Genomic DNA, 144,179 nt, shown 5'->3' with positions numbered 1-144,179 from the left:
ACGGGAGGGGAGGGAGGGGGAGGAGGGGGGAGAGGTGACCACAGATGACTTTTTTTTTTTTTCTCTCTATTTGTAATAGGGATAAATTTAAATTCCAATTGGAATACTAAAGTGTTAAATTGAGTCACCTCCTAAGAAATAGAGAACTGACTTGTTTCTCATTGTAAATACTAAAAATGTTGGAAAAATTCTCATTCTTGAAACTAGTAACTAGTCCAGTGCTTTCACTGATACAGTTTTACATGATCTTGGGATTTCAGAGGGTGCTTGCTCTGATTTTGTTGCTTTGACAGCCGATGGAAGGAACATTTGAAGGAACCTGTCAGTTTGAGCCTCACAAGGCTGAATCAGAAGTTGTCTCCATATTTTGAATGAAGCTTTGAAGAAGGTAAAAGAGTTCATTCCTGCCTGCAATTATACTGCTGATAAGATGTTAATGAAGAGAAGCAGTGAATAGAGTCTGCAAAGTCGTTATAATCAGGTCTTGTTGTAATTAAAATTGTCAACAAATTGACAAAGATTCCTAGTGACTTGTACTCAGACTGCTAGGTAACTGGAGCAAGGAGCATCTGCACACACATGAAGGCCACTAGCTGAAGCATTGCTTCCTTTCAGGAAGTCTTTTTCCTTAGGAAATTTCCTGCATACAGGGTCAAGCTAAAGGTCCTGCTAGCCTAAAGCATTGGGCTTAGGCTACCTTAGGCCAATTGCATCTGTTTTGAGAAAGTGTATGTGACGCAATTACAGAATCACAGTATCACAGAATTTCTAGGTTAAAAGAGATCTCAAGATCATCAAGTCCAACCTCTGACCTAACACTAACAGTCCTCCACTAAACCATATCACTAAGCTCTACATCTAAACATCTTTTAAAGACCTCCAGGGATGGTGACTCAACCACTTCCCTGGGCAGCCCGTTCCAATGCCTAACAACCCTTTCGGTAAAGAAGTTCTTCCTAACGTCCTACCTAAAACACCCTTGGTGCAACTTTAGCCCATTCCCCCTCGTCCTGTCACCAGGCACGTGGGAGAACAGACCAACCCCCACCTTGCTACAGCCTCCTTTAAGGTACCTGTAGAGAGCAATAAGGTCGCCCCTGAGCCTCCTTTTCTCCAGGCTGAACAAGCCCAGCTCCCTCAGCCACTCCTCGTAGGAGTTGTTCTCCAGACCCCTCACCAGCTTCATCACCCTTCTCTGGACTCACTCAATTACCTTGATGTCCTTCTTGTAGCGAGGGGCCCAAAACTGAACACAGTACTCGAGGTGTGGCCTCACCAGAGCCGAGTACAGGGGGACAATCACTTCCCTAGCCCTGCTGGCCACACTGCTTCTTATACAAGCCAGGATGCCATTGGCCTTCTTGGCCACCTGAGCACACTGCTAGCTCATATTCAGCTGACTATCAACCAATACTCCCAGGTCCTTCTCCGCCAGGCAGCTTTCCAACCACTCATCTCCCAGCCTGTAGTTCTTCTTGGGGTTATTGCACCCCAGGTGAAGGACCTGGCACTTGGCCTTGTTGAACTTCATGCAGTTGACCTCAGCCCATCAGTCCAGCCTATCCAGATCCTCCTGCAGAGACTTCCTACCCTCTAGCAGATTGACACATGCACCTAACTTGGTTTCATCTGCGAACTTACTGAGGGTGCACTCATTGACCTCATCCAGATCATCGATGAAGATATTAAAGAGGACTGGCCCCAGTACTGAGCCCTGGGGGACGCCACTAGTGACTGGCCTCCAACTGGACTTGGCTCCATTCACCACAACTCTTTGGGCCCGGCTATCCAGCCAGTTTTTAACCCAATGAAGCATATGCCAGTCCAAGCCAAGAGCAGCCAGTTTCTTGAGGAGAATGCTGTGGGAAATGGTGTCAAAAGCCTTGCTGAAGTCAAGGCAGACCACATCCACAGCCTTTCCCTCATCCACCAACTGCGTCACTTTGTCATAGAAGGAGATCAGGTTCGTCAAGCAGTGCCTTCCTTTCATAAACCCATGCTGACCGGGCCTGATCGCCTGGTTGCCCTGCAAGTGCCGTGTGATGACTCTGAAGATAATCTGCTCCATGAGCTTCCCTGGCACTGAGGTCAAACTGACAGGCCTATAGTACCCGGGTCTGCCCTCCGGCCCTTCTTGTAGATGGGCGTCACGTTGCTAGCCACCAGTCAGCTGGGGCCTCCCCCAATAGCCAGGACTGCTGATAAATGATGGAAAGCAGCTTGGCCATCTCCTCCGCCAGTTCTCTCAGTACCCTCGATTACAGTGATGTAATCTCTGTACCTCAATAATCTCTCAGTACCCCGAACATTACAGTGATGTTTTGCCTGTATGCTTCCCCTGGCAGTTTTGGAACTTGCTGAGCAAGACCTTTTTCAGGTTTCTAAGCTTCTAAAATCTTCTGGATACTTTTAGACCTACAAAGAACCTTAACCTTCTCTGGACTGAAATACATATGTGTATGTTCATACATCTGACTAGGAACCTCGGTATCGCTGTCTATACAAATCCTTATGCACATCTGTGTAACAAACACGAGACCTAACATGTAACATCAGTGTTCTGTATGCATAATAAAAAAAGGTATTTTGCGTTAGGGTTCAGTCCTTTGGGAACTATGGAATTTCACAAGGAATTGGATTGGGTTTGGTTAGCCAAGTTAGGAACGTCTGTGGAGGGGATTTGGTTGCCTGACCAGTTTTTCTGAACAATGTCATTTTTTCCTTCTCTTGTTACATCAAAAGTTCATGGAAAATCATTAGCAGCAGTTTCACAACCTTCAAATGATATCACCCCTTTTATTCCACTGTAGAGAAAAACATACTGTGTAACTCAGCCTTTCATCCCCAAGTATTTGCCACTTAAAAATAAGTTTGAAAGCAACTTAAATGCACAACACATCATATATTTATAAACTGGGAGAAGATATCAAACAACCTAGGCTTAAGAGAGGGCTGGAAATAGCCCGCATCAATTTCAATAGATAGACCCCTTTGCATATGGCATACATGTACATGTATAACCTCCATGTCAAGGCAGACTCTAGCACAAAGTATGAAATAGCTCCTTGCTTTTGAATAGAACAAATGCAACATGATATGATTAAAAGGATGATTGTAATATTGTATGTCCTGGAACATTAATAAGCTGGTATTACAAATGCTCCCTGGTAACTGGTTTTGACATCAGCATTATTAAATGTTAATCAAGGAAGAGGAATCACTAAATAAACATTAAGCAATAGTGATCATGGAGTGTTAGTAAACAAGGAAAGGAACAATGCATTCTCACACGTGACTAGAGCTGGAATCTGCATCATATTTCTTTCTTATTCTTACTACATCTCTGATCCTCCAACTTGCTTGCATCATGGGACATTCTGGGAGACTTTTCTTCTAATTTTGGATGGGCAAATAGGAAGAGAGAATTTGCTTTCCTGCTTCAGTTCTCTTTCATTGTAGAGCAACAACCCCTCACATTACTAGCAACATTTGTGAGGCCTGAAAGTTAGTAATTACCTGGAAAATGTTTAAGACCTTCTATAAAGGCATCAATCATTAGTCCTGTTAGAAATAAAGAAGCACAGATGATAGAGGAATGTTCTGAATAGGAATGTTTTCCTGTATTTTTTTCACGTTAACATTTATCAAACTCGAGCTGTGCTAGAAATATGTGTTAAAAGTCTGAGTTCAGCAAACTCTGTGTGTTATTAAGAAAAAAAAAAAAAAAAGAAAGAAAAAAAAAAGTTTCTATGCATCCAGTGAAAATGTATCAGGTTTCTTCAGGATTTTAAGTAAAAAAGTATGATGGTTGCTCCTGAAAATAAACTAAGGGTGACTTCTTTATGGCAGTATTCTTTCTCCAGCACTGCTGGTTGCTTATCCAGGATTAAACATTTTGCAGCCTGTGAGAGAACAGTGGCACAGTTCTTCTAACATACACTGATTGAACATTTCTGTCAGCCCTGATTCACTTGAGAGGCATCACAGTCCTGCTCTACTTCTTCCCCTTTCTACACCACTAACATCCCCAAGCCTGGGGGGCTTTATGGTGTTTGGGGATACTTCCCTGATGGGGAAATCCTTGGTGGCCAATTTACAGCAGCTGTAGATATCCTTTAAAGCACTATAGCAGTTGGAAAGAAGGGTTAGTCAAGACTATCCTAATTTTGTTTACGAAAACTTAACTTATTTGCTTGGACTTCAGGAACAGTGCAAATGGTACAAGGAACAGACTTTCTTCAAGTGAAGTGTATGTGGGTTTTATGTTGTTTCTTTTTTAGATTATTTTTTACAACAAAATTAGAACCCCTCTTTTATCAGTTATTGATTATATATGCATATTTTTCAAAGCCTGTCAGCAGTTTTCAAGACCCATAGGACAAGTGAATTTTAATGACACCCCACCAGACATACTGACATACTGATAAAGGTAGATATTTTTCAATACCACTTTCCTTTATGCTCTGAGCTGCAAACATTACAGTGTCACAGTAACAAGAGTGTTGAGCTGTCACCCTGTTCTCTCAGGCAAAAGCTTGATAAAATACAGTCAACAAAACCAAAAATTACTTTGTATTTCAGAAAACAAAACTGCATAATGTAAGCCCATTCATTTTAGGATATGCCACCTGAACTTGGGACACCAAAGGAGAATCCAAGGCCTCCATGTCCTGTTCCCATTTAGATTTTCAGTGCTGTCTTTTCCTTAAAGCCAGACATTTGGAGTTTGTGTCTGTCTCTTATTTAAAACAACTGACTCAGGTTCCATACCTGAGTCCTCTGAGGCTACACTCCAGGCAAGGACCATACCCATGCTTAAGCACGAGGGAAAAGTTATCTTGATGCAGTCAATGCCATGAACACAGGGAATTGATGACTTGGCATTCAAGTGCCGAGTCATCAATCATAAAGAATCAATCTTCACTCCCTGAGGAGCTGGCCCCAGGCAAACATAATTCTCTCTCACTGCCACAAACCTGATAGCTCTTGTCCCATTTGTGGAGAGTGTATTTGTTCTTATTTCAACATTGATTCACTTGGCATTCAGGAGTATTTTCCAGATTCCCAGAAAATGTCACCTAATTCATCCTCCCCAAAGGGGGGTGGGATGGAGGTGGGGGGGTGATGCTTGCATATTAGAGTATCCTAATACTTGTTTTCCCAGTAGTATTTTACACTCCAAGAGCTGAACAGAAAATGATGTTCTTTTGGTTTCTCTACTGCCTTTTCTGCATGTGATTTGAAAAAGGGGAATGGTTGGCACACAAGGTGGGCTGTTAAAAGCATTTGAGTGCTTTTAACTCAGCCAGACTTTTTGTGTCTGTCAGCGGGTTGATTAACCAGTAAGATTATTATTTGTATTCCAACAGTACCTCAACAGCATCATCCTGGAGTACAACACCATTAGAGCCATGACCTGTGCTAAGCACGGAATGAAGGCTGGGTCCTATCCTCTTAAAACTTACACTTTAGCTTTTAGACTTAACAATGTTTTTTGCTTATTTTCTGGGACAAAGCATTCTGAAAAAATATTAAGATAATATTTATTAAATTTATTTCCACTGAGCTCCAGGAATTTGGAGCAGGACTGACTCTGGAGCATTGTTGTTGCCCTTGTCAGACAAGGGGGAAAAAAAAAAAAGTAAAAAAAAAGTCTTTTTTTGTTTGTTTGTTTGTTTGTTTGTTTTGTTTTGTTTTATTTTGTTTTTGGTTTGTTTTTGGTTGATTGGTTGGTTGGCTTTTAGTCCTTAAATTATTCTTAGTCCTAGACAAGAAGTCAGAGTAGCCAGATCCTGAGCACCAGAATATGTAACTAGCTAATTATTTGTGAAAGAAAGAAGTGCATTTACAATGCTCTCTTCTTCATAGGTTCTTATCACAATTTGGGACCTTTTCAAAGCTGGCATTTGTATCTCAGAAATGCTTATAATTAGGCATCTGTAACACTTTTTTATCTTCAGAAGCAGTGCTAGTATTCATAACTTTCTAGAGAGAGCACTTGTCTGGAAAACGGAGGAACTTTTCCAATGTTTCTGCCATCCAGCAGGGAGTAGGCACTCACATTTCCTCCACCAAAAAAAACTGTTTCAATTCCCAGTACAGGCAGTGCCTCAGGAGGTTGCATACCTCTCATCAAATGTGGTTTTCCACTTGGTCTGAACTGATCTAACATTATGCTACAGGCTAAAAGGGTTATCTCAACCATCCCTTGCTCCTGACTGTGATCTCCTGCTGCTACTTTACGAGTTCCAGAAATCATGCACCTGTGGAGAGAGATGATGCACTTCACTGCTCCAGATGAAAATGAATTCAGAAAAAAAAATATATAAATAATAATAATAATAATAATAATAATTCCCTAAATAGTTGGTTTTCAGTCAGAGAAACAAACTGATGAGACTCACCTTGTATTCACTAACCTGCTAAATCTGACATGAGGTCAGGAATATGGATAGAAGGAATGGATGGATGACCTCTTTTGGACACAGCCTGATTCAAATCAAGCAAAGTCAGTGCTCACATGTGAGTTACCATGTGACCAAGACTCTCAAATTCATGTGTTTGCAAGTAGGTTTAGTAAGATGGTGTTGGAGGGATGTGAGATCTTGACAACTTCAAAAACTTGTCCAAACTGTTTTTCCCTTTACTTTACTGGATTGTTAGCCAAAAGTCTCAGCATGGTCCTTATTTTTCACATTTATCTCTCTCTTCTTAATGTTTAAATGGATGATGGGGAATAAATCTAATTAATACTAATCAAATTGATTATTTAAACACTGGAGAGAACCCAGATACTTTTGCTGTCATTTCTTAGGGAACAGATACTGAAATGGAGCTAGAATCTCTCCTATTTTATAGGGGGAAGGCTGGGGGATTAAAGATATCATATTCACACTAGAGGAAGTTCATCTAGGGAATGTAATGGCATCAACATAGCCTTCAAAATTTAGCTTAAGTGGGACTTTCATACTATGGGGAAATTGTGTAGGCTGTTCATATAGGCCTGAAATTCCCCTCTCAGATATAAACTGGGGTAATGATGATGAATTTGCACCTTGTCACTCTTGCACTAAATTCCTGGTCCATGGGGAATTTGATAATCATATTTCACTTGCCTAGAAGAATTTTTGTTCCAACTGCTTTGCTGATCTGGAATAAATAATTAGTAGTACTAGAATTTAATGAAAAGTTCTGGTTTATCTTTACTGGCACAAGAGTTTCAAAATACATTTATATAAATTTGGAGTAAGTACATTTATATAAAGTTGGAGTAAGTGTCTAAACCAAACCTCTGGACCATCCACGTTTTGTTCATTCCAAGCTTTAATGCTTGGGAAAGTGACCAATGAGGCATAAAGCAAATCTCATTGCTTCATCAGATGGTGAGTGCAATTTATGATCTACTGACAAACCCAGCAGAGAATGCTGAAATATTGTGGTCACGCCTAATAAAGTAATAGGTACACTCTGCAGATAGGAGTAAAGACTAATCTTAGTTTCATGCACTAATCTTTGCTGAAGCCAACAAGAGTATTCTTGGCCTCAATTCAACAAAACATTTAAGCTCATGCTTAAGTCTAAATCTGTGTGAGAGTGACTGCAAGTTAGAAATGAAAGAAACTAGGTGCAAAATGTCAGTGAAACTGGATGGTGTGTTTCATTTGACTCCTTTTGCCAGGCCCCATAGTACTCCTTAAGACCCCTTGTTAAGAAAGTTCCTAAGTACTTTTTCTTTTCTGGTTCGAAATGTTCTTAAGTATATGTTTTAAATTAATGTTTTCAGTTTAGCTGAGATTTTGAGAAAAAAATGTGCCCTATGGAACTGAGGTGGTGGTAATAGGCAAGTGATCAGGCAGTTTTACTGGCCCAAGAAATATACTTTAGGCCTGTAAAAGGTGGTTTAATTAGCCAGCAAGTTGCCAGGAAACCCAGGCAGACATTCCTAGTCCTTGCAATAACAGAGATGCAGAGTCTTGCTGAGACAATGAGGGACCTTCTTGCATGATGAATCCATGATTATCTTTCTCTCTGCACATTTCTGCTTGTCCTTCTCACCTAGCTTGGGAGAGCTCTTTTCAGAGAGAATTTCAAGGGCTGCTTTATTTGTTAGGAGACAAGGAGGCACTAATAAATTCCTCTGTGTGAGGTATTTAATTACATAATAATGTGTACACTAATCAAGGTAAATGTGTTTGTGAAAACACCTTGATATGGGAACAGTTAATCACCCAAGGCATTGCTTCTTAACACACCTTGGAAGTTAACTTAATTAAATTAATTAGAACAATGAAAAAAAATGAACTGTTTATTGGTCTACAATGGCCTGAAGCGAGAGTTTTTGCACCAACACTAGGAATTCTCCCAGATTACAAGCTTTTTTTTTTTTTTTTTTTTTTTTTTTTTTTTTTTTTTTTTTCCCCAAGCCTCCAGTTCTTGCATTTATGGCAGCTTGTGAGAGCCTGAAACTGATGACCTTTTCCTCTACAGCCATAGTATCTGAACTCTTTGTCTATAGGAGCCAGGTGATTCATACCCAGAAGTACTGTACCTGCTGCTGAGACCCAGAAAATGAACTGATCTGTGAGCTGATCTGTACAGATACATGTTAGTTACAAAAGAACAGGTAATACTCAGGGGATATGCTTGTTCACAGTCAAAAGCCAACAGAGACGTGCGGAAAGACACCTTATTATCTCTAGTAAGATTCTCATTGGATCTCATTACTCATTATCGCTTTCTACTTCCAAATATTGCATCCAGTACAACTATTTGCTCTTTTTTTTTTTTTTTTTTCTGGTGAATTTAGTTGACAAATGCAATTATGTTTTCCCCTGTGGCTTCAGCAAATTCCTGTTGATCACAGCTTTGCCAGATATACACCTGGTTTATAAAAACATGGTTGTGTGTTTGGTCACACATGAAGCTGCTGTGAGCTGTCTCTGGACACCAACATTGATTTGTGCTATAGAATAATGTATAATTTGAGATGTTGTCAGGCCAATGTTAACGTTGAAAGAACAGACTCCCCTTGTAAGTCTTTTTTTCCTGCTAATTTGCTTTCCCCTCTTTATGTCTGGAGAAAACATTCTTACAGATAAGTGGAAAAATTGATCGGATAAGTAAAACATATGCATTTTGCTCACTTATCTTGAACCAAAAAAAAGCTCTTTGACTTGATTCGCAGCATGCCCATGAATCTGTGCTCCCCTGCCCTGCCCAAAATAAATAAATAAATAAATAAGATTCAGCACAGGACATGAGGCTGTAGGCCATGGAAGGAGGGGCTGCATGAGCCTGTGATGTCTTTGTGAAAGCAGTAGCTTATGCTGACTTAAATCATGCATGAAATTAATGCTGTGGCAAGTCACCCTGTCTGAGTGATGTAAGAAAAAGGTCTGGAAGTTCAGCAGATAGCAGATGAACGGTTGTTCATAACTTTTGCTATGCATTGACCTTTTTGAGATTACCTAGATCACTCTTCCTTGGCTGCAGGGCAGGACCTGACAGAAAGGGCCTGGCCTACCACCCCAGTCCCTGAGCAGGGCAGGCAGGGGCAGCAATGGCAGCCAAAACCCAGAGCATTGAGCACCTCCTTGGTGACAGGCCAAGGCCAGGCCAGGCCGTGGTCCTGTGCGTTGGGCTTAGCTGACAGTTGGGCTGTGGTAGAGCAGAAAACACACAGAAAATCCCGTGGCATCACTGGGGCTGGGACTGACACCCTGCTCACATGGGGACCTGGTTTTGTGGACACAGTGAGGGGATCTCTAGACTGGGCAGCGTCAGGAAGACACTACTTTTTTCTACTCTCAGATGTAACAGGGGAGAAAGGACTGAGACAGGAATTAGTCTTTCAAGCAAGAGAGCACAGTTGTTTTTTTTTCATCTTGCTCTTCTGTTTGTGCTTATAAAAAGGAAGATGCAGTTTCTGAGTGTACCACTTTTTAATGAGATATATCTAAGTTATCACTGATAGTTAAGGAATAATACTCACAGGCCATGATCCCCTTCTCCTAGGCGTTTTATGAACATTGAACAAAAACAATGATCTCTTCCCCAAACTGATTTTCTAGGGTCAGCTAAGATGTTTCATAAACATCGACCTGGCTCCCATGTTTGATACTCTGAAGAGCAGAATGGGACTGTTCTTTCACAAGGTCCAGCCTGGTGACCTTTCAAATCTGATTTTACTTCTTGAGAGGACACGAATGACATCTTCCACACCTCCATAAAAGTTATGCATTTTGTAGTTCCCAAAGGTTTGACAGTGGGGGCAATTCTTTATTCAGACAAAAACTGCATTCTCGCCACAACTAAGTTCTTCACATTGTGCATCACATTGCATCACCATCCATATATCCCACTGATCAGCTTTACAGTTTGAATGAAACGTGTTCACATAGCCAGAACTGTCTCAGCTGTAGAGCTGATGCGGTCAACAACAGCCTAAGGCTCTCTGCATCAAGCCCCATTGACAAATGCTGATGAGCCCTGAGATATAGAGGGCTTGAGTTATTGGCCTGGAGTTGATGCCTGGTCAAACATGAAAACAAAGAAACCAAGAGCAAACAAACACACAAAAAATCCTCACAAAAATGGTTCTATTTTCAATAGCAATTAATGATTATGATAGACAGTTTCTTCCTGGATGGCAGTTATTTCTGCCAACAATTGTTTGGTTATCAGGACCTTTGAAGGCCTCTCTAATGAGTTTAAGAAATAACAACTGTGAAGAAATGAACTGCAGGTCTTCTTCTGGCTTTCATTTATTACCTGTGTAAATTAATCTGTCATTGTGTGATGATTTAGCCTGGTATTGAGTTAATTTTCTTTGTAGAGCCTCATATAATGCCATGTTTTGGATTTTTTCATGAAAATGAGGATGATAACACACCAATGTTTTAGTTGTTACAGAGCAGTGCTTACACAGAGACAAGGATGTTTCAGCTTTTCAAGCTGCCCTGCCAACAAGAGGGCTGGAGGGTCCACCGGGAGCTGGGAGGGGACAAAACCAGGACAGCTGACCCAAACTGACCAAAAGCATATTCCATACCATGTGGTGTCATGCTGAGCAATACAAGTTGGGGTAAGAAGAAGGAAGAGAGGGACATTCACAATGATAGCATTTGTCCTCTCAAGAAACGGTTATGCATGGTGAACCCTGCTTTCCTGGAATTGGCTGAACATCTGCCTGCCAATGTGAAATAGTGAGTGAATTCCTTGCTTTGCTTTGGTTGCATGCACAGCTTTTGCTTTACCTAGTAAACTGTCTCAGGCAATGAGTTCTTATACTTTTACCTTCCTGATTCTCTCCCCCATCCCAACAGGGGAGAGGGAGTGAGCAGCTTTGTGGTGCTCAGCTGTCTGCTAGCATTAAATCACAACACAGTGCAGTAACTCTCCTACTCCTGTTCCAGCTCACCACCATCATCCAGTGTGTCTCACTGTAATAACTGAAACACAGCGTATAAAAAGAAGGAAAAAGAGGGCAATTTTTCAACATGTGACATCGGTGTTTGATGCTTGAATTTCCAAATCATGCTTTTTCCCAAATCTATTTTTTTTTTCTGCTTCCAGATTTCCTTATACGCGCTGCTTTTCTACACAGGTGTCAGTTGTTCTCACACTGCTTTCTTGTTCTCCCCTTCACTCTCCCTTATGTATGTTTTGTTATCTTAGAATATTTTTGTTAGTTTTTGTGCATGTGCAAACGTGTTTACAATTTTCTTGGGACTCTTCATCAGAATGCATTATCTCAAACCTATATTGTTGCTATGTAACAAAGCTGTGCTTCTGTTTCATTTTTTATTTTTTTTTCTTTTCTTTATCACTGCTTCTTTCAATTCTTAATTTTCTCTCTCTATTTACCTCAAACCTTTGTCTCTTCCTTTCTCTCCTGTGGAGGAGTCCAAATGGCATACACCACATACACGCATGCATCCATGCACACATGTACACACAAACAAAAAGAAACACTGGGAGCAAAATACCTTTTATTTTCTCCCATACTGTTTGTTGACTTGTTTATATATCTTGATAGTCTCTCTTGGAACTGAGAAATAAGACACAACAAGGCGTGTGTTATGCTGAGATAACACATACCTTGGGGGAAGTGTGAAACACAAGGCAAAGAGGAGTGCCTTCAAGTGACCCAAGATGAGAGTTATCTGGTGGTAACACACACCTAGATGTGTCCCATTATGGCTGTGAAGGATGGGGGTGGAGGGAGAGGAAATAAAAGGAATCCTAGAACTTAGATTCCTTTTATTTTTATTTTTTTATTATTTATTTATTTGTTTTAAGTTACTCTGCAGCGTGTCCTTCTATCATTAAAAGAAGAGTAGGATTCCAGCCAATAATTCAGTGGGAAGTCCATTGTACTCTGAAGTAATACATGCAGAGGTGATAAAGCCAGAAGGGACACTCACTTCTACTCTTACTCTAGGTAGTTCCATATCACAATTTATTAAATGTCACTGAGTTACTCAGCAATGGATTCAATGTATTTGATTACGAACCTTCCTAAAAGGCACCCACACCACCTTTGAAGACATCACTTTAGGAATTAAGGAATCCATTACTTACTTGGATAATTTTTTGTTTTTCCAATGGTTTATGACCCTAACTATTAAAAAAGCTGCACCTTCATCTGAATTTGAATGTCTGACAGTCTGAATGCATCCAATCATTTGGGATAGTTCTGTTATATTGTATTAGGATAAACTAGGTATCCTACCCTGTCCTATCTATGTTGTAATCAAGTCACCTACTGGCTTTCATTTCAGAAAATTAAGTGAACTGAATTCTTTCAATCCTTCATTAAAGGCACTTTTGAATCCTTATGATCATTTCTGAGGCTGTTTTATCTACTGCTTCAAGTCAGCACCTTCGTTTCTCAGAACTGTCATGACTCTAATCTCAGCAGTACTGTATACAAAAAGAATCATAATTTACTTATCCCTACTTCTCATTCCAGTGTTTAGACACTGGAGTAAAGTTCATGTAGGCATATTACATGTATATTAAAATGAATAAACAAACAAACAAATAACAACAATACAGGAATTCATGCTGGACTTCTGTTTTTCCAAAGTGTTCAGAGTTTTCTTTATAAGGAATGCAAAGAGCTTTTGGACCTTCATTTTACAGGTATGACCTTGGTATTTGTTGTAATAAAACTTATTTTTCATACAGCCAACATTTACTGATACAGGCAGATGATTTCCCTGCCCTCATCATTACCTACCAGTCTGTCAATCTCCATGCCATCTGCAGATTTTAGGAGTAGATTTTACTTCCAGATCATTGATTAAAATATTGAATAATGCCGCATCAATAACCAACCCACATTTGAAACAGTTCTCTCCTAAATTCCATGGTTATACAACATTAAGTACTACATTTCGAGATCTGACAGCCAGTTCTTAATCCATTTAGCATATGTTTTATTGATATTGTAGGGTGATAATTATTAAATTAGACTGTTTTTCAGTTCCAAGATACATCCAAACGTATTCCAGAAAGCATGGGATTAAAGGAGTCTTAGGTTTTATTGGTCCTTTCAACCCTACTGAAAAACAAACAAACAAACAAACAAACAAACAAAAAAAACAACAACAACGTAAGAGACTCTATCTATATTTATTTGCTTTAACAAATAAGTCTTTTTTCTAAAACTTCAAGCATTTGAAGTCACTGGAACAAGTCTGGAACAGTCCAGAGACTCAGGAAAGCAGGCTGATCCAAGCATAATTTAGGAGATAGTTCATCTGATCCTTTGAAAAGTATGTTAATGTATCAAGTGTGGAATTATAAATGTGATGTAATAAACAACTGTTTTTCTGCTTGACCAAGGTGAATCAAATTCAATATTTGTTGTAGCAACTTGTGCTCAATGCCCAGTAGAAAAAAAATCCTTAGATTAATAGATTTTAAGGCCAGAAGGGAACATTATGATTATATGTTCTGACCTCTTGCGTAGCACTGGTCATGGAATTTTAGCCAGTAATTCTAGCCTCAAGCTCAATATCTTGTGATGTATAACAGCCTGTTACTACAGCAAATGTTGGACTTCTTTGGTGCTGCCTACATGAGACTCAGGTGTTTTCAGTGTCAGTTTGAGTGTAACTTGGGGGTGGTGCTGGAAATGGCTGCATAATTACATCATTTTCTCTTTTTAAGGGAAGGAAATTTCACATTCTTTTACATATTTCTCTCTCTATATATGTATATATGCATTTTTATGTCTTACATTTCTATTTATTTATTTATTTATTTATTTATTCACTTGTCTTGTCTCCTGCATTACACTTTATATATTCTGGAGAAATGACATGCTTCATGCTGTAGCTGACTGAAAAGCTTGTGGACTTGAGGATTTGGTATGGTTAGGGTATGTCTACCTTGACGATTCAGTTTGGATCAGGACTGCACTTCTTAAGTGACCTTCTGGGTCTTACTCAATTTTTGCACTATAGTTTGTAACACAGATTGATTTTGGAGTGTCTGAACAGGAATCTTTTTGGACAAAATTGGACACAGTGATGAAGTTTAATGGTAAGAGTTGAGCCCCTGTAGCTAGTATTCATGGACCAACCTACTCTGAATTAAAGCCAAACCAAACAACAACAATAACCAACCACACAAAACCCCTAAAAGGTGTATAGTGTGGATACCGCTTCCTCAGCAGCAGTTGATTCTGCATAGCCACTCAAATTGTATCACCCTGCATGCTAATATAAATAAGTCCTTAAATATCTCTGTATCACCCCACCCCACTTAGGCATTGAGGCTAAGTACACTGCTTTCCAAACAGTAAGAGTCAGCTCCTGTCCACAGGTAAGAGATCCTTTAGATTTATCTCTAATCCAATAGTCCCTGTTGGTCTCGACCTGAACTTGTAGGAATCTGCTTTAAAGTCAGCCACAGGGCATGGCTTATCTACAAGCTGAATAATTATTTCATCAACAAACAAAAGATGATTTATTTTTTTTTGTTGTTCTGGTCCCTTTCTATCCTCATGTGACGTATATAGTTCCAAATGACAGCTCTTTAATCTCAATACCTTTGCTATGCTACAGACAGGAAGCAAGGTACTTCCATTTATCTCATACATAAATACATACATCCAGACAGCGTGAAGTTGTTCTTCCAGATTAAAAACTGGTGGCACTGATTAGCAGTATCCTGGGGTACTCAACAAGTTGTTTCTAATACTTGCTTTTTACATAAAAAAAAAAAAAAGGAAAAAAAAAAAAAAAAAAAAAAAAAGGAAAGGAAAGGAAAGGAAAGGAAAGGAAAGGAAAGGAAAGGAAAGGAAAGGAAAGGAAAGGAAAGGAAAGGAAAGGAAAGGAAAGGAAAGGAAAGGAAAGGAAAGGAAAGGAAAGGAAAGGAAAGGAAAGGAAAGGAAAGGAAAGGAAAGGAAAGGAAAGGAAAGGAAAGGAAAGGAAAGGAAAGTTAGGGGTCTCAGAATTCCAGAAAAGAATAAAATTTAAAACTCATATAATCTTAAATCAATGATTTCAGTGATCAGTGAGTGGTCCTTACGGAGTGTGTGCCTGGACTCTCTATTTCTTAGAACTGTTGGGGTGTGCATCCCAGCGGATATTCTGGTTGGTTGTCTCACCAGTTCATATCATCTGGGCATGTATATTGAAAAAAATACATAGACAAGAGGCTAAGATTTTGTGAGGAATGTGCTTTATGAGCCAGCCAAAGCTTTGAGCATTCAGTAGGACTGATGTACCTTGAGTAACATACAGAATACTGCTACCAGTTTTTCCAAGTGCCCTTTCCACAAGGATGATGATCTAGTTATTCCTTTAGTGAGAGAAGAAAAAAAAAAATTAGGTCTCATATACACCTTTTTCCTTCTTTACTTGATTCTTCATGGGCTGGTCATGATGGCAGCCTTTCCACATATGAATAATAGAAAAATTCAGTAAAGATATAATGAAGTGAATTCTTCAGCATGTAACAATAACAGATTTTTATACCGGTCCTGACAAGCACTCTCACTACGAATGATGTGCACAACATTAACTCATATTCCCAGAAACTTCAATTGTTTTGAACACACTTCTGGAAACAGGATATGGTAAAGGGTTGTTGTTCTACTCACTAATAATGCCATATCCATTATTATCTTCAAATGCCCCTTTTAGAACTTTGCCAATCCTGTTGAATATTCTGAGTAGCTGAGTTTTCAAAACATATGCATTCCCAGTAGAGCTCTATGCTCTGTTGATTGGCTGCCTCCTTTCCTGATCATGCTGTGAACTTTAGTGGATGAAATTTTATACATAATCATGCTGCATTCTTTGCTGATTGAGCCGCCTATTATCACTGTTTATATAGCTATTACATTCTGCATTTGCCAGTCCAGTTTCAAGCTTGTTTTTCCTCCAATATATTATGCAAAATAAACTGAACAGGAATTACAGTATTTCCAACCTGCTGTGTCTTCAGAATCTAAGATAGCAAAATGCTTAGGTTTTCTTTCAAATAGTGGGATAAATGCTTCTCCAAAGATTGAAGCTGATGGTTATGGAAAGCTTGTGCCACTTACTATATGCAAAATAGGGAGATTTACAAAGAAACTGATTGCATCTTTATTTGCTTTATCAAAGAATCTAAAACCAGAGCTGAAACTATAGCAAATGTACTTTAGTGGTCTTAAAACAAGTGATATCCCCAACAGATTTGTCGACAGCTTAGCACGTAAGCCCAGGCTGCTGAAGCAAAAAGCATCTGGAATTTCTCCTGCTGAAATATGCACCTTAATAAGGAAAAGATTCAAAAGTTCAATGCCTGAATTGTACAGCTTGGTCAGCGGAGTTTTGCAGCTGAACAAGTGTTGTCTGTGCAGCTGGCTTTGCCAAAAATAAATAAAGAAGGGGAATGAATAAACTGGAACTGAAAAATATGAATCTTCCCTAATAATAAAATATGCAAAAATGATAGTAAACTCTCTCCATTTATTAAATTAAATTATGCATCTCAATCAGTAAAGTGTGCAACAACTGCACTCAAGAAGGGCATCACTAAATCAGGGGAAGATCCAGCCCAATCAGGGAAATTTAACAACTTGATCATTAAATTAGGCAACACCACCAGAACCAAGGTAAATAAAAAGGAGATAAAGTGTATGTTCTGATCTTTGCAGGCTAAAGCAGAGAGAGGGAGGCTGAAAGACACTATTGGATAGTAAATAGGTCAGGCTCCTGGGGGACTAGACCTTTAGGTGATGTAAATGATTATTGCTTTAATGAAGTCACTGGATCTGTATCTGCTCTTCTAAAGCAAATACCTGGTACAAAGATTGTGTTGTGACTCTTTTTTTAATAGAACATGTACACAGATTATCGTTGCTACTTACCCCGCTCAGGAGCCTACTGTGACAGGCACTATAAAAATAATTAAAAAATTGAAATTGAGTTCTTACTTGTGTAAAAATGCTCTTTTGTGTCATTTTTCCAAATTATCTTCTGTTAATATTATTTAAAAAAAAAAAAAAAAAAAAGTAAAAATTTTCTACCAGTGCTATGCGAAAGATCAGCCTTCATGCTCAAATGGTTTACATCAGCCTTGAAAGAGAAGAGTCTGCGAGGCAGTATGTTACTACAAATGGCTAAAAATGGCTAAGAGGCATAAGGAGAAAGACTCGAAAACAAAGGGAAGGCAGGTTATGCTGATATTTTTTAGCTTCTCTAGTAAGACAAACTGTTGTAGGATAGTTCATCTTGGATGATGATTCTGGTCCTCACGTATTGTAATGAAGGGAAAATCATAAAAATAGGTGATACCAGGCTTGATAGAGCAGATAAAGCTTACAGGTAACATTGACAATAATTATTCCAGCCCATGCCACTAGTTTCTAAGATAGGTCTGACCTGTTAAAGATGGCTGCAAAGTGCACTTGCTTCTGTAACACAACAGATTTCTGCTGTCCTGGAGAGTTTGCAGGATACCAGGCAAATCAAATGAAAGCAAATGAAAAGATGAAAAGATATAGAGGGATTACATGACCAAGCTAAGGAACTGGAAGTCAGTGTCAAAGCCCTTTTATCACACTGTCATTACCTGATCATTAACTTTCATATATTTATCGTAGGAGTCAGTAGATCACCTTTCACTAATCTGTGTCAACTGTTAACTGTTAGTTGTGACTGATCTGCACCATGTTCTTTTGTAAGCATTGGCGGCCTGAATATTTACCCAAGATCTTTGGTGGGTGCATATGAGTTTTTGCAGCCTGTGTCACCATGTCATTGCTATTATACCTGCAGTAAGTAGGCTATAGGCAATCTGTTCAGAAATCATGTCTCCATTTTGCTGGGTAGACATATGCTTAGTCAAATCCTTAAGGGAAACTGCCACTAATACAATGTATGGAGTAGCTGAAGTTACTGAGCATTACAGGTGTTTATTTAACCTTGGCATTCATGGGAAAACTATAATGATCTTTTTTGTACCTGAAGCCCCAGAGAGGATTATGCTGCCCATCTACTGTCTGTATGTGAGGTGTTTGAGTCAGGCAACATAAAAGCCACAGCCAATTTCTGGGCTTCATCAGGATCAAACATTTCTGTTAAAATACTAAGTTTAAAACATTAACATTAGCCTGAAATAATTATAAAATAATGCTCCCCGCAGCCATTACGTCCTTAAGTGAGATGAGGTAATTTCTGCCATTAGTGTTCTCAGCACTATTTTGCCAGCTTTCTTAAAAAAACAAAAACAAAAACAAACAAACAAACAAAAACACTTCAGCGCTCTTGAAGATCAGATATTAATAAAAACAACCCAAGAAGGCAGGTGCTACAGAACACTAGAACACAGACACACATAAAAATGTGTACATACACATACGCTAACATGCAAACATACAAAATAAATGTCTGTACGAGCAGTACGAGCATACATAAGCTCTCCCATGGCTTTGTATTCCTGATGGTTTAATTGCATGTCATATTCTAAAGCACAGTATAAATTCTGTTGCTACGACTTGACAGATGTCTCAAGAAACCATAGTTTCAGGAGCTGATAGGGATACAACTTACAGGAGTTTAAAAAGGCTTGGGGAAGTACAGTATACTTTCAGCTTCTGCATGTTTCCCATGGTACATTACCATTCTACAACTAGGCAGTGTTGGAAATGGCATTCTCTAACCACCGCCTTTCGCCTGCATGTCATATCTGGTTCATTGTTGGGTGTCTGTTTCCTTTTCAGAATGAGCATGCAGTCAGGAGACATTGCTGCAAAGATAAATGAGATCCCAGAGACAGATTGGACAGCAACAGCATACCTATCTCATGTTTACTGGAAGCAGTGGACATAGGGAAGCATAAATCAATATTTTCATGCTATATGTTCACCAAAATACATGTATGCATCTGAGCATGAACACTTACCCTTGACATGTGCTGTTCTAGAAAGGTTGGACCCTTGAGCAAGGCAGACACAAAATGAAGCACCAATGGAACTGCTAACTCTCACTAAAGGAAGTGAAATAACCAACACATTTGGGGCAGGGCTGATCTTGAAGCACAGGAAACATTGATTCACCAAACATAGAGGCATGTGCTTTAGAGCCACTGACTTCAGTAAGAACTGTCCACTTGCACTCAGTCCTTATTGGAGCCAATGGCTCTGAAGCACATGTCTGCATGCTCTGTGGGAATAAAACCTGAGGAGCTCTCTTGTTCCTACGTTGGTTCAGGTACAAGCACAAAGACCCCATAAACTGACTTAAAAATCCCAGAAAAGATAGACACACACATTTCATCATTTTGCCATACCTTGAAAATCAAGGCATCAGGAAACAAAACAGCTTCTTTCTAACCCTGGATAATGAATGAAAAGGTAAAGCATAGATGATACAACATGGTTTTACCTAAAATAATTCCTTAAGGAGTATTTGGCCATTGTTTAATAATGCAACCACTTGTTATAATAAGATTCAGAAGTTTGTTTATTAATTGATTTCGTTATTGGAGATTATAGTTATTTAATTTCCTAAGTGCCACACATGGAATATGTACATTTCGAGAGGAATACTTCAAAAGTTTGAAATGTTTCATTAAAAAGAAATTTACCCCGGTTGTTCATTTCATTTTTATACATGAAGGAAAGAAAGATGCTACTGAAAGCTGTTCAAGGCAACAGGTGTCTTACTGGGGTTTAGTTGCAAATGGAAGTTCATACATGTCTATGTGTTGGGCAGAATTTGTAAGTCGTTCTCAGGTGTGCTGTTGGGACTGGAAGCATCCGTAGATTTTTATAACTCCCAGCTAACTGCAGTGACCAAGTATTTGCCCTAATTAAGGAATGAAATAGTCACATCTCAGTATTATTAATGGCTGTAAAGAGGGTGTAATTTGTTTAACAAAATGTAGATGCTTAAATATGAGGTGGTCAGGATTTCCTCAGAGTCAGCAGTTAGAAACAATCACATTAAGATCATGTAGGTATTTAAAATCCTTTAGGATAATTGTGCTCTTTAAAAAAATTGCTTTCTTTAAACCAGCTTGGGGAGGGGGAGAAGGGTGGGAAGTGGGGGAAGACTTCAACCTTGAATGGAAAGGGTCAGAGTTAATTTTTTTCAATAAAAACTCTTTGGGAGGAGTACAAATCAATTATGTATCTCTTAAGCCCCCTCTCCCTCCCACTCCTCCCCTATAGGCAAGCCTCCCCTAAAGGAAAGATTTGGGGTTTGGTATTTTCCCAAATATTAGTTTCTGTCTCTTAGGCATGTAAAACTATTGATAGAGTTTGTAAAAAATAATTATATCAGACCAGATAATTAAATATCAGCTCTCTGAGTCCTCACAATGGGGCTGAGTCCTGGTTCTTTCAGCACTTTTTGGAGTGCTGAAAGTACTCCAAAGTACTTTCAAAAGTACTAACTTTTGAGTATTTAATCTGCAACTTAGTAATATTCCTTTAGCGTATGCAATTTTTATAATGTCCTCAGCATTTATGTACTGTACATTTAGAAGGCCTTTAAAAAAAAAAAAAAAAGACACTGCTCTGAACTGTAATTTATTATTACAGTACCTCAGAAGTTGTTTCTCAGAAATACAGAGCGATTTTAAAAAGCAATAATTTTTGATATTAATTCTTGTTTGACCATGTCCCTTCCAGTATGAAAAAGTGTAATTATTTTATTTTTTCATGTGACCTAGCCTCAAACTGTCTTTAGAAAATATTACTTTTACAAAGTATGTATGCAATTTTTAAAAAATATATTGTTAAGATGTTTCTTTAATGAGAAAATGTGTACAGAATTTATACTGTATGTTACTATCATTATATATCTAATTGGACAAGTGCACAGAAATGGAAAATGGAATTTTTCTGTAAGCTGACAAAAAGTGTGCATGTTTCCAGGTATAAAGTATTTAACTGTATTAATCTGGAGCTGTATAATTGTATTGCCAAGCTTAACAGGCAGTCTTACAGTCATTGATAATTAATCTTGCAATTTAATTCCAAATCTCTGTATTTACTATTCTATTTTCTCTATTATTGAATGTTATATTTCCTTCTTAGAACAGTCGCTATGTAAGTAATATTTTTCATATAAATGCTATACGCTGGAATATAAGGAATAGCATGCAGTAGAATCTTAAGATGCTAAGGACAGGATTTATCCCACCTTCCTTTAGTTGACCAAAAAGTTGATATTTGGTACAAGCTAGATAGCTAGACTCTCTTTATATTCAGAAGAGAGAAATGGGCACCCTCAGAGACTGATTTGTCCTGCTTGTGTCAGACATCTGGCTTAAGTTGGGACAAATCACTATTTGGAGTTGTCTGTTTTTCTCTGCTGACTGCAGAGAGACCCTAGGTGATTATTTTAGGCCATTCACCTTTCAGACAGTGAAGGTTAGTTGAGATGAATCCTATCTGTAATTGTGGAAACCCAGATGGCAGGGAAAAAAAAAAAAAAAAAAAAAAAAAAAAGATGAAACAAGAAACAGAACAACAACAGCTAAAATAAATGTTCCATGTTTCTTGCATTTATTCAGAAATGAGAAGGCAGACGCTGTATTTAAAACCAGTGCATAATGTTCTGTGCTAATCATGTAAAAGCCACAGCAAAGAAAACAGCATTCTCCATGTGTGTGGATGTGTGTTGAGGGACTAAGCAGTTTAACACATGCTTATGCTTCCAAAATATATTTTGGATTGGACCCAAATTAAATTTAGTCAGTCCCAAGCACCTGTTTAAGGCTGTGATGACACTGCCATATGGTGGGTCTGTTGCTGCACGCATGCAGACATGATCAGGCTTATTTGGTCAGCTCAAGCAATAATAATACAGACACCTATCCAGGACATAAAGCATGTTTTTGGTGCATAACATCCATAGGTTAGGTTTACCCAAGATAGCTACCCTACAGCTATCTTGTGCTACCTGCCCACGATATGGCTAGGTCTTGAACTGTGGCAATACTGGAGGGTACCTCATACTGCCACAAATCTCAGAAATATGGGGTGCAAAAAACATACCTTCCACCCCTCCATCCTCACCTCTACCTCTCTCCACTCTACCAATGTTTGTAATGTGGTACTCAGTGTAATCTCATTTGTTCAAAAAAGCTTAAATAGAAGAAAAAGTACATCAGGATTTATAGGCTTTGGGTTTCCTTTGTACTATTTTGGGTCTTTTAACAAGCACAAAGGAACCACAGTGTGATGTCACACTCCCACAGTGGATGGCTATGTCAGGCACTGTAGCATAATATGAAAAAAAGATCAAAGCACTTGGCCTTTACAGTAAAAGCCAAGGTTCAACAGTAATTTAAGAAGAACAAGATCATCAACAAAACTTGTTCTTCTTGGACCATAATTAAATGCAAGCACAATTATAAAACTACTTAAAAATAGGGAAAATTATTTTAAACCAGCTAATTCAGGACTTGGAAGTCATTTCACAAACAAACAAACAAACAAACAAAAAAAAACAAACAAACAAAAAACCAAAGACAACCCTAATCTGGTGGATATTTTTATTGATATTTTTATTAAGATCTAAAAAAGAGAAATTCAAAGAGAAATTAAGCTGTAGGAAAGTACATTTGCCATAGCATAAATTAATTTTTTCTTGAAAATATAGATATTAAAATAATCAAAAACATGATATCAGCAACAGGTTTTTTTTTTTGTTTTGTTTTGTTCTTTCTTGCATGAAGAAAACCATTTAAAACTAGAGTTTTGAAATAGGAATTCAAACTGTAAAATGCCTAGTTATTTCTATTCTGATGGATCCAAATGCCTGTGTATAATACTTGATAACCTGTTGCTCCAGATTCATCTGAATTTGTGTTGGCTGCTGTGTTTGACTATGTGTGAGTAGGGGTTATTTTCATGGAAGCTGTGTGCAGTTACCTGAAGTCAAGAAGACATAATTTACAGATATAATTTAACAATTTAAGGGCCATAACCTTAATGGTGAAATGTTTTCTTATTCATTTCTTTGTCCATAGTAGAAAGTGCATTTATGTAATCTGGATTGTTTGTCCCTTGAAGTTATGTTATTTCATTGTCAGGAAACAAATCATTTTTCTTAAGAAATCTAATTACATGTTTGAGTTATTGACCTTTTCTTTTTCTTCCCTTTTTTTTTTTTGAGCTTTTTTTTTTTTTTTTTTTTTTTTTATAGAAGATGCTCATTAAGATCTTTTGTCTACAAAACAAGTATGTTTTCCTATGCCATAGAGTAACCAAATTCTAATTGCTGGCTTCATTATACAGAAAAGTAGAAGTGTAACAATCAAGAGCCTTATTACACATACATAATTGAGTTTCATTGCAACTTATGAAAACATAAACCGTCTTAAACACACTTGCAGAAAATGTCGCATCATCAAATCAACACTTTTATTATGCAAAAGTAATTGTGTTTAAAGACACCAAACATATGTTACACATACAAGGAAAAAAAAAAAAAAAAAACAAAAAAAACCCTCTAATAAGGTTCAGATGTCCCAGCAGCTTTTGGAACTTCAATAGCTGTTTTTCTTGTTTACTTATATATTTATTTATTATTCTTTATTTACTTTTTAAATTATTATTTTAAATTAATATAATCTAGAACTAAGGCCAGTGGAAGTAACAGCAATTAAACATACTTCAGTTGTTTGTGGACAAAGCCATTTGAACAAGGTCTCATTTGGTACAGAAGATAGGATTAATACAGAATTCTATAGGGTAGACATCTGCAGCTGGATTGTTTTTAGTGCCATCAGCTTGATGTTTGATTTTTGACACATTTGGGGTTTTCCTTGCAGAATTCCTGAGAGAAACAAGTAAGAAGTACTTTGCAAGACTGTTTGTCTTCTTAGAATGTTTCTTCACTACAACAAAGTGATTTACATGAGAATGAGTCTTAGGTATGCAATAGCTCCAGCTGATGATAAAGGGAACAGCAAAACACCGTGATTTCTTATGAGTAGAATAAAAGGAATAATTTATCTTATTTTACTAAAACAGAAAAGTCTCAGATTGGTAGTCTTTCTTGTACACATGATGTGTGGCTTGGGTATATTTTTCTACCTGGGGATCACTGCAATTCTCAAGTGAAAATAAAATATTGTCTTTATAGAAACACATCATTATCTATGATATGATATGATATGAAATGATATGATATGATATGATATGATATGATGTGATGTGATGTGATGTGATGAGATATAACAGTACAGTGATATGATATAACAGATACATAACAGTATAGTGACCCCTGCGATACATAACAGTATAAATATATACTGACTCCTGCGATTTCCCCAAACGTGGGAAACTCAGATGCATAATTTGTGGTCTATTTGTGGGCAGGGCGAACAGGAAGGGCAGAGTGTTCCCCCCGCCCACACGAACACCTCTTCTGTCGGCGGTCTACTGCTAGCTCAGCTGCAATGGTCTCCACCAGGCACAGCGTGCTCTCCAGGAAGTTTGTACACACCCAGACCAACGGGTCGCTCAGAACTGTGGCAGTTCACGTCTCCGGGTGCAGAAAGTGCCTGAGCCTGTTGCTACCACCTGCGGGGGGGGGGCAGAGAGACTGTCTGCGTGAGGTGCGAGCAGGTGGATGACCTGGTCTGCCTTGTGGCAGAATGCAAGGGGAAGGTCGAGAGGCTGAGGGCTATCAGGGAGCGTGAGTGGGAGATAGACTTGTGGAGCAACTCCCTGCACGGCCTGAAGGACAGGCACCGGGGTGAGACACCCCAAATGGGGGTGGACCCCCTGCCCTGTTGCTGTCGGGCAGAGGCAGGGGACCTAGGAGTTGAGGAGGAATGGTGACAGGTCCCTCCTTGACGTCGCAGGCAATGCCCTCCCCCACCGACCCTACCTTCCAAGGTCTATTTCCCCTTACACAACAGGTTTGAGGCCGTGGAGCTTGAGAGATCGGTAGCTGAGGAAGAGGTAGAAAGTCTACCCAGGAGGATGCCTAGGGCAAGGAAGTTGACTCCACGCCTCAGGACTGTCTCCACCAGGACAGAAAGAAGGGTGATTGTTGTGGGTGACTCCCTTCTCAGGGGAACAGAGGGCCCTATTTGTCAGCCTGACCGTACCCGTAGGGAAATCTGCTGCCTCCCTGGGGCCAGGGTCAGGGACATTGCCAGAAGGCTTCCCAACCTGGTTTGCCCCTCTGATTGTTGTTCTCTTTTGATAGTCCTGGCTGGCAGTGATGACATTGAAGAGAGAAGCCTGAAGACCATCAAATAGGACTTTAGGGGACTGGGATGGTTAGTGGATAGAGCGGGAGTACTGTTGTAGTGGGAGTAGTGTTGGCTGGTGCCAACACAGAAGTTTTGGGTGTTTTGACCATGGGGTTCTTTACTCGGCAGCTGGCCTGATGGCCGCAGACAGGTCCCTATCTCTAAGAGGAAAACAAATCCTGGGTCAGGAGCTGGTGGGGCTCATTGAGAGGGCTTTAAACTAGGTGAGAAGGGGGGCGGGGCTGAAACAAGGCTTGTTAGAGCTGTGCCAGGCAATGGCCCAACTGAAGTGCATCTACACTAATGCACGCAGCATGGGTAACAAACAGGAGGAGCTGGAAGCCATCGTGCAGCAGGCAGGCTATGACTTGGTTGCCATCACGGAAACATGGTGGGACCACTCTCATGAGTGGAGTGCTGCAATGTCTGGCTATAGGCTCTTCAGAAGGGACAGGCAGCATGGCAGGGGTGGTAGTGTGGCTCTCTAAGTCAGAGAGAGTTTTGATGTCATGGAACTTGAAGCTGGGATTGACAAGGTTGAGTCCCTATGGGTCAGAATAAGCGGGAAGGCCAACAAGGCAAGCATCCTGGTGGGGGTCTGTTATAGACCGCCGAACCAGGATGAGGAGACTGAGGAGGAGTCCTACAGGCAGCTGACAAAAGTTGCAAAATTGTCAGCGCTTGATCTCGTGGGGGACTTCAACTTCCCACATATATCCTGGAAGCACAACACAGCCCAGAGAAAGCAGTCTAGGAGGTTTCTGGAGAGCGTAGAAGATAGCTTCCTGACGCAGCTGGTTAGTGAGCCTACCAGGGGAGGTGCCCCGCTAGACCTTCTCTTCACAAACAGAGAAGGATTGGTGGGAGATGTGGTGGCTGGAAACTGTCTGGGGCAGAGTGACCATGAAATGGTAGAGTTCTCCATTCTTGGAGAAGCCTGGAAGGGGACCAGTAAAACCGCTGTTTTGGACTTCCTGAAGGCTGACTTTGAACTGTTCAGGACACTGGTTGGTAGAGTCCCTTGGGAGGCATTTCTGAAGGGCAGAGGAGTCCAAGAAGGCTGGGCGCTCTTCAAGAAGGAAATCTTAATGGCGCAGGAGCAGTCTGTCATCACATGCACAAAGACAAGCCAGCAGGGAAGAAGACCAGCCTGGCTGAACAGAGAATTGTGGCTTGAGCATAGCAGGAAAAAGAGGGTTTACAGTGTTTGGAAAAGAGGGCGGGCCACTCCGGAGGACTATAAGGATGTTGCAAGGCAGTGCAGGGACAAAATTAGAAAGGCCAAAGCTCATCTGGAGCTCAGTCTGGCTACTGTTGTCAAAGACAACAAAAAATGTTTTTACAAGCATATCAATGCTAAACGGAGGACTAAGGAGAATCTCCAGCCTTTACTGGATGCGGGGGGAAACTTAGAAGAGATGAGGAAAAGGCGGAGGTGCTTAATGCCTTCTTTGCCTCAGTCTTTAGCGGCACAACCAATTGCTTCCTGGATACCCACTACCCTGAACTGGTAGAAGGGGATGGGGAGCAGGATGTGGCCCTCACTATCCACGAGGAAATGGTTGGCGACCTGCTACGGCACTTGGATGTACGCAAGTCGATGGGGCCAGATGGGATCCACCCGAGGATACTGAGAGAACTGGCAGAGGAGCTGGCCTGGCCGCTTTCCATCATGTATAAACAGTCCTGGCTATCGGGGGAGGTCCCAGTCGACAGGCAGCTAGCAAACGTGACGCCCATCTACAAGAGGGGCCGGAGGGCAGACCCGGGGAACTATAGGCCTGTCAGTTTGACCTCAGTGACAGGGAAACTCATAGAGCAGATTATCTTGAGTGTCATCACACAGCACTTACAGGGCAACCAGGTTCTGCTTGACGAACCTGATCTCCTTCTATGACAAAGTGATGTGGTTGGTGGATGAGGGAAAGGCTGTGGATGTGATCTACCTTGACTTCAGTAAGGGTTTTGACACCTTTTCCCAGAACATTCTCGTCAAGAAACTGGCAGCTCATGGCTTGGAATGGTGTACACTTTGTTGTGTTAAAAACTGGCTGGATAGCCGGGTACAAACAGTCATGGTGAATGGAGTCAAATCCAGCTGGAGGCTGATCACTAGTGATGTTCCCCAGGGCTCGATACTGGGGCAAATCCTCTTTAATATCTTTATCGATGATCTGGATGAGGGGATCAAGTGCAGCCTCAGTAAGTTTGCAGACGACACCTAGTTAGGTGTGTGTGTCGATCTGCTCGAGGGTAGGAAGGCTCTGCAGGAGGATCTGGATAGGCTGGACCAATGGGCTGAGGTCAACTGCATGAAGTTCAACAAGGCCAAGTGCTGGGTCCTGCAGCTGGGGCACAATAACCCTAAGCAGCGCTACAGGCTGGGAGATGAGTGGTTGGAAAGCTGCCTGGCGGAGAAGGACCTGGGAGTATTGGTGGATAGTCGGCTGAATATCAGCAGTGTGCTCAGGTGGCCAAGAAGGCCAACGGCATCCTGGCTTGCATAAGAAGCAGTGTGGCCAGCAGGGCTAGGGAAGTGATTGTCCCCCTGTACTCGGCTCTGGTGAGGCTGCACCTCAAGTACTGTGTTCAGTTTTGGGCCCCTCGCTACAAGAAGGACATCAAGGTGTTCGAGCAAGTCCAGAGAAAGGTGACAAAGCTGGTGAGGGGTCTGGAGAACAGGTCCTACAAGGAGCGGTTGAGGGAGCTGGGTTTGTTCAGCCTAGAGAAGAGGAAGTTCAGGGGCAACCTTATCACTCTCTTTAAGTACATTAAAGGAGGTTGTAGAGACGTGGGGGTTGGTCTATTCTCACATGTGTCTGGTGACAGGATGAGGGGGAATGGGCTAAAGTTGTTCCAGGGGTGTTTTAGGTTGGATATTAGGAAGAACTTCTTTACTGAGAGGGTTGTGAGGCATTGGAATGGGCTGCCCACGGAAGTGGTGGAGTCAGCATCCCTGGAAGTCTTTAAAAGATGTTTAGATGTTGAACTTAGTGATATGGTTTAGTGGAGGACATGTTAGTGTTAGGACAGAGGTTGGACCTGATGATCTTGTTGTCTCTTCCAACCTAGATAATTCTGTGATTCTGTGATATAAAGTGTATAAATCCTGTCTATGAGAATGACAGGAGTTTCTCAAACAGAAGGTTTAAGATTACATAGACTCATAGAATCAGAGAACGGTTTTGGTTCAAAGGGATTTTAAAGATCAACTACTTCAAACCACCCCTGTAATGGGCATGGACAGACTAGACCAGGTTGCCCAAAGTCCCATCCAACCTGTCCTCCAACATCCAACAGGCTGTTTTCCTTTGGCAAGCAAAGATCTTTGTAATGCATACAACCTTTCATTTGAGGTTAAAACTACTTCTGAACTATTCTGAATATTATGTGTTCTTTTTCTTCCTCACAGAAGTATTTAACAGATAAAACAAATTTGAAACCCCACCATAATACCTAACCTCCCAGGGAAAAATAAAAGATAATGTGAGATATGAAGTGATGTTTCTTCATATGTTTCTTGAAGAACCTAGTACAGAGGCTATAATTTCTTCCTGTACTTTCACCTACTAAGAAGTACAATGGAGGGAAAAAAAATACTCTATTTTGAAAGAAACTCCAGTCCAAATTTACATCTTCCTACAGACTAACGCATGGACTCGATGATCCTTTGGTCCTTTACAACTTGGGATATTCTATGATTCTATAAGTAAGGGAGCCCATGTTCTCCTGCATTTCAGTATTTTCTCTATAATATATATCTATATAAATGTATATACCTATATAAATATATATAGGTATAAATGTATTTAAAATACCATCTTCCTTTTCTCACTCTGCCACATCTTGCACTTTTGATTAAGCTAATCTAATTCTCATATTTTAAATGACCTCTTAGACTTAAAAATTCATGTTGATATTTAGATTTTGCCAGTTGCTCTGAGTTTAATTATTATTAGTGACATTCACTTCTAATGCAAATAATATTTTAGGGTTCTAGCCTTGTTTGGGATGACACTATTATAAATAAACACATAGGAAAGATCAATTCTCTAGAAAGAACAGTCTAAACTCTTTGGAGGATATGATAAATTGGGATGAATGGACTTAGGCAATAGTTCATAATACGCCCATAGCAGAAAACAGATTTCTTGGTTCCTAGTTCAGAGCCTTATCTGAGGGATGACATTTCTAATTCAATCTCATCTCAATTAATCTAATAATTGGGTAGTAAGTTCCACATTACACCCTTTTCTGATCCTTTTCAATAAGCAATTATTTCAGTATAAGCATCTGATATTCTTTCTTGGCCATTAATAAAGAACTGTTCTCCTATTCAATCCAGTTTGTAGCACCTTGACTGACTTTCCCTACAAATAAATGGTGAGAGCAGAAAATAACAAAGCCTTTTTTTTTTTTTTTTTTTCCTTTGGATTCATAGAGTCTCCTTTGCCTTATCCATCAACTCTTTTTCTAATATTTATAATGTACCCTAATGTGATATCTTTGCTTGGTTCCACATGTTTTATACATCAGTTCCTCTAACATTCAAGCAGACTTTATAGACATGTATTCAGAGACTGATATATGTGCACTATTAATTGTATATATTATATATAGTATATGAAGCGAGTGGGAGAAAGAGAGAATCTGATTACTCTAGGGCATCGGCTCCTTTCAACCAATAATAATTTAACATCTCTATTAACTACCTTTTGATGTTCTCTGTAGAGGGTACATACTGTTTTATATACAGAATGCATAATAAATTCCTATGAGATTATGCTGCAATTGAGTAGAAAGTCTATAATGCATAAGTGATGGAGCTGCAAAGCAGCTAGGAAGGATTTTCCTTTCAAAATAAGGTCACATATTTATATCTCATAGGGCAACATGATGGGTGCTGAAGAGCAAGAGGCACTGAGTTGTACTTGCTGACTTGCACAGAGTTATCTTGGTGTGCTGAAGCTTTCTTTATATTCTATGCTGCTGAACCCCCAACCAGGGATTTGTGGTGACTTTCAGAACAGAGAAAACAGAGGATGGGCCTAATCTCAGCTATCATTAGCTAAACAAGGCTTCTCTTCTCAGGTAGGCTCTCTCTCTTACGTGAGATAGTTTGACTGTGAAAGGTGGCCACTTGCGCTACATGTGCTTTTCCCCTGATGCCAGAAAGAGACTAGGGGAGCCTAGCACAGACTAGACACCAGTGTCTTGCAGGCATTAAGTTGGCAGTGGAGCATCCAGTTTATTGTCTGAAAGCAAGATACTCTATATCTCAGCTGTATCTCCAATCTTCTGAGACTTCAGAATATATTTTTACTTATTCTGGCAAAGAAACTGTATGCTGTAATAGTTAGCAGACCTGCCTCATAAGAAAGGGAGCTATATCCCAATCTGTATTGGCATCTGATAAACCAGGAATATGAGATTTATCAAATCTAGAATGGCAATGCATTGTACAATCAATGCCATGAGCTTCCACTTGGTGTTACAGATCCTATCCTGGACCAGCCTGAAGTTCCATTGAACTGATAAGTGTTTAGAGTAAATATTGCTTTGGACAAATCAATGTTTTTCATATGAATAATTTACTGCAGGCAACGCATACCATCTCAAATGGCTTATGATACACTGAAGATCTTTGCCTACCTTCCATCAGTGCGAAAAATCTTGTTTAAATACTTGAATTGGTTAAAGTTGGAAATATGGTCACAAAATATTATGTCTTCATGTAGTAGCTACATATTGGGAAAAAAAATAATTAAATCTGATATTCTTAGCTATATCAATAAAAGCTATATAACTTTATTCATAGAGTCCTGAAATTGTCAGTTAGAAATAAGGCTCAGAGAATTGTCAATTTTATCTTTTATTCTTTAATTCAAGGTTAATTTTTCAAAGAGATATCGGTTTGTTAAGACTAAACTTGTCCATTAAAAAGGGTTAATTCCAAACGGGGAAGCCTCCCACTTCGAAAACTGAAATGGAGGAATACGCATAACTGCCAAAACATGGTATGTAGGTTTTCAAACCAAAGAGAAAAATGGTAAAACTAAACAAAACAGAAAATTCAAGTCAAAGCAGCTGGTTTAAGTGGTTTGCATTCCAGGATATAAGTTAATGCTTTAGAATGTATTTTAAAAATGAACTGAAAAAGTGAAAAAGAATTAAAACTGAAAAACAAACTCAGATTCAGATTCAAAGGTGTTTTTTGTTTTGTTTTGTTTTGTTTTTTTGAGCTTCAATTAAAAAAAAAATCCTGTTTTCCTTATCTTGGATAAGATCTCTTTTTTGATATATTCAAAGTTGTTACAGGTTAAAAAATATATACACTTCTGGCTTTGTTTCAATGAAAGCCACTGCCACGTACCATATTCCACATGGCATTTGTGTATGATGTCTATGTATTTACCAAAGAGAGCATGTATGTCTACATCTGCATTTGTCCACAGTTAGGCATATAATGTACAATATACATGCACTGATATGCACTTGTGAGACCAAAAGACACTATGTTCATATGTGTGTAGGGACTCTGAAAACACTCTGATTTTCTCTTATTCACAGAAATCTGTAAAGATTCATATCTCTAAAGTGAAGTAAAGTGACTGAGTACATGAGTGAAGTCTTTTTCAACCACGTCCACTCTGTACAACTGAACATGAGATCCATTGTGTACTTGGTTTCTTCCAAATATTTCTCTTTCCTCCCAGAGGATCTGCCTCATACAAATTAGAGGTGAAATAATAGTGTGTGTTTTTTTTTTTTTTTCCTTTTCCAAATAGTAGGTAAAAAATAAAGTATCAAAAAATGAGAAAATTCCCAAAGCACATAGTTGGATGAAAGGTCCCTATCTCTCTGTGTTCCTCTCATCTAAATTGCAGAAGAGGCGTAGTTCTGTTTCTGAGCTAACCAAAGTAGTTGTGAGCTTCTGATTCACTCAGAGACCCTGATTCATTCAGAGTCTTGGGGCAGATCCATCCTTACCATTTGCTTAAGGTGAGCAAAGAAACACACAAGGGCTTTTAATTCTCATTTAAGATTTAGCTGGACACATAGTAGAGACACATATATTTTTTTTAAAATAAATTTCAGCATAAGGCAGTTAAAAAAAAAAAAACACAACAGTTTGTCAGCAAAACTGTTTCTTTGCAAGAGGAGTCTTTCAAGCAGGATGCAAACCTTCAGTTCTGCAATTGTTTGTGGTTTGTTGGGTTTCAACAAACTACATTGTTATATCATGAACCTCAGGAAAGTCTCTTTCTGATCTTAGTCTGGGCTGTGTTGACATTCCCTGCTCATCTCCACAGCCTGCCTCTTTCAAGGCTTCCTCTAAATGGGTTTCTATCAATGCCAGCCTGTCCTCTAGAAGCTTCTCCAGATGAAAATACTCAATTAGATTGCAGGAATAAGTGATTTACCCTCTATGTACAACTATAACTGCTATAACAAAGCAAACAGGAGTTTTGCTCCCTGTTGTCTAGTTTTCTCTTAAGAGATGTAGAGCCTTTGGACACTGCAAGTTGATGATAGATACAAGAATGTCTCTGCCACTCAATGGGTTTAACGTATCTCATTGAAAAGTCAAATAACAACAAAAAAATAACAGCAGTGAGAAAAAAAGTTTCCAGTAAGTGTAAACAACACTAAAGAAAAATACGTTATAAAACTGAAATGGGAAAGATATTAAAAAAACAATGGGGGAAAAAGAAGCTGAAGAAGTATAAATCTCTAGATTACTAAAACTGCAACTTTTCCTTCACAAAATTACTATTTTTTATTTTTTTTTTTAGCAGTTTTAATGCTAGTGTGCCTGATTCTGTACTCATTTTGACTAGTAGACTACAATAAACATGACTACATTGTAGGCAAGAACGTTTAAAAACATAAAATCAGTACACATTTAAAAACATAAAACCATACAAAGGACAGCTGGCTCAGCAGTGCAAGGTGAATGCAAGCATAGCTTCTTACTTCTTGTCGCTTCATGTTCATCACCTTGCTGACTCAGATGCTTTTTTCCTCTGTGTGTGTCTGTGTGTGTGTGTGTTTGTCTGCACACGGGTATGAGAAAGCATGGATGTGGTGCACCTGTATGTAATGTGATGTGATGTGACTACTGGTTTGGAGACTTTGACATCAGAGGAGCAAAGAAAACAAAAAACAGAGAAGACAGACATTGCTCAGTCACAAACTGAGCCAGGAATTCACCCAACCTTGAACCTACTCCCCCACCTCTCCAAACTCCTCCTGCAGGTAAGGACACTGCTCTAAAGTGGCATTCACCTGATAAAAGTGCTTACATTTATGGAGACTGACTGGCTGGGAGGAAGTTAATGAAATGTGATATTTCACATAACAGTGCAGTGCAGAAATCATGCAGAGTGACTGTCAAGTGTCAACATTCAGTGAATAAGACCAACTTGAAATGGAAGTTGAAGTCAGTAAATTATTTCTGCACTGTACTGAATATCCAGACAGAGACTGGCCTCATCGTGGATTCAGATCTCCATTTGCATTTCACAGCTATGCCTGTGTTGCCATTGCTTGTCCTTAGCTTTTCAAAGCTCTATATTATAAAGGCTCAGACAACAAAACCCACTGTGAGGAAATACTGACAAACTATTAACTCATAACCAAGGATAGGCTGTAAACAATAGTTTAAATAACACATTAATTTTATCCTTGTATTCTGTTCTTTTCTGCTTCTCTTGTGAAATGCATAAAAGTTTTCTGCAGATTTTGGACTTCGATAATGTCTTTTTTCTTTCTAGTCTTCACCTTAAAACATCTGACTTTGAGCAAGTTGCTCTCCTGCTTCTCATGCTTCCAGTTCCCTGTTTTTTAAAAGAATGAATGATGTAAGGGTCCTGTACAGAGTAAGTTTGGTATTAACTATGTCAGAGTAAAGACTGGAAGACTCAAGTTCATGTGTTGCTAAAATACAGTTTGGGGTTTCTCCTAGATGTCACATATGCCTTTACAGGAGTTCCTGGACAACAATTATGAACTCATGCTTCACATTGTGAGATGTGGTTGTTATGATTATTTGGAGAAAAATAAGAACGTGAACAATTCCCTGAAGTAGAATTGTGCAGGCTCTTTCACTGCCTGGTGCTTTCTTTTATTCCTTTTCTGGTTCAATTTACCTGTCTCCTACCAATCAGAATTCCTTCTATTCTTTATCAGGATGTTTTTTTTCTCCTTTTCCACAGCTGTATCTTGCTGCTTTCTGTGATTTTTTTTTCCTTTTTTTTTCTTTTTCCCTCCCTCTCCCCCTCCCTTTTGAATGCTTATAGTTAAATCTGCCTCACTTCAGCTTCTCTCACACATCTAGCTTCTCTTCCGCTACTACTCAGGTTGCACCTGCTTTCTACCACTTCTGCTATCGTGTTTTGACCCTTTGATGCCTGGTACCCTCTCAGGTGTTAGCTTCCACAGCCATCACCCTCACTTTTTTGCCTCCAGGGCTATTTTTTGCAACATTTGCTTTCATTGATGGTCTCTCTTCTACTGCTGCTGTTTTCTTTTCTGTTTCAGAGTGAGTAGTGAATCTCACCTGAGCCCTGAGGGTTTCTTCTGCACTCCTGGGGATGCAGTTTAGTCACTGACATTTTCCCTGCTAAGAGTTGTCACTGTGGTTGCTTGTATGTGGCATCTCCTCACCATGAGAAAACATGCCCAACCAAGAAACGTTTGCTTTTGACTTTCTCTGCTTATTATGTGCCTATAGCACCTACCTAGAATTATAGAATCATTTAGGTTGGAAAAGACTCTTAAGATCATCAACTCCAACCATTACTTATACTTAACACTGCCAAATACACCATTAAACCATGCCCCTAAGCATTACATCCTCATACCCCTTAAATACCTCCAGGGATGGTAACTCCACCACCTGCCTGGCCAGCCTGTTCCAATGCCTAATCACCCTTTCTGTGAAGAAACTTAGAAATATCTAATCTAAATCTTCCATTATTAATTTCTTAGAAATATCTAATCTAAATATCCCTTGGCACAGCTTGAAGCTGTTTCCTTGTGTCCCATCGCTTGTCACATGAACAAAAAAGTCTGTCAGCTGTCAGGATAAGAGAATAGCTTTTTTTTTTTTTTTTTCCCTGGGTGTGTGTGTGTGGTGATGGTGGTGTTTTTTGTTGTTGTTCTTTATTTCTGTTTTTTTTTTTTTTTTTTTTTTTCTTTGCTTGTTTTTTCCCTTTAGATAATTATAGTGTCCAAGCTTTCCTCATTAAACAAGAGATCCATAGGAACATTGCTTTAGAAATGCTCAGAGCAATCATCATCTCATGCTCTTTGGGTGGTGTGGGAAACTAATTTAAAGTTGACATGGAATCCTGCAATGGTTATCTTGAAGGGACACCCCATTTGACCAAGTAAAATACTCAGTTATAATCACAAATTGTTTACTAATAGGGTTTTGTAAAATTAATAGGAATTGACTTTATGGCCTGAGGATATCCCCTCTTATCATTTGTAAAATCCAGAAAATTAGTTCATGCCTCATAATTTGCTCATAGATGAAAACTACCATGTTAAACTAGACTCATAGAATCATTAAGAATGGAAGAGACGTTCAAGATCATCTTGTCCAACCACCACCCTACAACAAATGTCACCCACTAAACCATGTCCCTAAATGCCTGGTCCAACCCTCAGCTCAGTCCTTCTTATTCCATGATCCAGGAAGTACAAGAAATCAATCTGGGGAGTGACTGCAAGAAAACATTATAACTTCTCATTTCCTATTTAGAAAGTCAAATCTCCACATCAGATACCTTCACATTGTATGGCAACTTGCTTGAAGGATATGTAACTTTTGACTGAGTGACATCAGATTCATCTGACTTGATAAATTCATATCTGAGAGAAGCCTGATTTAGCTGGGACTGGCCTGGTCTGTTTATAAAGCACAGTGTAATTATCCTGGGTGAAGCACTGGACAGATATGTGTAGACAGTTCCCATTTTAGCATTTGACTATTCTGAGCTAATCTCTCCAGAATGTCTGAGACACTGCTCAAATACCAAGAGTGGAGTAGAATAGATAGTGATTGATAGTTTTCACTTTGCTTGCATGATGCATCCAGCTCTCCTCGTTCACTGCACATTTAGGTAAGATGCTTTTTACATTTTAACAATGCAGCAGAGACTAAAGTTGGGCTCAGACCACTGCCAAGCTTGCTGCAAAAAAAAAAGTCTTTATTTTGAATTGTCATAGGTTCTTTACTGTATCTTACTGCTCCCTCACAATACCAGAGAAGAGTCTAACAGCCTTGCTCTATTTTGAAAGTAAATTCGGGATGCCTAAGGATTTTTAGAAAAAAAAAAAAAAAAAAAAAAAAAGTTTAAAAACATGAAAAAAGCTATGGCAAACTTTTGGAGATCATAAAGGGAACAGTATAGACACATAGTGTCATAGCACAGTTATTCATGATCTAGTGGGAGTAGTAGAGAGAAATAGATATAGAGAAATAGAGAGAAATGCTTTAGCTCTTCAGGTTAAGATATGCAAGACTACCAATATCCAAGATTAGCAGGGTAAGAGGCAGATTTTCACTTGTTTATGTAGACCAAAGAAGTCTGAGGAAAAATAAAAAATAAAAAAGCCCACAACACTGATCATGTGCAAATTTGTAATTATTCTGACACTGTTAGTGATTACTGCTATGCAGTCTTTTGGAAAGGCTGCATCCCTTAACAGGGAATAGCGTACTAACACTGTTAAGGTAAGCCCTTCTGACATGTGCTCTTGCAGAAATGTTTGAATAAACAAACAGTATAATAGCTGGAACTGCTTCATTCAGTCTTAATATGCATTTCAGATACACATATTATCTTGACAGGCCTGAGCAAATGCACAAAAGCTGCCTATTTTGTTGTTGCTTTGTTTTATTTTATTTTGTTTTCTTGAGGCTGGCATTGCAGCTACAAGTATCTATGCCAGCTCAGTGGCTAACAGATCAATTGAAGACCTCATTCCTTCCTTAATCCTGATTTTTACTCCCACCCATCCAACTGTACAAGCATGTCTGGGTGGCCATCCTTTAGTGCAGAAATAAAAAAAAAAGAAAAAAAAAAAAGAAAGAAAAAAAAAGGAAATATTTCTCTGAACATTGCCATTAGTATGAGGCAAATATAATCAAGCTACAAAGTACTGAGTGTGATAAATTAGTAGGGGTTTGTTCATTGTCCTTGAGAATTTAAAGAATCTACTGAGGAGATAAGGTTTCACATCTCACGGCATTGTAACATGGGGACAAAGCAAGACATCCTGTTTTGCCCCCACCTGAACACAAGCACAACGCATGATCACCGGAAGAAGAACAACGACCCCCAACAACAGACTGCCCAATCTCAGGACAGGTCTCGACAAGTCGACAGGTCTCGACAGGTCTCGACAAGTCTCGACAAGCCAGAACTTCAATGCTATAAAACAGCGACACTGGAAAGGGGAAGTTGCGTGCTGTGGTGGAGCGGAGACTCCCCAGCCGCCCAGCGCTGTTTTGCTTGTGTCTGCTTACTTGATTAATAAAATAATTTCAATAGACCAGTAAATTGTGTGGTCTAATTTATAACACTGAGCAAAACAGTTAGAAGAACAACAACAACAAGATATTGACACCATCTTCTATAGAAAACCTAGTTGTCTAGGTTTCAGTTAGTGTTATAAATGAAGTCTCAACTCAATCTGAATTTAGTAATATTTATAAAACAAATATTTATAAAAAGTATAAAAGGCAAGTAAACACCGCTGGGTGTGCGGGGAGTCTACACTCCACCAACAACCACACATGAACATCAAAAATTCTAAATATATAGAACATCACATACTAAACCCAAGTATACCTATACATACGTGCAATCAGTAAAGGTAACAAACAATCCTTTAAGTTCCATGACTTAACAGTCTCCATTTTCCATTCCTTTTCTTGATTACATACAAGTCTCCATTTTCCATTCCTTTTGAACAATATGTCTCGCTTTAAGTTGTCAAGCAACTCAGTCTTCAGGCCTTATGTATCCCGTTCTTCCCAGATCGAAGATTATCCATCTCCTTCCCAAGGCCAAAAAGCCTGGGTCAAAAGGCACATACAGGTCAGCAGGGGACATAACAGCAAAAGCCTTCGATGGCTGTAGCAGCAGAGGGGCCCATGGCATAGCAGTCGGATCAGTAAAGGAGCCCACAGCTTCCTCACTGTCTGGCAAACCACACGTTTCTGACTGTGGCCCCACATGTCTCTTTAAGGCCTCAGAGACTGCTCACCAGGTGCTGAGCAATCCCACCACAACCTTGTCGTTTTTCGTAGCCAAGTCCCACACCTTGACCTCAATTTGGTCCCATATTTCAGGCTCATAAACTGTCCGATTGTTAAGAAGGAGAATAAGCTGTAAGGTCACCAGGACTGTCTTTGTTTCTAAGAATGTATGATTCTCCATAATGTGCAACTGCTTACCAGCGAGGGGCAGTTGTGTGCGCAGGTCCGCTTCTCTCAGCTTGAACTTCTTCCCAGCTCCGGTGTGCCCATTTCCAGCAACTTCCTGTAGGAGTTTGAGCAGTTTGCTGAGTTTGGCCGAACCTATCTTCATGAGGCGATCAATGTGCCTGTTCCCGTCCTGGTCTCTGTTCTGCTAACCTATTCCTTTTCATTCGTTCTTTCTGCTTCTTTATTGATGACATAACTTCATCACATCGTGTTGCTTTTTTTTTTTTGCTTTTGTTTTTTTTTTCTTTATCTTGAGGGCAGGGGGCAGGTTCCCCTCTTATACCCTTGTCTCCACAGCAGTTCTTTTCAAAACAACTTTTCATTGGTCAAACCAACAACTTTGAATATAACAACAACAGCAAACACCCAGAAACTTAATGGCTGGAGAACAAGCAACCCAAGACGGCATGGAGTCTCCTGAATCACCCTTCTTTGTTCCCTCTAAACTCTTATATTCCTGATGGCCTCATCGTTAAGAGTCTAATGTTATCTCAACCACGGAGCTTTCCAACCCCCATGGCCACATTCCCAAATCTCCCCCTTCTTTATTAATATCAACCATTTTCTCGACACGAATTACCACTCCATATATAACAGTTAGCATAGAGTTAATTTTCCTCCTAGTAGCTGGTAGGGTGCTATGTTTTGGATTAGGATGCGAAGAGTGCTGATAACATGCTGATGTTTTAATTGTTGTATAGCTGTGCTTACAGTAAACCAAGGACTTTTCAGCTTCTAGCTGTCCGTCCAGAGAGGTGCAGCAGGAGCTGGGAGGGGACAGACCCAGGCCCAAAATGTCCAAAGGGGTATTTCATACCATCTGACATCATGCTATACAATATATAGGGGTGGCTAGCCGGGGTGGGGGGGGCGTACACTTTGTTGTTGTTATTATTGTTATTGTTATTAATAATATTTTAATTAATTACAATTATTGTTGTTGTTGTTATTATTATTATTGTTATTATTATTATTATTATCCTGTCTTAATAAGCTGTCTCTATCTCAACCCACAGGCTTCATTTTTCCGCTTCTCTCTCCCATCCCAGAGAGGAAGGGGGAAGGGTGAGCAAACGGCTTAATTGCCAGCTAGCTTAAATCACAACAGTAGTTTAAATCAAAATAGTTCAGCTACAATTTCACTAAAATTTCTCTTAAGCACTTCACTGTACATGCAGATGTCAGATACTGGTTTTCTGGATATGAACCTGGATGAACAGTTGGGTCTTCTCACAGAGCAATTAATTCAATTATTTTCACTTTTTTTTTTTTTTTTTTTTTTTTTTTAATGCAATCAAGTCAAGGATTCAGCAGTTCTCTGGTTTGTAGGGCAGCAGTGAAGAAGAGAAGCTAGCTACAATATACTGTTTGAAACTTTCTACTTTCTTCTTTCCCTAACTGAATGGCATTTTGTTACTACCAAGTGAAAGAAGTAATTTATTTATTTTTATTTTTATTTTTCACCTCCTGGGGAGCTGCTTTGCATTTAAAATATTATCTTGATTAACAGCTCCCCTCTGCCACATACACACCCATGTCTTCATGGCAGCTTTGCTCCCAGGTTCCACCTTTAAATGCTTACTTGCAACAGAGCTTCTGAGTGACCTGTGAACCACATAGAAAGTCTCAGAAACCCTGGGGCAAAAGGGTTAACTACAGATGACAAAGTGCAACCGTCAGTGCTATAACTAACCCTTCATGCCATATTTTCTAATAGGCTTTTGCACTTTCAAATTGTTCCATTCTCAACCCGAAAGAAACAGCTACTGATCCTGGGGCAAGAGCAAGTCAAAAATAAATGACGGCTTGATTTAGCTGGGATGGCCTGTCACATAGAGTAGTGATTTGTTGCTTTCTGCAGTTGTTTAGTATACTGTAGCCCAGTCATTTGTGTGGAATGGGCTGGCAGTATTTGTTTCCCTTCTGAGGAGGCTCTTCTGTAAGGTTTCTGAGTTTGCAATCTGTATTTATAGCACCCAGTGTAATGGTACAAATACTGGCCTTTTCATGGAGGGGGGACCTCCATGCCGCAGGTTTTAAGACACACAAAGGCCTTGGTGTTATCTGTTCCATGACAGGCACTGGGGCATGGCAGAGTGTTCTCATGTGGTCCCATCCTCACCTTCTTACCAAGTTGTAAAAGGATTTATTCACAACCCCTGTGTGTATTCAGATTTCTTTTGCTCTACATCATTTTCTGCCAGTGCTCCACCCCTAGCAGCCTCACGTTATCCAGTTTGCACCTGTAGATCAGTCCACAGAAACACAGAAATAACTGGACTAGATTGAACCATATCCAACTTGTTTGGTGTGTAGTCTCTTACAGTTTTAAGCAAAAGTTCTTTAAGAGTCTCTCAACACTTTGAGACAATTTCTTATCCACAGATGTGGACTTCTAATTGATAGCCTTTGATTAATACTTTCTATAATTAGCCTAATGAGTTTTTGAAAATATGTCATTTTTCTGCCTCTGTACCATCTTTCAGTGAGGCATACCACAGCTTCATTATATGCTAGTGAAAGGACACAACAAGCTAGCATGTCCATGCCTTGCCACCCATCTGTTACTCATCAGCCTAATTCAGTGTTTGTTCTCCATTTCTTTAACAGTCCTGAGCGCAGGTGAAAAAAGGGGACTATTGCAATTTTTATAAATATCTACGTACACAAGCTTTACATTAAAAATATTTGTCTTTTTGTCACCCCAAAACATATCATAATTCACCACCTTAAAATTTAGCATTTAGCTTTCCCATTTTTTCTATTTATTTGTCTCAGTTGTCCCTGGTTGCACAGGTCTCCACTGAAAGAGGCCCAGACTCAAGTTTGGTATAGCCTTCTGCTTAAGTAGGATCAAGGAAAAACATTTGCAACTAAAACGGGCTGAACCACATTATCAAGGGAGGGAAAAGACATTTAGCTTTTTGACTGACGTTTATAAATTCTATTAATCTTTAATGTGAGGAATGATTTTGATCTCTGAAGTTTTCCCATGTTTGTATGCAAGTGAAAGACAAAAGTGAGTGTTACATGTTCCTTATACATCCTTAAACACTTACATTTAAAAAAGATCTAATTGTTCACGGACGCTCTGCAAGGTTGGTTTCATCACCTATAGTTACCAGGCTTCTAAATTAGATGTCAAAAGTTAACTGGGATGAAACCAGCTTTGCATTATTATCTAAACTTGAGACCTTCTTGATGCAATTCTTTACTTTGTTTTGGAGCACAAAAAAATGCCCCAAAGCTCAAGCTTATTGTTTTGATTGATTCCAATAGATATTTACAAATAAGCAGGAGAAGGGCAATAGGTGAACATGGTTAGACTTGCAGTATAGGGCTTTCAGTATATCTAAATGATTATGTAATTATCTTAAAGTCTGCACTGGGGACAGTCTTTGACTCCAGGTTTGTACAGTTCCTGGTACTCTACAGTCTTAATCCATGACTATAGTTTCTAGTCATTACCATGCTACAAATAATAATTTGTAGCAGTCGTAAACAATATATTTAAGGGCAGAAGACAAATGTAACCAATAGCAGAAGTGTGCAATGCCAAAATGGCATTAGGAACCAGTCATCTGAAAAATAAATCTGTTTGAAGAGATCATATTATGATGCTCTGACTTTACTGATTAGGAATTCCATAGGCCAGAAACATAATTTTGTTCAAGCCACCAATAATAATTAGTGATATAGAAGTCTAATTATTTGTTGCTCTTTCCTTCAGAAATTCTATTTCAGTCATTCAGAAAGTCTTTGTTTATTTACTGCTAACTAGCGTAAAAACCCCAATTTATACCATGAAATTAAAAAGTGGTATTGGTAGGAGCTGTCTTCATGCTGCAGCTCACATCAAGGAGGGGAAAAGAAAGAAGAAACATAGTGCTGCTGTTTGTTAATTAATAATAAGGCAGCCAAGCATTGCAGAACACTTCACTACAGCTGAGATGCAAGTCTTCTTTTTCTTCTCTCTCTCTTTTTTTTTTTTTTTCTCATTATCTATATTTCAGGCATTTCTAAAAACCTCTGACTGATCTTAGGGTGCCATTGCAGATACAGAATTAGTGCATATCCTTGAAGAATGCCAGTGTAAATGTAGTCAAACATAGCAAGAATTGAGCCACTGAGGCATCTTGTCCATTAATACAAAACTGTAAAAGTGAGGAAATAAATCTAAATCTCCTTTCTCTTAGTCTAATATGCTAATCAGTGGATCCCATGCCCTCCACCTATTTCAATTTTTTTATTATTATTATTTTTTTTATGACTCACACTATCCCATTGTTTCTCAAAAGCTATTGTTTTATAACATACAACACTTTCTAAAGGAAAGCACATCCTTATTATTGATCTACTACTTTCTTTTAAGACATTTACTGTAGTTAGTAGTACTCAATTATTCAATATTATAAAATATAAGGAGTATCTGAAGATGACAATATAGCTGACAGACTAGCAAAGCATAAAAGAGTAAAAGCATAAAAGATCGCCTCTTGCTGAGGCGATCGGCTCCAGGGCAGACGCGTTCTGAAGCGGATCAGACAGGCAGGACTAATTTTTCCGGCACTGAGTCCACTCGAGGGAGCCGCCAGGACCTGTAAGCCCTCGCGAGGGAGGTGAACGAGGCGAGAAGGAGCAGGCAGAGCCAGCAGAGCCCCCTTCCCCGGCCGTTTATAAACTGCCCCTAGGGCGCACGAGCACCCTGCCTGCGCGAACGGGACGGGCAAACAGGGCGTGGCACGTCAGAAGGGAGTGGCACGGCAGTTAGCGCGGCAGTTCGCGCAGGCAGGGTGCGCAGGAAGGGCAGAGCGCTCCCCCCGCCCACACGAACACCTCTTCTGTCGGCGGTCTACTGCTAGCTCAGCTGCAATGGTCTCCACCAGGCACAGCGTGCTCTCCAGGAAGTTTGTACACACCCAGACCAACGGGTCGCTCAGAACTGTGGCAGTTCACGTCTCCGGGTGCAGAAAGTGCCTGAGCCTGTTGCTACCACCTGCGGGGGGGGGGCAGAGAGACTGTCTGCGTGAGGTGCGAGCAGGTGGATGACCTGGTCTGCCTTGTGGCAGAATGCAAGGGGAAGGTCGAGAGGCTGAGGGCTATCAGGGAGCGTGAGTGGGAGATAGACTTGTGGAGCAACTCCCTGCACGGCCTGAAGGACAGGCACCGGGGTGAGACACCCCAAATGGGGGTGGACCCCCTGCCCTGTTGCTGTCGGGCAGAGGCAGGGGACCTAGGAGTTGAGGAGGAATGGTGACAGGTCCCTCCTTGACGTCGCAGGCAATGCCCTCCCCCACCGACCCTACCTTCCAAGGTCTATTTCCCCTTACACAACAGGTTTGAGGCCGTGGAGCTTGAGAGATCGGTAGCTGAGGAAGAGGTAGAAAGTCTACCCAGGAGGATGCCTAGGGCAAGGAAGTTGACTCCACGCCTCAGGACTGTCTCCACCAGGACAGAAAGAAGGGTGATTGTTGTGGGTGACTCCCTTCTCAGGGGAACAGAGGGCCCTATTTGTCAGCCTGACCGTACCCGTAGGGAAATCTGCTGCCTCCCTGGGGCCAGGGTCAGGGACATTGCCAGAAGGCTTCCCAACCTGGTTTGCCCCTCTGATTGTTGTTCTCTTTTGATAGTCCTGGCTGGCAGTGATGACATTGAAGAGAGAAGCCTGAAGACCATCAAATAGGACTTTAGGGGACTGGGATGGTTAGTGGATAGAGCGGGAGTACTGTTGTAGTGGGAGTAGTGTTGGCTGGTGCCAACACAGAAGTTTTGGGTGTTTTGACCATGGGGTTCTTTACTCGGCAGCTGGCCTGATGGCCGCAGACAGGTCCCTATCTCTAAGAGGAAAACAAATCCTGGGTCAGGAGCTGGTGGGGCTCATTGAGAGGGCTTTAAACTAGGTGAGAAGGGGGGCGGGGCTGAAACAAGGCTTGTTAGAGCTGTGCCAGGCAATGGCCCAACTGAAGTGCATCTACACTAATGCACGCAGCATGGGTAACAAACAGGAGGAGCTGGAAGCCATCGTGCAGCAGGCAGGCTATGACTTGGTTGCCATCACGGAAACATGGTGGGACCACTCTCATGAGTGGAGTGCTGCAATGTCTGGCTATAGGCTCTTCAGAAGGGACAGGCAGCATGGCAGGGGTGGTAGTGTGGCTCTCTAAGTCAGAGAGAGTTTTGATGTCATGGAACTTGAAGCTGGGATTGACAAGGTTGAGTCCCTATGGGTCAGAATAAGCGGGAAGGCCAACAAGGCAAGCATCCTGGTGGGGGTCTGTTATAGACCGCCGAACCAGGATGAGGAGACTGAGGAGGAGTCCTACAGGCAGCTGACAAAAGTTGCAAAATTGTCAGCGCTTGATCTCGTGGGGGACTTCAACTTCCCACATATATCCTGGAAGCACAACACAGCCCAGAGAAAGCAGTCTAGGAGGTTTCTGGAGAGCGTAGAAGATAGCTTCCTGACGCAGCTGGTTAGTGAGCCTACCAGGGGAGGTGCCCCGCTAGACCTTCTCTTCACAAACAGAGAAGGATTGGTGGGAGATGTGGTGGCTGGAAACTGTCTGGGGCAGAGTGACCATGAAATGGTAGAGTTCTCCATTCTTGGAGAAGCCTGGAAGGGGACCAGTAAAACCGCTGTTTTGGACTTCCTGAAGGCTGACTTTGAACTGTTCAGGACACTGGTTGGTAGAGTCCCTTGGGAGGCATTTCTGAAGGGCAGAGGAGTCCAAGAAGGCTGGGCGCTCTTCAAGAAGGAAATCTTAATGGCGCAGGAGCAGTCTGTCATCACATGCACAAAGACAAGCCAGCAGGGAAGAAGACCAGCCTGGCTGAACAGAGAATTGTGGCTTGAGCATAGCAGGAAAAAGAGGGTTTACAGTGTTTGGAAAAGAGGGCGGGCCACTCCGGAGGACTATAAGGATGTTGCAAGGCAGTGCAGGGACAAAATTAGAAAGGCCAAAGCTCATCTGGAGCTCAGTCTGGCTACTGTTGTCAAAGACAACAAAAAATGTTTTTACAAGCATATCAATGCTAAACGGAGGACTAAGGAGAATCTCCAGCCTTTACTGGATGCGGGGGGAAACTTAGAAGAGATGAGGAAAAGGCGGAGGTGCTTAATGCCTTCTTTGCCTCAGTCTTTAGCGGCACAACCAATTGCTTCCTGGATACCCACTACCCTGAACTGGTAGAAGGGGATGGGGAGCAGGATGTGGCCCTCACTATCCACGAGGAAATGGTTGGCGACCTGCTACGGCACTTGGATGTACGCAAGTCGATGGGGCCAGATGGGATCCACCCGAGGATACTGAGAGAACTGGCAGAGGAGCTGGCCTGGCCGCTTTCCATCATGTATAAACAGTCCTGGCTATCGGGGGAGGTCCCAGTCGACAGGCAGCTAGCAAACGTGACGCCCATCTACAAGAGGGGCCGGAGGGCAGACCCGGGGAACTATAGGCCTGTCAGTTTGACCTCAGTGACAGGGAAACTCATAGAGCAGATTATCTTGAGTGTCATCACACAGCACTTACAGGGCAACCAGGTTCTGCTTGACGAACCTGATCTCCTTCTATGACAAAGTGATGTGGTTGGTGGATGAGGGAAAGGCTGTGGATGTGATCTACCTTGACTTCAGTAAGGGTTTTGACACCTTTTCCCAGAACATTCTCGTCAAGAAACTGGCAGCTCATGGCTTGGAATGGTGTACACTTTGTTGTGTTAAAAACTGGCTGGATAGCCGGGTACAAACAGTCATGGTGAATGGAGTCAAATCCAGCTGGAGGCTGATCACTAGTGATGTTCCCCAGGGCTCGATACTGGGGCAAATCCTCTTTAATATCTTTATCGATGATCTGGATGAGGGGATCAAGTGCAGCCTCAGTAAGTTTGCAGACGACACCTAGTTAGGTGTGTGTGTCGATCTGCTCGAGGGTAGGAAGGCTCTGCAGGAGGATCTGGATAGGCTGGACCAATGGGCTGAGGTCAACTGCATGAAGTTCAACAAGGCCAAGTGCTGGGTCCTGCAGCTGGGGCACAATAACCCTAAGCAGCGCTACAGGCTGGGAGATGAGTGGTTGGAAAGCTGCCTGGCGGAGAAGGACCTGGGAGTATTGGTGGATAGTCGGCTGAATATCAGCAGTGTGCTCAGGTGGCCAAGAAGGCCAACGGCATCCTGGCTTGCATAAGAAGCAGTGTGGCCAGCAGGGCTAGGGAAGTGATTGTCCCCCTGTACTCGGCTCTGGTGAGGCTGCACCTCAAGTACTGTGTTCAGTTTTGGGCCCCTCGCTACAAGAAGGACATCAAGGTATTCGAGCAAGTCCAGAGAAAGGTGACAAAGCTGGTGACGGGTCTGGAGAACAGACCCTGTTCTGATCACCTGTGATCACCTGTTCAGAACAGACCCTGATCTGTTCTGATCAACTGTTCAGAACAGACCCTGTTTCTGATCACCTGTGATCAGAAAGTGTGCTTAAAGACAATCCATCTTTTGTCTTTTTTTATTAAGATAATTTTATACTACTAACAGTTACACACATTTTAAATATATATATTTATATATTTAAGTTTTCTGGTTTGAGATGGTATTTCATTGACAGTGAACCTCTGTTCACATCTGTTGATGTCCCAAAACTTTCCTTGAAATGTACTGCTTAAAGTACATTTAAACAAGTTAAGATAGTTCTCTGTAACAGATTAGCTGCTCATCGGTAATCTTCAAGGTAAAGCCTATATTATAACCTGTGTATCAGTTTTCTTAGTCTTTTATTATCTATAATATCAATTACTGTAGAAAGGTCTTGACACTGTTGTATATGAATTCTTTATGTCATAGTTGAATTGTCTTCTTCTCTAATTAACTCTCAGGATTTTAGTGTATTAAGAGGTGTGGATTTTTATTTTGTTTTATATTTATGGTTTATTTGGTTTTCTTATTTATTTGTTCCTCTGAAAAATCTCTTTCTTCTTTGGTGGCTTCCCCAAATTATCAGACAATGTCTTGGAATTAACATTGATTTGACCTGACCTTTTGTAAACTGAAAATTTTCAAGGCCCTGGCCTGCTCTGATTTATTTATACTTTTTGTTTTATTTTGACTTTCTGTTCATGATCAGAAACAAAATTCCTTGATGCAAAATTTAAATAGTAATTATTTTTGAACAGGGAGTCCAGGGAAAGGCGACAAAGCTGGTGAGGGGTCTGGAGAACAGGTCCTACAAGGAGCGGCTGAGGGAGCTGGGTTTGTTCAGCCTGGAGAAGAGGAGGCTCAGGGGCGGGGCGACCTTATCACTCTCTTTAAGTACACTAGAGGAGGTTGTAGAGGCGTGGGGGTTGGTCTATTCTCAGATGTGCCTGGTGACAGGATGAGGGGGAATGGGCTAAAGTTGTGGCAGGGGAGTTTTAGGTTAGATGTTAGGAAGAACTTCTTTACTGAGAGGGTTGTGAGGCATTGGAATGGGCTGCCCAGGGAAGTGGTGGAGTCAGCATCCCTGGAGGTCTTTAAAAGATGTTTAGATGTTGAACTTAGTGATATGGTTTAGTGGAGGACTTGTTAGTGTTAGGTCAGAGGTTGGACTTGATGATCTTGATGTCTCTTCCAACCTAGATAATTCTGTGATTCTGCGATTTGCAGAACAACATTTTAGCTACGTACAGGTTCATTTTTATTTTTTTTTTCTAAATTAAGAATTCTAGTTTCTCTGGGGATCAGTCATTGCTGAAAAGGAGAAAGGTCTCTTCATTTATTCATAAACTTGTATTTTGTGTTCTTATTCTGTGTACTCTCTTAAAGATTTTCACATAATCTGCATTTTATGCTTCTTCAAAATATTTAAAAACAAACAAAAACAATGAAAACAACAACAACAACAAAAACCTGTATGCTTTGGTGGTCAAATGAAGAGAACAGAGTTGTCTTTGTTTCCTGTTCCAGTCAAAATAGAAACAAATATTGACCAGCTGTACATCCCTCAAATCAGTGAATCTGTGGAGTTGGTTGCTTTTGCTCTTCCATTAACTATAAAGAAAACCTAAACTGAAAGTTCTCAGTTTGGCACCTCTATTGTATGGACAGTGTAATTCTTGGCCAACTGTGTGACTGGCTTAATCTCCCTGTTTTCAAAGTCTGGACACATCTCAAGCCAGACATATTCCAAGCCAGCTATACACCACCTAACTTATTCCTAAAACTGTTTTAGTGTTGTTCAAATACTTGAGATATACTTAATTTGGTTTGGTCTGAGATAGCACTTTGTTTTTCGACTTCCTCATTGGTTTTGGTTATGAAGCCTACTAACTTAATCTGTTTACTAGGTACTGCTCACATTCTCATGAGATTTGATTTTTATCTTGCACCTCCTTTTCTGATAACTAGTCCACCTGGGACAACTTTTTAACATTTTATGGGCTATGCAATTTATTTTTTCAATTGTTTTGCAACTAGCTTAAATATAGTTAAAAGTATAGGCACTGAATATCTCAGTGCCAAGTATCATTTGATTTAAACATAAAACTAAATTGGCAGAGATTGAAATGACACAAGACCAAAATTGTGGTTTATAAACCTCTAATTCTGCCCAGGACACCTGTATTTTTTTTTAGAGATTATGGGAACGTTTTATATTTTTATTTTTTAATTCTGTCCTGTGTACAGTTCCAGAGGTAAATGTCCACTGACTGTTACAGGTACAGCGAAATTCTAAATTCCTCACTAAACAATGGAAAACAGAGCAATCAGAGCAATCCATTTCATTTGCTTAGGGAAAAAAAAAAAAAAAAAGTTTTTTTTTTGTCGTTGTCGTCAAACTTACCATAAATGTACTGACCATGGATACATTTAATCTGTATTAAAATTCTCAAACAATAAGAAGCATTGATTCTGAAACAGAATGTTAATAACAGAAGTAATGGTAATGAGTAGTTGGCTAATTCTAAAATGGGACCTGATAAATGAATGGGCTGAATTATAAAGTGTAACTTCATATGGTATCAGAGGACAGGTTTGCAAGCTCAGATACCCTTCTACTTCTCTGCTGTGTTCTTCTGTTATTCACTCAATGCTTTAAATAAAGCTAAAGCCACTTATTTGTCCTATTTGCATTTGCATCTTAATTTCTAGCTATTTTTATTGATTTCAGCATGCTTGCTTCTCTATTGGCTTGAGCCACCTTGCAGTCATTTACATTTTCACAACACAAACTTTATGGCAGTCATTTACATTTTCACAACGCAAACTTTATGGCATTCCTTAAAGTCAATATGTTACCATTTTAATGCTGCATTTTCGAGGCAGAATCAGTAGTTATTGTCAACTAATAACTCCAGTATAGCTTTGGAGAGAATTTAAATATGGAACAATTTTTGATAATTCCATAAGCAAATTCTATCTAGGAAACATACTAACTAGAAATAGATGTTAAAAATTGAGCGAGGTCCTTGTTGGAAAATTTCTCTCTTACAAAAATACCAAGCAAATAATACAAGAAAAGTAAGTGATATGCAAATAGTGAAATATGACCAACACTAGATTTGGATGCATCTTAACAACAAAATGTAAAGCCAAAATATCGTAAATCCAGCACCATCTACCTCACTCATTGTATAGTCAGAGACATCTTAATTAACACAAGAAATGCAAAAGAATGAAAGTTGTCAGCAGTGATGTTTGAGAACTGTTCAAACAATGTTACACAAATGTTATCCAATGAGTTAAGACTGGAAATACTGAAAAACATCAGTGTTTTTTGTTTGTTTGTTTGTTTGTTTTTTGTTTTTTGTTTGTTTGTTTGTTTGTTTTGTTCTCGATTCAAGCAGCTCTTGAAATGCAGGGAGTTAAACTGTAGTCAGCTGACTTCAGTGCCATAAAGTCAATTAGTTCATCATTATTCCTCCATTTATTCTACACCTTTATGGAGATACAAAAATGACTCAGCTATCATTTCTGGACATTCCAAGGTCAGCCTGACTTTCAGTTCAGTGGACTCCTTACAGTGTTATTGTCAGCTTATGAGGATGAGTCAGATAAGCTGAGTACAGGCTCTACTGGAGATAGTAACTGCCTTTCCCCATTCTCCTCCAGACCCTTCAGTCTACACTCAATCTGAGAAACTGCAGGAACAAGCCATGGATCAATAAATCAGCAGAGCTCAGAAATCAGTCAGTCAATCAATCCTAAGAGCAATTCAGTGTTGGATTGTTAGATGTTGGGCAAAAGGATGCAAAAAATCTGGGATAGGGTAGTTATTAAGGGAGATTAAAGGGTGTTATCTAGCGCTTCAGCAAGTTATAATTAAAAAAAAAAAAAAAAAAGAGAGAGAAAGAAAGAAGGAGGAGAGGGACAGAGAGAGGGAGAGGAGGCTAATTTTTCCAGTCAGTGAAATCTCAAGGATGAGAAGCATAGTTTTGCTTTGTTATTGGCTTCAATATTAATTATAAAGTAATTTTTTCACTTAACAAAAAGAATCAGCTCCTTCAATCCAAGTTCCCTAATTAATTTCTTCAAGGTGATAATTCATACATAAGACACAGAGTCAATATTTTTGCTAATTTAGAGGTGTGGCAGCCCAGCAGACATACTGAAAATTTAGGCTTCTCTGAAAACTGAGTGCCTTGTGACACACGGATAGCCCGGGTGTAAATCCAATCTTTCCAAATGGAAAAGGTAATTCAGCATTTGTTTCAAACATACAAAGTGCTCTGCAAGGTAGTATTTTTCTGTCTCTTCATCTGCAGGCACAAATGGGTGAATTTTTGGTGATATACAGAAGCTCAGACTACATAATCAAATGGTCATGTGCCCTTGAAAAATCTGTTTGTTTCTGTTCCTTTAATGACATATTCTTTTGCAATTTACCCTCACTATAGCATCTCAGTGTCCTCAAGCGAAGATATTTAAAGCCAGAAGGCACTTTTTGATCATTCTTCCAAAAGAAACTCAAATAAATTTGAAATTTTACAAAATCCTCATGAATTGTGTGAAAATTTTCTCTCCCTTTTCTCTGGCCTAGATTATGCTTACTTGTTTTTACTGTCTTTATCATCACCAAGAATGAATGGCAAGGCCTAGCCTCCATGGTCAGCTGAAATCTGGGAAATTTTGTTCATAAGAACAGAACACTCTGTTGTTCTAGAAAGAAAATAACTCTTTTTACAATCTGCAGAGGAACACCTCATCTTAAAGGAGGAACCTTTTTGATTTTCCATCCTGGTTCTATCTTGAAGGTTTGTTTCAGTTTCCAAATACTTGATGGAAGATCTTCTTTGGAGATTGCTGAATTTCCGGACTGTGGAGTAAGACCCCAACTCATCTAAAGTTTTGGAGATGAGAATTTAGGTCATGGACATTAACATTCTCTACACTGCAACACAACCTCATTTTTCATGAGACACGAATAATGATGGTCATTTCACTGACTCCAGAAATAGCATGTAGCTGATTAACACTTGTTGACCACACTGAAGCCTTATAGCCATAGCTAATTCCTCCTCTTGCATTCAAACCACATTCAAGACTCAATTAAAATCTTCTCAGCATGTGCTGTATCTTACACTTATCAATGCTAATGACCAGATCCTGAAATCTTCACTATACTGTATGGTGCTTTTTGCTTCCTGGAGCTGTGCTACACAGAACCTGACATAGCCAGAGCTTGTAAAGACCCTTTACGTCCTTAGATTCTAGACCTGCAAGGTCACTTCATCAAACCAAAGCTCATTAAAAAGAAGGAAGAAAGGTGATTCACCATTCTGACCTCAGATATTGTAGCTGAAAAAGCCCTTTGCCATTTATATTTCAACTTTCAATGAGTATATGACTCAGTACTGGAAGGATTTGTAGCTGACACTCAATAGAAGCTGCTCTCGAATTTTGACAAATCCCATCTTGAGCTGAGAAGAGAAACAGATATTGATTCTAAGTGTACCTAATTCATCTCTGCACTTGTAATCCCAAAAGAAAATGGCTTCTATGACCAGAGGGCGTTCAATATTTTTTCCATCTTGTAAAATAAACAGCAGTTATTTTGGTGTGTCTTCATGCGTCAGGAACAACATTGTAAGTAAACAAAGCACTGATTTTTTCCTTTCCTCTTTTCTGAGCAGAGTTATAAGAACTGCTGGGCCTTTTGATTGGACTAATTAAACTGTATCAAATAATTTAGATTGATGAAAGTCTGGAGGCCACAGCTACACAGCTCAGATCCATGGCTCTTAAATGAAGCTCTCTCCTTTATCAGAGAGCTGTATTTCAGCAGGGATCATGTAATAAAATGTGACAAAATTCATTTCACCCTGATAATCTAGCCTCAGTATCAATATGGTGGTACTAGGGATTGCGGGTGCTGAGAGTGATGATATGTGGAGAGTTCTGTTGTCAATTATATTCGTGTACATTTGGAGAAATTCTATCGACTCCACAGCCATTGTTTAAGAAATAGCCAGAGGTGATGATCTAGCCCAGGATTTACTTATAGTTCCCTTTTTTCAGCATGTCATATCAGAAAAACTGACTGGAAAATACCAAAGGATTAGACTTTCTGTCCCGAGAGTCGCAAGACAAGGGCTGATAGGAAGCAAATACTCTAGCTCATGAACATTTTCTAAAGCACACTCAACTAGAAGCACCCCACAGTGTAGCACATGGTGCACAAAGTACTCCTGTGATATGGGAGAAACAGTCTTTTGTGGGAAACAAGTAGGCCAGGCATTTGAACTGGAGTCCCCCATCATTACAGGGACATTGCATTTAATGGGGCAGCTGGGACTCTTTCCTGAGATAGCTGATTCACTGAGTATGCTGGGTTCTTGTGAAAAGTTTTCATTTCAATGAATCAGTCTTTTCTGACAGCAGTGACAACAAATACTAAAAAGTTTCCTATCAGCTCCAATGATCACACAAGGGAGCATCTGGCTGTAAAAGGCTGGTGAGGAAGGCAGAGAATTTTATGGACAGGTGCATTAAGTGCAGGCATTAAGTGCAACTCAGCAGGGTTTTTCCACTTCTGAGTAAAAGACAGTTATTTGAAGTAAAAAAAAAAAAAAAAAAAAAAAAAAAAAAGAGAAAATTTACTCTACATTTTAGATTTTTAAGTGCATAATTATCTTAGAAAAAACAGTAACACAGATTGTGTATGGTTGTTGAGAATGGATGTCACACACCTAAGCAGACAGATTTTCCTGTTCTAGGTCTTGTTTCAGTCAGGTTTTATTTTTGTTGTTGCTGGTAGTGGTACTGTCTGTTTTTTATTTTTTATTATTTATATTATTTTTATTTATTTATTTATTTTTTAATCTTAATTCAATGTTAAGTGCTGCTAGGAGCTCAACAGAATATACAGAGAATCTTGTTGGTGTTTGTGAGATCAAAATATCTGCATGGGTAATTAGAATAAATCATAAAATACTCTTATCAGATTGGCTATCATAGTGGCATATATTCCATACATTTAACCACATTCTTACGTATTTAATCCCATCAATTCTGATTCCTAAGGTAGAAGGAATCTGAGTTGTGATGGGATTCAGACAGGAAGAGAGAAATGTGGTGTCATTATAGATTCCAAAACTTTTAATATATTGCATCTTGCCTATCAATCAGGGCAAGATTGCTGATGACAACAGAAAAGTTAGAAAAAAGTAGGACTTGGTTTTCTGTGAGTTCTCATGAATAGCTGTCAGAAATATCCAGTTAATTCTTTTGCCAGAGTATCACATAGCTCTGCTGAAGTTAGCAAAGCCCTCCCACAGAACAGCTTATAAATAATCTGGAATTAATAGTGGACAATAAACAAAGGTAACTACTCTATTTGCAGACGCATGTTTCAGGCATAGAAGAATACAGAAATAGGTGGGACTATAAAGATGACTGTTGAAAAACAAGTTACCAGTGTGTAACGGTCAGGACATGTAGGTATTCCGATCACCACGTGAAGCGCTGTGTAACATGACATATTGAAATGAACATTAATGCTACCATTTATTTACATTTATTTAGTCTTTTCCATGACTAACTTGCTATTAAATAAATAAATAAATAAATAAAAACATCTGGCAAGCTGAGTATTGGACATAAACATTAATGGCGGTGCTTTTGTGCTTCCATATCACTTTTAATCTGAGGTTCTTAAAATGCTCCACATTAATTAAGCCTTAAAACTGTTTGTTGGGGTCCATAAGAAAAGGCAGATATATTTGCTGACACTCTCTGAATATAAGGAGTTTAAATCAATGACTCCATGATACTTATTTTTAAGAAGGTGAGTAGATTCAGATGGTATTCACTCAGAGATCAAAATTCTAGCAAGGAAAAAGACTTATCATTATTTTATTAATATTTTATTTTATTTTATTTTATTTTATTTTATTTTATTTTATTTTATTTTATTTTATTTTATTTTATTTTATTTTATTTTATTTTATTTTATTTTATTTTATTTTATTTTATTTTATTTTTTATTCTTAAAGCCTGTTTTCAGATTTTTGATCCCTCACTGATTTCTTTATCACAAAATGGGTGATAGAAAGGGAAAGATGAGCTGCTTCAGATTCTGCAGAATTCTCAGTTTGAACACCAGCAGATTATATTTTTATTGTCAATGTGTGGGAAAAATAAATAATAATTATATATATATATAAAATTATATTTTTATATATATATATATATATACACATCTAAATGAAATGCAAATACCCCATGAAAATAAAAGACCTGTCAAGGTTGTCTAACCAAACACTGAGAAGCACACTCACAACTGCCTAGATTCGCTGTACCCTAAGCACCTGACTGGTTATCATCATGCAAACTACTCTACAATGTTAAAAGCAGGAGCTTAATTTCTCCAGAGGTTAATTCATCCTTCCTCTAATCTCAGTTAACTGTTAAAGGGTCTAACCTCTCTTCACTGACTAGATATGGAGCTCAAGGCAACAATATTCCAGTTTAACACTTTCCAGTTTCATTTGTGAAACTATTCCAGTTTCATTTGTGAAGCATCTGAGTGTTTTACTCAGATGAGTATTTTACTCAGATGCTTCACAAATGACCAGGATTAATCCAAATCTAAGGTACTGTGTTTGGCTGACTCTTTCATATCATGTTTCCATCAGAAGAACATTTTGGGACTGTATGTATCTAATTGAAAACAAATTGAACATTGGTCAGAGTACTCTCAATGGAAACTCAGTTTTATTGAGTATAATTTAGCTAGAAAGACATCAGTAGCCTTAAAAACCTAGGATGATAACTTGGCTCCTCTGTTTCCAGGAGTAATTCTTATTGACTCTAGTAGAGCCAAGATTTCTTTCCATGCGTTAGTGGAGATTTCCATTTGAAACAGGCCCTCATCACTGCAGCTCTTCTGGCCAACTCAATAGATTGTTAAATTGCATACAAGCATTTATTTTTCTATTTTATTATTTTATTTTATTTTATTTTATTTTATTTTATTTTATTTTATTTTATTTTATTTTATTTTATTTTATTTTATTTTTTATTTATTTATTTTGTAGGCCTTCTTTCTTTCCCCTTCTTTCTACTCTGAGGTTTTGGAAAATTGCTGACCCCTTTGTTCTCTGAGTACACTGATAGATAGCACTTTTAAAGTGCAATATATTTCCATGATACTGCCCTTGACCAAAATTCTCTATTATTAAGAATGTTGTCTGTTGACTCTGTGCTTGACTCCTCTGTTCATGTATATATAGGGACTGCAGGGTTGTATCATATACTTTGATACCATATGTAAATGCATATAAATTGTCTTCTATACAGAGATGCATTAATAGAGATTATTTTATTCATTGCTATCACTTCCATATGAATAGAGAAGTATCAAGAGCATTCTTTCCTGTAATAGGGACAATAGTATATTGTTGATGGAAAGATTTCCTAATAAGTCGAAAAATCCATTCAATGACAGGAACAATAAATGTCATAGCAAAGTATGTGACAGGAAAGAGGCATTGCATTGTTTGGAACACCTGTGGTTAATTATCATAGCTGCATACATTAAAATCAGTTTCCGACCTCATATATCTTCATAGACTGTTTGGCGATATTAAGCGATAAAGGCTTAATAATCAAAAGTACTGAGTTAGCAAATGTTTTCTAATTTTAATAACTTCTTGTTGTAATTACCAAGTCTTGGAGTGAAATGATTTAATTAGAAAGTAATCAAGAAGTGTCTACTGTTAATTGAAAGAATTATAAAAGATCTGCATTTTTAATATATTTCTTGGGTAATAAAATTAAAGTCTATGATAATTATTTTTTAAACCATGCTGATAAGAAAACTTTGATACCAAAATGAGATACTGTGTATGATAATTCCCATAGCTGCATTTGCCTTTGTCAGGTATAACCCAAAATAAGGGTACTTTGGACATTCCCATTATCTGTTATTTTGCATCTTAGTGTGCTTAAAGAATATCCATTCATGCTCACAGCTCCTACAAGAATAGCAGTAGTTATCATTATTTCTATTTTCTCAACTGATAATATGTGGTTAAATGAATCAGGATAAATCATGGTTATTTATAGGTTAGATTGAAAAAAATCTATCTAATCTCTTCTTGATAGAAACCTGGATTTGTAATTAAGCTGTTTATAAAAGAAATGGATATTATTTTCTTTCTATTAAAAAAAAAAAAAAAAAAAAAAAAAAAAGGTTTTCTGGAAAGGAAAAGGGTACATCTCAAATCAAACAAAAAAAATTTCAAAAAATAATCAAAAAATAATGGTTCAAAAATGTTCAGCTAAAAAAATTTGGATTTAGAAAAAGTCAGCAAAGTACATAGTAGGATTTATAGCTCGTGGTCTTCATCTTTTCATTTTTCTCTGCCAGCTGAATTCTGAAAATGGATAATATTTCCCCAAATTCTCCATGGCTATGCATTCCCATGCTGAACCCCACACAGCAAGTAGGGTGTCAAAAATGCTGAATATGTCATATGGATAAAACCTTTTTTTTTTTTCCTATTTGCTACTGTTTCTGTTAAACGTTCCAATGCACTGATCATCCTAAATAAAACTTCTGTGGTGAGCTGCTGTTGGGTGTCTGTTAAAATTAATTTGTCAATGTACAAGAAACACGGGATAAAGATCTTCTAACACAGGTTTGTCGTAATAGGCATGGTATGTAGGTTTCTGAAATGGTACATGCTCTTAGGTCCTAGGCTTGTGTGAAAATCTTGTACTATAATAAATAAATGCTATTAAAAAAAGATGTTTTCCATGAAAGGTAAAAACGACCTGCAGGAGAAATGACAGAGCTAAAAACACACACAAAAATGTTTTCTAACCACTGTAGTGGAAATAATTGGAGAATAGAAACAAATTATAAAAAAAAAAAAAAAAAAAAAAAAAGAGAGAGAGAGAAATTAACTTATCTTTCATGAAAATGTTATTGTTGTTTTACACCCATTAATTATTTCTCCTGAAAAGTACATCTGATTAATAACAAACCCAACACCACTATTCCTGTGGTTGCTGTTTTTAATCCTGAAGGGCTTTTTAGACTGTCAACAAATGATGTCATATGACATGCATGGCAAACAGACACTAGTAGGATGGAAAGTGACATCTGTATAGCTGAAGAAAATTCAAATTATCTGTCTGACTAACAAGACTGCAAAATCTTGAAGTGGTGATTGACAAACTGTCAGGCACTTCAGACCAGGTTCACAAATACATATGCATTTTCATTTCTAATTTACACAGCCTGTTAATACAATTGTAGGTGCAAATATGACACTTGCATGCTGAAAGTGTGCTAAGAGCTGAAAATACCCTATTTACATACTTATTTTTGTCTTGCCAATTCAACCAACTTTTATGAACCCAAATCTTTTCTTGGGTTGGTAAACCTTTAAAAATCAAACAAACAGAAACACGTTTTATATTTCAAGAAATGTTCATCTCAAACTAAATGTAAATGATTTGCCCATACAGAATAACTGTTTTGCTTCTGTTGGGCTTTAAACAGAAGACCTTGATTTAAGGCATCTACTTGGACTTAATGACTAGAAAGGGATGATGTTCTCTAGGTATTCACCAGGCCAGCAGCTTTTCCTAGCTCTTCCCCATTGATCATTACTGTTTAAACAAACACATCTTGTAAACTTAGGAGGTTACTTTTCATTTACCTGCCATCTAAATTCGTTCTTCAGAGACATTCTGTCAGCAAAGGAGATATGAGCCAGTGTCTTCACTGTAAGAGAAAAAAGAAAAATCTCACTGTATAGTATGTTTTATATCAAGGAGAAAAAGGGTAATTATACCTCTATAGCTACTTTGCAATAGGGAATTCTCTGGATGGCTTCTTTTACAGAAAGTAAAAGTCTATTTTACAAAAAATAAAAATAATAAATATATAAATGAATAAATATATAAATAAATAAAACTAGGGGAGTGGAGGCATTGGGGAACTTCTGAATCCAGTAAGAAAACAAAATAAGGAGCATTATATAGACTGTTCCCAACTGGGCATGGCTTTCTAAGATACACAGAGCACCCTTATTTACTGAAATGCAGACATATATGCATGAGAAATTTCCAGTTCCTGACATTTTGTGAGCTTTTAATAGTACCATTAGTCAATATATCAGTATGCAGCATATCATATTGACTAGAGTTGATGTTTATAGTGAAAAGCTATTGACTTATGGGATGAAAAAGTGGATATAATTCAGCTTCAGGCATTATTGGCCACTGGAGGTTACTTTTTCATGTACAGGGACAATAATTTGCCCTGCAAACTGAAAACTCCAGCTTTACTATATATTTTACTATACACTTTAACAAGACTTTTTTTGCCCTAAATGTGCTTTATATAGAAGCTGGAACTTCAGCAATAGTATATCCTGTGTTACTATAACTGACACTAAAACAAAAACAAAAACACACAAACAAAACCTTGAGTAACTCGCTAATAATTCTTAACTTTACAAATGGTCAATAATGCATTTAGGTATAGATGTAATAGATGTACAGATGTATAGATATAATAGATGTATAGGTGTATAGATGTACCTCCTACCTATCTATCATACTGTATGACATTGCCAGAAATTAACATTATTGCACTCTACAGGTAACTTAAAGAAGGCTGTAGAGAGGTGGGGATTGGTCTGTTCTCCCACATGCCTGGTGACAGGACAAGGGGGAATGGGCTAAAGTTGTGCCATGGTTGGTTTAGGTTCGATATTAGGAAGAACTTCTTTACTGAAAGGGCTGTTAGAATAGCCTGGAACGGGCTGCCCAGGGAAGTGGTTGAGTCATCACCCCTGGAGGTCTTTAAAAGACATTTAGATGTAGAGCTTAGTGATATGGTTTAGTGGAAGACTTGTTAGTGTTAAGTCAGAGGTTGGACCAGATGATCTTGGATGTCTCTCCCAACCTGGATGATTCTGTGATTCTGTGAAGTCAGGATTTTAAATCCTAAATTGACCGTTGCTTACTTAGATATCCTTAGTATGGGATTGGGACCCTTGGTAAAAGATTTATCTCAGATAACTTCGGTTGTTCCAAGCAGCCAAGCAGGTTCTACAGAGAGATTGTGTAGTCCTCATTCTCAAAGATTTAGAGGGTAAGATCAAATAAAGCTCTCAACAACTTGGTCTAACTCTGCTCTGAACAAGAATTTGATCAAGATTCCCACCTGAGATCCTTTCCTACCTGAGTTCTTCTACAATCCTATGAACTCAGTCAACCTTAAAAGTTTACACAGGTTCTTTCTGTATTCAGTATTACAGAAGTTAGGTCACATCAGTTAAAGAAAATGTCAGTGACAAGCAGGATGAAATGCTCTCTGGAGTCACTATTGTAGGAACGCAGAAGATTAGCCTGGATTAGCTAACTAATTTTCTGACTGTTAAAAATGATGATATGGCAAAGCATTTCACCTTGAATACACAAACTACTGGTTAGTTGAGGATCGCATGGTTATTCCAAGATGTTTTATTTGTCTATGTCTTTGATCTTAACTGATGACTTAGAATGCCACCAAAATACAGGTAAATAATTGCATAGAATAAAAAAAGTATTGTATGCATTGACTGACGAAATAATGGGCTGGATCCTACAATTTTAGTAAAAGATTGGCCTGCTAACTACAAAATGCAAACTATTCAGCTGACAATGGATCTTGATAAGCCAAAAAAAAAAAAAAGTCAGAACTAGCTTGTCAATAGCAGAAATGAGTCAATAGCAAAACAAATGCTATCCACTTCTAATCACAGGAATGGCACAATAGACAATATTCATTATCCACCTGTCAAATCTTGGTGTGAAAAAAGCCATAATAGATCAAGAATAATATACAATAACAGTAACAATAAAAATAAAAACAAGCGCAGCAGCAAAACCCAAAAAAATAAAAAATAAAAATAAATCATGTCCTATAATTTGTGACATAAATCAATGAGTGTTTTCTTCTGTCAATTCACATTAAGATATACCGCATAAGACATAATAACCCAGAGTATCCTAACACAACATGACATCCTGCTTCTACTTCATGAGTTATAATTTAAGACTTGAGATTTTTTTCATGCTTTGGACAGTTACTAACCGTCATATAATTTTTTAAGGGATTTTCCTCAGAGTTTTTCACCCTTTGGATAGTAACTTACTATAACATAATATGGTAAGGGATTTTCCTTAGGTTTCTTGGTAAGATGGTCACTTACCTATGTCCTAGGAGAAGCAGCATATCTTTTCTCTTTGCTATTTTTGGTAGCATTCATCCCCTAAACGATGCTATGTAACAGGATTAAATCTTTCCTATCACAGTTTGACAGCCCAGTACCAAGTTCTTCTCACAGAGAGGAGTGTCTTTTGAAACAGAGCATAAGTTGGGCTGGTTTAGAGAGCTCTGGTAAACCAGCTTTTCCTCTTGAGTTCTAATGTTTTTTCCTTCCAGACAACTTCCTTCTTCCACCGCCTGTTTGTCCCTTGATTAGCAGTGACAGCATTGTAGAGTGAGCCAAGACAGTGTTTTATTAGCCCAATAGGATAGGATTTAGCTCTGGATTCCCTCACTTAAAGGTAGGTGTCTGCACTGAAGATGTCACATGTGGGCTGAGTATCTGAGATCCCAGTATATTCAAAAAGTATTATGGTCAATATGAACATCTTATCCTAAAATAGACAGCCCCGTTTTTATTTATTTTTTAGCCGAGTGGCTTTCTACATTTTTCAGTACATTGACTGACTTTCTATTGTCTGCTATATGAATTAACATAAATACATTCTGCTATGTAGGTTTCTGATTTTGGAGCTGAATTTCATCTTCACTACTTGCTCTAGTTGTCTAGGTATTTAAATGTAATTTGAGATGTTCTAGAATATCTAAAACTCTAGGGCATTAGAAGATGTGACACAGTCTATAGGAGGGCATAATCCTCTGGGGTTGGTAACAAAAAGGGACAGCCAAGGGCATCTCAAATGACACCATGTAACTATGTCTAGGAAAATTTACTTTATTCTTAGTGTCTAATTTATTACAATCATTACAGATACACACATACTGAGAAATTGAAATGAACGAAGAACATTTCTGGTCATTGAGGTTAAGCAGGAAAATATATTTGGGTCTACAGTGGTGAATTATCTAAGCTTCCAAAAAGGCTGAATACATCTGGAGTAGTTACTGGCAGAGGGTAGTTCTATCTCCTAAAATGCTGTCACATGGTGCAATTGTGTTAGCTGTTACATACCAAAACTGGGCCAGAGACCACACTAATACATCATTAATATCGTCAGAGATACTGAAGAGTCCCTCCAGACATTATTTCACTTAACAGTCACAGACAAAGTTCCTAGGAATGCCTTCCCCAGATGGGAAGGAATTAATAGATAAACATTCCCTGTTTAGGCACTAGAAATGGTAAAAAATAAATGCAAAAATTCTCATCTTCCAGTCTCCCCACTCTTATCTGCACATGATATATCCAAAATCATTTTATCATTTCAGCCCCTTTCAGATGACGTAATTCCAGATGGTGTCAGTTTCTAATACTTTTTTTTTTTTTTTTTTTTTCATCGAAGAAGAAATTTAGTTCTGGAGTTGAGGTACTGCAATAGGTTTTTACCTTTTGGGTATATTATTCATTCTTCTCTGTCTCTGTTTTTCTCTTTCCATTCAGACACAAAGCGTAATAGAATTGCCACTGCCAGAACCCTCACTCCACTGGAGTGAAAACCATTCATTTGTCGTCTCAGTTTTAAGATTCCTGACTCCAAATGTAAGGGTATTCTCTGTGGACATAATGGGACATTTAGCAATTCATTCATTTTCTTCACATGCTACTTATTTAGACACTCAGCAGTTGGCAGCTTTGATGTGGAGTTGTCGAAATTATAAAGACATTACATATCATAAAAATATAAATGAAAGAAAACATAGGCCCTGCTTTATATCAGACTAAATTGACTAGTACCATACTCAGGATATTCTATTTTATAAATTATAATAGTTAGACGAGGTGTTCCCTTGAGTGAAACATTACCTGTCTGTTTCACATATAATACCAGCTCTTCATTATTTCCTCTGCAAACAAATGCTGTGTAAGACAAAAGTACACACACGCACACACACAAAAAAAAAAAAGTAAATACATAAACTAAAGTAGTATGCATATGAACGGAATAGAGTATAACTTTGCTTAAGATTTTAAATATAGCTAAGGTCTCTAAGTGTAAGCAAAGGAAAGAAATAATATTATATGATAGTAGCAGTCAAAGAGCTCCTGAAGTAGAGCTATGATTTTTAGGGATATTTATATGGAAGGAAAAAAATAAATTCTTATATGGTTCTTCCATCCTGTTTTCTGGCCATTTGCTGTGGGTTGACCCACAAGAAAATAAACACCCACACAGCTGCTCATTTGCTCCCTCTCCTGCAGTGTAACTGGAGAGAAAACAGGAAAAATAAGAGTGAGAAAACTCATGGGTTAAGATAAAGACAGATTAATAAATGAAGGAAAGGGAGGGGAGGGAATGGGTTGGGGGGGGGGGGGGAGGGGGGAGAGAGAAGAGGAAAACAATCAAAGCAAACAAACAAACAAACAAAAACAGACAAACAACCCTAAGTGATGCAAAGACAATCATTCACCACTTGCACAATCAGACTGTATGCCTGCAGGTCTCTGGGCAACAGCTACCTTGGACAACCCCCCCAGTTCCCCACTCCCAATTTTAAATTGCGTAGCATATGGACTATGCCTCCGATCAGTTAGGGGCAGTTGCTCTAGTTCTCCCCTCCCAAATTCTTGTCCACCCCTAGCCTACTTGCCATGGAGGTTCAGAGTGAGAAAGAGAGAACCTTGACACTGTGCAAGGCAAGGTAGCCAAAGCATTGGTGTGTTATCAACACTGTCAGTCATATCTCCAAAGTACTTCACCATATGGGCTCCCGTGGGCTCCTATGACAACAGTTAACTCTATTCCAGACAGACTCAGTGAACTATTATAAATACTGGTGTCAAAATGGTGCCCGTTTTAGACTATAGTACTTAAACAGTGAGACAAAACAAATAGGTCCACTTCTGCAAGTGAATCTCTTGACATATGAAGTAGATCTTCCATAGTTCAGTTCAAAAAAAAGGCATGTTAAACAAAGGATCATAATGAAATCAGTATCTATTATAACCATTCAGCCACCCTAGACATTGTATGAGTGATGAGTGACATTACTAAGGCTGAGTATGCCTTTTTCTGTCATGTACTTTTTTGATTTGGTTCTAATGGCCTTCCTCTTCACTATTCATTCTGTGTATTATTTTTGTTTTGTTTTGTTTTGTTTTGTTTTTTCCTTATAATTTCTCACTGTAAGCTCAGAGAAGCCTTGGAAACCCCATCCTTGCAGATATTCAAAACATTGCTGGACAAGATGCTGAGCAACCTGATCTAAGTTGGTGGTTCAGCTTTGAGCAGTGGGTCAGAGAAGGGGACTTAACCTCCCATCTGATACCAGTGTTCTGTTCTGCGGTTTCATTTATTTTATTATGTCAAGTCTTTATTTTATTTTCACTTCCAGAATCATATTAATTCCCCTTTTGAAAACAGAATAGTTAATATTACACCATGGTGAATTGCTCTAGCTAAAAATAATAATAATAATAATAAAAAAAAAAAAAATCATTGAAAATGTATTGATTATACAAAATATATTGTAAAAGTGAATATTTTCTGCTAAAAAGTATCAGCTATTTATTGAAGTATTATTTACTCCAAACATTCAACTTTTGTAACATTATTTTAATTCCTACAGATATTGTTTGGGTGTTGCACACTCAGTCTTTTCTGTTCCCAGCTGTAGGACATTCTTGTGATCACATGCCAAGATGTGCTGGTTCTTCTCACAAAAAGGGCATACAATGATATGTCTTGTTTATATTGTTCTGCAAGGAATAATGGTTTATAGAGATATGATAGTACCTCTATGGTAGTACCATACACATATTAAGCCAAGTGTATTGGATTGTTTGAGCATGGTATTTTCTTCTACCTTTATTTATTTTTTATTTTTTTTTCAGAATTCAAAACATGCAAAGCATTTAAAAGAATTCCTGTAGATAATTGTTTCTCATCAAAAAGTGTAGAAGTTAAAACTTTGAATTACAGCCATCCTAATAAGGATGTTTAGGTTAGATGTTAGGAAGAACTTCTTCACTGAAAGGGTTGTGAGGCACTGGAACAGGCTGCCCAGGGAAGTGGTGGAGTCACCATCCCTGGAAGTCTTCAAAAGACGTTTAGATGTAGAGCTTAGGGATATGGTTTAGTGGAGGGCTGTTAGCGTTAGGTCAGAGGTTGGACTCGATGACCTTGAGGTCTCTTCCAACCTAGAAAATTCTGTGATTCTGTGATAATGACAATCTATATTAATGAACCTCCCTATTTAAAATAGAATTTTTAGAATTCCATTATGATTAGGTACCTGGCAAAGATATAGTTAAAAAAAAGACAGGTATCACATTTCAAGAAATTATATAAATATTACAAGATTTTTTATGCTTTTTCACTGACAAATAGGCAAACCTCTCATGTGAAAATTACCTCTGTCAGACTTAATGTCAATCATAAATCAAACTAAAATCTATCACAAGATTTTGAAGATTCAGACACATACAATATGTCTTCTTTTCCCCCAATTTTTGTACTAATTTCAGCTGGAATGTATTGTTTGGTTTGTAGTTGGTTTTGTTTGTTTGTTTGTTTGATTGTTTTTAATCCTCTGCCATTCTATTATTATTTAACTTATGCATTAATTGATCCCTTATTCTCTTCAGATTGCATTGATAAAATGTTTGGAATGTATGTCTGGAATCTATTTGATCAATTTTTTTTTTTTTTTTTTAATTTATTCTACTTTTTCTCAATGTTTCTTGAATATTTTAATTTACTGTTTGCTTGTTTGTTAATTTTTTATTTCTGTATCCTTTCTCCTTATTTATAGTCTCTTGATAAGGAGTCCTGAAGAATCTCAAGAATACTTCTTTTATTAGTCTTTTGATGTCTAACATAATTTTACTGTATCTAACTTTTTTTTTTTTTGGGGGGGGGGGGGGAAGGAGGTGTCTTCTGTTGCTTATTACTGGATCCTTTTTTTTTTTTTTTTTCCTACTTTAATTTTCTATTATCCTTTTACATTCAGTGTACTCTGACAACACTTTGTTTAATTTTTGCCTGAGATACAATGTCTCAGTCATTTTCCCAGATTGGAAATGGAAAATATAAAGCACTTCTTTATATTCGTGTTCTGGATCTGTTCCACCCAGCCTAATTTCCTCTTGTTCCTTTTGTTCCTTTACCACTGGAAACCTTAGTTAGAGACCTTTCATAATTTCATTTAATTTGAATAGACTCAACTTAAAATCACTCTTTCTGGGATTAATGTTCATGCCTGGTTTATCTTCTTAATTTACCACTACTAAATCTTACAGTGGGATTAAAAATCTTTCAACTCCAGTGTGTGACAAACCTGTTGGTAGTTAGGTTTTAGATTCTATCATAATGAAATTTTCCTGAAGAGAAGGCATGGTCAATACCATTTTGATTTTCTATGGTGCTAGGAATGTCTCTACAAGTGCAAAACCCAAGGAGCTGCTCTAACCAGGATTAGTACAGGAGAAGGCTAATTGGTCTTTCACTTTATTTTTGCTGTCATTCCTTCAGAGATTAGGTTAAGCCTCAATGTACTTTTCATCAGGGAATCACAGAGATTATACTTTTTCTATCTGCCTATAATCTAGATACTTCCTCTAAAGTTGACTTGATTTTTATAAGCCTCACAACTCATCATGTTTTTAATAAGCCTCACGTCATGTTTTTTATAAGCCTCACAACTCATCATCACCTTTTATTCAAAATAGATATATAATTTATGGTATCAGAGACAGCTGTTTGGGCAACAGAATTTAAGGCATTAGGTAGTAACAATTGCTAATTTTTTATTAAGCTTCCTGATTTCCCACCTTTTGCCCAGGCCAAGCCTCACCTTTCTTACTAGATTTTTGCATCTTTAAATTGAAAAGATACCAATGAGCATCTGATGATGTCACTCAATAAGATGCTAACGAGTAAGTCTGACCTTAAGGCATTCTGGGTAGAACTGAGATTACATATGTAATATAACCCAAAGTCATGCCCTGGTCCTTTAAAATAAAGCTCTATTCAGTGGCTAAATAGAACTGCTGCATGAAAATGTTGGTTACTCAGCAAAACTTAAATTTGACACAGAAAGACCAACTCTTTTTCTTTCGGTTTCAGCTACGAATCCTCACTAATATTGCAAAATATCACTGTGATATGTGAATGCTTAATCATTCATAGGATTGCCTGTTGGCCTAATGCCAACAGAAATCACTTCATTCATATAAGATGGGATTCATCTCATTCAGCTTCCAAAGATGATAACATCTGCACCTGGTCTAATATCACTTTCAAGAAAGTAAGATAAATAGGCATTTTTAGGACATGGTTCCTTAGTCCTGCTTTCAAGTTCCCTTTAGAATAAGTTGAATTATGCCCTACGAATACCGATTTCTGGTTTTGACTACAAGATAGGCTATGGGTGAGACTAAATTAAGATATCTGTGCTTGTTCAGACAAATCTTACTCTTTATCTCTCTGTACAATCAATGGAGATAGATACCTTTGCAGAATGATTCATCCTACCTAAGATCCATGTCTAAGAAAAGTGGAGTGAATACCCATGTAAAGGCCTTTCTCTATTGAATATGCAGAAAATATTTTTATATAATCAGCTTAGAATAAATAACTGATTTCTAGCTGATAAAAATACATGAAGTGTCTTTCAACTTTTAATTGTACACGACTTCCATGAAGAAATTGCAGTTTTAATTCTAGGATCTCTGGTTGAATTACAGTACATTTTACAAACAAACAAACAAACAAACAAAAAAACTTTATTTCCTTATTTGAAAATGGCAGGTGATGAAAATCCTACTATAACTGTTGGTAAGTCAGTCTACCATTTTCTATCATTTTTGATAAAAATATATTTATATATATATATAACCAGTTTTCTGAGTTTCAGTTCATGACTACTGAATCTTTTAAAGTTTTTCCTTCTAAGACTGAAGCAACTTCTGTTATCGCAGTTTTATTCCCTCAGTGGATATTTATAGAGCATGTCTAGTTATCCCTTTATCTTCCTTTTGAAAAATTAAATAGAGCATGGAGTAATTCATAGCACACAGTTTTCAAATCTGTAATAATTCCTATGGAACTTTTCTGAACCCTTTCTAATCTTTTTCAATATCTTTTCTCAGCAGCAGGTACCAAGACTGGATAGTTTTCCTATAATGGTCATGCCAAGTACAAACTAATAAATAGATTCTTTTCTCCTATTTGATATATTTTCATTTATGTGTTTAAGGATCACATTATTCCCTACAACATAACGTCTCATTGGGATCCCATGCTCTTCTGATGAGCTACCACTGATTCTCATTTTCTCCTTCAAATCTTTTACAAAATCACAGCTTCTTGGAATAGAACTTTCCATCCAGTAAATGTAACTTTGATTTCCTGATCTTGGGGCCAGAAATGCAGCTGTCTGAGGTCAGTGTAATTCTGTTCTACGCCACTTTCTGCTAGATCAGGATCTGAGCAAGGAATTTATTTCAAGAACTTGTTATATGAACTTTATCAATTCCTTTGCTTGATTTTACACAAGGCACTAAATCTTGCTCTAATGTGTTCCTAAAATCATTCCTCCTGAACTTCTAAACTGAGTGCTTATCTTTATCTTCAGGAGCCAACCATGATGATGTTGGAAACTCTGCTTTACTTCTGACTATGCTGTCCCTATTCCAATTTATCTCCATGTTTGAATTGGGCTTGTGACCTTCATATTCGCAATAATCTTTGAAAGTGGTGAGCCCTCCAACAACAATAACACAATTTTCTACTTCTAATTTCCTCTCCTCCTATAACTCTTCTCTAATTTTCTAATTTGTCTCTCTAGAAAAACTACTAAAATATATTAAAAAAAATAGTAATTTCTAGAAATGTTGCACTTAATAAATAAGAACAGCAATAGGGATAAGATTGGTTTGATTTTAAGTCATTTGGGAAAGGATAAGCCTTGACTACAGGACTGTGAAGAGTAGCTCATGTGGTGTCAATCTTTTTGGGGTAACTGTAGATTTAATTCTGTATATTGATGTAGACATACATGGTATCTCTCCAGGATTCAATTTTTTAATGATGGTATCTTCCCATTTTACAATATTACTGCAGGACTAAATTGATTAGCAGCTGGTGACTAAAACTTTACAGTGAATACCACGAGGAATTAACTCGGAAGGAGGAGATCTGCCTTGTTCAGCTGCTAGAGCAGATTTACAACTTTTTGAAAATGATATGCATGCTTCCTCTTCCATTTTGAATAGAGAGCACTTGAGGGAGATACTACGGCTTCCAGTGATGTGGATGCTAATTCACATCTTATTGGCAGCTACTTAATGTTATCAGGTGTACTAGGTGAATCTTAATAAAGGATTAATGAAGACAGCGTGTTTCTTCCTTCTTTTATTATTGCTCCATTAGAGTTTTATTGTATCACTTTTTTTTTTTTTTTTTTTTTTTTTTTTTTTTTTTTTTTTTTCAGCTTCCTCTCAGCCCATGAACAAGCCACAGCTGTCCAGAACCAAGGACATCATGGTGGTATTTTCCTAGCAACTCCAAAAAAAAAAAAAAAAAAAAAAAAAAAAAAAGCCCTATTTCCCTGTAATTTCCCCTTTCCTTCTTCATAGCCTTTGAGCTTGGCTTCTAAATAGATCAGATTTCTCCTGGTTTTGGCAGTAGCTTTAATGTCACTAGGAGGGCAATGTTTCTCTATGATAGAGTGGCAGGAATCCAGATTCCTGCTTCCATCAGAACTGCCACCCTATCTGGCAGCCACTTTCTCTACTTGCCCCAAAAGTCTCCTCCCGCCCTCCAGTCACTTCGGCTTTGCAAGCCTGCTATTTCTGACATTTTGTTTCAGCAGTTACTTTAGAGCAAGGAGCCACCATTTCTGGAAAGGCCATAGCCATTTACATTCATACAGCGTTATGATTGTCTGGCAGGACCTGCCACTCCCTTCCAGTTTACCTGGAAGTGCACCAGAGCAGGAAGCTCCTGCTCCCTGAATACCTGGAGACTGCCATTTTAGATGTCATACCCACCTGTGTTTTCAAACTGTGCTGCAATCAGCTGTTTGCAGTGTCTGGAAATGGCCATATGATCTCAGAGTGGCTGAAACCAAGGGCTCATATATAAAGTGCTCATCTGTAAAAAAATATGCATTTTACATGTGTACGAGTGCATACAAACATGCACAGACAGTTAAATAATTTATTTATACATAGGTACCCCTTACATATATTCATATATGCGTATGTGGCATACGTATATAATAAAGGTATGTGAACTAAATACATATATCCATAAATTCATAATACGACATTCTTTTATAAGAACTAGTGTAATGAATACTTAAAATTTACATGTGAATAGAAAGTCAGCAATCAAAACTAAGTACACATTCAGGGCCCACTGCTTTGCCAACCTCCTGATCATACCCCTACATGTTTGTGGTGGGGAAAGTTCAGAATTAAGGGTGGGTGCCACAAAATGGGAAGACGGTCATGCTGAAACATGCCTGAGAGCCACAGACCTCTCCCAGGTGGCATCCAAAGCTGGTGTTACATGTGTTTCTTCATCCAGGTGTAGAGGCACAGTGGCCTGCAGACTTGGTGGATATGTAATAGTTTTCTAAAAACCTCATGCTGTTAACCTCATCTGACAAGTTATAGATATAGATATAGATATAGATAGATTAGATATAGATATAGATATAGATATAGATATAGATATAGATATAGATATAGATCCAAGTGTATCTGGGCCATTGCCCTAAGTGGAAAAACATGTACTGAAAAGACTGGGACTTTTTAAAATTGCTTGTAGAGATGCTTGCTTTCAGAAATCACAAACTGACCCAGAAAAATAAATAAACAAACAAATAAATAAATAAATAAAATAAAATAACATAAATAAATATATATGTATATAATTAAATAAATTAAATAAATTAAATAAATTAAATAACCTTTAAACAAACTGTTAAAGAAATGTGTTCACCATTTTCTTTCTAATATTTAAGACTGTTAAGATAAATTCTCATATCCAGTTGGTCTGTGTGGCTATGTTACGACTCCAGAGTCACAGAATCACCAAGGTTGGAAGACACCTTCAAGATCATCTAGTTCAACCTCTGACCTGACACTAACCAGTCCTCCACTAAACCATATCACTAATGTCTTTTAAAGACCTCCAGGGATGGTGACTCAACCACTTCCCTGGGCAACCCATTCCAGGCTATTCTAACAGCCCTTTCAGTAAAGAAGTTCTTCCTAATATCCAACTTAAACCTCCCCTGGCGCAGCTTTAGCCCATTCCCCCTCATCCTGGCACCAGGCATGTGGGAGAATAGACCAACACCCACCTCTCTACAACCTTCTTTAAGTTACCTGTAGAGTGCAATAAGGTCAACCTTGAGCCTCCTGTTCTCCAGACTAAACAAATCCAGCTCTATCAGCTGCTCCTCATAAGCCTTGTTCTCCAGACCCCTCACCAGCTTTGTTGCCCTTCTCTGGACTTGCTTGAGCACCTCGATGTCCTTCTTGTAGCAAGGGGCCCAAAACTGAACACAGTACTCAAGGTCCAGCCCATGCCAGATCACTACTGGACTTCTACAAGCCTTCTCCTAACTTTCTTAACTGTACAGAATAATGTCCTGTAACACCACTTCTGCATCTGTAGGAACAGAGACCCTATTCCTGTCTTTTCTGACCCAAAATATCATCTTCCTGGTGCCACAACAAGCATATAGGTGGGAGGAGAGAAAATGCCACGACCACTAAGCACCTTCTGGGTGCCTGGGAAAGTGCCCTTGAAGGATTTCCCTGAAAGAACTTGCTTCTCCCCTAACTTGCTGGGTCATAGGCAGAGCTGGAGTTGTGGGAAGGGAGCCTGGTGGCTCTGGAGAGAAAGGAGGCATTGCAAGGATATATTTCAGAAGAGGTGCAGACATGAGTGACACAGGTGCCCAGCAGTGTGTGTGTCATGAGTTGAAAGAGGCTGGGGAAGGGCATTGCTGGGTTTGGGAAATCAGAGTGCCTCCCCACACAGCTTGGGTTACTGCTTGTTCAGTTTGGCCTCTATGCCCCACATCATGCCCTGCACATGCCCATATCTCCTCCCTGTCCTGATTCCTTCCCCCTTCTCCCAGATGACCCCCCATACTCACCCTAAAGAGAGCTCCTTCTCTAGATTCAGTGACTTGGTGTGTGCATTTGTTTAGCTTTTAAAAGATTTGGTTTAGAAGATGAGAATCCTGCATGAAATCCTGTCCTTTCTGAAGTAAATGAAATGGTAGTGTGTTGCTGGCTTCTGGGGAGCCAAGACCTATCTCATCAGGAGCCAATATCTCATCCTGATCTTCTGTTCAGACACTGGCATCCCATCTTAACATGGGATGGACCACACTTTAGAAGTGTTTCTTCAGGAAAAGAACTTAGAATAAATGTCATGCAGGTGATTAAAGATAAATCTGGACCCACACGATCTCACAAAAATCCAAGATATCATCTCAATTTCTTTACTTATTTGAGAGAAGGAACAACTGCATTAGGATTGGGCAATGTTAAGGCTTGATTTATGATTTTTATGTGCAAGCAACGTGATTTTTCACCACTAAGGATTTCTTTTTTTTTTTTTTTTTTTTTTTTTTTTTTTTTTTTTTTCCAGAGAGTACATGAGTACATTTGATCAAGGAATAACTTAGATTAAGTGAAAGATGGGTATTTGTGGCCAAGTGATAAGAATAGGTTTTTTGGAAATGCAATAAGCAATACCTATACAAATTCATATCTGGTGACTAAAAACAATATGATTTAAAAAAAAAAAAAAAAAAAAAAAGACTAAATAATGCAGCTGGTCTGACCCAGGATATCACTTCTTGTCACAGGATAGAAACCTGTGATGTGAACTTCAAAGGTGTCATGACATTTAATGGAGACATTTTAAAGTTTTTCCTACCTATCTTACATCAAATGATGCATCATCACTTTCCCCACAAAGCTATCAGCATAAAGTTTTTGCTGTTATCAAAACTCTGCAGATTGCTGCTCTGCTTTTTGAGACTCCTATTTCTTTATATGAAGCTTCCATGTTGCCCAAAGCTTAACTGTTTGGATCCCATCTTTAGTGTACTGTGTAGAACAATTCAGCCACACAGGCTGAATGATGCCACATTGCTCATTCACTTGCCTCCCACTGTGGTTCAGTTCTCATCGTCAGCTTCAAAAGAGCACACAGCATGACATGCTTTTCTGCATTCACTTAGACTACAGTGGTCAAGCTGAACAGTGAAAAGTCCGTGCCAATTCTTTACTGGCATTTGTATTCCATCGACTGCCAGACCCTGTAAAAGAAATAATCTCCCAGTTGAAGACAGTTTGTGGTGGAATATGGTGATAGGGGTAATTGTTCAAACAGCTTCATTTGTCTTTCAGAGAGAGTTTTCCACTGTCGAAGTCACTGATTATCAGCTCAGCCAGTGTAGGAGGCTTTTCTTCCCCCTCCAAGCTACAGGACATTGAGTTCCATAATTGTTTACAGTCAAATGCCTATGCAATAGTTAATTGCCTTCTGTAAGCTGCTTGGCGAATGGAGCAGGAGGAATGGTTTGATGAGTAGAGCTAGAATCCAAAACACTGTGGAGCTTGCAGCAATAGGATCCCTGCTGATAAGAAACAAACATGACTGCTTCTGTGTCATTGTTTTTTTGGCTGCATCAGGCAAGTTTGGGAAAGTTATTGTCTCCTAGCAGGCGGTGTAATGGGCAACCACAATGCGCTAGTTCACCAGCCTTTCATCTACAAACTCAAGTGCAAATTCTGGCTCTAGTCGCTCTTCAAAACTTCTTTAGTACATCCCCATTTATGCTAATTTCAATGCCACAGTGGCAGTGTCAGGCAGGCTTCAGGTTGCTTCAGGTTGCTGCTGAGATACCTGGAAAGAGGCCTGGAATAACTATATGCTGGAGTAGAGAATGGAAGTGCATTGGAATCAAGTGAAGACAGAAAGGTCAGACAGACTAAGAGACCAAAAGGCAAATTTAGGGTATAAAAATGAATATGCGTTCAAGGGCCTAGTCCTAGCATAAAAGAGAGCTGCAAATAAGAACTGAAGTATATTATGTGTATAGTGATGCATATTATATGCTTGTATATACTACATGTATATACTGAAGCACCTACTATATATTGGAAGAATATACCATATATATTGGAAGCATATACTATATGCTTCCAATTTGATTTTCAGAATGGGCAGAATGCTTTACATCATGCTCAGAAAGAAGTCTTAATTACAACAAGCAATAAACAAAAGATTTCTCTCCTCTCTTTCACTTCCTACTTTTCACTTCCTACTAAAGATTTCCTACTCTTACAGTAGTACAAAGCTGTTCAATCCTGGAGGGAATGTTTTTGAAGATCAGGGAATTTGTTTTTTTATCATGTACCTAGAAACCTGAATTTCTTTTAAGGATTTTACATGTTTTGTTCTTCTGAAGAATCTTGTAATTTACAAAGAAACTAAGAAAGAAAAAAAAATACAGAAAACTTAGGTGCAAAATGAGTCCTAAGGTACTTTGTAATGACAAGTTAATACAGGCATGAAGTTAATATGATGATACTATTTCAGGAGTAAAAGATATTAGGAGACTTTATAACTCTTGCTAGTGCTTAGCTAGATAATAGGACCACATTTTTAAAACACTAGTACATGATCTTAGCATTAAGTAGTTAGGTAGTTCCATTATTTTTACAAATATATAATTATTTAGTTCCATAGCTTTAAGCATATTACTAGTTCCATTACAAAGTTAACTAAATTCACTGTAGTAATGGGCATAAGTAAAGCAAGGTATTATGTCTTTTCAGGAACAAATTTTACCATTCCCATGTGCATTGTAGAAAAATCTAATCTTACATGGCTTTGCTAAATCAATAATTCCATTGGTAGAAGATGAAAATTAAAATATTGTTACGGTTTTCTAATATATATATATTATTTTGTTTAACTTTTGCAGAGGACATAAAATTTAAGATTTTTCAATGTATTGTCCAAAAAGTGAAGCAAAAAGATAAGTATTCACATTTATTTGGATTTAAATATTATAAGAATAAATATGTGATTTTTCTGAATAGTGAGAAGGAAATTTGGAAGACATAAATATATAGAAAGAGAAAGCAAATACATTGAAAGAACAACAGTCTTTTTGAAGAGGCTGGATTGTGAAATGAAAAATAATTTATTTTCTAAGATCTTTCACAGAAGGCACTTTTCATTCACATTTGCCTTTATTAGCTTGTTACTTTGATTATTCTATGGAAATTCGTGCTAGAAACAACTTTATATCGAGAAGAACCCATTTCAACCAGTAAAATTTATCAAACTGACTGGGAATTTAAACTATTTGTTAATGTTCAATAGAAAGTGTTGATTTTATTTTTATTTATTTGTGAATTTTGAAGTGCCAGTAAAACAAAATTGATTTGAAAACTCCCAGCAAAATTAGTTTACTTTCCATTTGGCAACTTACTATATCATTAATCACTCACTTAATTAAATGGAATTTCTTCATTCTAATGACAAAGCCTTACTGAGGTGGAGTCTCAGAATGGATATGTTTGCAAAAGACTGTGCTGGCCAATTAATCTACTGCATATTCTACTTGTTAAAGAGAAAAAGTGAGTGATACTTTAAAAAAATACCCTTTTTTTACAAGTTCTGTCATTCTGGATGAACTGAAAGTAGATGCTGAATAAAATTCTGAAAACTGAAATTACCTGGGACAAAACTCTGTGGTATGAGCATGGATGTCTAGTGCCCTTTAATTCATATTTCAGTAGTAGCTGGATGGAGGATGGATAATTTCAATCTCTTTCTCTATAAGACGAGATCTTTTTCTTTGAAGTGACTTAGGCACCAAATGTCTGTGATGAAATCAAAAGGAACAAGATACTTCAAGGCTTTTGAAGATTGGGTTCATCATCATTTCATCATTTTCCATTGATATTTAACCTATCTATAAGTCATATAAACACAGTGAAATTTTAGTAGCTGAAATGTTGGTAAAACTCTGAGTTCGTTTATTTTTCCCTAGGATTTTGTCACATTAAAGATAAAAAACAAACACGAAATCACAACCCACCTAGACTAATATGGTATATATTTTATATGATTTTGTTTGTTTTATTTTCTGGGGCATCTGTATTTTGAAGCCCATAGAAATAGTGTGTAAGTTACTTTTTTATGAAATTCAATATTTTGAGCTGCAAGTCATTATTATAATGATTTATGGCAGCTGTTTTATTGCCAATCTTAACACAGTATTTTTTCTTATTACTTAATTGTTCTAGCCATTATTTTCTTAGTTCTGAAACTAGGAAACAGGAGTTTTCTATTACAGATTCTTGGCTAATTAGTTCTGAGTCTGTGTAATGGGGACTATTAAAAATGCAAATAAGGAGTGATCAAATAGTGCAAAGTTTTGTCCTGACAGAATATACTAATAAGTTTCTGCCAAGATAAATACATAAAATTATGGAAGAGAATCAGGCTTTAGATGACTCCCTTAACTATAAAGGGGATAGCACAAAGATAACATGGATGAAAGACAAATAGCTTGTGACATTTAAATTTGGACTTAGCTATAAAAATATACCTTGGGGAAAAAGGAGAGAGGGGGAATCTTACACTGACTTTATGGTAAAAGATAAAGAGCAACAGTAAGCCAGTGTTTCTCTGTCTGTGGTCTGGACTGATTTATAAAACATCAGAAGGATAGTCCATGAAAACCGCACATTTTTACTGCTGCATTATGTAAGCATGCACATCTGTGTAAGCAAGAAAACAAACAAGGCGATGTGAGAGAACAATTATCAAATGTTCAAAATTTGGGATATTTTTTATTTCTCCATTAGGTAAAAACTATTTAACAATTGTGTAAGTTGTACCACACAATTTTAGGATGATCTTTGAATTAAAAAAGGTTGAAAGACTGGGAAAAAATAACCTAAAAAATGATCGTACTTCTTTCACAAGGGAGTGAATACTTTTTCCTTTGGTGTTTCAAGAAACTGGAAGGAAAGAGCAGAAGTTAACTTGATGGGAGGCAAAGCTTACTCACAATTCAAATTAAGAAATACTAGAATAATTTTATTCACCTTTGACAACATTACAGACATTTGTGGACTGGGTATGTTAATTAACTTAAAAATTAGTCTTGCTATAATTTGCCTGTAACAAATTGTCCAGAAAAAACAATGGTATCTCTCAGATGTCCTGCAAGGAGATTTCCTGACTATATTCCAGGGTAACTTTTCCTTAAAAAGAAAATATTTCTACATCAAAAACAAGTGCTTGCAAAAGGAATGAAAGAGGCTAGAAATGGGAAATCCACACTAATGCTAGGACTGTTCTGGAAGAAAAGCTCAAAGGATGAGTCAGGTCTGCTGTTAGAAAGAATGGGCCTTTGTAATAGTTTGGTACTATTAATTTGTTTTTATTTATTTATTTATTTTTGGTGTAATTTGTATCACCTTTGCTGCTGGCTTCATCTAGGTGTTTTCGCTCTTATTCCATTGCTGAAGCATCTTTTTATTGACTCTCACACCATTTTTAGGAGAAAAGATTTGACATCTTTCCCATGTCTTCCTTTCTGCTCTGCTTTCCATAAATCCCAGTCTAGTATTCTATTGCTCAGTGATCCTTTAGATCTTCCTTATTATTGTTCCCACTGATGGGAGAGTCTTATTGATTTCCTTCTCCCTTTGCAACAGTGGGATTGTCATTTACATGGCTGTCATATGCTGAAACCTCAGGGCCAGATTCCTGCCCATTAGCAAGCTGCCTTGTCCTATTTAAAAAAGACATTTGGTGTCCTGCCTGTCTTCTAAATAGGCCTCTTGCTGGTTGTAGCTCCTGTTGGAAGTGTCTCACTCTGTGCTGATTAGAGCCTAGACTAAACATTTGCTAAGGAGGACCAAGACAAACTTCTATATGCACAGGGTAAGTCATGCATAAGATTGGCTCCCAAAGGCAGCAATACAATCAACAATAGTTTATATACAAGTTAAAGAAACACTCAGAGGGGAAAAGGCTGTACGGGGTATAAACATGAGTAGAGAACTAGTCCCATGACCTTTCCTTGTAAAATTTTACTCTTCAGCTGTGGTCATGACCTAAGTTACTTTTCCTTCAAGACTCTTCCTTGAGCATTCATCCCTCCGGATTATTTTGATAATTTCTGTTGAAACAAAAGGAGTGGGATTTGGTGGACTTGGGTGGAAGGGTCTGTAATGAGAAAGCTGTTCCCTCTGGAGATGGTAAATGTTTCTCTGACTTGAAAAAGACATACGGTAGCTTTAATAGGGGACATGACTTGCATTCACTTATAGTGTTCAGCATACCATTGTCTTTCTCTCAATTCCTCTTGTTAAAGCTCTTCTACACTGTTTACATTTCTATATGTACACACACCTATATAAGGAAATGTGCTGCATAGTAAAGTAACTGACACAGTTCAGAAAAGAAACAGTTCAGAATAACCAGAAAAGAAACCCAAAACCTCAGTGCCCAGTGCTCTCTCCAGGGCTACTCTAAGATGAGAGGCTTTTCCTTTCTCTGACTTTAATCAGAAGCCTCACTGGAAAGTTGAGGAAACTTCTGTGACAAGTTTCCTGTGCACTGCTCTATCTTCTTGAAAAGTTTCAGTTTTGATGATTCATCATTTTCACACACACACACAAAAAAACACATTGTGTTGAAAGATTTCTGACCAGCCCTAGTAATTAATCCATCTGTTGCAGTCAGCGAACACAATTATGAGACAAATCACCCATCTTCAACGGTAAAGTTGAGAATAGAACCCAGCTTTTTTCCGCTTTAAAAAAAAAAAAAAAAAAAAAAAAAAAAAAAAAAAAACAAAGGAGAGAGAGAGATAGAAAGAGAGAGGGAAGAAAAGAGAAAGAAAAGGCACAAAAGGCACAGACTGTTATCTTTTGATCTTTATGAGCTTTATACTATCCTCTATTAGCGGATCACTTATTCTACTCTCCTAGGCATGGCCCAGCTGCCAGTGACAGACATGATCTTGTACCCACACACAGATGCACACAGAGAAAAAGAGAGAGGGAAATCTGTGTATGTCCTTTGCCGGCTTTGTGATCATTAAAAATCTGATAACAGTTCTGTAGGAGAATGAAAGTTAGACACCACCTGCTAGTCATTCTGCCCAGGTATCTGCTAAACACTGTCTTCTTTATTCTCAGTAGTATGGCTAGGTAGCTGTTATATGCCTGCTGTGCTCTGCACAAGAGACTGCTGCATATGAATGGGCAGCGAATTTCTCTCCTTTTGTGCCTGGTCTACCTTACAATGCATCAGTATGAAAGCCCATTGCTTCTAAAAATGATAAGAAAGTAAAGAATGTTATTGAAAGATCAAACCTGAGGCCAGATTTTGCCTGAAGACTAAACTGCTTTATGAGCAAAACACTGAGGTTCAGGTAATCGATGTTCAATGTCCATTTCTACCTCAGATTTCTTTCAGCCCACTGGGGACACCATTTAATTTAGCTGTTTGCTGTAAAACAAAAATTGTGCTCATTCTGCCTCTACCCTCCAGCCTCTCCCTGGTCTTCTCTACTTACACTGTAAGATCTTCAAGTCAGGCAATTTAATGTGTTTGTATAGCACCTCGCACATGGAGACCTGTCTCCCACCTGGGGCCTCTACACATCACAAAAAAAAAAAAACCACAAAGCAACCAGTTGGAAATGAGAGATTAAACACAGAAGTTGGTGTTGCTTGCACCAGAGTAGATAGAGTTAAACCCTTCCAATACACTTCCCCTTCCTTCCCCAAAATACAGATATTCCATCGTAGCAGATCTGACATTTGGGGATGGTGTGGAAACCAGGCAAAATAAAAAATAAAAATAAAAAGTAAAGAAATAATCACAGGGTAGATGCCACCTGCCTGGGCTTCTCCATGGGAACGACTGATCTGACAATTATAGACTTCAGGTACCTTGAGGATTCATCTTTCCAAACTGCTGCCAAGTGAAAAAGACTAGTTCTGGTCTGATATCTAGACAGTCTAAGAGTTATTTTTGTCCTTGAAGCCTAATAGTGGGTTATTGGTAATTATAGGGAAAAAAAAAATAGAAAAAAAGTATGGAATGTCTTTTATATTTCTTCTCCATCTATTCAGTTCTACAGAAATACTATGGGATTCCTATCCTGTGAAGTGCCACTTTAAGGAGGTTTTACCCCTATTAGTATTTCAAATTAAATTATATATATATATATATATATATATATATAATATATTAATATATATATATATATATTAAGGTTCATGCTATTGTCTTTAAACTTCTGTGGAAAGCTGCTGCAACACTGCCCAGAGAAATAAACCCCATTTTACACAGCAATGCATTGCTGTCAAAGGGGAAGGGAAGATATCCCTGCTGTTAGAGAGGTAAAACCCGAAAATGAAAGCCAAAAGCAGATGGAAGACAAAGAAGTGGAGCTAAAAGGAAGAAAAATGAGGGCTTGGGGGGGGGTGGGGGGTGGGGGTGGGTGGGATGACAGGAAGTGGAATTAGGAAGGAAGAGGAAGAAAAAGGGGGAAGAAAAAGAACAGTGCAAAAAAATGTGTGAAGAGGAGCACAAATGAACTTGGAGGAACATACGAACTTGCGATGTCTTAAAGAAACCTTTCTATGTAATATCTAAATGTTTTATTTAATTTTATTTAGGAATGAAGCTGACTGCAGGCTAGATAAGGCTATTTAAGAGTGCCAATGGCTCCCACTGGCTGTTCAAGCCAACTGGAACAGTCAGCAGCCATCTGGGTTCTGTGCTGCACAGCAAGGGGGAGACGACTGCCAAATGACTAACAACAAAAAGTATATAAATTAAAAAAAAAAAAATCCTGACTTCCATCTCTTTATTAGGCTGTCAGGACAGATAAAAGAAAGTCACCAGTATCCTAAATTCATTGGCACCTGTGGAAACACTAGGGGAAAAGTGGGGGAAGATAGATACAGGTCTGAGCTCCTCGTAGGACAGTCGGCACAGATCTCCTTGATTTCGATGGGAGAAACAAATCCATTTATCATTGCATCAGACCCTAAATACTGAACATTTCAAAGGAAGAGTGTGAGGGGAGAAGAGAAGTGAGTGAATGGCAAAGAGGAATGCAGAGGAAGGCTGAAGAGAATGAATAGGCTGTGGAAGTTGGAGGTGGTGGAAAGGCTGGATCTGAAGTGGGCAGCAGAGGGCTCTAGCAAGAAAGTCTGCTCTCTAGACTGATTCAGTTGCAGATAAGCTGCAGTTACTTGCTGAGCTGCCTAGCGTTGCTTCGAACTATCTGAGAAACCAGTGGCATTTAGGGCAAATTACATCTAATTTACTGTACAAATTGCCAAACTATCAGACCCAGCAAATGTGTTTATTAAAAAACAGAGGCATAGGCATGGGTCACATCTTTGTGGCACCAGATAATCAGACAGAGACTAAGCCCACTAATATGGGCAAATTGCATTTGATTTTTCATGCTGGAAAGGTTACCAATAAGGGCTCCTTCATCCTTGCTTTCACTATCCTGAAAACAGAAGGGGGTGCTTGCCTATTCCAGTACTATTGAATTATTTTGGGATCTCAGCCATTGACCCACACTCATGATTAGGACTGAGTAAACATTTCTCTCAATTTGCAACTCATGATGTTTCCTAGCAATGAAGAAGCAAGTACAGAGAACTGGGGTACTATTGGAAGAAATGTTTGAATAGTTATAAATCTTAAAAAAAAAAAAAAAAAAAAAAAAAAACTCTTCCACCTTTCAGTCACTCAGAACTGACATGATTGAAGAATGAGGACAGGTGATTAGAGACATTTTGGAATTTATAGAGGGGTTGACATGGGGTGGAAAAACATGAAAAGCTGTTGGAAGCAGACCTGCGACCTGCTGTTATCTAGTTAATGTGTCTGTTTTCTTGTCTAAAAATGGATAGGAATAAAGATTTGTTTGTTCTTTCATCTGTTGTTTTAAATCATCTAATTTAGGAGTTAAATCTGTTACCAGAGGTCAACAAATCTGTTATCACTAGCAAACAAACTGGGACTTGGTGCTGAGTTTAGGTTGAACATTTCAGTTAAAGGAATGCACGGTATCTGAAAAAAAAAAAATTATCTTCCTGTGGAGAGGAGAGACGCATTTTTTTTTTATCTGTTTTATACAAAGAAAATCTGACAGATTTTAGGGAAATCATGAAATTCTGGTTAGTGAGACAATTCAGAATATTAATCCATCTGAATTTGTCTATGTATGTGCAAAAATCTGAGTCAGTTCTAACCAGAATAAAGTGTGAGAAAAACACAACACATCTGGATGGTGAAGGTACTGGAAATGACTCATCTATAATTAAGTAAATCCCTATGGTAGAGACGAAACCTAATAATTTGTAGAAAAAGAGGGAGATATATTCAAAGTGAATCTTAAAAGCTACAACCTTAGTGAAACAAACAAAAAGTGTAGGGCTTTTTTTTAATTATTATTTATTTAAATTAAATCTTTACCTTGGTATAAAGGGACTAACATGCAACTGCAACTGCAATTTTTCCCGCTACATAACACCAAATAATTTGGATTATTGTTAAATTATGTACATTCAAGGTTCTCCTCAAAAGCTTGATTTATTCAAAAGTGTAAAGATTTTGAGTCTAAAGGTTTTTGTTTCAATCCTCTCTTACGTAATGGCTGCCATCTTGGCTGATATTTAAGGCTTGAACTAGGTGTACTCAAGCTGATAATATAAACTTTTATTGCTTGAGCTCAAGTTCCATGGTTCTTTTGTTAGGGCTGGAAAAGACTCAGAGCATCTGTAGATTGAACACACAAGGAGACCTGTAGTACACATTCTCCAATATACTATGATTCCTCTGATCATGAATTTTGCTGGGGAGTGGTTTAACAAGATACAGTAGGTATCCACAACTCCTGTTTGTTTTCATAGATGTAGGAAAAGGGTATATGTGTGTGTGTGTATATATATATATATATATATATTTTATTTTATTTTTTTTTTTCCCAGAAAATCAGAATTATTATCATACTTAATTTTTGCAATAATTGTTAAAAAAAAAAAAAAAAATCATCTCCCTGATAATATTCCAATAATTCTGGTGCAAAATAATGAACCAGAAATCGAAAGTGGACAGACGTATTAAATTTACCCCTGACTGTGATGCAAATGGTGGATAATCAATGAATGTATTGTTTTTGTGAAAATTTAAAAAAATCCTTGCTATGTTTTGTGATCAAGTTTTTAAAGCAATAACAATCACTTATGTGCCTCTGTTCTCCGATGAGACTCAAATGCTCAGTACTCAGTAATTTTGTGGAGGTTCCTGGGAATTTTGTGACCTGTATTTTGAAAATGCAGGAAGGGCCAGTCTGCAAATGAAAATATTTCCTATTTTTATGTTTTCAATTTTGCTTGGAGGGGGAGGGGTGAGGGGAACATGGGATGGATGGACTTCAGTTTTATACAAACCCTCTCAACCACAGAAATCAAGGGCAACTTTTCTTTTTTAGCAAGGGTTCGAGGTTGAAGTGTCAAAACTGAAAGCATCACCATATGGAAAGACTGAAAGATTGAAAGTGAAGATGAGTATAAAATTGAGTACCTTGAAACTAAATATAATAAAAAATATCAGTGAGATATATCTGTATCACAATAATTTTTCTATGAGATACTTTCACGGAAGAGATGGTAGGATACTATTTTAATGAATACTTCTTTAGTGAAAATGTGACTTGTCAAAGAACGTGGAAAAAAAAATCCAATAATATCCAGTCCTCAATTCAATATATACTCTTATTCAATGAATTCTTATTTTTCTCCATATGAGAAAAACTTTTTTTTTTTTTTTTTTTTTTTTTTTTTTGTAGTAATACAGAGTTATCATTATCTATTTTGATCTCCCAAAGAACTTAAGAACACTGAAGTGACCTGTGAAAGCTGACTCAGGCAGTTTTTCTTTACTAGAGTTCATTGTGGTTACCGTTTGAAATGCAGCTGATCTGATGACTGAATGCTGGAACACATGTTAGCATCCAAAGAAAATACTTTGAAGAGAGAAGTGTCCCAGGAAAGTCCCCTTTGGCAGACATTCTTGTAAGGTAAGTCAATAGTTCAATATTTCTGCTAAATTCCTCAGGCATGAAAATTCTGGTTTCTTTCCAGCATTTATTAATAAATTTTTCTAAACTTTTTGTTTCTTTAAAATGCTCTGTCCTGTTCTAGAAGGCAATAATCTTAAAAGGCAGTCTATCTTGCTTAAACATGATTATAAAGAACAATGTTATGTACTTGAGAATGATACCATCAATGCTTAGGAGACTGTCTTGTCCATTTATCTGGAGCATGCCAGCCTAAAGTCATGACCTGCCATACAATGTGGCTGTCCGTAGTATGTTTATTAGTGGACAGATAAAATTTAAGGTTTCAGTTGTTATTTGAAAGATGCACATTTTTCTGTCTATAAAAGTAAATTTAAGATCACAATATCTGCAAGAGAACTGTCACACAATTGACTGGCCTGTTTGGTTGTAGGCCTGCTCCTTGGCATGGTTTTAGATTAGGTCATCTTCTCCATTCTTCCAGTCAAGGTCTGGCACATCACATTTCATAGATATAACACACCTATAGAATGAGACAATGAAGGTGACAAAATATATTTAATGTTTTACTAGAAGGTTCTTAGATACAGCTGTGATAACAATATGGGAAATCAAAGTGAATAGAAAAGAACCAGTAGCCCGGATTAGGTAGACTTCTAGGTTGCTGTCAAACTAAATTGCAGATATTTATACGCAATCTTTCCTGGACAAGAAGATATGTCAGAATTTTTTCCTATCTTTTTCTGTGATATAATTCATGAGATTTTATTGATAAGTAGGATTTGAATTAAATTGGCTGGTAGAATTAGGTATCATTTCCACAGCATAACTACACATGTGGCTCTCAATGACAACAGTATTATAACTAATGTACTAGCAAACTGTACAAGACCTAACCACGATGCTTTTTATTTTCCAGGTGTCTGAACTCAGCTAGATTCATAAATCATGTATGTTGGACTCTGGAGGGTTTCTTTGTAACTCTGCCATGTAATGATGCTTGACAAGGTTAATTTTCTTTTTTAAAGACCCACATTTTAGATAGGAAATCAGTACGCTTGAAAGTCAGGTAGTACTTATCTCGATATTGGCTACTAGGAACTGAGTCCACATTTGGGTGTGTTGTTTGTCAAGGATCAAATCATGACTCTCCAGAGTTCTCTGCATTAGGCTCTCTGTCTGTGAGGGTTTTATACATGCATGAGGCTTAGGATGGGTGTACAAAATGAGCACCAATTGCTGTTAGAGTTTTATACATACACGAGGCTTAGGACTGGTGTACAAAATGCACACCAACCTTCTAGTTGCACTTATAATGTAAATGAGTAAAAGAAACCATGTTTTTCTAACACTAACATGCTAATTCTTTGTAAATTTAACCGTGTTGTATTTTGTATTTAACAATACTCACAGATCACCCAACATAAAATATAGTTGAATGTTCTTTACCATCTACTAAGGTTAGTAGGAACAAAAATTCCTTTAATTTGATGACCACAATACTGGGATTGATAAAGTCTCATGCTTATCTAAGTCTGTAATTGATTTTTAGTAGGATCCTGCCAGTATGCTCTGCTGTTCATAGCCATCTCATGGCATCCTGAGTAGTCTCTAGAACAAGTAGTAGACCTTGGCCTGCATCTCAGGAAATTGCAAACTAGTGACACGTTGTCCCAGCAAAGTCCAGAGGCAGCAATTTTTCAGTGACATCCCTGAAAGAATTATCATCTCTGCATGAAATCAAAAGCCCTTCTCGCCTGAATGGAAAGAGCATTAGAGACAGGCCAGGTAAAAAATTTACTATTTTGCTGCTGTAACGTTTCAGCTTCTATCGTTCTTCTGACAAACTTCTCATGTTGATGGATTTAATATCTGCTAAAGGTCCTATACTTCACGAATTTGTTTAATCTTTTGAGCTTTAGATGCCATGGCATCATGAGGCACTGAATTTCATACACTAATTACATGATTCTTTTTATTTGTTTTCAGTCTGTTTCATAATTATTTCCTTGACATATTTATATGTTTTGAAAAATACTGAATTGTTGCTCCTCAGTTGCCTAACTGATATTATTCACATCCTCCCTTCATACACTGAAATAAAAAGCTATAGCACAAGGGATAAAGCAACAGTGAGATTAGTCATTAAACTGTTCATGTTCAATATGTAGTATTCCAAATAATCACATTAACTTTTTATCAAAGTCTTACATAGTCAAGTATCAATTACAACTCTACAACCCAAATGATATGTATCACCACCTCTTTTTATGACTACCTTGAATGGAAGAATCCTGGGTTTCTAAAAAATAATAGCCTGTCTCCCTCCTGTCTTGCTGGATCCCTCCTGTTATGCACACCGCAATTTGTCATGAAGACTGCCTCATAGAGGGAGATATGAAGACTAGGCAGGCTATAGAGAAAGTGGAGACAGACACGTCTTGGAGGTGCACAGTGGAAAGATGAGAGGCAATAAGATGAGAGGCAATGATGGAGCATAGGAATTTATTTTTTTTTATTTTTTTATTTTTTTTTTAGTTAGTTATTTTTTCCCCATAATGGATGTGCACAGAGGTTTTGAAGTCTCTGTCCTTGGAGATACTCAAAACCTTGTCAGATACTCAAAAGCTTGCCAGATACTTTTTAGGCTTTGAATACTCTGCTTTAATTGGACTTGCTTGGAGTCACTGTTGAGGTCACTTCCAACCTCTGTGATTATGTCATGTTTTGATTGTGTATATCTCATTGATTCAACTTTTGCCCACAGCTGAGCCCTAAATGAGTTCCACATATCCATATTCAACGGCAGGCAATCTTAGTTTCTTACAGTTGAGGAATAATTTATATAATGTACAACAGTTTGGTTCTTTCAAAAAAAGTAAAAGGAATCAAAATGATCCCCCCTGTAATGTTACATCTGGAAGAAGCAAAGTATAAACATGGGTAATGAGAATTTAGCACAGACAAAAAAAAAAAAAGAAGGAAGGAAGGAAGGAAAGAAGGAAGGAAGGAAGGAAGGAAGGAAGGAAGGAAGGAAGGAAGGAAGGAAGGAAGGAAGGAAGGAAGGAAGGAAGGAAGGAAGGAAGGAAGGAAGGAAGGAAGGAAGGAAGGAAGGAAGGAAGGAAGGAAGGAAGGAAAAATCCCAACTACTAATGAAGTGAAGAGCAGCTCATATTATTCAAACTAGTAAGTTAAAACACAGGGAGGGATAGCCCAAAGTAGTCTTGACACGAATGGTCAGTTTGAAATCTCCTTTAATCTGGGTAGAAAAATTTACTGCAACAGGGCATATCCCTCTAGTTTCATTGTATTCTGAATGGCTAACACTTTGAACAAAATGTCAGCTCTATTCTTGTAAGGGGCCATAGAGATGACTTTGCAAACCAGGAAAATTTGAATTAAAAAAAAAAAAAAAAAGCATTTCAAATTCTAAGATATTTGAGGTAAAATATTGCAAAAGGCAGGAAATAGAACACAAATTGGGGCTGCAAAGTGACCATTTATTTCACAGAGACAATAAAACATTGGAGAGTGAATGATCCACTTCTGTTTACCATGATATGTGCGGACATATCATTGATAATTTACCTTCTTAGGATGAAGCGATCTGAAGAATTGTCCTCTTTGCTCCTTGTCTTCAAGTTGTATTCCAAGCAATTTAATGTATGTTCTATTCAAAACAGCTACTTAAGAATAGATATTATTACCTGCTGGTTGTCAGCATTTTAGGAGGAATCTAGTAAGGAAAGAGAAAAGTAATACAAACAGGATTTGTCAGCCGCAGTTCTTCCACAGATGCTTAAATATCAAGATACTTGAAAAAGAAGGCACATGCACACATGCACAGCCTTCTTAAAATCTTGACACATATTCAACACCTTTTCTGTTTGTTTTTTTTTTTGTTGGTTTTTTTTTTTTTTTTTTTTTTTTTTTTTTTAATGATCCTGTATGTAGCACTATTACTTTAGTAACATTTTGGATCTTGGAAACTTTTAATAAAGTCATACAAGGCTTGCAGTTTAAAAGCAATAACTGACAATTATCCACTTAGGGGGTTAGAAAACTGCCTTGAGAATGTAAAGCACACTACCAATCATATCTTTGTTACTTAATGGAGAGCTACTGTAATTTAGTTGGTGCAACTGTCATGTAATGGGCCACAGTAAATTCACTTGAGAAGACCAAAGGCAGGATATATACCACTGCAAGAGCTCTGAGGGTCCTAAATTTATATTTTCCTGTAATGCTAAAGAGGTTTTTCCACACATTCTGGAGCCTAAATTCTCCAGACTGAATAAACCATAACTCGTAAATTCACTGTGACAAACAAGGAGGCGAGTGTATGTACATGAAATATAGATTTAATAAATTTTCCTCATATACAGGGAAATTGCTGATATGTGTATAGCCTACTGGTGTCCCGTCATGGACCTTTCACAAAATATGACTGGCAGTGTGCCATAGTTTTTGGTGAGACTTCTGAGACTTTCTTACTTTATTTCAATATTATTTTTTCTTAATACTAAAACATTCAGGGGCCAATATTCATGAGAACAGTGGGATGATACCCCTTACAATCGAAAGATTGATTACAAGTTACATTCAGTACTGGAGGAAAAGTTGAAATATTTTGTATGTTAACCAAATCCATTTAGTAATGCCTAGTTCCAAGCTTTCCTCAGCTTATTAACTCTCAAGTCCACCTTTACATTTTAATTATTAATGCAAGAATTAAACAATATCACTGTTTGGGACTGTTGAAACTCTGCAACTTCATTCTACATGCCTGTTTTTTTTCTAGATCTGAGCCCAGAACCTCAAAATTAGGACACTATTAAAATAAGCAAAGAAAATACAGCTCCATCTTCTTCCCCCAGCTTGTAAGCCTTCAACTAAACTATTAAGTAATATAGTATCCTTCTTATTCATTGTACAATTTATGGCCAAATTATCATGCATTATTAGTACACAATTGTAGTGACTGGAGTGAGGAGAACAAAGAATTTAATAGACCTACTCTAAGATATTATTTGAAAAATAATAATAATAAAAAAAATTACTATTTTATTTTATTTATTTTATTTTATTTTATTTTATTTTATTTTATTTTATTTTATTTTATTTTATTTTATTCTCAGTGAAGAAGTATCTTCAACAATTATTTTTATTTGAAAGACCAGCAGGATGATAGGAAAATCCAATACAGAATTATTTTTGGATTTCTGATTTAAATATTGAACATTTTTACCAAGATGGCAATTCCTCTAATGACTAGAAAGGGAAGAAAACAAGAAGTAACTCATTTCTCACAGCTCTAGGAAAGCTTTGGCAAAGTGCTTCATACTGCAATTATCTCATCTTCTTGCCACAGATGCATGAGAGTTGTGTTTATGAAGAGATTTTTGAATAAATAGGTCTGGAAACAAAATTTTTTACCATTTTCTGTGTATAAACACATTTGACATAAATCAGCATTACTCTTATGCATCTCTTCCCTTACAAATGTAAGTCTTTCTCACTTTACTCTTTAGTAACAGGTAATATTCTATAAAAGAGTGCAGTTTTTCTTATCCTCATTTTATGCTAATTTAGTTTAAATTCTACACCATATACCAGTGACTGCCATTAAAGAACCTACCACATTCTGGGATTAATGTGGAGTTCAAAATATGCCAGTGACAGACTGTGTGTTATAGCTGGAATATTTAAAATTCTCATTCTAATTAATAATATGAAAGATTCTCTACCTGGCTTGACTTTACAGAGCAGGGATTGCAAAAGAGGTTACCATTAATGTGAGATACAACAAGGACTAATCACGAACAAGTAGAATAATGTGTCACCTTACAAGTGATGATTTACCATCAGAATGGTATTGACTATCTCTTTTCATCATCCTTTTGGTGTGAAAAAATATCCATACAAAAAGATGGTGTCTTATTAAGTAACCCAAGCACACATCTGTAAAATAAATCTGTCTTCTGAAAAAAAGACACACACACACACAAAAAAAAAAAAGTCTTGCAGCTCTATTTATGTAGTATGAAGGACATTTCCCCCCCCCGGAATATAGACTTTAAAGATATTACAATTTCCAATCTGCTTGCAATGTAATTGGTTCTTTGATGTCCATTTTCTGTGTTACAAACATTAAACAACTTGTCTTCAGGTCAGTGATGATTTTTATTTTAGTGGGAAGTTATATTCTTTCTTCTGTGTAATTGATGAAAGCTTTCATTTATTCATTTATTTTATTGAGACTACAGTGTGTGACCCGAAATCCTATGTTAACACTAAAGGAATAAGAATTTTGAAGGAACCTGACTTGGATTGGTTACTTTGTGCTTCCCTTACTTCAGAAGAGGAACATTGCAGGAATATATGATGGAAGCTGTTGAGAAACTGAAGCAATCAAAATATACAAACATTTTCAGAAAGAAAGATTGGCCTGGAAAAAGAAGAAATAATGAACATTTTTTGGTATCCTATAAAAAGGAAAAATATTGAAATATTTCCTATCTTGGGTATGACTAAGAAGTCAACATTTTGAGAGCTCTTTTCCTAATTTAAAATTTGCAGACAAAAAAGTTTTGTGTCTATCAAACTATTTAAACATTAATGTTTTGTCTTGACCTTCAGTTCTTTTCTATAGTATTTCACTTAATATTGAAATAAAAGCAATTTCTTGTCTGGAACAAAGAATGTTTTAGTTTGGCAACATCAAGATGGGACACTTGAAACACTTATATTCAAAACCAACAATCAAACCAACAAATTTTATCTGAATCCTAACTGTTTCTTATAAAAAGTAAGAAGGATAAGTAAATTAAAGGGGGAAAAAAAAAGTTTAAACACTCATTTCTCATATTGGACAGGTTTGATATGGTTTGGTTTTAGAACTATTTCTGGATACCTACATTCTATTCCTAAAAAAAAATAAAAGGATTTAACAAATAATCTTGATATGATAAATGTTGAGTAAATCATTATTAGAGTACATCTTTTGCAAAGAAAATAGCCTTCCGTTGTTATATTTAGAGTTTGTAAACAAAAGCCTTAGGTTGAAGGACATAATTTTATTATTATTATTATTATTATTTATTTATTTTTGGTCTGTATTCATTGTATTATTATTATTATTTTTATTTCAGTATAACTGATAGCCTGTTATCTTGGAAGACTATGTCCTAGGACTTTGCATACCTGAAAGTCAAATTCAAGATACTTAGAACAAAATTTCTAGCTCAGTGTATATTCAGTTATAAACAAAGCAACTAGAAAGACAAGAAGAACTTGTGATAATGTACTAAACTACCAAATCAAAGTAATGTAAAAGAATCAGTTTTTCCTTTAACATAATTCATAATATGCAGAAAGGAAAATCACACTGTTACATAGCCTTAGATTTATGTTTAACTGGTGTTCCAAGTCTTCTGAATGTCTAACAATAACTAATTATCTTCAAGCATTGAACTTAACAGGCCCTGGATTTCAGCACAACATATGAGGGTTGGATAGCCTTGAATACTGGATTGGAACTAATTATTGCCTAGGTACCAGTGATTTCCTTTAGCAGATAGAACAGAACATAGTGTGAGAGTACATAGAATGTATAGATGTGTGGTTTCTGAGAATATCTAGTTAACACCTGGTCAGCATAAAAGATTAGGATGATGAAGAGGAGTAACATACTGAGCACTCAGACCTAGACACACAAATACTAACATGAGTTAAAGGAGACGGTACCAAGAACTACAACTCTTAGGTCACTGATTGATGGGACATTGAAGGGACCACTCAAAGCCTTGATAGCTGATAGCAAGCATTGAGCATGACTAACCAGGAAACCCAAACAGGATCAAGCCGTTTTTGTTATTTGTGTTTATGAGAGTGAGTGGCATTTGTGTATATGTGGTATCTGTGAAGGTTCTCTTTTTATATTCATGTTGATTGGTTAGTGTTGGCACACATCTGTAGAATGTGTGCCAAGGATTCATTTGCAGCCTTGCGATTAACTGAATCCAGCGTCTGGGGACTACAGCAGCCTGGCTGGAGCAGATTGGGAAGGATTCCCAGCCTCCTATGGGAATCTTGGAACCCACAACATTTAGATCGCCTTTAACATCGACAGTATACCAACATATAACTGAATTAGAGTCATACAAAGATACTATTTCTCCATAGCCATGCTATAATTCAATGCTTTGCATTAGGTGGCACAGTGAATCATGCAGATATTCCGCAAGTATCACAGAATACTGAGTATCACAGAATTCTGAGGTTCTCCAGGTGTTTCTGCTGCCATTCTGTCTTGTAGAGGTATAGCTATAAATCCTAGAACAGAAAATGGAACAGGTCAGCTTTCCAAACCTGCCACATGGTATGTTGACACAGTTCAAACTCCATGGTCTTACACCTAAACCTCAACAAATGTGGCAAAGCAACTGTGAGTACAGACAACATAACATATTGCTTGCTGAACTTTCTTCCCAATGGTATCCTCTTTGGAAGTACGAGAACATGGTGAGTGGCTTTCTAAGTTTAGGAAGCAAATTGATTATGAACTGGTGTTTTGTCTACCAACAATTTTTAATATGTAATCTCGTCATGAGTGAACTGGTCATTAATAATACAGTAAGCAAAATGTGCTACAGTTAACCTTAAATTATAACTTACAAAGAGCATTCTTGCAGTTTCTGCTATGATTTATGGGTTCAGTTTATTCTATGCAAATTCATACACAGTTTCTAATAAGAGGGAGGAGGAAAGATAAAAGAGCTCTGAATATTTTATAAGCTTTTTCCACTTACCTTAATTTAGAAATATGAAGCTGAATATGTAAGTAGAGAATAATTACCTATTACTAATCTCCCACATAGTTTATCTATTTCAGCCTTGAACATCCTGAGCAATGCAAAACATAACTGTTTTACTACCTATACCACTGTAAATATGATAATTAGGTATACTTCAGTGGTAGTTTTTGCTGATACATGAGAAGATAGATACTGTAATATAATCAGGCAGTGCTGTGCTATTGTTTTATATCCTTTTTAAAAATAACATACCTGCTGTTCAGTATTTCATTCAATGGACACAGAAAACTAAACAGGATGGTGCCCTAGATAAGTTTCTTAAGTGTGCTTTTCCAGATGCAATCCTTAAGTTTTAGAACTATTGTTACAAATTTGGGATTGCCGTAGAAGTTCATGCAAACATCTTCAGCAGAACTCTACTCTTTTCTCTGCAGCACAAGCACTTCAGGAAACTGTGGTTTCCCGTTAATCTCTCTCAGCTGAGACCCTAACTCATAAAGGCACTTAGACACGTTATATTTTAAACAATTTACTCTAAAATACTAATATGCAGGTCATCTGGTGCTAGATCAGCAGTATGCAAACCCTCTCCCAGTCTGCTCCTCTTTTTCCCCAGCTACTAAGATAGTTCCCCAACTAATTAGTTCAACTCTGAAATTTAACTAGGATATTGATTGATGTGTCTTGAGGTGACCTATCAATTATGCCCCTATCTTCATTCAACTCAGGTTCTCTCTGGAGAATGGCCATAGTCTTCATGCTGTAGATGAGTTTCATCCAATGACAAACAGCAGAAAGGTAAAATCTACAGGTAGTATTTCACTCCCAAAAATCTGCGGCAAGCTACATTTTGCTTTCACTGTTATTGTGTAACAGTAAAAGGAATTATTGGGATCCCCCTGATGGTATTTGAAGGCTGTAGCAAAGCAAAACACATTTCTGATTTGATTCAATGAAGAAATACACTTTTGATTCCAAGGATACCCTTTTTCTAGAAAACATAACTTGACAATAGAGTAAAGATTCTCCTGCCTCATGCTTCTTTTTCCATCACCATCAATAATTAGAAAAATACTTGTGTTAATTGCCTATGCTATTGCTCTTGAAATTATCAGGGAAAGAAGGAAGGAAGGAAGGAAGGAAGGAAGGAAGGAAGGAAGGAAGGAAGGAAGGAAGGAAGGAAGGAAGGAAGGAAGGAAGGAAGGAAGGAAGGAAGGAAGGAAGGAAGGAAGGAAGGAAGGAAAAGTGAGAGAAAGAGAGCTGTTTTTTCCTAAAATAAAATGTCCTGGCTTTATACTGAATTGTATTTATCATTAGTTAGCAAACAAGTCAAAATGTTTTTCAGTTATCTCCACTTCTAGCTATCACAATAAATTTAGATCAAATCACAAAAGGCAATAGCCATCCTCCAATCAGGGAAAAGAAATAATTTATTTTCCTTTAAATCAGAACCTTGTGTTTCATTATCTCTCCCTCTCCCTGATCTCTTTGACACTCAGTGTTTTTCATGGACCTGCATATGTAAAGCATACTAGCACCAAGAGCTATCTCCCAGGTGAAATTTAGGTACATAGTAGTCTTTAGCTTTTGCTGTGCTCCTAAGAGACCATACTCATACCAGCTGTCATCTCTAGTTGGAGACTTATGGCCTTAGGTAGATTTTTTGTCAAACCAAACTCAACTGATTTATTTTGTGGTGTGGCAAGTACTTTTTGTCTCAGAATGGCTCATGAAGCTGCCCTCATTCAAAGGGCAATGAGAAACATCTGGATCAGAACCAATGTAATTTTATTTGAGGAAAAACAGGATACTCCAGTCTGGAACTGCACTTTCCATGACATGTCCAAAACTGGGACCTGTGTCATCATCACAAATGTTTAGGCTACATCACCTTGATGCATATACACAATTCAGTTGGTGAAGATGCAGATCAGGTGTAAATTTTTTGACAATAACATTCCTATTTTCTAATATATGTACTCTGGTTAACTTCCTTTGAGGGGATTGGGATATGCTGGGGTGAGGGAAGAATATATTTATTTTTTATTTTGTTGTTATTGTTGTTGTTATAGCTATAGCTGGTTAGCAGCTTTTCCTTGTGTTAAAGTCATGCTTGACAGGACAGCTCATCAGTTACTGAAATTTCATACTGATAATAGAACCCATCATCTATTCTGTATATTCTTTGTGCCTTAACTGGAAAATAAATAAATAAATAAATAAATAAATAAATAAATAAATTCTCTAGCTTTCTTTCAGTGCTATAGGAAGACTGTTTCTCTTCCCACTGGGGAGAAACTAAAGTGGTTGAGAGTGAAGTAACTTAACTCCTTGGATCTATCTCCCTTCCTCCCTTCTCATGACTTATGAGAGTGACCCTGAAAGGTATTAGATACCCTTTTCCCAGTGGACTCTAGTCACAGCTGAACAACAATCAAATCCTTCCATCTAATTTATGGCAGCTAACTGAGCTATGTAAATTATCAAAATACTTTTCTCTCTAGCTTTTGCTATGGTTGGTAGAAAGAAAGAATCATTTCTAGATATCAGATTCCTATGTTACATATTTAACTCCTAAAGCAAAAAGCAATACTCCTTTGTTTTATAATTTTAACCTTAGTTCATAGTATAATTAATAAAATGATAATATGGAACTTGAAGATGGGTTCCTAATTCTTAACTCTTCCATAAGATGTGTAACTACTATGCAAAATGACCAGAGTCATCCCAGTTGAAACAGCAGCAGCAAAGTGGCCTGACAACTAGCATATTTTGTGAAGTCAGTGCAAGACTTCTTAAACAAGTAGTTTTACTTTTTTTAAAACTCATTTATTGGCTGTTTTATTTAGGACTGTCACAGAAATTAAGGTGGTTTTTTTCTATCTTTTCTATTCTTCCTCTGTGCAAGAATGCTTGCCTGGAAACATCCCAGAGGTTTGTCCTCTTGTCCAAAATTCCTAGATATGTAGAAATCCTAAAAAGAGTCTAAAGCTCTCTGGCTACAGAGCTCTAAAAAACATCTATCCCCATCAACCCCATACAATGCTACAGACTGGGGGAAGAGTGGCTGGAAATCTGCCTGTCAGAAAAGGACCTGCGTGTATTGGTCAATAGCCAGCTGAATATGAGCCAGCTGTGTGCTCAGGTGTCAAAGAAGGCCAACACCATCCTGCTTTGTTACAGAAATAGTGTGGCCAGCAGGACTAGGGAAGTGATTGTCCCTCTGTACTTGGTGCTGGTGAGGCCACACCTTGAATACTTTGTTCAGTTTTTAGCCTCTCACTACAAGAAGGACATGGAGGTGCTGGAGTGAGTCCAAAGAATGGCAATGAAACTGGTGGAGAGTCTAGAGATCAAGTCTTACAAGGAATGGCTGGGGGAGCTGGGATTGTTCAGGCTGGAGAAGAGGAGGCTCAGGCATTATTGCTCTGTACAACTACCTCAAAGGAGGTCATAATGAGGTGAGGGTTAGTGTCTTCACCCAAGCAACAAAAGTGATAGGATAAGAGGAAATGGCTTTAATTTACACCAGGTTTAGGTTGGATGTTATGAAAAATTTCTTCACTGAAAGGGTTGTGAAGCACTGGAACAGGATACTCAAGGAAGCTGTTGAGTCACCATCCCTCAAGGTATTTAAAAGACAGGTAAATGTGGTGCTTAGGGACAAGGTTTAGTGCTAGTGTTAAGGGTTGGACTTGATGATCTTAGATCTCTTTTCCAACCTAAATGATTCTGATTCTATGATTTAGGAATTTTGGCTAGAACGGTTTCCCAGGTCCAAAGTTAAAAAAGAAGGGGAAAAAAAAAAAAAAAAAAAAGGAGAGAAAAATACAGCTCCAAGATAACCATGAGGTAAAGAGCTACATATAAATAAATAAATAAATAAAAACAGAGATTCAGACTTCTACGTTTTGAACATGCTATTAGGAATACTTACTGGGTTTCACTCTCCTGGATACATTCCTGGGCACTATCTGGAAGATTGCCAGGTCTCATGGGCCAAATACCAGGGATCACGCTAACAGTTGACCTGAACAGGCAATCATGGGAGAGTACTTGAACTTTGTGTGTTTTATGAATACTGAGATAGCCTAAGCAATTCAGAGGCTGAGCTTTCTGGGCTCTGCTTCTTAGAGAGAAACCTTGTCTCTTTCCTTTCCCAATGTTCTGCATTAAATGACAATTTCAAAAGGCCTCAGTTTGCATGGAATGAAAATGTATGTAGAAACCATGGCAAATATATGTAATTGTGTGTGTGTGTTGGCTTTTAGCTTGTCTACCTCTTGATAATGAAGGTGTCAGTGCTTGCCACTTCTCAGGCTACATTCCTGGAGACAGTACTAAAGTAGAAGCTGGTAATAAAAGCTAAGTGCACCAAGTGTTAACTTTGTCACTTGGAGACTGAGAGGACTGTCATTTCTGACTGCAGCTGCTGGAACTGTAGGGGAGCAAACGTATTGCAGGATCAGACCCATAGGTCACAAAAAGAGAGGTGGGAGAAGACCTCAAATTAGTGTGATGATTGGCAGTGACTGGAGGTTCAAACCTGGAGATTCAAAACTTAGCCTTTGTTTTATGATAAAAAAATTGATATGACTCAAATCCTTAGATGAAGTGAAACAAAATTAATCTCTCTCTGTCTTGCACACACACAGTCATGCATGCACACATGTACTTTCACTCTTTCTTTCTTTTTCCTTCCTAAGATGTAACTGTTCTGGGAGAAGGAAGATTGTATTTCTTCAACGACTACATTGTTTATAAGAAGCTGTCGGTATTGATCAGTGGTTAAGGCTGGCAGAAAGAAAATGGTTTACACTTTCCATTTAAAATGTGAGAAGACTAAATAATCTTATGAGCAGTACCAGACAGCAAATCCTTCTCACTAGCATTTCCTTTGTTGCCTCATACGTGGTTGAGTAGTACACATCTCTTAAAGGAAATCCAGAAACTGGATCTCCAAACCACAGTGAGTGGTTTGGAGTGCTAGACCTTTCTGTTTCCCATCCATAGCCACATAGTTATATCACTGCAGTGATAATAAAAGGCAACAAGATGTGTAGTCTTAAATGTTAGCATTTTCTGAAATGAGGACGGGAGAGCATAATGTACATATCCATAGAAAGTAGGTACAAAGTAGAAATTCCATGATTTTACTGAGGGAAAACAAGAGATAAAACTTGTTCCATTCCCCTTCCATTCAGAACAAACCTCTTATTCTCTTTTGATTTAGTTAAATTTTCAGAGGAAGCTAAATTAACAAAATGTTAGTCAAATCTCAATTGGTCTGCCACATTTTGATTTGAAATAAATTAATTTGTTTCCTTCCATCAGGGTAAAAACATATTATTATTATTATTATTATTATTATTATTATTATTATTATTATTATTATTATTATTATTATTATTATTATTATTATGGTGAGAGGATGGGGGGGGGGGCGGAGAGGAGGGAAGGGAGTGTGATCTCTGTTCCACACTTAGATTTTTAGCTTTGTCTCATGTCTCAATATAGAAAGGATATTTTCTGATATGTTGGTATTGTTCTTTATAGTAAGCCATTCACTAATGCCAAAATAACAACCGAAGATCATATGTTTAAGGAGTGTAAACTTCATTTAACCTGCATATATATTCTGGAGCACCAAATTTTGCAGAACGCTGTTTGAGCTTCTCAATTGAATTTGTGTGCATGAAAGTTAGTTTGTACCACAGGGAGTTCATCTTTTTGAGTTTCCTAGTTTATTCTTATTACAACTGATCCAAAACTGGAACTTTTTGAATGAGTGAATGCATGGGGAGCATTGAACATAAATGTGGCTAATGAAAATATTTGCTAGCCATAGCAATTCCAAATCCAGACAGAATTCAAGGGGATAATTTATCTGTTGGTTCTCCATAGGTTTTTTGAGTATTTCAATGTAAAAGCATGTGTTGGGTCTGTCTGAGCTGGAGTCACCTTTTTCCTGCAGCAGCCCACACAGTGCTGTGCTCTGCACTCGTAGCTGGAACAGCACTGATATCACTCAAGTGTTCAGTCTATTGCTGTATAGTGCTGGAACAGCATCAGGACTCCTTCCAAGCCCCCAAGAGCCATCAGGCTGAGGGTGGGCAAGTGATGGGGAGGGGACATCACCAGGACAGCTGACCTAAACCCACCAAAGGGATATTCCATAACACCTGATGTCACACTCAGCAATAAAAAGGAGGGCTCTCGTGGGGGAGGGGGCTGTTCCTCCTGAACAACCACTACATGTTTTGAGGCCCTGCTTCCCAGAACGTGGCCGAACATCGCTCGTTGATGGGAAGTAGAGAATAATTTTTTTTTCTTCCCTCTCTCTGTATTTCCACACAGAGTTATTGTTTCTTTTGTTTCTTTTTCTCCCCATTCCCTTTCCCTTTAATTAAAACTTTCTCATCTCAAACCTTGAGTTCTCCGTGTTGTATTTTCTCGCCCTTCCTCTTTGAGGAGAGGGGGAGTGAAAGAGCGGTTGTGGTGGGCTTGGCCCACCTGAGTAAAACCACCACAAAGCAACAAAAATAAGTTTTATTTATTTATTTATTTATTTATTTATTATTTTTTTTAACAGAATGGGTGCAGCAGGCAGGTATTATATGTGAATTTCAATGGCAATAAAATTGCAGGTATTCTCCAAGGGTTAAACAGTCACCAAAAGAGACCTTAGAATTTTCTAATATGCAAAGGGGACAGAAAAGGGGGAAAGATAAAAAGAAAACAAAAAAACCTACATTAAATAGATCCACTGCAAGGACAAAAATAAGGATGTCAAGTAAGTGGTTGGTATAGATGGACCTACCAAGCAATCAAGCTGTTGGATAACATTCCTGTGTAGACCCATGGGGGAATTGGTAACACAAGGAAGAAGGGTTAGCAATAGCTTCTAGGGCTTTTATGAGGCTTACTATTGATCACAAACCTTTGTTGCCTAGGAAAAAAGGAAAAAGAATATCTAGATAAATTGGAATTGACAAAGCTAGGCAACTTGGAGAGAGAAGCCTCTTGAGTCACCTGTAACCACAGAAGAGATATTAAAAGTGATACAATCAATGTAGACCAGGAAGACTCTGGGGAAAAATGACTTTACCCATCAAGTATCCATAGTTGTAAGCAAATGGCTGGTATAAGTTTATTTTACTGCTAACTGAAGCTTCTGTCACTTCTTTTTCTGTAATTTCAGGATTTACTGGGTATTAAATGGAGACCATATTAATAACATAAGTAATTCCACAGTTTCTTTCAGTTTTAGGGGATCCAGCAGTCTTTTTAGCACTAGAAGAGAGATCTACTTCGTATGGGACAGATACAAAACAGAGGAAAAAGAAAATAGGTACAGTCTGTACCATACATGTCAGTCTCACTTCAGTGCCTGGTAAAATTATGGAAATTATTCTCGAGTTACTGAAAAACACTTGAAAGTCAATACTGTCATTGGTCATAGCCAACATAGGTTTACGAGGGGAAAGTACTGCTTAAATAAATTTTCTTTTATTACAAGGTTCCCTTTCTAGTTCATTAAAGAAAGCCTGTTGGACTTCAGCAAAGCTTTCAATCTTTCTGGACAAAAGGTCCAGCATACAGCTCGACAAGTACGTAATACAATGGGTGAACAATTGGCTGACAGGTTGGGCTTATTGGCTATTGTAAATGGGGTTGCAACAGGCTGGTGACCAGTCACTAATAGGGTTCCTCAAGGTTTCATTTAGGTCCAATTCTCTTCAAAGTTTTTTATAATTGATCAAGATGTAGTACTTTAATGGACACTGAGTAAGTTTTCAAATGATGTTAAATTAGGAGGAGCTGTTGACTACCTTGAGGGTAGAGAGGCCTTGTAGAGAGACCTTGACAAAATCAAGTGCTGGTCAATCATCAACCACATGAAATTTAGAAAAAGTGCTGGATTCTGTACCTGGTAGAGGGCAGCCGTGGAGATATGTACAGACTGGGGGAGAAGAGACTCAAGAACAGCCCCATGGAAAGGGATCTGAGGGTTCTGGTTAATGGCAAGTTAATCAACACAGATTTCACTACAAAACCAAAATGTAGCACCATAAAAGTCACTATGAAGAAAATTAACCCTATCCCAGCCAAAACCTGTATATTGAAATAGCTCAAATTTAAGCAACTTATCATTTTATCTCTAACAGCTGAAGCAATGCTGGAATAGAAGGGCACTGTTTCTTTCATAGGCAAAAGGCTCGGTGTGAGCCCTAGATAACATAAAACTCAGGACACACTAAGGGCAAAAACAAGAAAGAAATAACAGCAGATAATAAAGTTGCTGGGTAGTCATTCAGTGAGTAAAACGTCTTTGTAGTAGTTATGAAGACACATCATAGAGAGCCAACCTGGGTTTACCTCCCTTCATACAGTGCCCTGTGGCTTCTATGGAAGCCACATCTTTTTCTATCAATTATGGAAGGAACTTAGGATGTCCATTCTCCCTGTCTAAATTACTAAAATGCATTTTTAAAATCAGATGAGAAGAATCCAAGCCTTCATTGCTTTAAGTTTTGATCCATTAAAACTGAGTTAATTCTCCTAACCTCCCTCACCCACCACAGTTCACAGCCACTCCAGGTTTCACACACAATTCTGGGTGCTTGCAAGGGGGCATTACTGCTGACAAAAGGAGCCACAGACAAAGTGAATCTTCAGTTATTTGTCATTTTTCGTCTGCTTGAAAATGCGATTTTCTTCTGGAATTACAAGTCCAGACTTGTAACACTTGCAAGAAGGAACACACACATATGGCTCTGAGTCCAATCTGGTTATCTGTATCCATGTGAGGATTCATCTAGGTCAATCCAAAGGCAACATTTAGGGCACTGGGACTAGAACAATTTCAGGAGAATGCACAGATCTAAAAGGTATAAAATTATAGATTTACTGGAATAACTGCAATTCCTAGAGTGTCCCTTAGGGCATAAAACCCTGCTGTATCAAATGATACAGCCTCAGCATGTGAATATAAGGACCATAACATCGAAGGTTTTACATATTTAATTTCTTGGCAGAGACCAAGCTGCAGTGATTTAAGCACTTGTTTGCCTTATCCAGGGCCATTTGCCTATGCTGCTTTTAGCACCAATGATGTTATACTAAAACCTTTTGTTTGTGGGGGTACAGAATAAGAACTTATCTCCTAATAGCAGCAGTTTTGCTATGTTTAAGTCCGCGCTGCAGTATGTGAGGACTCGCAAGTCTCTGCTGATTTAAATTCTCCTGAATACAAGACTTCCAGAGCTGTAAATAGAGAGAGGTTAAGGCCAGATCTTCCAGCTCAGATGAAGTTGCTTCATTGTTTATTATTGTTCAGTTACAATCAAATAATTGATGTTCCCAACATTACTGGGTCTACTGCATGATGCAAGCCACATGAGTGAGATAGTGGGAAACAAAGAAGAGAAAAATAATAATGCAGAGAATAGAGCTCTTAACACATGCATACACAATCATATGGGAACTAAAACCCAGAACGGTGCAACAAAAATAGTCTTTCCCCCAACCCTTGCTCATGCATGATATGAAAATCCTTTGCATGAGAGGAAAAAATAAACATTCCTAGGAATGTTGAGATGTCAAAGTGCAGCCTTTTTCCCTTAAGCATATAAAATATTAAGAATGCTTAGTAAAAGCCAATAGGGAAGCTGCTTAGTAAAGAAGATAAAAAAAAATAATAATAATTTTAATGCACAAAGGACTAAGTAACACACATATTTCACAACCTCAATCAATTTTAATATTATAGTATTTGAAAGTAGTGTCTCTCCAATAATACTTTAAAAGCTACTTGTATCTCTTTTTACTAACGCGAAACTGTTCTTTTTCTCTTTTTGCCTCTCACTCTCATTCTCTCTTTCTAATATATATAATAGACTACTTCTTCATAACTTACAGTACAAAGTGACCAATGGATTTCTTCATTTTATGGTGCGGTATCTCTTCTCCACTGGTCTCATGTGAGAATAGAGGGGTTTTGCAAATAAACAGAAGTAAAAATCAGTGCAATGAAAACAACTTCAGCAACAGTCCAGATAATTTGCACTGGAAGGTGGCTGCATAGGCATAGTCAGAGTTCTTCTCAATTACTTACTTTGAAGAAGTGACCCATAGAAACCAACAGTACAGTTCAGGCTGTAGAAATGTAGCCTGGGACTCAAGTGAAGATAAATGTTTAGGCCAAGTTCTCTTTAATGTTTTCACAAATGACTTGGATGAGAAACTTGAAGGTATACTAAGCAAGTTTTTGGATGACACTAAATTGGGGGGAGAAATTTAATCCCTTGAAGGATTAAATTAAAGGCCTTGAAGAGAAATCTTGACAAATTAGAACACTGGGCAATCACCAATCACATGCAGTTTAACAAGAGCAAGTACTAGATTCTTCACCAGGGACAGAGCACCCCTAGATATATGTACAGACTGGGGAATGAGAGGTTGGAGAGGAGCCCTGCAGAAAGGGATCTGAAGGTTGTGGTCAATGACAAGGTGAACATATGCCCTGGCAGCCAAAAGGGCCATCTGTACCCTGGGGTGCATCAGGCACAGCACTAGCTGGTCGAGGAAAAGGATTGACCCACTCACTCATGCAGCCTCACCTCGAGTACTGTATGCATTTTTGGGCACCATAATATAAGAAAGGCATAAAACTATTAGAAAGCATGCCAAAAAGGACTATGAAGATGGTGAAAGGTCTAGAGGGCAAGACATATAAGAAGGAGCTGAGGTCACTTGGTTTGTTCAGGCTAAAGAGACTGAGGGTAGGACTCAAGACGAACTGCAGCTGCCTCAGCAGGGTAGCAGAGGGGCAGGCACTGAGCTCTGCTCTCTGGGGACCTGAGGGAAGGGCATGAAATTGTGGTATGGAGATTCAGGCTGGGTGTTAAGAAAAGGCTCTTCTCCAAGATGGTGGTTGGGCACTGGAACAAGCTCCTCAGGGATGTGTTCATGGCACTGAGCCTACAAGAGTTCAAGAAGATTTGAATCTCAGACATATTGTTTGGTTTTTGAGTGGTCCTGTGTGGAGATGGGAGTTGGATTCAATGATACTTGTGGGTCCCTTCCAAATTGAGTTAAGATTCTATTACCTCAATGTCTTTGACTCCGTTGTCATTACTGTCTGAATTATCTAATTAAAAACAATCTCAAGTACAACTGAATGGCTGTACTGCACTGGTGTAGACATTTTGAGAGGAAATCTTACATGTAAATAAAAACAAACAAACAAACAAAAAAGTGGAAGAAAATTTAAAATGTATACATATATGTCAATTTTCTCATTGATAATCTTGTCCAGAAATGGCCCCATGAAAAAGGGCAAAAGAAAAACAGTTTTAAAAAGTGATTTAAGAGCTGCATGTTCTGTGCTGTTTTCCAGATGAATCCCTAAGGGTCAAGGAATCTTATTTTACTTCTAACACTGCTTCTATTTGGTACCTGGGAAAATATACTTATTATTAGTCATCAACAGCTCAACTATCAATGAAAGTCTGGTCTTTCAGTCTGGTAATGACGAGGTAGAAACGAGAAGTCCGAGAGCGATCAAAAGGGACTTTAGAGCATTGGGGCAACTATTTAAAGGATCAGGGGCACAGGCTGTGTTTGTCTCTGTCGTTCTGATAGGGGGGGATTGATGCTGACAAGCAGACTCATCACATTAACATGTGGCTTTGGGACTTGTACAACTGGCAGAACTTTGTTTTTTTTTGATCATGGGAAAGTTTATGTGACACCAGGCCTGCTGGCACCAGATGGGATGTGCCTCTCTCAGAGAGGGGTAAGGATTTTTGCTCAGGAGTTGGCAGGGCTGATAGATAGGGCTTTAAACTAGAGTCAAAGTGGGAAAAGGGATAAAACCAGGCATGTCAGTGATGAGCTAAGGGATGGTGCTCTAGAATCAGAGGGACGGGGTGCTAGTGAGGTCTTCAGTCAACTCCAAAAGGTGCTGTGTGTAGGGAAGCACATTTGAAGTGCTTCTACACAAATGCACGTAGTATGATGAATAAAATGGATGAGCTAGAAGTCTTGGCCCAGTCCCATAGCTACAACATCATTACCATAAACGAAACCTGGTAGGATGAGTCCTGTGGCTGATGTGTTGCAATAGATGGTTACAGGCTCTTCAGGAGGGACAGGCAGGGTAAGCGAGGTGGCGGGGTAGCGATTTGTGTGAAGCATGGGCTAGACTGTGTGGAACTTCAAGTTGGCAATGGCAAAGTTGAGAGCCTCTGGGTAAGGATTAAGGGACAAACAAATAAAGGAGATGTCGTTGTGGGAATCTATTACAGGCCATCTGGCCAGGATGACAATGCTGATGATTTATTCTTTGCAGAACTGAGATGCCTCGAGATCAACTCCCCTTTTGCGTATGGAAGATTTCAACTTGCCAGACATCAACTGGGTTCACTACACAGCTGACATAAGCAAGTCCATGAGGTTCTTAAAGCACCTAGATGATAACTTCTTGGTGCAGGTGCTAAGGGAACCAACTAGGAAAGGTGTCCTCTGTGGTGGTTTTACCGTGCTAGGCAGCTAAACACCACAACTGCTCTCTCACTCCCCCTCCTTAGATGAGGAGGGGAAGAAATAAAGTTAAGAACAACTCACAGGTTGAGATAATTTAATTAAAGGGAAGATAATAATTAAGGAAAGATTATTATTAACTAAAAAATTTAACTAAACAGAAAAAAAAAAAGGAAAGGGGAAAAGGCAGGGGGAAAGGGAAAAACAAACAAAAAAACAAAAACAACAACAACAATAACAATACTACTACTACTACTAATAATAATAATAATAATAATAACAATAATAATAATAAAGGCTGTGTGGAAGTGCAGAAGAAATAAATTACTCTCTACTTCCCACAAATGAGCAATGATTGACCATGTCCACGAAGCAGGACCTCAGCGCACACAGCCGTTGTTTGGGAGGAGGACTGACGTTTTCAAAACAAGAGCCCACCCCTCCCTTCTTCTTCCTGTTTCCACCTTTTATTGCTGAGTGTGACATCATATGGTATGGAATATCCCTTTGGTTGGTTCAGGTCAGCTGCCCTGGTGATGTTTCTTTTCTCACTTTTTTTGCCCACCCCCTAGGCGGGTTAAAGAGAGTCCTGATGCTGTGCTCAGCAGTAGACACAACACTGGTGTGATAACACTTCTGTTCTAGCTACAAGTGCAGAGCACAGCACTGTATGGGCTGCTGCAGGGTTAACATCCCAGCCATACCCAGTAAACCCTCCTAGATCTGTTGCTGGAGAACAGAGAGGGTCTTGTGCGAGACATGGCAATTAGTGGCTGTCTCGGTCACAGTGACCATGAAGTGGTTGAGTTTAGAATTTAAGGTGACAGAAGGAAAACTGCCACCAAAACTTCAGCCCTGGATATGGGGAAAGCAAACTTCAGGCTGCTCAGGGAACTAGTCAGCAAAGTTCCCTGGGAAACTGCTTTTGAAGGCATTGGTGTCCATCAGCCCTAGTCAGTCTTTAAGCACTGCATCCTAAAAGCACAAGATCAGGTAATTCTGAAATTTCAGAAGTCAGGCAGGCGGGGCAGAAGGCCGGCCTGACTGAACAGGGATCTTCTACTGTAGCGAAAAAAGAAAGTGTACAGCTGCTGGAAGGAGGGTCAGGTGACGAGGAAGGAATACAGGGATGCTGTTCATCTTTGTAGGCAGAAAAATTATGTGGCCAAAGCCCAACTAGAGTTGAAGCTGGCCATGTCTGTGGGAGACAATAAAAAAAGGGTTTTTTTAGATATGTGAACAGAAAAAGGAGAACCAAAGAAAACATAGGTCTGCTTTGGAAGGTCTCCTCACAGACAATGACACAGACAAAGCAGAGACATTTAATGTCTTCTTCGCCTCTGTCTTCAACACTGATAATGGGCTTTGGGACCCAGGGTGCCCTGAGCTGGAGGACCATGGCGGTGGGAATAATAAACTCCCAACTGGCCCTGAACATATGCAGGATTTGCTTCTCCACCTGGATCCATACAAGTCCATGGGTCTGGATGGGATTCATCCCAGGGTGCTTAAAGAGCTGGCTGATGTCATTGCAGGACCTGTCTCAATTATTTTTCAACAATCTTGGAAATCTGGAGAGGTCCCAGTAGACTGTAAGCTGGCAAATGTGCCAATTTTCAATAAGAGTAAGAAAGAAGACCCTAGAAATTACAGGCCTGTCAGTCTCACGTCAGTGCCTGGTAAAATTATGGAGAAGATGATTCTTGAAATTATTGAAGCACGCCTGGGGGACAATGCAGTCATTGGTCCCAGCCAACATGGGTTCATGAGGGGTAGGTCCTGTCTAACAAATATGATTTCCTTTTATGATAAGATCACCCATCTAGTTGATCAAGGGAAACCAGCTGATATGATCTGTTTGGACTTCAGCAAAGCTTTTGACATGGTTTCCCACAGAATCCTACTGGACAAAATGCCCAGCATATAACTTAACAAAAACATCATACGATGGGTGAGCAATTGGCTGATGGGCAGGGCTCAAAGGGTTGTGGTAAATGGGGTCGCATCTGGCTGGTAAATGGTGACTAGTGACCTCAAGGCTCCATTTTAGGGCCAGTCCTCTTCAATGTTTTTATAAATGTAGGACTAGAAGGTGTTCTGAGCAAATTTGCTGATGACACCAAACTTGGAGGAGTTGTGGACTTGGATGAGGCTGGAAAGGTATTGCAGAGAGATCTGGACAGATCGGAGAGCACCAACCACATGAACAAAAGCAAGTGCCAGGTCCTGCACCTGGGACAGGACAACCCTGGCTATATGTACAGACTGAGTGACGAGATGCTCAGCCCCGTAAAGAGGGAACTGGGGGTTGTGGTACACAGCAAGTTGAATATGAGCCAGTAGTGTGGCTGGCAGCCAGGATGGCCAACCATATCCTGGGATGCATCAAGCACAGCATTGCTAGTTGGTAGAGGGAGGTGATTTTTCCGCTCTGCACTGGTGCGGCCTCACCTCAAATACTGTGTGCAGTTCTGGGCACCACAGTACAAAAAGAACATTAAACTGTTGGAGAGTGTCTAGAGGAGGGGGACGAAGATGGTGAAGGGGCTAGAGGGGAAGATGTATGAGGAGCGGCTGAGGTCACTGGGCCTGTTCAGCCTGAAAAAGAGAAGGCTGAGGGTATACCTCATCACAGTCTACAACTTCCTTGAGAGGGGGAGTGGAGAGGCAGGTGACCTATTCTCTGTAAACACCAGTGATAGGATCCGCAGGAATGGTGTTAAGCTGAGACAGGGGAAGTTTAGGCTTGACATTAGGAAGAGGTTCTTCACCAAGAGGGTGGTCGCACACTGGAACAGGCTCCCCAGGGACGTAGTCACTGCACCAACCCTGTCTGAATTTAAGAAGCGATTGGACTGTGCACTTAGTCACATGGTCTAAAACTTTAGGCAGAGCTGTGCAGTGCCAGGAGTTGGACTTGATGATCCTTATGGGTCCCTTCCAACTCGGGATATTCTACAATTCTACGATTCTATGATTCTATGAAAGAAGTTAAGTTTTCTGCCTTGTACAGCTTATGCTTACCTTGTAAGCATTTATCTCCAAAATCACATACCTGCCTCATTTTGTAATACATCTAATGATGGGCAAGTTACTTCCCATGCATTTTCCTCCATAATTTTATTTGAAAGTAGCAGGGATTTAAGTTGATATGAAGAGAGAACTTTCAGAAACCACATATTTCTCAGGCAAATAAATGTTCTCTTTGTTTGTGCATAATAATCTTGCACATAATTTTATAGTACACAAACAGAACAAAGTACATCGGAAAAATTTCTGTGTGCTATAGACAAATATACCAGCCTTTATTGATCACATTTGCCTCTTCATTATACTAGATATCCCATCCTACTGAAGATAGATTTCCTGATTATTATACCATCATAGCACTTAAAAAAGAAAAGATTGACCAAGTACCGTTTATAATGTTCTGGTAGAGAGGACTGGGATTTCATTTACTTATTAGTATTATTACATTATATTTTATTAAAAAGTAATCTTCATTCACAGCAGCTATAGAATTAAGAATGATTTTCAGTCAGGGAGAGATTTGGAAAAATACAAATTTATTTGGTGATATGTGCAGCTGACTGAGAACTTTTCCAAAGGAAAAGTTCTTACATATTCAATGGCATACAAGTGAAAGCCTTTTTTAACAGCAACATGCTGTTCTCAGATATCATTCTCAAATATAATTGAATCACAGAATCATAGAATAACTTTGGTTGGAAGGTACCTTAAATATTGTCTAGTTCCAACCCCCCTGCCACCAATTAGATCAGATTCTCTGCAGGGCTGCTTTCAATGATTTCTCATGCAGCCTGTGCTCATGTCTGGGATTCCTCTGACCCATGTGCTGCCCCTTGCACTTGGGCTTTTTGAACCTCCTTAGGTTCACATGGGCCCACTTTCTCAAGCTTGTCTAGTTCCTTCTGGATGGCATCCTTTCCTTCTGTTGTATCCACTGCACAGGCTCACTGGTCCAAGGTTCCCCAGGTCTTGCTTTCTACCCTGTTGTGGTTTAACCCTGCCAATAGATAACATCACACTGCCATTTGCTCACCCACCCTCTCCATTCCCCTCCCAGCAGGATGAGGAAGAGAATCAGGGAAACAAACAAACAAACAAATAATAATAATAAAAGTAAAAGCTTGTGAGTTGAGATAAAGACAGTTTAATAGGACAGAAAAGAAATAGAAATAACAACAACAACAACAATAATATCTTCAAAGCAAGTGATTTACAATACAATTTCTCACTTCAGATACTAAGCTGTTTGAGCCTGTTTCTGATAGTTCAAGAACAATCTCCTTAACAACTAAGACATCTGTTTATGAAACAGAGCACTCTGGAGCATTATTATCATATGAACTCTTGTAAGAATGCATCTCTACTACAGTCTAGTTCAGTCACATGCAAGATGGATACGTAAGGAGTCAGACTAGAAATAAAAAATTCTGAAGAAAAATGTTTGCTCAGTTGTACATTTTTCTTTTGAAAAATGAGTTTTTGTTATATTCGGACTTGTATGTAGGTACTGTCCATTCTGATAATTTCTGATTTTTAAAAGCAGTAGTTTGAAACAGAATAATGTATTTGTTTTAAATTCTCAGTTCAGACCTATCTGTTTACTTTCAAATTGACATTTGAATTAAAGTAGAATTTGAGTGGCATTTTAATTTATGATGCCAATTTAATATAAAACTTACGCTTCATGTCAATTTTTCAAAATGAAACATTTCATTTCAAATCAACGTTTTGATTCAATGTCTCATTTTAACCTGTCAAAATATTTTGTTTTGATTGAAGAAAAATAAAGACACTTCACCCTTCTGTATCTCTTTCTTTCAGAAACTTTTATTTTTTTACCATTCCAGCCTGATAAAATTATCAAGAATTGCTGTTGTAAAATTGTCGAGCAGACAAAATTGTTATTTTGACTAAGTTTAATACAATTATTTCTTACGTTAAATATATGAGATTACTGTAAAATTTTGAAGACAAGTTTGGAATGTTAAACTAACACTTTAATATAACTACATCACTTCCTAAATTTATCTTTATGTCCCTTTGATGAAATCTGAGTAAATTAGACAGGTTTATACACATTCTGTACACTTTGGGATTAAGTGGTATTATCTTCACAGAATCATAGAATGATTTGTGTTGGAAAGGATCTTAAAGATCATCTAGTTCCACTCCTCTCATCCCCCCTGCCATGGGCAGGGACACTTTCCATTAGATCAGGTTGCCCAAAGCCCCATCCAACCTGGCCTTGGGCACTTTCAGGGATGGGGCATTCACAACTTCTTTGGGTAGCCTGTGCCGGTGCCTCACCACCCTCTGAGTCAAGAATTTCTCCCAAATACCTAATTTAAACCTATCCTCTTTTAGTTTAAGCTATTACTCACTCTACTATCACTTTATCTCCTGACAAGGAGTCCTTCCCTAGCTTTTCTGCTACCCTTTAGGTACTAGAAGGCCTAAGCTCTCTGCAGAGCCTTCTGCAGGCTGAACAACCCCAACTCTCTCAGCCTGTCTTCATAGAAGAGGTGCTCCAGACTCTTGATTGTCTTTGTGGCCCTCCTCTGGACTCATTCGAATACATCCATGTCTTTCTTGTGCTGGGCACCCCAGAGCTGAACACAGTACTCCAGGTGAGGTCTCACAAGAGCAGAGCAGAGGGGGAGAATCACCTCCTTCCACCTGCTGGTCATGTTTCTTTTGAATTATTTTTATTTCGAATGAACTGTTTCCATAACTTATATACAAGTATATATATATTTATATATATTTATATATATAAAGAACAACTAAAAAATCCTCATGATTGAATTAGAAGCAGACATTCTAAAATATTAGTAGTAATATTATCTACTTAGTTATTGAAGTCTGAATGACATTACAATCAGTATTTTTAAAGTCTTTTCTAGTTCTAGTTACAGTTTAGACTGGGATTTTTAGGAAGATGAAAAACGTATTTTTATTACTTTTTCTTAATATAAGATTTTTTTCCAATCTGTAATTATTATTATTTTTTTTAAGAACAGTTTCTTGTAAGAGTTAAAAATAAACTGACTTTGAAATAAAACAAAAAGAAAAGTAGTGTTATCAAACACACTTAGCAGAGGCAGAAGGACTTATTTTTGTTATTAACCAAACCAATTTGTTCATCTTTCTATAGAAGTGTTTCTAAAATAGGATTAACTTTAGGTCACAGTCTTATTTGTAAACTAACTGTTTTGTATTTTGTAAAATAACTGGAGAAAATATATATCATATAATACAGACAAAAATAATACAATAAAACTCTTACTTCTTTTTATCCTTTTTTCAAACTGCTTTTGTTAACATTTCTCATAAAAAAGTTCGAGATTGCCCTACACACACACTATGGACTGTATTTTACATATGAACCATAGTAATTGATAACTAAATGTTGCCCAGATAAAACCCAAGCCTATTAAAATATTTACAAATCTCAGCACAAATAAATATTCATAATAGACTTCATCCTGGGTGCACTCTGACAGCCATTTTGAGAAGCTCTTTTCTATTTGCACAATGAATTAAAGCAATTATTGCTTATACTACTAGAACCCCCAGAGGCTTAATTATGTTACAGTCTGTGGAAGGACACTTCCACGGGAAGGGAAGGGAAGGGAAGGGAAGGGAAGGGAAGGGAAGGGAAGGGAAGGGAAGGGAAGGGAAGGGAAGGGAAGGGAAGGGAAGGGAAGGGAAGGGAAGGGAAGGGAAGGGAAGGGAAGGGAAGGGAAGGGAAGGGAAGGGAAGGGAAGGGAAGGGAAGGGAAGGGAAGGGAAGGGAAGGGAAGGGAAGGGAAGGGAAGGGAAGGGAAGGGAAGGGAAGGGAAGGGAAGGGAAGGGAAGGGCAAACGAAAACCAATGAAAACATCTACCAAAACAATGTGATATTGTCCCACCTTCAGCAATGGGCTTTGTAATCAACAATGAGAAAATGGAGGTTTTCTTTCCTGGTACAGTCTTTGGTAAAAATCACAGTTCACTACTTAAGGATAAATTAAGAAATGAAACTCCATTAACAGTTTCCAAGTGGGTGATGCACATGGCTTGTTGGGCTCACTGTTGTGCCACTCACTGTTGCTATGGTATACCTATGAGCAGGTTTACTACCCAAAACATACTCATTCTCTTCAGATCCCAGCCTGAGTGCAACCTGACATACACAGAAAGGATGAGGACCAAGAAATGCAGGAGAAAAAAGAAGTGCAGGAAATGAATTGACTTGACTGCCTAAACACACCTTTACTTCCTCCTCTAAATCTTTTTGTACAGTTTAATACAGTGCCTCAGAGAGAGGTGTTCCAGACAACCTGTGCTAAAAATGTGGAGAAACATCTTTGGATGGCAATTAAACCTTCTAGAATGTCTCATTGGCTAGAATAAAACACCATTCTTGCCTTCTAAAATTGTGTGTGACATCTAGAGTTTAAGGTGCAATTAAGTCTCTTAACAGGTGGGATGACTCCAGCTTGGAGTATGTGGTATCACTGAAAGCAGCACTGGATCTCCACTGATATTAACATAGCTTGGATTTTGTATTTCATTAAAAAGATAATATATATATATATGTACATATATATGTATGTACATATACATATGAGTACATATATGTATACACATATATATATATACACACACATATATACACATTATATATATGTACATTAAGAATTAATTCAGAGCCTATTTCTCACATAAAATTTTTGTTGATATAAAACATACAGAATGATATGGAGATCAAGTGCTTGAATAAATTAAAAATATACTATTAGTTTCTTTTTGTGTGTGTGTGCGTTATACATTGAAAGAGAAAAGTGAAATACAAAAAGAGGCACATTAAGACTGGAGACTTTGCTTTAAGATTGGAGGAAGATTTTATATCATCTCTATATACAAATCATTGCATTCCTAACTCTCTTTGTTTTCCCTTTTAGTCCTTCCTCCTTCTTCCTTCATGAGATTCACTACTCTTGTAGCCTCTTATGAAATCTGCCAAACATTAATTTTTAAAAAGTAGTTCTCAAAATTAATCATATACAAAGAGTCAATTCTTTTTCCTCTGAAATTTCACCAAAGGGGGAAAGTAAATAAAAAAGAAATATTTTTATTTTGTGATTTTGGTTTTGTTTTGTTTCTTTTGTTCATTTTGATCTCTTGGTTTCATGCAGCATATTTAGACTGGCAAGAGAATAATGTTCTCCAATTACTACATTCTTTAAATGGTGACATTTTTGTTTTAAGTGATCTAATTTTCAATATGTTTTTAAAGTCAAAATTAAAGCTTTATTTATTTATTTCATTTAATGGTCCTTGAGAAGGTCAAAACATTCAATTATAGCAAAGTCTGGTAAAGCCTTCATGGACAGGGCATCATTACTGGAATTTTTACGACCATCCAACTGTCAGGTTCAAAGTATAATTTCCTCTTTTCTGCTTCAAGCAGAGAATTCTTGGAGATAGAGGGATATCCTTAAAACATTATCTTCTTTACCATATAATACAGAAATCAACCTCTGCATCCTTCTCTGAGTCCTCAGTGATAAAGCTGAACTCATTGCTGCACACAACATGTAATGGGGCACGCCCCACCGAGTGGCATGCAATTGAAATTTGTTCCAAAACCAGACTGGCTTAAATCAGATACAATCCCTGACTGCAGCAATGAAGTTTGTTTATGATGGTCTTTATTAAGTGCATGAGATGGAAAAAATGAAAAACTTGTACTTTGTTGGTCAAGAGTTGAGAATGATGCAGGAATTGGGATAAAAACATTAAAATTTCTTTATTAAAAATAATTTATTTTCCTTTAAAAGAAAAAAAAGAAAAAAAAAAAAAAAAAGGTTTTGCAACAGTGTTAGTCAGGTTAAAATATCTGAGCTCAGTCATCTGCATAGGAGGTAGTTGTCCAAAAGTTTGTTGCAGATACTGGGAGGTCTAGTCAATGTGGAACTCAATGCAGTTTGCACACACATGTATCCAGTAGCATTTGAGACATGTTAGGACTGTCAGATATAATGTGGGACTACATACCCATGACTCTCCAAAACGTTAGCTGGAGACCAGATAAGGGTGTCTTATGGCCTCACAGTTGTTCCTGCAGCCTTTGTTTCTGCTGAAAACAGAATGACAGTATGATAAATCCATACACTGAGCAGGTATCTTTAAGAGCAATAGGGATATCAGAAGTCAAATTTATCTTCTAAACAGACTTTGGTCTGGAATTCACTGGATCTTTTGAAAGTCTTTCTGTGTTTATGTGTGTGCATGTATACATGCGTGTGTGTGTGTAACTGAGTTTTCACAGTTTGCAAGGACATTTATGAAAGACCGCACACCTAGTATTTCATCAGCCAGACATTGCTAGCCTAAGGTATTTTGTAAGTTCTCTTGCTCCCTTGGAAAATCCATAAAAGGTTACTTTTTGTACAAATTATATTTTAATCTCTTTAAATCCAGTTCTTAGTTTTGGACTGTGTAAACAGCAGCCCAGAAGCATGCTCCCTAGAAAGCTAATCCTGGACCTGCAGAGATTAAAGCAATCATCTTCCTGAATTTGTGGCTTCTACTGAGAATAAATAAATAAATAAATAAATAAAAATCTAAAATATAGAGGGAAAGAGAAAGCTGTCCTTGAAGGAGACATTTCTCATACTCCTCAGAGGTACACAAGTTCTCATTTTAGAAAGGTTACCATCAGCATGGTTCGTGAAGGAAGGAAAGCAGTAGTAGGAACAGAAAGAAGCCTGAGTAAGAGCTTACGCTGAAGCAATCTTCACTGAATGTACTATTTAGAGCTCCACTGAAAGCACTGGCTCAAGTGAAGGCATTTACATGATGTCTTAATCTGTCTTAATCTGTGAACTGAATATCAACCTTAAACACACATGCTATATTTATAAACAAGGGAGAAATTTACACATCTTTCAATGGTGTATCAAAACCAAGACAACAGAATCATTTCCTGAAGGTGATCTTCTCTAGAAAGCTGCCTAGACAAATAGCTTTTAGCATAGCTCACTTGTTAGATGTCTGCATTTCGTAAAGATGAATGCAGGCTGTTTTGCCTAGGGAAAAACAACAACTAAATGGAAACTGGTTAGTCCAGAGATGGTTCCCATTAGCATCTGAGCATGTGCTAGCTAACTGTAGAGCTTGTGCCAAGTCCAGTCAGTACAGCAGTTCATGCTCTGAAGTGAAGCTGAGGCCATTTTTGTCTAGCTGCCCATTTGAATCAAGCCAAGCTGAACTGGAATTTAGCATAACACAGCATCTGTTTTTGGTTTATGGCAGTAGGTCTCACACAGCATGCAGATCTCCAAAACATGAGACTGGTATGTATGGGGTTGAAGGGATTAAATTGCAAAATATAGTGACCCACCAGCAAAAATCTCTGTTTATAAGGAGACCTTCCTATGTTGATCTCTAAATGTGTGCCAGTGCTCCCATTCTCTCCAATGGCAGCTTATTTTTAATAGCTGTTGTTGCTAAAGTGGTCTGTCTCTTAATGTCATCTGTATCAGAGAGAGACCATGGAAAATGAGACAACCTCTGTGGCCATTCTTCCAGAGATGGTTTGTAAACCAAAGTTATAATTTTGGATCTGAGAATTAACTTTTTCGTAACCATTCTTCTCTTATTTCCTATTCTGTATTCCTCCTATCTCTTTTAGGCATGACACAAGGTAATTGATGGTCAATGACCTGGAGAACTTAATCTGGATTATGACACTACATTGGATAGAACAAAAGGATTAATTATAGCTCCACCAGTATTAACTCTTTGCATTTATAGTGGTTACCATCAAGCAATATCAAGCTGGACATGAGTATGCTTTCTGCCTTATCCAATCTAGTTAAAATAAATAATAAAACATGTAAGAAACATTTTAAATCACTGAATTTCCACCAGGCATTAATGTAGTACAAACTGTTCATGCAAATAGATATTTGGGCAAATTATCTGCTGATACAGCCTCATTGGCTTTAATAAGTAGGGAACTCAGGTGAAGTTTCCCAAGGGATGTTTTTGGATTTTAAAATGGCAATATATTTGAGTTTGGCCAAAAAGCCATGGTGAATTAAAACTATATTCAAACATACTGAGGATTTTCTCAGTTCTTCATGTGCATCTGAATCTCAGGCAAATTTCTCTTAAAAATAAATTACTGAAAAATATTTTTTAATTCCCAATTTTGATACTCTGAATTCATGGAAATGTCCATTATTTATGTTTAAACAGAATTATTTGGAGTAGGATGCTCAATAACAAGAAAATGTCAGGATGAAAGGAATGTAAAATAAAATACTTCCCCTTCACCGTGAATCAACAGTCTTACTCTGCCCCTCTCTTCTTTCCCCACACTCTCCAAAAGCAAAACCAAACAAACAAAAACAAAACAAACAAAAACAAACAAAAACCTCAATTAGTATATAAGAGGAATTTTCCTTCACTAATGATATTCAATTGTTCTAAGAAGAAAAAATGGTACAAAGTATAATGAGATGCCAAATACAAAAAAGCCATGCTGCTCATCTCTAAGCCCTTCTGTTCCTTGAAGTGAAAACTCATTTTAAGAAGATTATGCTGCATATATTAGAAGATGGGCTGATATTCTACATTCATACTCTACTGGGGCTTTAGCAGTGAAAGAGAGAAAGGAAGAGGAGGAAAACAATGAAGCAAAACCCCACCATTTGTTCCTATTTACCTAATATACTAATATAAGGCATAAATTTCTTTTCATTCATTTAGACTTTAATGTATATATAATCTGTTAGATTCTTCAGATGAAAAGGAGTCATACATATAGTATTTTTGATTAGCAAGGAGACTACAGAAGGGAATAAAGTAGTGTTTGAATGAATTCCAAATTCAACATGAGCTACACAATTTTCCTGGTTTCAGGGAAACAAAAACAGAAAAAAAAAAAAAAAAAAAAACACCTCTGATTAGAGGAGAAGGGCTCAGATTCCCCACAAAATACTTCCGGAGTTGTAAAAATGTAAGAAGATTTAATTCCTTTACCGCATGAGGAGCAGGGAATATATCTCCAAAGAATGAGTAGTTGAATGTGAGTTACTTAATGAATTTGTAATGAACAAAGCCCTCTCAGTTCATACCCAAGGAAGATATTGCCGGGGTTGGTGTTGAAATCTAAGATAAGAAATTGTGTGTCTGTTCTCCACCTTAATTATCCCTTAAGAATATTTTTGCCATGGGAATTGACCATAAATTCTTAATCTAATTATTTCTTTAAGGTAAAAATAAGATTTTCAGTTATTTTTTTAAGTATTTATTATACCAGTTTAGGATTAAACTAACTATGGTGGCAAGCGCAATGCTCTGTCCAAATCTCCTTCCAGGACCCATCTAATTTTTTTCACAAAGAGTTAATACAAAATTATGTTACTGACCTCATACTATATTGAACTCATATTATTTTATGGTCCTACAGGAATTCTTCCAACAGAAATTATTTGACAGTTAGTTATTTTATCTAAAGCTTTTTTTTATTTTTTTATTTTTTTTTGTCATTTTACTCATTAACATCAGTAGTAGAGATCTAGGAAGAAATAAGGGACTGATCCTGAATCATTTGAATTATTTTTCATTACGTATTAGACAAATTAATCTGAATTGCAGCTGGATATCAAATAAACTTTTTTTTTTTTTTTTTTTTTTCCTAAATTAATTCTTCAGTTCTTGTAAAATATATGAAACTTAAGCATAGCATTTTGTTTCTCTCAAAAAACAAATACATGGAAAATGTTTTTCCCTCCAATAAATGTGTATGCATACACACTATGTGTGTGTATATGCATGTATATATTACAAGTACATACACACACGCATCCATAGATGAAACAAACATTTCAGGTGCAAAGAAGTTATAGACCAATTTATTTATTTATTTATTTTCTTTCATGATTTAGAGTCTCATTTTCACTTAAATACAAAGGATTTTGACTTCTGATTATTAGACTACCTCATAAAATTAAATTTTCACACCTAAATCTTTTATTCTTTTTTTGTTGTTATGCAAAAAACCACTCCTCTATTCTTTAAAAAGTACATATGTTTATACAAGTTATAAAGATTAAGACTGAAGCTCTTCTATCATTAAATTTAAATGCTCTGACTCTACTTATTTAATGAAACGAGAAAAAAGAAATACATAATCTGGTCAAAATACATTTTTTATTAAAGACAAATCTTCAATTCTGAAGGTTTCTAATTGTGAAGATATTCATTGAAATAACTGCTTAGTTTATGTCTTGAAAGAAGACAGAATATGAGTTTGTGTATACATAAATACCTGGTTTTGCTGAAATACTTCTGGTTGTGGTACTCTTCTACCCACTCCAGTCCTATGGTGTCAGAGCTAAGGCACCTAATCAGAGTAACTTGAAATGCAGTTCATGAAAGTTGAGCAGTCCGGAAAACATACAATCCATCTAATGTTTTATGCATACCTATAGATCGATAATGTTATTTATCATTACAGCATACTGGCATGTAGACAGAGCCCGAGAGAGGACCACAGAGCTATAAGCTGAAGAGAAGTACAAACAAAGGACAGTCCAGCACTACATTGCACCTATTTGGTAGCAATTATCAGTTTGTGAGTAACTACAGAAAAGCTATGGGAAAATGACCTAATGACCACAGGTGATGCTTAGAGACCTCTGCAAGTTCTGTGGAATAATTCTGGAAGAAACTTGCTAGCTATGGGACAAAGCAATTTATTCTGAACTAAGCAGTAGCAAAGAAGTGTTTCACAGCTCACATGTGGTACTTGCAATGACATTACACATTATTATGAAATGCTTTAAAATTAACACAGGAAGCAAGTGTCCAAATTAATGAGACTCTATTGAATACTTTGTTTATTTATGTCTGCCACTTCAAATTTTAATCAGATAAATCAGATGATCTTTTCCTATGTAAGGAATAATAGCGGCACTCAGGTTCTAACCTAATGTGCCACACATATGAAGGAATGAATCATTGCAAATGCCCCTGCTCACAACTGCAACATTGCAGTGAGTGTCAGCCTTACGGATCATAATCTAGGGCTGGACTCAGGTTTTCCCAGCTGACAGGCTGAGAAGAAAAAAAAAAAACCTTCCACTGTCTTGCACACTTCTTGACCACAGACATCAAAAAAAAAAGCTGTATTCTGCAAGCTGAGTACCTGGGAATAAGGAACTGATGAAGGGAAAGCATGAAATAAAGACACCAGTATGTAGGAGGAGTGACTGGAAGTCACACACTGAGTTGGCATCAGAACCCAATAGTTCAGTAATTGCTTTTCTTTGAGCATTCCTCTAAACCATGCTTTAACAAATTCTGGTCTCAGGAGTGCCCCTGGGTGTTGTCCAGAGCTACCCCTCAAAATGGCAAGCTCAGTATCACTTTTCTGAGTGATACTTAGTTCCTTAGCAGGGTTGTGACTACATTTTAATGTGCAGAACACATTGCATTTGAAGCAGAGTCTAAAAAAGGGGAAAAAAAAGAAATAAACCAAGTTATAGGAGAAGTGAGAGATTTGAGAAACTGAGGGAAAGTCTGCACAGGCAATTTAGAAGTCTTTCCTTCAGGGAAACCCAGATGGATCCAGATCAGGGAATGTAATGAGAAAATTCCATTTCTATGGTTGGAAAATGTTCATTTTGTTAAAATGACTTTGATCATAGCAGCATGCAATCAAGTTGCCATACAAAAGATGTGAGATAAGCTCATACCCATCTTGAGAAGCAGAGCCGCTTGCATTGGTCTAAATAATCTATGAAATTACCTGGATTTTTCCACAATGGGGGAGATTGGTTCTGGTATTTATTTATCTATTTATTTTTTAACTGGGAGCACAGTTGTCTTTGGATTATTTTTTTTTAATTACTAGTGCAGAGAGCCACAGATAGTCCCAAGGTGTCTCAGGTTTGCAGTGACCACAGAGAAAGGCTGATTTATGTGTTTTAGTTAAGTGTCTAAATTAGAATGGTGTGAATCTAGTTCTTAAAAACTGTGACAGTCCTTTGAAGAGTGGCTAGCAGTATAAGGACAGCTAAGTAAAATAGTAATACAAAATACAGTAATAAGCTTCATAAAGAGAAGTGAAGTTTTTTATTACATATCAAGCCAAGTGACATCTCTCAGCCACGAAGCTTGATTTATTTCCTTTTTCATGGCATGGCTTATGGCATGTGTTAGCACTGTTATCCATGCATTATAAATATTTATTTATGTATTTATATTTTATGCTTTTACAGGCCAGTAAAAGCAAATAACTGAAGAAGTTTACAGGCAGTTACTTTTCTGTTTAATGGAAATAATAATCTGCAAATGTCCTGCTTTGTAAGAGCACTGAGCTGAGGTTCTCCAGGGGACCATTTACAGTAACTGAGATTTTTCCCACTGGGTTCTGGGAACCCCTTCTTTGAGACCCTTTTTTATTCTTTCCAAGACAATGGAAACAGAAAAATTCTGTCAATTACACTGAAAATTCTAAAAGATTCTTTTTTTCAAGGATATAATTTATGTATCACGGTGTGGAACAAGAATGACAGCAGTTTGCCATCATGGTCTGAGAAGAAACAATTCAAGCTCTTTCCTCTTGACCAAAAAATGATATTTCTGATAATTCTTGTTCTCATTTTTGGAATAAAAATGCTTCCCATTTTTTGTAAGAAAAAAAATATATTCAATTACTAAAAAAGTTAAAAACTGGATATGCCATTTTATTTTTACCTTTAAAAAATATGGTACAGAAAGAGGAAGGGAAGAGGAAGGAAGGTTTAAAGAAAAAAAAAAAAAAAAAAGAGAGAGAGAGAGAAAGAAAAAAGAATGCCAAGACGAGGATCTTTTAGAAAATATAAATTGATGCAATTTCAATGGTTTTGTTTTATTTTCTTTGATCTGTTTAGCTGCTGCATGCAGAAAATGAGAACATTTTGAAAGCATTAGATTTTCTAAGGGAAACATAAAACAACAACAACAACAAAAACTACGTTTCTTCAAATGATTTCTAAGAATTACAGAATAATAGAATATCCTGAGTTGGAAGAGACTCACAAGGATCATGGAGACCAACTCCTGGCTCCACACAGGACCACAAAAAAATTAAACACTATGTCTGAGAGCATTGTCCAAGCACTCCTTGAGCTACAAGCAGGCTCAGTGCAGTGACCACCTCCCTGTGGAGCCTGTTAATGACCATCTTGGTGAAGAACCTTTTCCTCATATCCTTATATCCAACCTAAACTTTTCCTGATGCAGCTTCAATCTCTTGACTATCTCCTCATTACAAGTTTACCACCACACAGAAGCTTTACTTTATTGAAAGACAAAATCTCATGTGGGAGAGTTTTCTCTTCAGGTTAGAACAAAAAACACACATATGCTATGACAAGAGAATCATGGCCAACAAGTGGCTGAGAACAACATTGTGTTGTTGTGCTGGAAGCCAAATATCTTGTATAAACTTTGGCCAGGCTCAAAAAAATTCAAGGCAGCTCAAAAAAATGAGCTTCCTCATATCTGTTCTAATAGGAGTATAAATCAAGTCATCAAGATCAACAAGTCCCTTATGAGGGAAATCTGTGAAGCAAGTTTCCAGCCTCTGTGGTCATCCAGTTCTTATTTTCTCGGGTAAGCTTTTTCTTGTTGTTGCTTTCATCTCGGACTTGTTTTATTTGTCATGGTGTTGGGTTTTTATTATTATTATTAATTATTATTATTATTATTATTATTTTATTTTATTTATTTGGTTTTGTTTTATTTTATTTTATTTTATTTTATTTTATTTTATTTTATTTTATTTTATTTTACTTATTTTATTTTATTTTATTTTATTATTTTATTTTATTTTATTTTATTTTATTTTATTTTATTTATTTTATTTTTTATTTCATTATTTCATGTGTGTGTATTTGTTTGTCTGTGTATGTTTTTATTTGAAAGATAGAGACTATTTTCTGTATTACTACAAGAGGAAGGAAAAACCTACTGAATATTCCATTACTTATCCCCTGCCTCCTTTAAGCAGTACAGAATTCAGCTTTCACTTTGATGGTGGTTTAACAAGACTTGATTAAAAAAAGTAAACTAATTACAATGGAAATGCAGCTCTGCAAAAGTTTTAGAAAAACACATTATTTTGTTTTAGGGTTCAGTTAATATACATTCATTTATCATCTTTATAAAAGATGTACAGGGCAATGATGAATAATCCCTGGCTTCCAATCAGGAAATGTAAATTATTCTTCCTTTTTTTTTTTTTTTTTTTTTTTTTTTTCCTGTGAATAATGCATATGAGTAAATTTGAGATGAAAAAAAAAATGGTGCCAAAAAATCTGCCAGGATGTAATAACAAGCAAGAAACATTATGTGGTGTGTTACCAAAAAAAAAAAAAAAACCAAAAAAAAAAAAAACAAACAAAAAAAAACAAACAAACAAACAAACAAACAAAAAAAACCTCTAAAGAGAAGCTTTACAACACTAAATTACAACACTAAAGAGAGTGTTGTAATTCCTTCAGTCACAATTACATTATCAAACTTGAACAGAGGGGAAACTCTACAAAGTACAAAGGAGACAAAGAATGGGGAGGGTAACAGTGCTCCGTGAGAACTTTTTTTTCTTTTCTTTTGCTGTTTTTTCTCATACTGGGTCCCAAAATCTTATTATTCAACCTGCCACATCCACCTGCCTACCTAAAACACTTTAATCAAGTGTCAGCAATTTCATCTCTCTTTACAGGGAGACAAATTTCCACTCTTGTTACATCACTGCGATGTTAAGTCAGCTGAGCTAGCTGAGCTAGCTCCCAGCCTTGTTCCAGTGTTGACAGAAGGAGTTTCAGGTGACTGGGCTTTTTTACCTTAGACCAAGTCTTTTAAATCCTAAACTTACGTGAGTTGAATCTAGGTTATATCTTCATCCTGTTGTCATACATAGAAGTCAACTCTAATGAACCCAGCTGAATAATAATAGTTTAAACACACCATACACAAGAAGGTCTTAGTGGAAGACATACATCTATGTGTGCAACAAAACCAAAGAACTGTGCAGCAAGGTCTCATGTATTTCCCTGAAGTGTCAAAACTCAATGAAGGCTTATTCCTCTTCAGAACCTGCTACTTACAACTGAGTTCTTGATTTTAAACCACAGTATTGGCATATCTGAATCATAAACTGATCATATCTGAATCATATCTGGATCATAGAGAAAGCTTTGCAATATCTTATTTCCCTTTTTCCTTTTCCTCTTCCTCTTCCTTTTTTTTTTTTTTTTTTTTTTTTTCTTTCCTTTCTCATCCAGTTCCTTAGAATCTTAAAAGAATGAAGTGTTATAAAAAGTTTTTACTGAAGTGTTCATGCCTGTCACTATTTTAGTTACAGTCTTTGAATCTGATCTTACGTATTTTAATTAAAAGAAAGTACATCACCTTTAAGATTATCCACAAAATCATTAGGCTGAAGGCGATCTCTGTCTGTGTTCTCTAAAGGTAAGAAGAACTTTGACAAACAGATTAGACAAGAAGAATCACTACAGAGTTTTAAGCACTAATTATTAAACATTATAATTTTTTTTTTTTTTTAATTGATTCATTTTGTAAGGGGGGTGATTTAAAGTGTTCAGCTATTCAACTCTACTGTGGAATTTGTTTTGTGAACAAGTCTTGGAAGAGTTTATTTTACCTGAGGTGGTTTAACAAATGCGTTGTAATACTCAAGAAAAATTTTTGCCTGATCTTTTTTTAAACAAAGTTATGGTTTGAAAACTTCAAAAGTTCATAAAAATAGAGTCAAGACTAAATTCCACGGAATCAATTTTTTAAAATTTGTTTTTAATGTAGATTTCTTAGCTTTCTTTTGATGTTGAACTCGCAATACCAACTAACTATACAAAATTATGATATAGGAAAAAAATGGATAAATAATTGGAGGAAAACCTGAATTCTTAGTTCAGTGATAGTATTCAGTTGGTCTAAATTTCTTTTGTGTACATATCTCATTTTTCTTACAGAACAAAAAGAGAAAGAATGTCTTTCCATTCCAGTTGAGTCTACATTTACTCTCTCTCATTTATTTATTTTTTTAGTTTGATTGTTTGAAAGTTTACAATTATATTATCTGGAATTCCAACTACGCAATAATAATAATAATATAAATAACATTTTCCTTGAAATGTTTTGGTCATCCAGACGGTACCAAAAATGTTGCATCTCAGTTTTGCATACTAAGAAATACTTGGGGGCATATTTAATGTAACTTTAGTACATGGATAGGAATTTAGCGAAAACATGCTGCTAAATCACATTGGATTTCAAAGGGATTTGCATCACTAGACATCTGTAGATGTCTTTAAATTCTGAGCTCGAACTACAGATCTAAAAATATATCAGACTGCTGAATAAGCATTTGCATCTTAAAAACAAAACCAATTGAACAATCACTTGAAGTGTTCTTCCTACAAGAACATGCCTTCACCAGACCTCTGTAAGTAGCTGCACCTCAACCCCTACACTTCCTGACAGCTGCTAGCACTACAAAAGAGATATCACAGTTTATGAGTTTCTTATAGCTTGCTGAAATAATTTCTGGTTCTAGTGCTAAAGGACTATTCTTTCAGTATTGAACAGATGGTTTGAGTCCCTTCTGATGACCAAGTTACACCCACTTTTTTATATGTAAGTGCACATTCAGGGCATAGTCATTAAGATGGCTATTGATATACACATGCCGATTCCAAAGATAAGCTTTCTTCTCCTTTTGATTATGATTGAAATTATAATTTTTACTCTTTTGATTTGTAAAATGTGTTGCTGCTGATAATATTTATCTCTTCCCATCTCTCTCTTTTCTGTCTCCAAGACCACCAGAAATGCCTGGCTTCAATCACCAATATGCAAAAAGACATTTAATGGATGCATAATGACCAAGGATATTCCATTAGGAAACAGCAAAACATCTTCTGGCATACCTTTAAAAAACAAAGAACTTGAGGCAGGATGGGAACCCTCATTGTGTTAGAAGCCAAAGTATATTTATTGTCCAGATGTAATTTCATTTTTATTGCCCAGATCACAGTTCATTGATTAGCAGATGTTGGGCAGGGAATCTAGCTGGTCAGCTAATAGCCTCCCCACTGCTGAAATTAACTAACAGTCAAAAGGTTTAATAACCAAAGGTCATAATAGGCTGTTTGAAGAGTCAGTAGGAATCCAGCTGATAAATTATCTTTTTTTTTTTTTCTTTTGTTCTGGGGTAAATGTTGCCTTGCCTCCCTCCATGACATAAAATGAGAATTAGAAAAGTAAACTCTAACTTCAGGCCAAAAAGTAGATTTTTGCAGCTTGCTAATGTGCTCCAAGGAGTTCACTTCCTGTCCTAAACTCCTGTCAGTGCTGTTGCTGTTTCTTCTGAAACCAAAACTGATCAAATTAGCAAAAGGAGAAATAGTACTGATTAATGGATTTGATCCTTAGGGGTGAGTGGAGATTTTGGGGCTTATTTTTGTAAAAGGCTTTGAGAACATCAAGCAGAATATACTGTGTAAGTATGCAGAATATTTGTAATGATCATTTTGTGTTTGTATTTCGCTTCTCACAATCTGCCATGATAAGGTTAACAAAACCTAGTGGAATTAGGATTAGAGATTACAATATCAGAATTTATCATCAAATTACACCAACCCATCAGACATGAATATAATTGCTAGAGCCATGTAGAACTATATTTTGTCACCTTCCCTATTAGCTTCATCATTCACGTCTAAAATGCCAAGAAAATGACAATCTGCAGCCTTGATAAATTACCAGTGTTTTGAGTAAAAAATGACCATTAGTAAAAAACACATTTCATGCTTATTAAAATTGCTTTTTTTTTTTTTTTTTTTTCTTTTTTTTCTCACCTTTAAATTCTCCCTGAAGTATGCAGAAACTTGCACACCCTTAAACTTGGCCTTACAAAACATCAAGGACTGATACAGTGTAGCAATTCTGAACAGTGAGGAGGCAATTTCCCTTACATTGCCTTCATTAACAACATCCTTATGTGATGCCTCAATTATATGATGGAAGAATTGTCAGACCAATTCAAGCCTTTCTGTCATTCACCTCATGTTACTGTTTCCATGCTTTATAACAGAAGTCTGAAGTGCAAGATGATTTATGCCATGATGTTAATGGTAGTGGAGAGATGCACTTGATTCCGTTATACTTGCCTCACAATTGTAAGCTAATGCTCTTGCTGGGTTTGAGCTTGATCTGCAGGCTACCTTGACTCATATCAGTCATGTATATACTGCCATTAGAAGGAAGAATTTAAATTCATATGCTCTGAATCTGAATTGATTCTTGTGCCTGAGTTTTCCTATCTGTCTGACTTCCTGAGCTCATTCTAGATTTGAATTAAGTCATTGCAAGTGTGATCAGTTGACAATGGTCTAGAAGGTGAGCCTGAGTCCCAAGAAAGGAGAAAAGCAGAGCTATACTGCAAGCATGTTACCAAAATTAAGTAACAGGAGTAGGTTTGATTCTGTTTGGAAAGCTGCCTGGTGGAGAAGGACCTGAGAGTATTAGTGGATAGTCGGCTGAATATCAGCAGTGTGCGAAGAAGGCCAACGGCATCCTGGCTTGCATAAGAAGCAGTGCGGCCAGCAGGGCTAGGGATGTGATTGTCCCCCTGTACTCGGCTCTGGTGAGGCCACACCTTGAGTACTGTGTTCAGTTTTGGGCCCCTTGCTACAAGAAGGACATAAAAGTGCTTGAGCGAGTCCAGAGAAGGGTGACCAAGCTGGTGAGGGGTTTAGAGAACAAGTCTTATGAGGAGCGGCTGAAGGAGCTGGGTTTGTTCAGCCTGGAGAAGAGGAGACTCAGGGGCGACCTTATCGCCCTTTGTCGTGGTTTAACCCGGCTAGCAGCTAAACACCACGCAGCCTTTCACTCACCCTCCCCTCCCTCTCCGGGACGGGGGAGAGAAATGGAAAGTGAAGCCCATGAGTTGAGATAAAGACAGTTTAATAAGACAGAATAATAATAATAATAATTAATAATAATAATAATAATAATAATAATAATAATACAATGATGATAATAGTACTACTAATAATAATGTGTACAAACAAGTGATGCACAATGCAATTGCTCACCACCCGCTGACCAATGCCCAGCCTAACCCCGAGCAGTCCGGCACCCTCCCCCAGCTAACCACCCCTATATATTGTTTAGCATGACGTCAGATGTTATGGAATACCCCTTTGGCTAGTTTGGGTCACCTCTTCTGGGTCTGTTCCCTCCCAGCTCTTACTGCACCCCCATCCTGCCTGTTGGCAGCACAGAACAAGAAGCTGAGACATCCTTGGCTTGGTATAAGCACTGCTCTGCAACAATTAAAACATCAGGATGTTATCAGCACTCTTTTCATCCCAAGCCAAAACATAGCATTTGACCAGCTACTAGGAAGAAAATCAACTCTGTTCAAACCGAAACCAGGACACCCTTAATGTAGTTTAATAAGTATATTAAAGGAGGCTGTAGAGACGTGGGGGTTGGTCTATTCTTACATGTGCCTGGTCACAGGATGAGGGGGAATGGGCTAAAGTTGCGCCAGGGGTGTTTTAGGTTGGATATTAGGAAGAACTTCTTTACTGGAAGGGTTGTGAGGCATTGGAATGGGCTGCCCACGGAAGTGGTGGAGTCAGCATCCCTGGAGGTCTTTAAAAGATGTTTAGATGTTGAACTTAGCGATATGGTTTAGTGGAGGACTTGTTAGTGTTAGGTCAGAGGTTGGACTTGATGATCTTCATGTCTCTTCCAACCTAGATAATTCTGTGATTCTGTGATTCTGTTTGCACAGAAAAAAAAAAAAAAATAATAATAATAGTAATAATAAAAATTACAGTGGCCCAAGTTCAGTCACTGAGATTTGATTTTACAAACCAAAAACCTTTTCTGCTTGGTGAAGTTTCATTTATAGCATGTAGAATCATAGCTTATTTTGTACTTTGTGACATTTTCTCAGATAACATGTGATGCATACAGGCTATAATAATAATCTCATTTTCATATTGGATTCATAGCCTGGTTAAAGGATTCTGAGGGAAAAAAAAGGAAATAACATGCAAACCTCGGGACCACCACTGCAAACACATGTATGTAGATCATGAACACAGCAAGCAAGTATGAGATACCACTGTAAACAAACAAGCCCTGAGCAAAACAGAATGAACTCCACAAACCCAAGTGAGCATGCAGGAAAAAAATTATACAGAGTACACTGGACCAGGGGAAAAAATAAAATAAAAATAAAAATCTACAGGACGGGGCTTGTGTTATTATATCAAAGCACCATCAAAATTTGATGTCTTCAAAGTAGAAAGAAGAATTTTGTCAGATCAAAAAGAGAAATAAATTGAACTTTATGAACTGCAACACACAGTTGGAAAGGAGTGCCTTATTACAGGCTAAGTGACATGCATAGCTTTGTCTTTTCAATTTAAGGGATCCTTGGCACAGAAGTTCACCTAACACATACATGTTAGAAGAAAAATAGTAGTTTGCTGTGACTGGAGGCTAAAAAATAAGAAAGAGAAGGGGTGTAAAAATGAAAACCTATATCTCTGGTGGAACACTTTGGACTACAAGGTGGGATATGTTTGTCCTCCAAACGTAGATGAACTGACCAATAAACACTTCTAGGAGTGATCGGCTCACTTTAAGATAGTTGCCAAAGAGAGACAAATATGAATCAATCTCTGGAAATGTCTGTGTGTTGTTGTTCTTTTGTTTGTTTTTTGTTTGTTTGATTTGTTTGTTTTCTGTCCTAGCTCCTCCTGAAGGAAATATTAAGTAATGAGATCAGACTTAGGCCTCTTAAATTTTAGACAGTGGAAGTTAGAGGAGATGAATCACATCCTTACTTATCTGTGACAAAACAGACTTCAAATAATCCAGCTCCATACAAATGGACAAACACAACACATGAAGTCAAAAGCACAGTTAAGGGTATGGGGGCTACTCCATCAAAAAGAAAGATTAATGAGCATTTTGTGTGCTAGATAGAGTATTTAATAACTCATTTCCATTACGGATGTTGATTTGTTAAGCATAAATCCCACATAAAGAAAACATTGAAAATATTGATGCTTAGGTTGCAAATGACGAAAGTTACTCGTTGCAACCATGCTGTAAGTTTTAATAAGGTTTGGAGGATTGGATTACTTGAACTCAGTTTCTCTTTTAGGCAACTTTACCTACTGTACTGCTGTGAAATACTTCAGGAGTGTGGAATATGTAGATGCCTCAGGCAGGTAAATAGCTATTCCACATTCAGAGACTGTCTCTGCACTTGCACAGTGATTTTGGTGCCAGCACTTCAGATGAACGTTATATTAGCATCTGTGTCAAACCATTCCTTTTCCTAGTCAGCAGTTCTTCTCTTTTAGTCCCACACTTCCCTTGGCCAATTACATTAATGTGTGTTTGTCAATATTGAATTTCATTTGCTACATAGCAGCTCTGAGCCCAGCAAATCTTGTTGAATTTTCCTTGCCTCTTAAGTCTGAGCTCTTGCTTCTCCCCAGCTTTGTGTTGTCAGCAAAACTTAACGCATTTACAATTGGTCTCTTGATCTAGGGCAATTACAGAGAGAAGCAATAGCAGGTGCAAGAGGCTTAACAAGTGACGGATGTTGTACTATCATTGTTGTCTCCAATCCTGTGTTCGTATCAGGATTGTCAAATTGGTTCAAATTAAATTGACATGGTGGTAGAGTAGTTATCACAAAGTTGTTATAAATCTGAGACTTTCTTGGCTCTGATGCCTTGAGAGGAGACAAGGAGAATGAGACAAGCATGTGCAGAGGCAGCAGAAGAAGGTGAGAGTGAATGAGGGGAGAAACAGGAGAAAAGCAAAGGCTTTAATGGGCTACCTGCTACATCAGTGCATTGTCATAAGATAATTGATGATGACACTCACAGTTCAGAACAGAGGAAATGCATACATCATTATTCAATAATTTTTGCTGTTCCTAAGGCAGAGAATGAACAGGACAAACTTTACAAAGGATGGAAATCTGTAACTTGGTGCCACATTTACCAACTTTTTCTCACTAGGCCATTCCATTGAATGTAAAGTCCTGAACTGAGCATCTGGAGCACTTTTGTGGAAAGACAGCACTTTGAGTGCTGAGGTGAAGAAGAAATGTTATCAAGGTCTTCTGTATTCCTATGGGTTATTCCTCCACGTCATTATGCAAATATAACACTGGTATTCTCTAACTGTAATTTAATGGTTTGAGATGTTTTAGCATTTAGTATACTCTGTAAGAGTACTTTTAATGCATCAAACTCTTCAAAGGACTTATTAAAGAGATATGAAATAGGAAAAAGGTAAAGAACCTCTCAGACTGGTACATTTCTGGTACAAGCAGAGAGGGATCTCCAATCCTTCAAATGAGCCTGACATATCTCATTTGTTTTCAAGTTAGGAAGGTGGTCATCATGGAGATCAGACAAATGAATATTTCCAGAATATGAAGAAATCATCATAGAATGCAGTCATAATATTTATGGACCTCATGGTGTTGAATATAAGCCAAAAATGTGCCCTTGCAACAAAGATGATCACAAAATCCTGGGTTGTATTAAGTAACATCATTGCCATAGGTCAAAGGAACTGATCCTTCTCTACTCAGCACTGGCAAAGCCACAACTGGAGTATGTTGTCCAGGTGATGATGATCTGTAGAAAAAGAGATACTTAAGTATACCAGAGTGAGCCCATAAAAAGTCCAGAAAGATGATGATATTGGTGTTAAGGTGTCCACATGTGACATATACCTTTAAGTTTCCATGGTAGTAAAAGGATGTTAATCTAAATATAGGTCGTCTAGAAAGCTACTCAATTATACCTAAAGTAGATATCTAAATTTGGTCAGTTGAATATCTCTGCAGGCTTTACTGCCTTTGTAAAATAGAAGTTTGGTTCAAAAGTCTTAGAAGAAGCATCTAGTGTCATCTGAGACGAGAGTGCTTGAAACACTGGCAAGAAATACTGAGCATCTCAAATGATATTAGACATGTCTTTTATACAACGCAAATCCCTGGTTTCTTTTGACTGTAACAGGAATTTATAAATGTAGCTCAGAGGTAGAATTTTACATCTATTTTCTTACATTTAGGTTTCCATTCTGTAATTTGAATCCCACCGCTTTCACTGGTGATAAATTATATCTCACTTGGGATACGATAGAATGCATGTGTGCAATAGTGTCCTGCTAAAAACATGCATTAGAAAACAAAATAAAATAAAATAAAATAAAATAAAATAAAATAAAATAAAATAAAATAAAATAAAATAAAATAAAATAAAATAAAATAAAATAAAATAAAATAAAATAAAATAAAATAAAATAAAATAAAATAAAATAATAAAATACAGGGGGGAAACAAACAAACAAACAAACAAACAACAACCTCATCCCATGTTCTGCTCAATGAGAATTCTCTTTTACCCTCAATTAGCTGGAAAGAAGATTACTCACTCCCATCATTTTAAGATTTTTCCCAGGATCAAATGGTGTTTCATTAACTTGGCAGTTAAAGTACTAGCCCTGCTTATTGACCTCATTTTCTGAACTCAAAACTTCCTTACTGTCCAGTCTCTCAAAATAAATGGCCTGAATTTTGATATTCAATGCTGCACATTGTGTTTTAAGGTAGAAACAAATCTGTATTTCCCTGATTCGACAACAGTGTTGGTAAACCTCCTAGGGCCTGTGTTTTGGAGTATATTCTTGTGAGAAGCATTGCTATTCTGTTTACAGATACTGCTGTAAACACTGCTATTTACAGGCTGGCTTCAGACTTTGAGGGAAGAAAGAAAGCAGAAAGCTTGTCAGCTTAAGAGAATTGTTAGTCATTAAGATGATTATCATAAAATGGACTTGCTTTTCATTTCTATCTCCTTCAAAAAACAAGTCTTTTCCATTAGTCTGTATTGAAGTTGTCATAGATTGAGTGCCAAGCACACGATACACATCACTTTCACAGATTTAGTCAGGCTGTAGTATTTAGGTTCCCATATATTTCATTACAATATGATTTTTTCATCACCATCTCTCACCTATTTTTTCCCTTCTTAATTTGACCTTCTCAACTTTAGGCCCTGCATTATGATTACAATTCTTTCACACAAAGGTGTACACGAGGTTGAGATTATAGTCCTATCTCTTAATCACCTACCCAGAACAAGTTGAGAAAGTGATACACATACTCTGCACTTTAACTACCTTTTGGTAACCCACATAAGGGAACCTATTACTTAAGAAAAACAGAATCCATTACTCAAGTTTATGTTGTGTTGCAATTGTATGTTGCTTTCAGTTAGATTCCTAAATTTTGACATCAGTCATTGACGTTGCTTATAATGCAGTGAAACGATCCCATGTGTGTGTGTACCTCTCATCCAGTTGGTGTGTCTATAGTGGTAAGGAAGGTTTCCAAAGTTTTTCTGATAGTGTTTTATTTAGTGTACGTGCTTTTTTTTTTTTTTTTTTTTTCCCCCCAGGAATTTTAGTAACAATATGCATTAGAAATCCTAGAAAATTCTAAATCTTTTACCTCATTTCATTCCAAATCCAGAATGAAATATTTACAGAAAATGCTTACCTTTACTACTGAAGCACTACAATTTTGGTGAAGAAATGTCAATGCCAAAAAAGTGTTTTTTTTTTGTTTGTTTGTTTTTTTTTTATATGAAGTTAGATAAAGGAGTGGAGTTGTGATGGAAGACACAGACCATTACATAGAGCAAATTATCAACTGAAACATATACTGTGGAAATATTTACTTGTTTTGTATAATTCTCCCAGGGAATGTTGGGATATTCTCCAGCAGATGTTTCATTGTTCAGACATTTAAAACTAGATTATGAAAAGTAATAGAAATGCTAGCAGAGTGAATGATCATTCAAAAAATGGATGAGATTGCAATTGGAACAGACGAGCTGACTCAGTGTGCCTTATTAAATATTTGTTATGATACTAGTATACCCTAGAATTCTTTGTAACTTGTATGTTCTTAAGACGTAATATAATACAGTAAACAGTAGGAATACAGATTTGATTCAAATCTATTAATAGATGTTACTTTTTTGATAATTAATTAAGGATTATTAAGCCAGTACTTAGTAGAGTTAGTTGCCTGGATTATGACATTTTTCACTGGTCTCAGTCAGCTTTATACTGAATGTTATAAATATATATATATATATATATACACACCTATTATTTTTATGTATACATATATCATATATATAGTAATAAACATTATTATATATACTGCAAAAAGTTCAATAGAAGAATTTTTTCTACTGACCCTTCCACGTTGTCTTCCCTCACATAACATAATCCTACAACATCCACCTCCTCAGCAAATCTTTGTGTGTGTGTGTGTGTGTGTGTGTGTCCACGCCACCTTTAAGCTTCTAAGAGATGTCCCCAGAAAAATACAAATACCATAGGTACCATCAAATTCAAGAAATTCAAGTCATAGCACTGAAGCATAAATTATTCTCTCCAGTCAAGGGACTGTGATTTTTTTAGCCTGTGTGAGTGTATGGACTGCATTCGGTGGGATGGGAAAGATGGAAATTAAGGAGAAGAAATGAGACTGCTCTTGAAAATTAAAATTACTACCCCACCAAATGCAAAGCAGAAAGGGAACAGAATTTTAAATAGGTTGGTAGATAACATCAGCTCATTAGCAGTTCTATTACAGCTTACACTGTTTTGTTTTCTCTCTTAGAAAAAAAAAAAAAAAAAAAAAAAAGTCATATGTTTTTGTCTGTGTGTCTGTTTGTATATAGAAGGTAGTAAATTAGGCAGACAAAGCACAAGTTATTTTACAACACTCTGAAAATTAAAAAGCACCCTTAAGACAAAGGGGGGAAAAATGATTGTTGAAATCATTTTTCCAAAATATTGATATATCTCAGGTGGACATATAGAAGACTTCTACAGCCTCAAACTGACCATAATTTCTTTCTATTTTAAAACTATACTGTTCAACACCAGGAACAGATTCAGACAAACGGAAGTCAGGGCCTTGCTTCTGCCAGCCTTTACCACAACAACAGAGGTCAAGAGGGCAGTGAAAACCAGAACAAAAGAAAGTATATAGAATCTAATTACTTGCCTTTATAAACACAAACACACTACACTGCAAGCTTTTCTTCAGATTGCCCTAGAAGAAGAAATATAGCTACCAGGACAAATTAGAGGTAACACAATACCAGAGAGAAAACAAATAAACAAACCAAAAACTTTCCGACTTTAAGACTAAGACTTTCACTTTTGCTAATAGATGCTACCATGAAAGGTCCAAGAACTCTGTTTGCATAAGATTTTATTGCTATTGTCTCTCTGATAACAAGTCAATATGTATCAGCTTAATAAAATAAAGGCTGAACAACAGCTGCATGCAAATATTAAAGCAAGAGCAGTGGGAGACAAAGAATGGATTATGGACAAAAGAAATGTTAACTGGGCTTGAAAGATTTTAATGGGATGCTGGAAGGAAGAAGCAGTAAGGTTTTAGTGACAGGTTCAGACAAGATGAAAACATTAAAAATATAAATAACATTTATTTGTTTGTTATTTACAAACTTATTTACCTTTTTTTTTTTTTTTTTTTTTTTTTTTTTTTTTTAAACATCCTTTACAGGCTTTTTTTTCATATTGAATTTTAAAAATTTGTAGATTTGTATAGAAGACTCTAGAAGAATCGCAGTGATCACATGTGGATTGATGCATCTCAGAGTAGCACAAGTAATTTTTGCAGTGGGATCACATTGGCTTGAATTTTGTTTCTAAAAGCAATATTTCATTTGGTTTGGGAAAAATATATAATTAAAGATATGGCTCATTTACTATCTATATGCATTTTATCAAAAAGTATTTTGGTCCCTAGTTCTCATTGATTCTACAAAACCTGAATCTAAATTGAGTTCACTGTCTCTGGTTCATAAAACCAATCTCTGTTCAAGGTGAGAATGTCAGACAACCTAAAATTTTAGATGTAAATGCTATTAGTGGCCTGAATATGTCCATACAAACAAAGTAGTCTTGAAAGATTTGTTTGCAGCATTTAATCACTGGTGTAGAGTTTGGTAGGGAATAAAATACTCTGCTTCAGAGGAACACAGATAGACTTTCCTCTCCTGGGTTCTGAGACACCTGCATGGATATGGATGAGCAGATCTAATTTCCTGATTAGAATAGAGGTGAACCCTCAAAAAGTATAAAATGAAATAACTGAACTAGGTTTTGTAGAATGACACTATACAAAATTGCTGTAAAATCATTAGCTAATAGGTGCTTTCTTGCTAAAAGGAGCTATAGGCACATTGTCCAAGATCCTTTGATGCTTCTGAAGGAAATTAGAAACATTAAAGATAATCAGGCATCAGAGGACTTCATATAGGCTAGATGGTGAGATGCATCTGGTTAGGCAGCTTGCGTCTGGCCTGAAATATCTCCTGACCAAATCAGAACAGCTGTAATTCATTCCACTGAGGCATTGAATCAGCAATTTAGAGAATGGTTTCAGTGTCAAAGTTAAACCACATATAATTTGGCCTACAACATATTTCCATCCTTTTTCAATGATAGAAACAGATGTGAGTTCAAGGGGAAGAGTGGACCAGTCAGGAGGCCAGAGAAATATTGAGAGAAATTATCATGTTCATCTGCATAGCTTACCTGAGGGAAGTCCGTAGGTTCCAGTGCACCATAGTGAAGAGCTAGTCATCTGTTTGTAGATTGTGTTGGATACAAAACACTAGAGAAAACAAAGATTATTTCCTACCAAGTACATTTCCCTCACGTGTGCATGTGCATGTCTCATCCTAAAATAGTCATCTCTTGTATAAATTAAAATAATCCCAAAATAAAAATTATTTATTTTATTTATGTATTACAAAGAAAGCTATGGTTAGTTCAGACTCAGACCTCAGGTTTGGTGAAGTAATTTACTGTTACTCACTTACCAAAGAAATGCTGCTAGAACATGGAATATTTGCAGCATTTCATAGCAATTATGTGCATAAATCTGATTTAGGTCTTAGTTCCTCTAAAATCAATAGGAACTATTCTGTGATTTGGGGTTTACTTCTACAGAGATGCCCAGCACCCATTGATCATGAAAGATTATTTATTATTTCAGGTAGTTCAGGTAGCAGAGAAAAGCAAACAAATAGACACGGGGAAGCAGTCAAGTCACCACAATGACTACACTCCTGTTACATGTAAATAAAATCTTTTGTTTTATAATTTACCTCTAACTGTATTACATGGTATACACACCACAATTTCCCTTCCTCACCAGTGCAGGCAATGACACAGAAAACCTAGAGCAAGTGAAATGATCTTAAAATGGTACATAGTCAAAACTCCATAAAAACTCCATACAAAACTGTCATATTTGGAAAACCTTTTTTTTAAAAAAAAAAAAAAAAAAAAAGTATTTGTTGCTCTTCTGCTTGATAGAAGCTATTCCAGAAATCATACAGTCAAAGGCAGGTCCATATCAGAATGAACATAATGCATAATGACAGCAGAAAAGGACATAACATAGGGAAATGTACCAGGATATTGTCTTATTTTATATGCCATAAGAAGGGTTTCTTTCCCAATTACAGTTATTGGAACAGTCTAAATACATTTGCATGTTCCACACTGAACTTTAATCCTATAATTTCTGGTGCCAAGGTATTATTTTCACTTCATAGAATTGCTTTGAGTTAGTAAGAAAATACTCAATCTTTATCAGTAAAAGTACTATATTTTCAAACATACACCTTCTACTTTATTAAAAGAAAAAAAAAGAAAAAAGAAAAAAGAAAAAAGAAAAAAGAAAAAAGAAAAAAGAAAAAAGTAAAAAAGAAAAAAGAAAAGAGAAAAAAGAAAAGAGAAAAAATAAAAAAAAAAAAAAAAGAAAAAGAAGTCTTATAAATAACCTTGTAGATAAGGTTTAAGATAATTTCAGCAAACACAAAGGAGGGAGATTGAAATCAGGAGAAGCTGCATTTTATAATGCAGGGGAAATCAAAGACAAAGACATGGTGATGGGAGAATCTGGAGTATCTGGAGTAAATCTTCCTTCATAAACATATGCAACCTGTAGTGTTGCTGAATCTCTGTTAATTGATATTTTTTCCCATCAGAGGAAAAAATATGGATAGGTACTTTTTATGACCTACATTACATACGTTCTTCTGTCTCACCTCTGCAGAAATGTGACATTAGATGCACCCTCAAGTGTCCAGTAATTCTAGTTTCCTGGTATAACAAACACACTTAAATCCCCTTCATAAACCGAAATCCAAACCATCCTGGTTATAGATTCTCCCTTGGTATTGTTTGCAATTTTACATTTTAAAATCAACATTTAGATTCATCCAAATTTTAACACTGATGAAATAAATACTTCTTCACAGACTTACATCATCCAGAATTCTGACTTCTGAAGTCTCAGAGTCAGAAAGAATCGTTTTCCTCCCTAGAATATGTACAAAAGGAAATTTAGAACACTTAATCCAGTGCCCTTGAAGATCCACTAGTGATACTGGTAGTGGAAATGCCAGCTAAAAGCAGTACTCAGGTATAATTTTTCCATCAAATAGCTATAATTGGCAATATCCCATAAACTTGATTTTTTACCTTGTTATTTTCTCTTCTTTTGTTTTGTCTATGTTTGTGAATCCCTCAGCCATGCTTGAACATATTTAGCCACACTTGAACATATTTTTTGCCATGCAGAAACACTGTCTAAAATTTCTAAAATCCATTCTTCCTGCTTGGACAGAGATATTTTCTCTATTCTTTTCACAGTTTCTCTATTCTTTTCACAGTTAGTTTAATTCTTTAGTGGTAAAATTGTGTTATACAATTGTGTTATAAAACAGTCCAACTCACCAGCTGTGAACCAGTTTAATTGAGAGGAGAATTTGTGAAATGGAATTATGTCAGTTTTATATCAGGATAGCTGTTTAATCTTCTGATTAAAATTTGAAGTAGTTAGCATGCAGATGATTCTTGTACTAGTAAACAAATTATTTGTTTAATATTTCTGCAGTAGCAAAATTTAGGTAGAGATGTATGCTGTATATTTTCTCAGACTTATAACCTTTTAAAAAAGACAAAACAGCTCAAAAAGTCTGAAGATATTCTCTCCAGACTGCAGAGACAATAGCTGTGTTTGTCAGTGCTTACACACAAATACAACCTGTGACCTGAATACTTATGAACATGAGGGTAGCTAAAATAAATCAGGCTAGAGGTCTGCCCAGATCAGTCTCCTGTCTGTGACAGAGGTGTAAAGCAAATGTTTTGTGAAGGGTAAAAGATCAGGACAAGCAGATGAAGTAAAGGAAAATTCCTCTGAGTACTTTCCAGACTCCTTACTGCTTGGAACTCAAGAGATTCCTGATCTGAAGTAGTGTCTCAATTCAGTTCAGTAACCTGTGGTTTCTCTTCCAGGAATTTCCAATCTCCCTTGGAAATGTGTGCCTTGTCACCGTTAAGCACCCAAAACATCTGTGGCAAAGGATGATGTGCTAATGTGCTTCTAAGTTCGTCAGTGCCATAGAGAATGAAGAAAGAAAATATGGAAGAGAAAGAAACACAAATGTTCAGAAGAAGAGCTACAGGCTAAGCCTTTTCAAGATATGACTACATATCTGAGAAGCATAACTTCTGCAGATCTAATGAAGAGGAAGACTTACACCAGAATGCTACACAGAGTGCAGGAACAAGAAGTCCATATTCCAGCCACAAACTAGCAAATTTCAAAAACATTTAAAAAGAGTTTGGAGAAATTTTTAAGCAAAGATAGTCCCAACAGAATCTTTATGTTTTAAACCATCTTTTCTGCTATTAAAATAACACACCTGAAGAAGTACAGTGAGTGTTTTTGAGAAAAAATAGGGTGGATTCTCCTCTGCAAAGAAGTGGCGATGTTCACTAAAGTTTGTAAACAGCCCAGCTAGCCTCACATGGGGATTTGGCCCAGGGACATTTCTTCAAATTATCTTAGCCCAGTTATCCTGTCACTATATTTAAATCAAGAGTAAAATAGAAAAGTCATTGATGCCATAGTCAAAGAGTGCAACACAAGCTTGTTCATAGATATCACAGTTCATACTCAAAGACAATAGTGGAAAGTAATAGTGGAAAGAAAATTTTTATGATATGACTCATTCAAGGAATTTCAGACATCTATTGTAGAGTTAGAAAATCACCTTCTAAGAGTGTCCATTTCTCTTCATTGACTATAAAGGAGTCTAGAGTCATGAGCTCAGCAGCAAACAAGGTTTGCTCAGCACTGCACGTTGTCTTTCTTTCAGAAATAATAAAACTGAAACACAATAAAGTTTAACTAAGAAGGCATGCTGCTGAAACAAAACTCAGCTTGGCAAACCACAAACCATATCCCCTAAACTTGCTGGTGCTGGAGAGCACTGCCTACAGTGTCCCCACAGTGTCCACAAATCTGATGCTGCCCTGAAACAAGATGAATCTGAGAAGAACCTACCTAAATATGTTTGTTTTAAAGATTTTGTTTGTTTGTTTGTTTGTTTTGTTTTCTTTCCTCCTTCTTTTTAAAATGGTACTGTGAGTTGCTCTTTCTGTTAACTTTGGGAAATAAGTATCTTATTCCCCACTTTTAATACAGCTTGACATGTTTAACAGCCAATGCAAACTATCCCTTCACATTGATTGTATGTACTTTGAACAATTTTCTTTCAGTGAGGATTTTATGGGGAGGAAAACATGCTTCTAATTTTTCTCAGTGTGATGCAGTTACATCCTGTAGGGCTTTGTATAACATGCACATCACAACACATTTGGCTTCCTTGACAATAATATATTTTGGGTTGAAAGAAAAATGAACCATTGCATGATTCATTTTACCATTGTACACTGGGTTTATTTCACCCATTATAAACTTCATATTGCCAAGCCTAGAATTAGCTGTAAATGCCAGCATGATATACATATATATACTTTTTTTTTCTTTTTTTTTTTTTTTCTTTTTTTTTTTCCTACCATTTACAGTAATTTGAGCTCTGAGTGGGTCCAAAATTTATTGGCTGGAGGCAACTGATCTGCCTTCAAGGATAATGCAGCACTGCATTTATCCACAAACTACAGTGTGTTTATTTGAGAATTTTCTTCATTGGAATGAGAAAAAAAAATAGTACTTTTTATTCTATTTATTATTTATTTATTTATTTTCAATCAAATCTTTTTGCTAGACAGGTGTATCTGTCAAAGACTCAGCCATTGTTTCTACCAGTTGTAACAGGGTGATCAGAAAATCAGGAATGCCTAAACACATAGGTCTCAGCTCATCACTAGAACTGCGAGTCAGGTTTCCAAGGTTATATGTGACACCATGCCTCCTTTGACTTAGATCTACTATAAAAGCCAAGGCAATCTGTGGAGTGGCTCCAAGGATGTGCTTTGCCTTTTGCTGGACTTACACTGAGAATTCTTGATTTTAAGGAATCAAATCCACTGTGCATAAACATCAAACCTCTCCCGAACAACAGTCAAAAGGAAGAGGCCTTATGAAAAACTTTATCCTGTGCTAAATTGTTCATGGCACTGCTACTTCTTTCCTGCTACCTATTTCTTTCAGATATAGTAATCATGAAGAATTTTCAAGACTTCTTTTTTATTGTTTTTAATCAGAAAATCTTAGAAATCTAAATTACTTATAACTATTTTAGTAGTTGCCTGATTTTATAGAGAGGGTGGATCACTTCTCCAAAAAATAAAGTGCTTTTCTATTGCTGTCTCTTGGATTAGTAAATTTGCATTCTATAAAACAAGTCTCTCTATAAATATAACAACTAGAAAGAGGGAAGATCATATGAACACAATTCAGGTGTTGATTCAGACAAATAGTGATACTGAAATTGTACTGGGCAGATCGAGACTCACCAGTTTAGTCTACTGAGTAACTGTAAATTTATATAGACTTGCCTGATTGCCAATGCAAGAAGTTTGACTGTTCCTTAATGATTTATGTAGCATGGGGTACAGTAGACATTGAAGGAAGAGTTAAATGGAAAGCCATCAAGCGTAAAGAAATGTCTTCTGAGAAAGGATTTATAGAATGACCCAGTGGATGGATCTTAGCTGATTCTAATCCGAATATGAGACCAAGGCAGGGGGGAAGGAGACTAAGAATCAACACTAGAGTAATTTGCCTGATAATAGAAAATTAAAGAACTGGAGAAGCAAGCAGCAGCCTGCTAAATTCATGCAGATTTGGATCTGCTGCATAATTAGCCACAATAGTTAAACTAGGAAAAAAAAAGGAAAAAAAAAAAAGCATTAAATTATAGAAAGATTTCTGAAATATACAATAAAATGACAGTGTTTATTTAAAAATGGATGCTTAGATAATGAGGAGAAATTGAAAAAGCTAGCAAAGTACTTATAATCTGAGCAGTAAAAAGTTTTGATATGATTAGACAACCATCTATGACTTTACAGTCAGTACAGGTTGCAGTGTGATAATGAAATGAAATTGATGTACAATACACTTGCACAGAACAAAGCCACCATACAAACATATACATCTGGGAAGGATTTGAATGGCACTCAAAAGAATGTAGTGGTAAGGGAAGGATTTGGAGTTTTGTGCTCTGCATACATCTCTAGTTGTATTCTAAAGGTGACATGAACCAACATCTTATACTGTTCTGGATGATGAAGATGAAAACTAAGCTTCCCTGAAAATTAGATCAATTTATTGTAATGTTATTGGTTCTGTCTGCCCTTGGGATAGGTACTTCCCATGGGACAGCCATAAGTCCTCATCTGTGGAAAACAGAGGAGTTGCGTCATTTTATTTTTGTTTTGTTTTGTTTTGTTTTGTTTTATCCTGACATGCAGCATTCCTTCCAAAGAGACAAAATATAGCACTCTTTAATACACGGAACCACAGAATCACAAAATTATCTAGGTTGGGAGAGACCTCAAGATCATCAAATCCAACCTCTGGCCTAACAATAACAAGTCCTCCACTAAACCATGCCACTAAGTTCAATATCTAAATGTCTTTTAAAGACCTCCAGGGATGCTGACTCCACCACTTCTGTGGGCAGCCCATTCCAATGCCTCACAACCCTTCCAGTAAAGAAGTTCTTCCTAATATCCAACCTAAAACACCCCTGGTGCAAATAAGACTTGATCAGGATTGACTACATGAACGATGTGCATGAAGCACTTAAGGCTACATCTGCTCTGAATCGCAAACACAAAAATATACACTGGTGTTTTCATTTCCTCTTTGAAAGAGTAGGACTCTACTGTACTGTATACCTCCATCAGTGGTTAATAATGACTTTGGACACTAACTTTTCTTGTATATCAATCAGCATGGATGCTTATCATCATTCAACTGAGCATTCAATTTAAAATACTCTAAAGACATTCTTTTGCTGTGTAGTCACCAGAGATTCTTTACCATAATCCTTGGGCCATCAAGTTGTGAACTATAGTTTGGGGACCCATTAATTAAGGGGCTTTCCTAAGACCATAATGTCTGTAATTGAATGAAAAGCAAAAATATTTAAATATCAGCCCTTTAGTGTAACATCTGTGCCACTTCTCCATTTTCTTCTTTCTCCTATTTTTT

This window comes from Aythya ferina (assembly GCF_964211825.1).
Source record: "Aythya ferina genome assembly, chromosome: Z".
Classification (NCBI taxonomy): domain Eukaryota; kingdom Metazoa; phylum Chordata; class Aves; order Anseriformes; family Anatidae; genus Aythya; species Aythya ferina.
The sequence above is the reverse complement of the archived record's forward strand: the minus strand, read 5'-3'. Positions refer to the sequence as shown.